This window comes from Gallinula chloropus (assembly GCF_964237585.1).
Source record: "Gallinula chloropus genome assembly, chromosome: 9".
Taxonomy (NCBI): domain Eukaryota; kingdom Metazoa; phylum Chordata; class Aves; order Gruiformes; family Rallidae; genus Gallinula; species Gallinula chloropus.
In genome coordinates this window covers 6,468,327-6,612,505 of record NC_140094.1, presented here as the reverse complement: position 1 = coordinate 6,612,505, position 144,179 = coordinate 6,468,327, and the positions used below count along the sequence as shown (strand labels likewise).

At 37.7% G+C, this 144,179-nt stretch overlaps 1 protein-coding gene across 1 annotated transcript; it reads right to left on the bottom strand.

The window, feature by feature from the left end:
• Window positions 1-30,715: 30,715 nt before the first annotated feature.
• On the bottom strand, window positions 30,716-125,124 carry WDR72 (WD repeat domain 72; the record flags this gene model as incomplete). Its single annotated transcript, XM_084267971.1, has 19 exons — window positions 30,716-30,771; window positions 35,598-35,702; window positions 68,281-68,389; window positions 72,980-73,059; window positions 74,178-74,269; window positions 76,261-77,081; window positions 94,014-94,219; window positions 108,188-108,383; window positions 109,595-109,815; window positions 110,335-110,580; window positions 111,050-111,191; window positions 113,265-113,361; window positions 113,709-113,854; window positions 115,745-115,864; window positions 117,633-117,709; window positions 118,214-118,388; window positions 121,000-121,078; window positions 123,979-124,085; window positions 124,969-125,124. 19 exons carry the CDS (start codon window positions 125,122-125,124, stop codon window positions 30,716-30,718), a joined length of 3,231 nt encoding a protein of 1,076 aa, XP_084124097.1.
• Window positions 125,125-144,179: the final 19,055 nt, after the last annotated feature.

Sequence of the window (144,179 nt, the reverse complement as noted above, 5' to 3'; positions counted from 1 at the left end):
AGTCTTTTGAGTATTTTCTGATGTTTTTTCTTGATTCTTACCTTGGCTGTACCAACCACTTCCTCACTGTTAAGGGCAGCTGTTGTGTTGCCACAAATCTTTCTCATTTGCCAATGTATTTTATTTCAGTGCTTTGTTTGGCTACTAAGAAAAATAATATTTTTGAGTAACATTATCCCATGCTGACAAACTGCCCAACAAAAAATATATCTGCAAGAACTGAGCATAAAACAGGGAACTGGGAAATTCAGTTCCTTGATTCTGGTTTACATGATCTGTGTTTTAGTTGGACACAAACTTTCAGAAGCAACCCTATTGGGTGGGGTTTATTTTTGTATATTCTGTGTTTGATTTTCAGGACTTAATTTCCAAAAGAAGAGTGTGCCTTGACAACAGCCACAGTTACATATCTGCAAATGATATACTACAATCTTCTTCTAAATATATTATTTTCTCACTAGGGAATTAAGCCTTGCAAATAAAAGGACTTTGGGAAAAAAAACCAAAACAAAACAACAATCTATCAAACCAGCTGAAATGTTATAAAATGTATATGATAAAAGGGTGTCTTTTACTCATATTTTTGTTTATGATTAACCCTCACTTATCATAACTTTCTGGGGAAAATCCACCTCTGTACAGAGAACTGCAAGGGCAGTTGCATCCCAAACAGAACTAGTGCAGGTTTCAGTGAGAAGCAGTTAAGAGCTGCCATTTTTTGCCATTTTTGAAAGCTTGAAAATCTCTGCAGATGTTAGTAAGGCAGTATCAGCTGTGTCTGTGCATGGGATTTTCAAACTATCACCACATAGATGTGGATTTGATACTTAATAAATAAAATTCTGATGATGGAAACATGTCTAAGGAGAAAGTAGAATATGCCAAAGTTTAAATCAGTAGAGATAGAGGTAGATACACAGGAAAGGAAAAGGAAAGGACAAATAACTTTAGTTTAGTGGAAATGATCCAGGATTTAAGAATGCAAATTCTCTAAGGAAGACAATGGTAAATATTTTTACTTTCCTTCATGGAGATAGAGTCATAGAATCATAGAATGCTCTGGGTTGAAGGGACTCCAAGGACCATAGACTTCCAACACTCCTGCCACAGGCAGGGCCACCAGCCTCCAGGCCTGGATCTAAACAAGGTTTCTCAGGGCCCCATAGCAGATAGCATAGGATGTGGAACAAAGCATTGCAAAGCAGCTTTTTCATGAATATTTTCTGTGTAACTATGTAGCAAAATGGTTTTTTACTTTTCCAGAACACCTATCATACCATACTGTTCTTTCAAATGCATTTGTCCTATTTTTCACTATGAAAACCAGCTATTTATATCCCAGTTGTATTCAAAGAAACAATGCCTTTTGTAAAACATTGGCTGGTTTAAATTTTGCTTTTGTACAGGCTGTTAGAATCTGGCCAGAAAAATTTGAGATCAAGGTGACTTAAGGTGACAAATTTGAGCTGAATTGGGAATAACCAATAATATTATTATTTAATAAGGTACATAGTGCCTGCTGGGTGAAACTGGGTAGTCTCCAGTCCCCCAAGTAACCCTGAAGAGCTGCACTTTGACAACTACATTCTCTGTCTTTTGGAAAAATCCCTAGGAAGTTGTGTCATGATCTGTTAAAGAGCCAGAGTCCAACTGGATCACAAACACGTTTATCGATTTCCATACACAAGATGGTCCAGGTTCCTTTCTCAGTCACATGTGTGTGAGCTCGCTGAAGTGAACAGAATTGCTCAGCTGCAACTGATAGTAGCACCTGGCCTACTCAGTACTACTGCACCCCTACTGCACACGATCCCAAAATGGTTTTGCCTGTACACAACAAAAAAAGATGCTGAAAGTTTCCTCTTTTTGAGGAATAGGATATGGAGGATAGGGACTGTGGGTGATGCATAACCATGTAACTCTAAGACTTCCAAGCATCCCTGGTTCCTGCATACTGCTTTTCTGGCTGATTTCAGTATCCCAGCAGACACTGCTCCCTTTTGCCCTCTCATTTCCCATCATCCATTTCTAGCTGTAATGGGTGAATGCTCCCGTAAACTCCAATTCACATTTCCAAACAGTTAACCGAGAGTGGTAAAACACAATCCACATAAAACATGTTTGTCAGTCTCCAAGATCAAATTAGGCTGGTATTGGCTATCCAGAAACATTTCAGTGTGTTTGAGTCCTTCCTTTCTCTGAGAGAGAACAGCAAAAGTCACCAATATTGTCACTGTTGTTATCAATGTCACCTCAGAGGCAAACTTTTTCTTTCTTGTACTATTTTCTGAAGTAAGAGTTAAGAGGAGAGCTTAAGAGTGTGTTTATTGTAGGAAGAAAAGGAAAAAGCTCATTCTAGCATCTGTTTCTGCCTCTCAATTCCTTCTTTTTATGCTACAGAGCTTGCTCGGTCTGATGAGACATAATGTCATATTAAACCTGTCTACCTCTCTCTCTTTTGCTCACTCCACCAGAAAGTGGTTCTTGCTTTTGAGTGCACATGCTCTTTCCATTTCTACTGGTGACTTTTTTCCAACACTTCTAAACACAGTGCAGAATTCCTTTGTCCTTAAGATGTATTTCCCTTGGCTCTGTATATTCTCCACTAGTTCAGCATGTGAAAATCATGCACAGGGGAACCCGTTTACTGTACCTCAATAAAAAGCAAAAATCAGCAGCACTTGGACAACTGGTGCCATTTATTCTCTCATATACCATGCAGAGAACACAAAATGCAAAAGTCCTCTTACCACTAAGGCTTACCAACACTTGCTATGTACAAGATACAGCCTTCTTCTACAGTGCAACCTAATCCACTGATGTTGAAGAAAATTACAAGAACTACGATTTTATTAATATGATATAAATCAAAAAGTACCTTTCAAGTGAAAAAGAAAGAAGAATTCATTTTCTTGGCTCTGTAAAAAATACTGTCTCAAAAAAGCTCTTGTGAATGTCTTTTTCAACCTTACCCTTGTTTCATGACTTACGGCCTCCAGTTTGTGTCCCTGGTGAAACGATCACAACCTGCCCATCTGAACCGACCTCCCTCTCTCTCCCTTCTGAGTCCAGATGAATAAGCAAAGAGATCACAAGATTAACTCTTCTGTACAACAGGCATCTCATGGATGTTGGGAACAATGCTTATATAACACGCAAGGACAGGCCAGACTTTCAACCCAGTATTCTCTTTAGATGCTAGCAGCACCCCAGCATCTTAATTAACTTTTGCCCTCCTTTCTCTTGATATGCTGGATTCTTGAATAAATTGTCCCTACTTACAAAGAGAGGAAACTCTGAAAAAAAATCTGATTTATAGCATACCAACCACTTCAGTTTCTACCAGCTTTGGAAAATGTGGAATAACATAAATACATGAAGAAAAGCAGCCAAGTAAAAATCATCAAGCCATCAAACTGAGTAAAATCTGTCACATTTATATGAAAACAAGAGAAAACTTCATATTTACCCAATACTGTGTTTCAGTCAAAATAATGGTTATTCTTTATATCTGGCTCTAGGTACTAGATTTAGACAAGACTCGTAGGGAAAGGATAGTTCACGCTTTGTCTCTTGTTCAAACACTCCTTCACTGCAAATTCTGGAAACACAACTTTGATTGGGCACAATTCCCCTGCCACTCCACAGACCAAACTGAGATGAGGCCAATTACGAGAATCTTTCATCTTGCAGAAGTAAGGTATCAAAGAGTGTAGTTTTATAGAGGGAAAAACTTCTAGTGAGACATTATCACATGCATTACACTCACACATGGGACTATGGACATAACAGATCAATGTAGTAGAGTACTAAAAGGTCAGTATTCAAGATTTCCTGAATATTCAAGGATTTAGCGTATATTTTGTTCAGACTGTGGAACAAATCCAATTTAAATGAAAAAGCCCTTGCTTGCAGAGTGCCTGGTCAACTTCCCAGATTTCTCTACTTGCTAGTGTAGAGAGTCAAAGAAGAAATAAACATTTTATTAAAGGGAAGCATCAGCCTTAAGTAGTTTCTATTCTCATCAGCTAATAGCTCCTGTATTTTCCCAGAAATGGTACTTTAACAAATATAGCTACAGGATTGTTTAAAGGTAGATGACCTCCTCTTTAGAAAACAAAAATAATTAATTTTGGTTTTTATTAGTGTACTATGATTATAGTCTCTTAAGAAATTACTTTTTTTACTGTTCTATTAATATTAAAAAATCTGAAACTATTTAAAATCATACCAGAAAGTAAGGCAATTATATCTAAACCCAGGTATTAGAAGTATAGCTTTAATTACAGTCATTTTGAAAAGGAGAAGCTTGACTGAAAGCTACCTAAACAACCCTAAATTTTCCCTGAGGAAAAAAAATATTGATATTCAGAAAGAATTTGTAGACTTGCAGAACTTCTTAAAAAAAAAAAAAGCTTTTTTGCCTCCCTTCTCTCTCCTTTTCTCACCCCCACAAACTCCTCAGAAACACACACAGGCACAAAACAGACAGGAGAGATGTTTGTGAAAACTGCAGTTTCCGCAATCAAAAGTACAACATTTACTATGGCTTTTATCAAAGATTTCAATTCCCTCATCTTAAGGAAAATGACCCTTTTATTTTGTTGTGGACATAAAATTATGGCCCAGGGAAAATTGGAAGCATTTCTGTTGAGGGAAATCAATTTTCTCACTGCCATATATGATCAACATGTCACAGCCATCACCTAGATAATAATAGTAAAGTACAAGTAAAATGGCTGGTAATACTGGCTTCAGGAAAAAAAAACCCAACAAGATAACACCTTTTTTTCCCAAACATGTTTGCAACAAAAAAAAAAGAAGAAAGAATGCAAAGGTTTCTCGTGTGATCATAGCCTTTCAGAACAGGAGTGGTTTATTTTGTATATTGATAGTCTGAAGTGTTGATGAAGCTGATGAGAAATTTGGTCTTCCTGGAAAATAGTCAGCGCTTTGTGTGAGCTGTGCTCGGTCCTTTTCAATCAGCTTGTTAATGGGTGGCTAATAGTAAGGAGATGTGACCAGCCTGAGATTACCCAGGAGTATGTTTATGTAGAGGCCAACAGTCAGAGCACAGAAGCATCTTCTTAATTTGGATACTACAGACAAAGGAAACATCAAATCTGACCTTGCTGGGGAAATGTTAATGGCTTCTACTCATCCTCCTTCTTCCACTTAGCATTTCTTGTGCCCCACCTTGGGAAGCTTCCCGGCAGAAGTGTGCATTAGCAGAACTCTACCCTTACAAAACCCTGGCCCAGACAAGGAGAAAACATTACAAGTAATTAAATGGTCTTTTGATGTTCACTTCAACAGATGTAATACGTCACCACAGTTAAGCACATCTCCAGTGATGCCATAGTAGTATATACCTGGTCATTCAGAACTCTGTTAAATGAAAGGAAACTGTTCAGTTTTTCAGGTTAAAAGTTGAATGGTGCCAAGTAAAAATGAAGAAACTACAGTTGAAAAGGCTAAAAACTATTTGGTGATAGGGTTGAGTGTTCATGGGTAAGAATCAGGGGGAAGGCTAACAAGGCAGATATCATGGTGGGAGTCTTTTTATAGACCACTCAACCAGGATGAAGAGGCAGATGCAATATTCTATTAGCAGCTGGGAGAAGACTCAATCGCTAGTCCTAGCAAGTCTCATGGAGGATTTCAGTTTACCAGATGTCTGCTGGAAATACAGTATGACAGAGAGGAAACAGGCTAGGAGGCTCCTGGAGCATATGGAAGATAACTTCCTGACACAGCTAGTGAGTGAACCAACCAGGGAAAGCGCCTAGGGGAGTTGGAAATCAAGTGCAGCCTCAGTAAGTCTGCAGATGACACCAAGTGGGCAGGAGTGTTGATCTGCTTGAGTGTAAGAAGGCTCTACAGAGGCATCTGGACAGGCTGAATCAATGGGCTGAGGTCAATTGTATGAGGTTCAACAAGGCAAGTGTCAGGTCCTGCACTTGCGTCACAACAACCCCATGCAATGCTACGGACTTGGGGAAGAGTGGCCAGAAATCTACATGGCGGAAAAGGACCTGGGGGTGCTGGTCAACAGCTGACTGAATATGAGCTGGCAGTGTGCACAGATAGCCAAGGTGGCCAACAGCATCCTGGCTTGTATCAGAAATAGTGTGGCCAGCAGGACAAGGGAAGTGATCGTACCCCTGTACTCAACACTGGTGAGTCTGCAGCTTGAGTACTGTGTTCAGTTTTGGGCCCCTCACTACAAGAAATTGAGGTGCTGGAGCATGTCCAGAGAAGGGCAATGAAGTGGTGAAGGGTCTAGAGCACAAGTCTTATGAGGAGTAGCTGAGGGAACTGGCGTTTGGCCTAAAAAGCTGAGGAGAGATCTTACTGCCCTCTACAATGACCTGAAAGGAGGTTGCAGTCAGGTGGGTGTCAGTGTCTTCTCCCAAGTAACAAGTGATAGGACAAGAAATGGCCTCAAGTTGTATCAGAGGAGGTTTAGATTGGATATTAGGAAAAATATCTTCACCAAAAGACGGACTACCCAGGGAAGTGGTTGAGTCACCATTCCTGGAGGTATTTAAAAGACATAAATGTGGTGCTCAGGGACATAGTTCAGTGGTGGACTTGGTAGGGTTAGGTTAATGGGTGGACTTGATGATCTTAAAGACCTTTTCTGATCCAAAGGATTCTATGATTCTATTCTATATTTCTCATCATACTTAATTGTGGAAATCAACTAATTATGCCTGGAAATAAAATGCTTCCTTGGTAAGTGAAGCCATTTTCACACAGTAGGATAAAATGGTAACAATTTGTTAGGACAATTAGCAGTCACTGATATTTTTAATCCTTGGTATTGCAGACTCTGAACAAGAAGTTAGTAGAGTGCTGATGAGGATGCCAGAAGACAGCTAGTGTTACAATTTCAATTAACAACAGAACTATCACTGTTGCCTTCTGTACTACCAAGCTTTCCCATAATACAAGAAGAAGCAGCAGATAAACACTGCAAAAACTCATTATTTTAATTTTTTTTTTTTTAGCTGAAGAGTGCTGATTGTTTTAAAGCCTCGAAACCAGCCTCCTCCAGTATAAAACAAGCCCAGGCTCCATGTACAGAGCACTTCATATTAACAAGGCCCCATTCACAAACAGTCAACACAAGTGAAACTTGTGCTTTGACTGTCAGATTCCCATGAGAATTCCTGTGAGAGGTAGTGAGAGAAAGGATCTGATAAGGTCCTCTCATTAACAACAAAAGTGAGGAAGAGACTTTCTATTTAGGTTGCCAAGCAGCAAAAGTGTCAAAACACTCCAGTAGTCAAATTCGTTACCGATCTGCATAAAACAAAGAATATGTGTGTATTTATTGTGGGAATTACTGTGAATTTCATGAAAGTCCACTGTCTCCTCAGCTTGCCAAAGTGCTTAAGAATAAAACTAGTGTGGCTACTAACAGGCTTAAAAGCAAGCATCTGCTTTATTAGATGAGGAGCTCTGTAATAATTGATGAAGGTTAAACATTAAATTCTCCAAGCCTATCCTATCATTCCAAGAATATGCAATGCCATGACATGATTCAAATTTAAATACAGTCTGGAAGCGTGCTTCTAAGGAGTAAAAAGTATAACTGAAATGTGCTAAAAATACAGTGAAGACCTTTCAAATCCTTTTTTAGCCTTTAATCCATTATTTAGCACTTCATTCTTTAAAAGAAACCTGCAGAGCTACATCCTCAGAAACGCAACCTTGAAACAAAGTGTTTTTAGACATGCACAGAAAGCATTAGCAGCTTTCATTGCCAAATGACACCTGTGCACCCATATGTCCTGATCCCTGAAGTCATACTTCAGAGCATAGACTTATTCATTTAAAAACACTTGATCTGATTTATATCAAAGTACCTGTTCCTGGCTACACAGACTAAGTAAATGTCCAGCTCAGACAGCAAACACTGTTGTCTTGAAATCTTTCGTTCTGTTATATTATCATACATTTATCATTATGGTGTTTCATACCCACATACACATAAATATTTGGTTTTGGTTGTAGGCAGACCTGAGTGTCATGGAAAGCTGACCTGCAAGTAAGTAAGAGGAAAATCTTATCTGTGGCCTTGGAGAAAAGGAGATAAAAATGAAGGGAAAGTTTGAGTAGTGTGAGCAAAATTTTTTTAAAGCTAAATTAAGTAAATGTCCTGTAGTCAGTTATTAACTTCACATGGTTAATGTGGCTGTTTGGTCTCGAAAGGTTATCTCCTGTAACATTTCTTAACATTTTCATAATGTTATCAAGAATTAAAAAGGTAACATTTATCAAACATTCACAGTGTCTGTGAGTCAGAACAAAGAGCAGCCACACAGTTGTGATAACGTCCAAGCTGTCAGTTAGAAGCAAGTCCAAATACCTTGGAGATATTTGCTTTTGGATGATGCATTCTTTGTCATGTAAAAATGTAACTTTTCAAAGTACATATGTTACTGATTAAGTTGAAGTCAGAAAATCTTATTTCCTTCTAATTATTCCTAAAGCCCTATGCAAAAGATGGAGAAGGATAATCAACAGGATGATCCAGATAAAAGCATGAAGAGAAATCAAAGGGCCCAATCCTCCAAATCCTTCGATGATTAGTCTTTAATCTGCAGTGAGATTGCTCATGTGAAACAGAATTTACAGGATCAGATCTTAAATCTCCCAACTGCATTTTTCCTAAGAAAAGAGGTGGATTAAAATCCAGACCTAATATCTCATTGTGTCTGGCAATGTCAGAGAAACAATGGCAGCAACCATCCAGTCTGAACGACTCATATCATTGCAGCAGGGTTCAATTTGGTCAGCTAGGAGTAATCCTCAATGCAATGAGTGGAACACTTTTGGTTATGGCACTTCATGCTAGAACCCTTGCCCATGAAGCTATTGAATCCATACAAGTGACCGTGCTAAAGGCAGCTAAGAAGTGAGGATGCCCAAACCTTTCCTCTACACCAAACAGCATAACCTCTGATTGAAAAGCTCCCTATCATTTCAAAACAAGAGCAAGGAGCTCTGCCTTCTCTTTCCAACAATTCCAGCAAGAGCTACCTATTGCCCAGATGTTCGAAGTGGCTTGGGGCTAAGGCACTGTGTTCTGATTTAGATTGGAAGTTACACTACGTGGAGACTACTCAGAGAAGCCACAGCGTGAAGTTAGAAAATCCAGAGGCTTGAAAAACAGGGAGAGCTAAACAGCTCCTGCTACAATCCAGATCTGTTTTAGGTTCACCATCAACCATTCATTTCCCAATCAAATCTAGGCAGTATCTGGCACTTCTGTATTAACAGCTCTCACCCAGGCGCATTACTGGTCAATAATAAATAACTTGGGAAGAGTAAATAGGTGAATAGAATTGCTAGTTACAATCTCTAACAAATTAAAAGGCATCAAATCAATATTATGTTTCAGTGGGACTCCGCACTTTCCAATTCACTCAATACTTCCTAAAATTATCATTTCACTAGTTAATCAGGGATTATTTAAATTATGTGTTAGCTATGGCTTTGCTGTCTGTGTGTCTTCCATTAAATCCAGTAAATCCTGCATCAGGAAGCAGGACTGGAAGGATGAGAGGCACCTGCTCACATTCCTGTGTTGTAGGTACATACAAAGGCCACAGACTGGATTCTGCCCCTCTGTCCTTGGCTTGCAGCCCCTCCTGTGGGAGGAGTGAGCAGATAGGCTGGCTTTGCTTCTGCGTCAGTGGGACAGGAGGTATGGAAAAGGGAGCAGCATAAGAGCTCCTGTAACTTCTAACTGTTGAGCTCCCCAGGACTCCCAAATGCCATCGTTTCTCAGAAAGGAGAACGTAATTCTGTTCTACTTTCTCCTTCTTTCCCAGACTTGCTAATCCCTTAACATAAAATAGATCAAAATGATAGTTGACTCCTTGCCTTCATTCTGTTTTGGAGAATATGTTACTTTGCTTTCTGCTGTCTTGAGTTCTCAGTATAATATCACAAGTCTTAGAATAAACCTACTAATCAGATCTGTGTACATTACTGATTCCACTTGCCTTCTTGATAAGCACTACGCAAATCCCTTCTCAAAACACATTGTGGGTTTTGTAGCAAAGTGCAGAAGCAAAATGCAAAAGTAGCAAAACAGCATTGTTAATTCATTGGGTTTTTTCAAAGTATGCACTTGAAAATATTTGCTATTTTGTGTAATATTTTATATTAATTACACCCTGTGATGTTCTCATCAGAGTGGTGATTAGAATTACCAAGGCTAGTCCAGGAGGTATAACCAATTCAAATTCTGATCAAGTTATAACCAACAAGTACAGGGTGATTCTTTGATTTCAGTGACATCCCTCTATATTTACTCTAGGCTAACCAAGATCAGAATCAGGCTTTCTTTAAAGACATTGTTCTCTCTGATGCCTTCTCAGATTAATTGGCACAATTACATCCTTCTTCCCCTCTTCCACCTCAGGTCGATCTTTATGTCAGAGACTTACAAGCTCTGTTGATTCAGAGCTGAATGAGTGCTGTAGGGAAACGAGTTACAATGGTCCCCCTCGTCTCTAAAGGTCCAAACTCTCTGGGTTTTGATGTAGAAGTCACAAAAATACAGTAACCTGTCATTCACTCAGACTTACTCTTCTTCATCTGAAGGGTAAGAGACACTTCCAGAATGCAATGGGCTTTCTCCTTTCACCTGTGAAGCACTTCATGAAACCCTTATATGCACTTATTACTTCTTCAGCTACCAGACTAAAAAGACTATTGGCATTCACAGTCAGAAAGTAATCTTTCAACTGGAGAATTGCTAAGCCAGGGGGGATAGTTTAGTGATCTAAACATCTAGGATCAAATTAAACTTTGGTGCAAGAGAAAGCAACTCAGCTGACTTCAATGGAACTGTGCTCATTTACATCAGAAGTAAATTTGTCCCACAGGACTGTGTGGAAACACAGATCCAAATCACAGCAGCCAGGGATGAATTAAGAGCAGTTTGTCAACTCAGCAATATGACAGAAGGTTTTGTATAGAATGCTAGGTTAGGAAGGGCTATTGTGAAATAAACTGGAATCCTTATTTTCCTGAAAGATACAGCACACCCAGAAATGAAGAAGGCTTGGCTTGGAAATGTGTTTGTAAATATATGGCATCTCATACAGAAAAAAATAATAACCCCTCCCCCTTTTGTTTCAGAAATTCTCATTTCCTTGCTTATTTCCTCCAAATATTATTTGGAGACATCATGGGTTTACAAAAATACTCATCAAGACATCGTATCAAAATATGCTCAAATAGTTACTTCTTTAAATAAAAAGTTGTTTCATGTAGTAAAAAAAAAATCCCCAACCAACAACTAAACAATATAAAATATAAAGAGGAGCTTAAGGTTTGTCATGTATTTACCTAAGCTCTAAATCGTAGCAGGCAGGAAGATGCTTATGCTAACTTTCTTCTAGAATCTGCTAGTAATGTACTAGTGATAACAGTGTTTTGTCCTGTTCAGTTTTATCTTTCAAAATCATTTGCTCAAGTAGCTGACAAATTTTCATCAGTACAGAAAATGTTGATAGACACATTTCAATTGACTATCCCATATACAGTATGCATAATGTCACTTAAAAATCAATTAAATAAGACTTTGCAAAATTTCCCCACTTTTCTACTCTATTTCTCTGTTCTTGTTTCCATTGTGTTAAAAAAACCCCCAACCTTCTTGTTTTAGCCCATGGGAAGCAATTAATACTGCGTTTTCTGTTTTCCACTGCACTTTGACTATATATTTTCCTTATTTCAACAAGGTTAAGTAATCAAAATTTTAATTTAAAAATAAAGATAAAAATATGATTATTAACATAAATGTCATTTTCAGACTTGCTGTATCAAACATTTACAGGGAAAGGGGAAATCAGGAGCAGCTCCTGCTCTCTCCTCTCCTGTTTAGATTTCCAGGGGAAAAGGCTGGGGGTTAGGAGCATGCAAAGACAATGTTCCAATACTAGAAATCTCCCAACCAGAAAGTTGTATTTTGGGCCTGTGTTTCCCAGACCTCGGCAACAGCAAAGTCCCTAAGTGCTGTTAGATGGCAATTACACCTTAAGCAAAAAGATATTGCAGATCATTGATTCCTGCAAATCTCCTCTCCTTTGAAGCAGCAGCACTTGCTTATGAATGAAGATACACACACTTTCACCTTGAAATCACACAAACCTATTTTCTCTATTTAGTCCTGGAAGGACATGAATTAGATGCTCCAAATTGGATACATCTCATCTTCAGAAAAGAGGTTTGATTCTGAGAGCCTCACTTCAAGCAGGCGAGATACTTCTGTGAGGAGTCTCAGCAATACTCCTGAGACTACTTAGGGGAGTGAGAATTAAGAATATGAAGTTTGCAGAATGCCATTCGTGTTCGTTTTGGACCTAAACACTCCTAGCTCCACTCAGGTGAGTAAGATCCAAGCCCTGCAGCTGCCTCCCACCTGAATACTCTGCAGGGTAGGATTCCTTCAGGGAGGAAGACTGCTCTGTGTGAAACTACATAGTTGATTGGCAGAGAAAAAAAATAGTAGAATTAAGCTCTTCTTTGATTTTACGGAACATTGACTTCTGCAAATGTGACCTTAAATTCAAATTGATTTGATCTTAAATGCAGGAGATTTCATCTACCTTCCAGGCAAATATGCTCCATATGTTAAATACCAGTAAATATAGTTAAGTTCTCCATTGTCTATGAATGGAATACAGAACAGCTTTTCTGTAAAGACCAGATTCTCCCTTAGCAGCAGAGGATTTAAAAGGTCAGAACTAGTAATGATCAGCTGAAAACAAGGGCTTGCCTGAAAGCTGTTAGAGGGTTTGCATTTCCAGTAGGTCCTAAAGCCCATTGCTTGACAGTCATTACAGAAAAATTCAGGTGAACAGAACCTGGTGCTTTTTTTGTCCTGGTGGTGCTGTTTTCTTCCTTTACTTTCTGATGACGAACAACAAAATTGCAATGTTATTTTTAGGAAATATAATCAATAGTCCCCCAAGTTCAGGATTTAAACTGACCACCACTCAGTGGGGTAAGAAAATAACTTTTTTATTTGTTATCTCATAATTACTCACTGTAAGGTTTTGCAATTTTTCTTAAGATTTCTTCAATATTTTTGGCTACTTACTTGTTATGCAGCCCTCTGATATTGTTCTGGATAGCCTCTATTTTTAGTTCTTGGATCATATATCCTGGGAAGAAGAGGGATGCTATTCTGTCTCCCAGAGACAGATTGCCCCTCAGTGCTAAAAGCTGGCAAAGGAAAAAAAAACAAAACCAAAAACAACAGCAAAGTGCTCCTGGCAGAAGGCTTGATGGAAGCTTTAGGGGACTAATTCTGATATGTTTATTTTCTTTTTAATGGGTTCTCAGCTGAGGAGAACAAATGTCTCTTCCTGCATCTAGAAGCATAAGCATTTATTGGTCCAGATAAGGCACAGAGAAGAAATATTATTCAGGGTGTACTATAAGTCATCACCATGTCTCTTCAGGTAAAATACCAAAGTATTTCTGTTGCACAGTTTTCATTGTGCTGCTCTGTGCAGCACATACTGAACATACCCTCTTAATCTTACCCTGTAATAGCCTCTTAGGTAAAAGTATTTCTGATATCATTAACAGAAAAAGCAGTTCCCTTTGCCATGGGAAGTATGTACTTTCAATAGAAGGGTACAGACTCATCTGCATATTCTGAACCCTCAAGAAGCTAGGAGAGGTTTGAAAAGCTTTGACAAGCCAAGGGTTACAGTGTAATTCTGATAAGTAAACACTGGGAATCCCTACTGCCTCTATGCTGCTTAACCAGTGCTCCATCGTCCCAGGCAAAAGGAGTTTGCTGTATTTTCCTCTTTTTAATCCATATCACAAGAAATGCCTTATTTTTTAACATTGGCATTGCATTAAGCCAACAGTACACAGGGAAATCCCTTTCCCAGCTTTTCAGGATGTGGACCTCACCACAAACATACGGGATTATTTTTCAAAGCATCTGGGAAAGGAAAACACGCTGATACTGTTTAGATATGTTTCAGAATGTTGTCAGCATAAAGTGCAAAAATCCATCTCCCTGTGCTCACACTGGGGTTGGCTGGTAAATGTACGACTGAGCTGACATTCAGTGTCCTTGTTATGAATCAAGTCTATGTCTATAGAGAAATTAGGGTTTACAGCGGTGTGCTCTGGGTTTATAGCAGGAGTAGGCTTACAGTATTTCAAATTGCTTTAAACAGTAAGCTTTTCTTTGCAAGGAATTCTTTAGGAAGTAAACCTCCTAATCACCTTGTGTGTTCTGGACCAGCTCAGCAGCTCTCACACTAGGTTTCATGATGACTGCATCTGTGTTGCCGTGTAAAACTGCTCAGAGGAAAACCAAAATGGCCAATAAATCTTCTTTCCCAAAATGAATATTCATCTGGGTGACTTTGGTGTGACTCAGTGGAATTGGCCAGGGAGAAAACTTGTAGGAACTAGTCCTTTTTATGGCTTCCAGTATCTATCTACTTGGGCTGTCATGCATCAAGCCCTCTAAGCAGCCTTTGGCTATCTGATGTGCCTTTGTGGTGACAATGACATTACTCTCAAAGGCAACCCAAGGACGTTTCTAGGTTGCCACTAGTTGAGCAAACAGGTTTTGATGGTAGTCTAAACACATGCTGGTGTCAGACTCTCAGAAGGAATGATAGAGATGCCAGGTGTCAGCTCTGGGAGGTGCTCTGGAATACAGGGAATTGCTGGAGCCACGTCAGACACAGTGGGAATAGTGACAACAGGGATCAGTGAAACCACAAGCCATCTGGGTAACTCCTGCATTCCACAGTTTATGGATGTGAGAAAGCTGAGGCTGCCATTTTATCAACAGCATCTCCTTTAGATACTGGCAACTTGCTCACTTTAAGCCAGTTATTAATGGCATTATTTGAAGAGTCTGTGCCATTACTGTGCAGACAATTCCAACCCCAGGCTCTGCTCTGGCAAAATCATTCATATATATCACTTAATGAGAATTTAATTGCATATCCTTATCATCATAAACACTGAGAAGTTTGTATATAATATGTGCTAAAGAACACATTGAATTTCAGTTTGCGATTAATTTCAGTTGGCTGTTTATGTACAGCATATGGATTTCAACTTTTCCCTTGACACTGGCATTGTTGAAACAACCACTTGATCTATTAAATTTTTTGAGTAGCTCTTTAAATTATAAATAGTGCCCAGTTGTTTATTTCAAGTGCTTTCAGTACTCCAAATGTGGTTTAATTGTATTTGAAAACTGCCAAATATCAATGGAGATCAATCCTGTTCCATTGATCTGTTTATGCAGTTAAACATGTAGAATATCAGATTCAGGCTCTAACATATTTAAATACTCCTCTATTGATCAGCTGCTGCCATGATCCAGCACAGATGATGGCATAGATGATTACAGGAAACTGCCTGCTCTGGTTTGTTCAACTGATACCTCCATCTTTCAAAAGGCATCATGGAAAAACTGATTCACAGCTCAAAACCAGAGGGTCAGTCAGATGGGTGCACATGCTTGCCATACAAAAATGCTCAATTCCTGGAAAGATTTCCCATCTGATGGGGGAGACTACAAAAACACACTGTGGGAAAGTACATTAAAATCCTGCACCTTACTGCCTGAATGTGACAAGAGGTGAGTTAGGGAGCTCAGACAAGCTTTGTTTCTTCATGCAAGCAACCAACTACTCCCCAAGGCTCTTTGTCCAGCTAAAGGATAAAGGTCTAAACTTTCAACACAGAACTGTCTTCTGTAGATTACAGGACAAATAGGCAGAAATGCCAGATCTTGCGATGATGTGTGGGATTAGTATGTGATCTCAGTTACAGAACTCCACAAGCAAGTAAAAAAATACTTTGCTTCAACCCAAAACACTTAGGACAGATTTTCTAGAGCTAAATAAATGTCCCTTTTATTTGTCAGCTGTTTTGAATATCCATGAAAAAGCTGAACAGGAAACATTGATCACTTGTTTGTAGTTCAGAACTAATTGGGCACAGAAAGAGCACGTTGGCAAGGATGAAGTGTTTGTTCCCAATACCATATACAAATCAGAGCCAGATATCTGAGGAAAATCACTCTCTTGCTAGTGATGAGGTTTCAAGGGAGCAGTTCTGTGATGGCATCTCCCACAGAGCAGAGAGGAAAGCTCCTCTCATGTCTCTCAGCCATCCACAGCTAAGGGAAAGCTGTGGACAGCAAAAGACAGAAGGAGGTGAGGGTTTAGGTCTTTGGAAAAGAGAAGCAGTGGGATGGATTAAAGAGTGAAACTACTCTAAAGGATTGGCTGAGCCTTTCTAGGTAAGGAGATAAAGGAAATCCACATATAGTTCCAGACAGTGCCAATGCACGTGACAATACTGCAGAGAGAAGAGTGGTCTTCCTAGGCAGAGGGTCTCAGAAAGACTCAGCATTGCTGTGGATGAGTAAGCAAAGCTTCACACAGTTCAGTACCTCTGAGACCTGAATGCTTTACTTCTTGTGCTTCTTTGGGAGTCCCAGCTACCTGTGTAACGCTGTGGGGAAAGCCAACAACAAATAACTACTACATAGAAATTGCTCTGCGGGATTTGGGGTGAGTGAAACCTCAGAATGCAACAACCCATCATTATTATTGTGCTTCACCAGCTAGTAAAGGTAAGTAAGAAATTGTCCTTGTGAAGTTTTCTTCAAAATTGAACCTTGCTTCAGGCCTTAAGTAAACAGCCTGTGGGAACAGGTGCACGTGGGACCGGCACTGTGTTATCAGCAAGGTACCTTTGCCTGGACTGTACACAAGACAGTGTTTGAACAAAGTCTAAATGGTTTTAAACTTTTCTTCTTATGCTAAAATAAAGCCAACTTTATAGTTTAAAATCACCTACATACATGTTATGAGGTTATATTGTTGCCTCTGCAATCAGTTCATACGGTACTAGATTAAAAGAAAAAGATTTTTTCAATAGAAGTGATAATTATTGTAACTTTTACTTACAGTGATTTTTGAGGAGAATATACTGCATCTGCTTTAGACTCAGGACTCACTTTATAGTTGATTACTGTCTTTGTCAGGACTTGAAGGTTTCAGCAGCTGCTGAAAACGAATTTTGACACAGATATAACAACCACAGTATTGTGCACATTAAGAAATGTGAAATAAGGAAAAGTAAGGTTGTGTTGAGTGTAGCAGACTTTCTTCTTAGCAGGAGTCAAGCACTGCAAGTAATCTTCTGCCTGTAATAGCAACTTGAACTAGCACTCATCAATATTTCTAAATTACTAAGAAGAATCTGGCTAATCATTAGTTTCTTTACACCTTCTGGCAACCTTGTAAAGATTGCTATGAGTTAATATAAATCCCATAAAGTTCACAAAATGTCCTATGACTACTGGAACTTTGTGGGAAACACGAATTTAATAACCAACCAAGAGTTTACGATACAAAACGTTTGTTGAAGCTACCTTGGTATCTGAGTGTGACTGACAGTGTGATGAATGATGATTGCTGGGCTAGCTTTGAACAAGTGTTCTTCCTCCAGCAAAGTCAAACAGACCTTGCAGAGGAAGTTACAGAATTTGCTTTTAGTTAAAGGAACTCAGAGATCAAAATCCATATGCCAAATCTTTAAAACTCTGAATCCAACCTCAGGAGTAGGTGATTCTTCTCAGAGGAATCTCTCTGGAGCTGTCATTGCTACATAGTGGTTAAAGGCTCTCATCAGATTCTTTGCAGAGTGCTTCAAAGCAGGCAGGGAGGGCAGTAAATGTTGTCTTTGTGTAAGTGAATTTGAAAGCTTCTGTTAAAACTTCACCATCTATGTTTAAAGGCTTAACATTCACAGATCCCTCTTCTTGTCACAGACAATACACCCCATAGCATTCATTCACAAATGCAAACCAGTGTCTCACATAAAGTGGAAAAAATAAGGATAGAGGAGGGTAAAATATGCAGGAAGCTATTCTATCCCCATATGGCCTGAAATTTGCTCAGGGTATTATACATGTGATTAGCAACTGTCTGTCAACTAAAGGAAAAAAACCAACTTGAAAAATTTAAGGAGGATATGGCTTTTACTGAAGATGAAGTGGTCAAATGATAAATATAGGAAGCAGAATCATAAATTTCTGCCTCAAAGACGAAGCCTTTGAAGACAAGGACAGCAAGTGTTACAATTTTCCTATTTGTCGTTTGTTGGGATGTTTGCTGAAACCTGCCTCCTCTGATCCAATTGTCAGAACCAAAATTAGACCTATTTATGTTTAAAATATCTTTAAGATCGATTCATCAATATATGTGTATATAAAAGTATAGAACAGTTTGATGTGGCAGTATTATTGACTACGAATAGACATGGGCTAATACACATGAAGATTGGTGTGTAATATATCTGTGCAGTGGGAGGAGCTAAGCATTGCCACATCTATTCTTCCTGCAGGCCAATAGCTGACAGTCCATAATGTAAATGCAATCTTCAGGCTCACTTTTAAAATAGGACTCAAGAAGGAATATACAATAGCAGATACAAATAAATACACCTACAGACAAGACTTGACTGAAAATACTTTAGAATCAGTGAGTCTGTTTCAGTGGGTGACAGCAAATGAATGTGATGTTTTAAATGCAGATTTACAACCTTAAATCTGAATGCATTTTAAACCCTATCAAACCATTTAATCTAGCATCTCTAATAGGAAATATTTTACATCCTAGCATACATGCTTCATTAGCAGTCATTATACACACATACAACTTTGTCTCTCTGGCAGTAGAATTTTTTGGATTTCTGGACAAGCTAAACTCTGATAGTGTATTCATGCCATGCTTTCTTAAAACACCACTCAGAATGTCTCATGGTGGATTCAGAGCAATTGCTGTTACTTTAGGATTACTCTACACTTATCTCTGTTTTGAAAGTACAATGAAGCTTCTTGAGAGAAGAAAAATTACATTTAAGCACTTAATATAATGTTTCTCTTACTTTTATAGTAATAAGTGGTTGATAGCATCTAACTGATATTTTATTTATCTACATACTTACCTAGCTCCCACCACTACAGTATCAAACTGATTCACAAACCCTAATGAACTTACACTCACAGAACTCCCATAAAGCTGGAAACTATTCCTCAATTTATGTGGAAGTAAAGACTTAAAGAGAATCACATGGCTTGCCCAAGAGCAGATGAGGAGCTGGAACTTTAATCACATGCAAGTCTTCTAAATTTCAGTTCAGAAGAACAGCATGTCTTTATAAAAGGTTCTGATGCTTCAGCTACACTTAAAGTGACTTGCTACATTGTTTTACATTGACTTCAGTTTTGGCCCTTTCATTAGTAGATATCTACCCAAGTACAAGCTGTAATGAAGCTGACATGACTTTCTCACCTGCTACTTACATAACAATATGAAGAAGAAAAGCTGCCTTTACCAAGTTATGCAGTATGTCCTATCAAATACAGTACTCAGCTTGTCTGCATTTATGTACAGAATGAGACCTTAAACGAGCTGGTTTTCCTGTATTTGTTCTATTAAAGAAACCTTACAGCTTGGTTTAGAAAGGTCAGTAACTTCTGAAACACCATTTTTGATTCTCTTCCTTGTCAGTAGCTGAGGAAGAGCAGAGCCCACCATATTCCCAGCAGTGAAATGGTTGTATCTACTTAGCTATCCCCACACCCTCCGTGGCTCAGTGGTGACATATGTCCAGTATCTCCCCAGGCCTGAAAGAAAAGGAACTCACACTCTGCCAAGTTCAGCCAAGAGCCTAGAAGAGATGAAATATAAGATAATGTAGCAATATTGCAGTGGAATAAACCCATGCAGGACCTTGATTTTTTAAAAGTGACACGTTACAGACATCAACCTGTATTGGAGGCATCAAATCTCTATCAGCAGCAAGAGCTGAGCTCTTCAAAATTCAGCAGGGTTCAGTTCTCCCTCCTGGGCTTGCTCCGATCCTTCTGAGAGATGAAAATGTAATAGGAGACTCTAGCAAGAACATGTATTTTCAGCTCCATGATTTGATTAATATTGGTAGAGCACTTTCAAGATGACTCATACTGCATGCCATGTGTTTCTCTTGGAGAGGATTCAACCCACTTTTGTACTAACTTTTATCACATCCAGGAATGCACAAACACTACACTTAACATACACTCTGTTACTCTGCATGTACCCCTTGTGTCTATATCTGTAAAGGCAAATCAAATGTGACTAGGACTGTTTCCTGGCAATAAAGCCAACTGCCAGAGGAAGATCTGAACGAATGGTTGAGATAAAACCTCTTCTACTCTCCAGATCATGGACATATTCCAACACTTCCTAGAAGGTATGGTCATTAGGAGTGTATTGGTTATTGTAGATCAAGAACATAGAGATTTTTCCATCATTTTATCAATATATATGGGTTCCCATACCTGAGAATGTTCCCTTACTCTGATTTACCAGTACAGATACAGCATCTGTTTCTACAGCCACCTCACAGTGAGGACCCACACATGGGTCCTGCTCATAGATACAGTCCTAAGACCATGAAAAAAGAACAGAAATACTTCATTAAAAAAAAACAGATTAGTACTTAATTTCATGGAGTTGGGCTCCACCAGACCAAGGTTGTCAGAGAAGCACAGTTGTAGATCAGTTATGCCCATTTGTTTCCTATAAACTTTTAGGCATTCTACTTTCACTGTTACTTTCTAAGGATAACTCCAGACACCCAGGCTTACTTGTGAGATTTCATTAGTACAAATTAATTCATTAGTAGTATTTGAACTACCTATCATTGCTGGTAAAAGGTAAGATGAGCAAAGCCAAATGTAGGTGCTGTCAGTATATTTGCAGTTGCTCTTCTCACCATGGGCACCGTGTTCTGAGGACAGAAAGAGAACAAGTGTGTCTGCTGGGAAGGAAGTGCATGAGGGCAGAGGAGGATGCAGTATACTGCTTTTTGCTCTAGATGCCAAAGCAAAGCTTTAACCACTGGCTGCTACTGAGGATCCTGCAGTACCTTTCACAAGAACAGCTCAATGCATTTCACTTAGTTGTCACATTTTAAAAAACCACTGTTGTTCACTGGCATTGGTGTGGAATTGAAGCTGAATTTCACCATAGAGATAGCTACACTTCAGTGGTGGGTGAAGTGATCCCAGCAGACTTTGTAAAGCACTTTGGGATTCTTACAGATGAAAGGTGCTATATAAATGTCAGGTATTGTTATACACCACTTAGGAGAAATGTTTCCATTTATTCCTCTGGATTTACTGTGGAACATTTAGAGATAATCATCATTGCTGATAATAACAGTGGGAATAGCATCTTGAATGCTGCAGACTGTGTAGATTGTTCTGTATTCTGCTGGTCTGTAACAGGAGGTCGCATACTGATGAGTAGGAGGATTTTTTTGACAATAACATTATGGAGAACTAGCTATTTTTCATATTATATGGTCAAAGTGCAACTGTCAGAGTTATTTACATGGCTGCATCATTTACAGCCCAGGATTACTGAAAAGATTCAGCAAAAAGGTAAGCTGCTTTCACGATGATATTCAAAACAGCCTAGTGCAACAGCTTCCTGTAGTAGGGTCATTTGTTTTACTGTATTACCTCTCTGTATTTGTCTAAGTTCTACTCATTCATTTTATTAATAGATTTTATTCAAATGCATGGTGGCTGTTTCTAACAATGCCTACCCAAGCACTAGTTAGAATTTGTTAGAGATGCCACTGTTATCCTAACATGAGTGCCTTTACATTTTGGTGTCTTGTCTGGGGGTGGCAGAGGGGGAGGGGGGGCACTTTTCTTTTTAGCATAACAGAGTTCCAAAGGTGGTCCAGTATTGATTTTAATAGGAGTGTTTTTCTGCCAGGTAGATGGATAATTTCAGCTATGCTTTAACAAAGCAAATGGTCTTTATAATACTGAAAACAATCCTGCCCCAGCAATTCTCTCAACTGAGTAACACCCGAATATAGAGACAACCCTCACATTCCCCCTTCCTCTGCTGCTTCCCAAGTCTCTCCTCTCAGACTTCTGCCTTCCAGTTGGGGTATCTCATTAACCTGCAGGCTCTATCCCTGCCTCATTATCTTCCCCTGAACATCTGAGAGAGGCAGAAGCCAAGCTGTATTAACCCACTGATTGCTGCTGACCAAGTGATGCCCCTGAGCCCTTTTGGAAGCAGCTCTGGCTGCTGGAGGCTGTGGTCCAGGACTGAATACTGGTTAGGAAATAAGGATTAATCTACTGTGGGGATTCATTTTGTCAAAACCTTGGCAAAACCTTTGTGTTCAAGGAAGCTGAATCTATCTCTAAGGAAGCCATGCAAGCTTCCCTTTTATTCCCACTGCCTTTTAGTACAGAAGCTGTAAAAGCAGTAAAACACGCAGAACTACCTCCTCCCCTCTCTGCTAGCCAGGAAGGGCACTTTCCTGGCCAATCCAGAGAGATTACCCCAGGAAAAAGGCCGAAATGTTTAAGAAAACTTAACATTGTTGAGATTAATTTTATAGTCCCACTCCACTTTCAAGAATGCCAAACGTGAGCTCAGTGCAGCAGGTACCGTACCAACACCTGCAGGGCTGTGGTTATGGATCCCATGCAAATTCCCAGTCTTCCAACGTTCTGACATTTACACCTACCTTCAGCTGCTCTGTTCAGAATTACCATAGAAGATCAGAGTGCAGCTTGGAGGTCAGTCTGATCATAATTTGGCCATGCTAGTATATTTACTCTTGCTAATAGAGTTTACTTTTCTTTCTTTTTCCTTATATCTGCTTTTCCCTTGGTCTCTCCCTGTGGAAGTTTAAGCACTGCCTGTCATGGGAGGAAGATAAACCTTAAAATTCTGGGAAGAATGTGATAAATTTGTCCCACATGAGAGTAAGAAAAGAAGCAGCTGAGTGGCAGAAACACAGATAAGCATCTCTAGATTCAGGCATTGTGAAACAGGGCGATACAGGTTTTGTGAGCTGAGCAAAAAGTTTATGCCAATAATATCTGCTTAAAGGGCTTACATAGCAGAGAACTAATAAACAAATCTAGAATGAAACCAGTAAAGTTCTAATGCAGTTAGAGATGTGACTTAAGGCATGAGGAAAGACATTTCCAAAATCTCCTATTAAAAAAAAAAAAAAATATTAAAGCAAAATGTTTATTCTAACAGTGTCATAAATTCTCCTCATGCATAGGGTTAGCATGGCAGAAATCAAGTCTTTCAAATATCATCTCAAGTGACACAATACTTTTAACTGTTTAGTTGAATAAACACACCCTTCTAAAAAGTCCCTCCACAGCTTTCCTGTAGCCCCTTCAGGTACTCTAAGGCTGTGTAAGACCTCTCTATAAGACCTCTCTGGAACCTTCTCTTCTCCAGGATGAACAACCCCAACTCTCTCAGCCTGTCTTCATAGGAGATCATGCTTGTGGACCTCCTCTGGACTCACTCCAGCAGGTCCATGTCTTTCTTCTACTGAGGACCCCAGAGCTGGATACAGTACTTTCATGGAAGCCACCAAAGAACCTCTGTAATTTAAACACCAACCACTGCAACTGGCTGACTGCCTGTTAATTGCTCAGACAACGCCCAAATTGTCAGACCAAGAGACCACCAGTGATTCATTGGGCTGTCACTCCATATAACTAAAGCAACAAATAAGAGACACAGTACCTGGAAGGAGTCTTCACTTGTGATGTCTTCTCTGATGTTTTTCTCAGTACCCAATCCATTAAAATAGTTCAACATTTTTGAAAGCTTGGAATCTTATTGCTGCAATCTCAAGTTCCTAAGGAACAGTTATACTGCAAAGTGATCTGCAAAGATATCTCTAAGGAAAGCAACACTTGGTAGTTCTGAGTCTCTATATCATAGTGCTCAGGTAGTTTTGTTGATTCAGCCTTACAGATTTGGGTAGGGATAACAAAAATCTATCAAGCTGCTTATTCTACATCCTTACAAAACGTCTCTAAGGCAGGGCCTTGCAAGTATTTCCATTCCACAGACACAAAGAAAGGTATTTTAAGTTTCCAAGAGCTTTTAAAATATGTATTCTTAATAGGCCATGAACAATCAGCACTAATATGAACTGTTTGAATTTAAATGTGCTTTTGGTTGCAAGGCACAGAACCCTCCCATAACTATACTGAGTGTGTGACAGAGGAAAGGTGAAAAGGTATTTTTATTATATAAGCAGTGGCAGCCTTTATAAAAAAACCCAACCAACAAACAAACAAACAAACAAAAGCCTATAAGCAGTTAAAATACATTTCCTCTAGGCATGTATTTATCTGTAAGAGAGTTAAGGGAAGTGCCTTTCCCATTAGCACTGTCTGATTTACCAGCTGTAGCATCATACCCAATGGTACGCAGGAGGCACAAAAGCTGCCCATCCCAGTGTTTCAGTGGGACATTTGTCCTGTTGCTGCTCCTTTCTTATCATCATTAATTTTACTTTACTGTTGTCACAGGTTTCATTGGCCAAAACTTCACGCTTTCCCTTTGCTGGTTCTTTACCTGAAAAACTAGCAGGAGGGATGCTACTGCTGCAGGACATGTATCGTGACATCTGCTTTTTGGTTATAGCCCCATCAGACATTAGAAGCCTGTTCGGTCACAGATCATCCACAGAATACAGCTGGAAGCTGTAATAGACCATGAATTCTGTCCTCTGATCAGCTGTGCAACTACAAATGGCTGGATGAGATACTGGGCCAAGGGCATCATACCTTGTCACACAGGCATCAGAGGGATGCTACTTCCTGTTTCTCTCTCAGCTCCTCCCCAGGACTAGAACAGACCTGTCCAAATCTGCAGCTGTGGAAACTGGATGAGGACGGTGAAGTGACAGTTTGCCTGCTTTCCCAGCTACCCTGGCTGATGGCATGCTCAGTGTGGATTAAACCTCCACCAAATGTGTCCCCAGACAGGGTCCTCTGGAGTGAGAAACGCTGTGCATTGGATATGTAACCTCCCTGTTACTTCAGCTGCCACTGGCTAAGAAGCATTGAGGGAGTCAGTGATCTACTCTGTTGTTTGCCTCCAGCATGTAAACAGTGTTTCCTAGTTCAAGGATCTACCCTCATTATGCCTTTTTGTGCTGGTCTTTCCCTCTGTGCATGGTTTCTGTGTAACACCTGCTTTTATCTCCCAGGGCCTGGAGATGATCCCACAAAGCCTCCCTGAGGTTTCAGCTGATGCTGCAGACAGAGGCTGCCAGACAGCTTCGATTCTGGGGCTCAGTTTTGCTGCTTCCCTTCAAAACCTCTCCCTACTTCCTCGCCAAAGTAAATGTCAGAGTGCAGACAATTCCATACTATGCCAAGCTAAAGATATCTGAACCTTCAAAATGTGTTTTCCAGGATAATTCATGATATTTTTTATAAAGCACTATGATTAGTGGAGCCCCACAGCACAAAATCCTACGCTGTGTACCCCACTGCCTTTCTCATTCCTTCCTCTTTGCATGGGTGACAAGGATGTCACAGTCAACAGCTTTCCTGCCTAAAGCACCTGCTAGCTGCTTCTCATTCTGCAAGGAAAGACCTGTGGGGACTATCCTAGTAAACCTTAACATTTGTGAACTTTCAGAAACATCCTGTGTCCCCTGCAACTCAGCACAGTAAAAAAAAATGCCAGCAAATTAATTTATAGAAAGAAAATACCTCATAATGTACAAACCCCACAAATAATGTCATCTAGATTCATAGGGACAGATGTGCCACGATGTGTTTCCAACAGTGATGTTAGGAAGATACAGCCTTCTTTAAAGGTGTGCATATGACTAAGCTGATACTCATTCTTAAAATAATCACTCTCTCTGTTCATTCTTGACAATGATATTCTTAAACACAGTGTTTTGGAATAAACTTCAGAACAAGCTGGAGTGAATTTCAAGGCTTGAGTGCTGCTGCCATCTACATGGCAGGCAGACTATAAACCAAAACAAACAACAAAAATACGTATGTTGCATTTCCTGGGCAGAGCTGTAAGTCTGTTTGCTGGTGTGGTTATGGAAAATTAAGTTCTGAAAGTGAACAGAATCTTCTATTACCCTGAGCTTTTGTGTGGAAAATTCATCATGATTTAAAGTTCAGTTTCCCCAGCCCTTGCTATCAAGATGTTTACACATTATTTAGGTAAAAATTGAGAATAAATAAGGAAAATACTGTTATTTTACTAGTGCTGGGTATTGTTAATATTTTTATGCTGAGTATTAATCTTTCAAATGCCCAAAAAACTTAAAAGTCTCACGGTTGCTGTAAAAATAGAGGGAATAATGTACTTAATGAAATGACATATTCTTCTTACTTCAATGATGCTGCTTTTCACAGCTGTCTTATTGAGAGTGTTGCCAGAGGAAGAGAAGCAGCTTTTATCCCTGTGTTTGCAAGGCACAGTGTAAATTCAGGTTGCACAACTCTGTTTTCCCAAGCTAAGGTTTCTAGGAATACAGGAAAGTAAAAGATAAGTGCAATTACATTTGTACTGTGTAAGAATTTCATCCAATGCAGTCTGCTCTAAAACCACCTCTGTGGATGTTTGTTAGGTTTCATAACATTTAACACTGTTTAGCAAGTTGCAGGGCTCTGCCTTGACAGCTGTATTTGTACTTACCCATCACACCGTATCCAGGATGCTCAGATTCATCAGAAGAAGGGGAAGTCCTTATGTGACATGCCTCTGCCCTGCAGCACAGCTCTCAGACACACTACACTTTCCAGCAGGTGTCATTCAAGAAACAAACTTCCCATGATCCCCAGGAAGGCCATCCTGGGGGTTACTGTGTGGACACTGTTCAGTGTTACCTCTTCAAAAATCAGACTGATGAATTTTCACTTTGGGATCTATGAATTCAAATTATAAACTAACTCAAACTCCAGTAAAATCTTTAAGAGCTTTGCCTAGCAGTTCAGACTTCATATGAGGAAGGAAAAAGGAGAAGACCAGCCCTTGAAATTCCTCTGCATCCTTTTCTCATCAAGAAGAATGGCCTGCAAAACTCAGCAGAAATATCCACTGTGAGAAGCAGGACTTTGTTTTCAGAGATCCCCCATCAGGAATGTGCATCAATGCTGGTCATCATTGGCACAATGACTTTGGGATGTGCTGTACCTCACTGCCTGTCCTGCCTTCAGAGAAGATGCTCTTTCAAAAGGAGCTAAAACCCTGGGAGTGGGAACGCTGCTTATTGCACCTGTCCCATTCTTTTCTCAATTTCAACACTCCAGATGACTCTAACTTGCAAAATCATTTTTGACTTGCTGGATTTCTGGTATGGTCTGGAGCTGGTAGCCTTGTTATATCGTGGGTTTGATAAAGTGTCCCTTTTTTTTAAAGACACACTGGATCTCATATATATTTCTAGTTCCATGCTAATTTGCTTTCAGAACTTCTTTCATTGGACTGGGGAAGAACGCTGCTCAACAAAATACAAACGAGAAATGGAAGCAATTTCAATGATCAAATTTAAAATGTGTAAATAGCACAAGAGATTTCAAAACATAATGCTTGGATTGAGACTCGTAAATGAACAGTTCAATGATGTTTCCAGGCAGAAACCTAGGTCAGCAACCAGTTAGCAAGTATGAATCGTTTAGAAAACTCAAAATCCCTCAAATCGGAGACGTCAGTGAGTGCTGGTTTGGGGTTACACTAAAGGACCAGTAGCTTCCTTTTAAAAAATGTATTAATGCTGTAAAGAATGATGCATGTACTATAAACAATGCCTATAGGATTTGAAAGCTGAAAATCTATATTCAAGAAAGACCCCTGCATATGGCACCCTAAACCTCCAATTTTGTCCCAAGATGCTGCTGATGTATGGGGGGGTTGTCCCACACTTCGATGGTATCTCCGACTTCTTCCTAGCTCAGCTTGTTCCTCCTCTGTTCTTTGCACTGAGGCCAATGCTTCTCTTCACATGGCCTGGTCCTATGGGTGCTAGTGCAAATACAAGTGGGGAGACATAGAAGCCCACAGCTGGAGTGGGAAGATATTGCCCTGACTAGAAACCACAACTGGAGCCACAGAATGTGTCGGACCCTGGGACTTCTGGAGGAAAACCAGAAAAGATGACCTCGCTCCTTAAACACTTTAGGTATTAATGATTTTTTTACCCCATATCTAAAATTTAGACAACCACTCTGAAATATTAGCACATTACTCTTGTTGGCAGGATTCCTTCAGTGTAACACAACAGAAAAATACATTCTTAATTACCTTGCAACTTCGTTGTAAAATCAATCTCCATAAGCATGAATAGGGCAGTACATCAAACTGCATTAGTACAGAAATGTTTCTTCAGTTATGGCTTACAAGAAACAATTGCAGGAGGTTAATATGTCTTTTTGTCTCTAGCTCTAAAGTTGTCACTCTGATCCAAGATGATTGTTCTAAGCAAGAGTTCAGCTTGAGCACATACTGGAAAGTTGGTTGGTTGAACGACATCCAAACCACGTAGGAAATATATTTGTTTTATTGGGAAATAGATGTACCTAATAAAAAAAGTTCCTGCCTTACCTTGCTGATACTGTAATTATAATTAGCACAAAGCAGGCATAAGCATGTGCCAAGCACCGATCATCACTGCACAAACCATTCCAAAGGGCTGTCTGTATTGGCAGGCTGCTGATGTGCACAGCTTTGCAGAATTAAAGACAAGCAATCAAATATTGTGTTGCACAAATGTAATTGCTCCTACAGCAGCACTGGGTGTTATGGACAATGCCAATTCCTTGAGCTACGAGCCCTCTTTGAACGTATCAATTTTTAACACATCTAGTAGAAATAGTTTTAAGGAGATTTGTTACCCTGGCACTGAGAACAGCTCTGGCCCAAGTGAGCAGATGTTGATGCAAAGCAGTAATGCTCGTTGTGAAGGGAAATAGACTTTTTGGTGCCAGTGGAGGACTAGTGCAACAAACCAGAGGTGACTGTTGATGAGGATGTGTGACAAAGGAGATAGCAAGGTCCATCCTTCATTTGCCATTTGTTTTACGGTCTGCAAGGTTCCTGTAGTGGTACTAAGGTCCTGTAGTTATATTCTCAATTTTATTTTCACCTTCTGGATGTTTGCAGCTCTGATTTAACCATAAAAGTTAAGAAGGGGACATATGTCACTTGAAGACATGTTCTGCTGTCAGTTGTGTTGTACAAATATAAGGAAGGCAATGAAATTACTCCAGACATCCAACACAGTAAGTGAAACAATGAAGCCACACAGCACACAAACAGATTGTTTAGTCACCATAATTCAAACACAAGCTTATATGAACAAGAGAGACGCTTTACTGGGAAAATGTCACCTTAGAATAAGGAAAAATACCAACTGGGTAAAAAGCAGTGACTTTCCAGTTAAAAGATGTCATTTTTCTGGGTGGTATTTACAATTACAGAAAAGTAACATTAGATATCTTTATCTTCTCTGGATTGCAACCTATTTTAATGACATATTCTTCAGCTGAATAAAAACCTAACTACTACTTCTCAGAAGGTCCTTCCACTCAGTGTTTCTGAAGACCCCTCTGCCATATGCTACACTTAGAGATATGGACTCATGGGATACAAAAAGCAGAAGAAAGAAGGCTTCATGTCTGTTTCATGTTTGACCAAATTCAAGCCAAAACATGGCAACACAAACCTGGTTTTCTCACTCCTGCAGCCATGATATTTCCTCCCAAGGAGGAAAGGTATTAAATGCCAGAGAATCGTTCCACACCAAAGAAATCTTCACTCTACTCATTAAGGTAGCGTATGGCTAATGGAACAATTAGGAAGGATAACATCAGACAACAATTTCCACCATAAGACACAGACCCAGAAAAGCACATCCTCAAGTCCCTTTGACTTCATTACACTACCGACTCCTGGCAATGCAGAAAGCGAGCTCACTGCTCGGTCAAACCAGCATCAAACCCCCAGAACTTTTGATGATAAATGAGTCTAATAAGCTGCAAATATTCTCCAAGCATAATGATTTTTTTTTAAAAGACAAAAATATATAGCTGCTTTTCCCAATGAGCATGAATAGAAATTCAGTGAAGTATATCAAAAGGACTCCGACGAGCTTCTCTAACTTCATATTGATACTACATTCCTCCAGATGATGATAATGGTGGTATTTATAGGAAAGGTAAATTTGCATCCTAGACAGGACCAGATTTATAATTGATTTCCCATGGTGTCCTGTGACCACAACATTCTTTACATTTACTTGCTCTGTGTTTAATTCAAAACGTATATTTTCTTTAAATGCAAACAAATTTTCTAATTATTTCAAATGCATTTAGTTTTGCTCAGTGTTAAAATGTTACTGGAAATAAAAGTCAGAAGGAAAGAGAGGAAAAAAATTTAAAATCAATGTATTAAAAAAAAAAACATTACAATTGATGCAAATGTTTGATGACCAATGTTGTAAGATCTGTGATCACTACATAAACTAGTGAAAGACATCTAAAAATAGTTGGTATTTTCTGTTAGAACTATCTAAACTTAATTGAATCAATGTAAATCTATTAGTGATGTAAGTGTGAATTGAAGTTGATAAATCAGCAAAAAGCAGCTGATCTTATGTATGAAAAGTATTTCATGTGACAATGAACTGTTAACGGTATGCAGTGATAAATGCAGCAAACCATTTCATGTCCACGCAACATCTGTCCTATTTCTTGGCTGTTCTTGTGCATCTTCTAATGCTTTCCTCTAAGCAGGGTTTTCTAACACACCTTACAGGAGCACACCTTAGATATCCAGGGATGTGGCTTCATGTCATCTGGAAAAGAAATATATTCATCCAGCTTAATGATTTTACAGTTTGAGGTAATAGGAAAGAATTTGTTTATAAAAAATTAAGTCATTTTACAACCTTTTAATAGAGCGAGAAACTCTCAATCATCAGGTTTTGGCTTCATAATTTCTTCTTATTTCATGCATGGTGATATTTACAACCTGAATGTTAAATGTTACTTGTAGTAGGAACACTGCTTGAATAGATACAACACCTTTCATGAGTAGATGAACATTGAGAAAGAAGTGCACACTATTCTTTCGCAGTTTAATGAATCTCTTGTAGATTTATCATATTATCTAATACCTTCTGGCCTATCTGCATGTCTATAGGGGCAGATGCACATTCTCTTGATGACCACTATGTGGTTTTCTCCAGTTTTACAGTTTGATTTACTGTTTTTTGAAAACCAAACCTAAGAGTCATTTCACTAGTAATTCGGAATGCTGATAGGACTTGACACTCCACTGGAAATCCCAGAAATTCCGTCCGGAACAATTCCTAGGCACTAACATTTTATACATGTTGAGCACCATGGGCCACCAGTGCCTGTGATCTGCAGGCTGCCCCTGCATAGCATCCTCTTCTTGCTTCATGCATCATCATCAACTCCGTTCCTGAATCAGTCCTTGTTTACTGCTGCCCACTGTTCATGATGATGTGAATTCAGAAAAAGAAAGCCATGCTTTTCTAGGGTGCTTCATACTTGGAAACTTAGAGAATATTTACTTTTACACTCTGCCTGTGTACAGATCAACAGCCATGAAGGTGAAACAGTGCTGATTTAAATAACTGACTCTCTAGTGAATGGAACTTGGAGTTGGTAAGTGAATATTCAGTAAAGGAATGATAACTTGCCCAATAACAAGATAGCCTAGGCTACAGCAATGGCTCTGTTTGGGCAAACAAGAGGCGAGTGGCATCTGTGCCCATGTGCATTGCTTCCTGTGACTTCAACCCAGCTCTATTCCTTCTTCTCGTAAGAGCTACACTTGCAGAACCCTCCTTAGTGGGACTGCACCATATACAAAAGCTAAGACACCTCAAGTTGTGTCAAGTCCTGCAACGTTCCTCTTAGATTTTGACTGGCAAAACTCAGAGCATTTCAATCCCCTTAAAACCCATCTCAAGCAGTTCCCCTTGGACAAGGTGATATGTCCTTGGGAAGCATGACTTTTCCACCAAGAGAACTTGGATGAGAAGCTCAGACCTAGAAGTTTAACTTACACATCCACGTTCAGGCAGCTTCAGCCTTTGTCTCGATTTCTCTAAATGTTGAAAAGTTGTCTGGTGAAATGGAAAACACTGCTGGGAATATTTGTTTCTATTAAAGAAGCACTCTAAGGGATAAGGAATTCTTTGTGGGGGGTTGATATGATTAAAAGTCAAGTTCTACAAAAATCTGTTGTAATTCTTATCTGATTATTATGTTCAAGGCCAGAGCAGAGACAAGTTTGAAAAGCCAAGGCTTTGCATGTCAAACAGAAGTAGCCCTCAGCATGTGGGGAAAATGGCAGTGATAAACCTACTATTAGGCATCTGGGAGAGAAGCCCAGCATCTCCTCTGTGTGTGGGCTAAAATAGACATGAGCCACTATCACAGATAATGGCAGCTTGTAGGCACATGAAGGGAGCAACTAAAATCCATTTCACTTAGACAAGAAACTGCAGTCCAATATTTACCTGTGTCCATCACATGCGAAAAGTGTTTGCTGTGAATTATCCAAGAGAAAAGTGTAGGTTAAGGGGTTTCATTACCTATCTGAGAGTAGTTCAGATCACACATTGAACACAAGAAATCACAGGTAAATCTCAGATTGGTGTCTTGGGTAGTCAAATGGATTCCTGCTATTCATCTGAGTATATGCCTTTTTCTGCAATTGCTGGAGGCCCACTTCCAGAGCAGTGAGAACATGTGGAAACACATAGAAAATGTGGAAGTAAAATAAGCAGAGCAAGCTTTACGTGATTTTAGAAAATTAAGATCACTTTGAAAATAACTCTCAGTCTAATGTCAAGGTTAGAGACTGCGGCTTTCACCAGCAGAAAACACAAAGCACAGACATGTCTGTTCACAGCTGCTCTACAGCCTTCCTGGTTCTGGCAGAAGCTGTCATAAAGAGCCCTTTCTAGGAATAGTTGGAATTACTTGCAGGTATGGTGTCACATTTTCCCCTTTTCCTCATCAGATGAGGTAATAAAATCAAGGTAGTGTTTAATATGTACGACAACATCGCCTAAGTGAAGCACAAGAGGCTCTGCAAAACACATACACAGGCGTTTTGATAAAAACTTATAACTGAAATTTGTAAGTTTGCACAGACTTTGAATATGTGTGAGAGAGAGTCTAAAGGCACAGGTTTCACCAAACCAAATGGTGACCTCCCAGACACTCAAATGCCAAGTTAAAGCACCCGAGAAATGCTAGAGAAAATCATAGCCAACCGAATGACATTATTGTTTCAATGTTTGCTGCTAAAAGTAAGTGGTAAGTTTTAAGTAAATGTGTTGTGTTACCAAATCTTTCCTTTCAAACAAGCACTTCTGTCAGAAGTGTCTTAATTTCTTATCACAGAATTTCATCCGCGCAAGGAGCAATAAATAATTCATGTTCCTAGCTCTTTGTTGTGTGTCCCTGAACTGCACAGAGCTGGAAGGCTGACAGCTGTGTCAGGACAAGCACCAAAGATCTGACATGACAAGTGACTAACAAGTTTCTTTCAGTCTATAGTGAAAGAAGACAATGGCATAAAGTGCAAAAACGAAATCCTGAAACAAAATGAAACTGTTCCTTTCTCTTTACCTAAGTGTTTGCTATGAGCTTATTTCCGACCCATAACCTCTGGTCATTTTATAGTACTGCCCAACCCCCTTTACTCCTCACATTCGCCTGGCCATTTACGCCTGTCCACGGATCAATATGAGCAATTCTTGGAGAAATACGATGTCTCCATGACAACCAAGCCACAAATTCTCAGTGGAAAGCAGTGAGACCAGTAGTGAAATCTCCTGAGGTTTTCAGCCCTATAAGACAAGATGTCTTAAAATGCAGGAATGGACAGAAACAAAAGCCAGAGTAATTCATTGTTTATTACTAGTTTAATGATGTCAGATGCACCGAATGGAACTCAGTTTTTAAGTTTAGATGCTTTATCAACATGTATTTTTGCCAGTCAATATTCACCTCCTGACAGGCTTTTATTCTTTCCCTTACTTCATATGGATATGCAGAACTGGATATTCAAGGTCCCGTCCAAACACGTACACTTCGCCACGCAGAACGAACCGAGGGTTAACGTGTAATGTTATCTTTAAGGTCTGTTAATTCTCACTTTGGTGAGACACTTCAGTGCCACCCTGGTTTAGTTCTTGCTCACTTTGGAATAGATCAGAATTTGGACAATCCACATTTTTGCCCATAATCACTGTGGAAGGAACTACAGCCAGCTTCTGAAGGAGATGTCATACACTGCATATTGTAGATGCAGTAAGGAACTAAACCTGGCTCCTTCCCGAGGAGAGCACCTTTTTCTCTCCAAATCTCACGCTGGTTTCTGCCATACAGCATTGAAGCCAAGCCTACGTGGCTTCCAAATGAGTACGGATTTACAATTCATTGGTTTCAATTATTCTAACATATACTTGGTGTTCATTTCTGTGGAAAAGATGGGGAGGGAATGTAGTTCACATCAGGTATATGACAGTGGCTGAACTCCCAAGGAATCTTGGAGGAGTGGAGCGTGCTGAAATATAATCCCCCAGACATGGGTCCTATCTGGGTTCTGAGATGACTTAGGGGACCTGACATGGATTTCAGACTGCACCCTTTGACTGAAAATTAAATCTCAGCAGTGTTCCTTGGGGAAGGATCAGGGGACTGTTGGCAGCTGCCCCCTGTCAGCACAGGCTGCAAGATTTGGAAATCTCTTAACTAAGCTGACAGGCCGCAGAGACAATGAATCAAAAATATGATACACGGATCAGCACACAAAGATGCAAGAGGGTACACAGACACCAGATAAAGCAGGGAAGGAAAATACCAAGTGAAGAAAGATGTTTAACTCTTTCTCTAATGAGGACTATGGGCAGGTTACCTATATGGTGTATGTGGGTCAAGCTTACGCTTTGCTTAAAAGATCTTAGTATTTAGTTGCGCAGAATGGTTTTAATCAGCTGTGACTCGGTGCACTTTATATTTAATTGTTTCCCTTTGGGATTCATTTAATAAATTTCGTAGATGTTCCATAACGAGAAAGATAATGAAACTACATGAAGATAAATCTTTTAGTCACCAAAAAGAATGCACTTTATGGATGTTCCTGTATTTAGCTGAATCAATGTTAAGAGCCATTAAAATGAAATAATGATTGTGAGCTGATTTAAAGAAAAAAATCAAGCCATTTAACGCTACCAATTTGCTTTCCTCCAGAGATACAGTGTTTGAACGTCCGCTGCTGCATTCATCTGCAGTATATACAGTCCTTCTAATTTTTCATAATCTCACGCTACCTTCAAAGGGTCAGACATTGTACATATATTAAGTAAGCAGTGTAGTCCAAAACTAATTATAATGAACTAGTAGTGTCAGCTTTCTTTTTGGCCATAAAGCCTTTATCCTTTCTAAGACCTGAATTCTTGATGAAAGAGGAAAGGATAACAGCTCCACACTGTGACCCCTGGAGGTGACCATTAATTTGACATTGCAGCTGCTAAAAAGGAAACAGCATTACAATGTGCTTTTTTTTACACACCCAAAAGCTGTGTCAGATTTATCACTTGATACTTGGTGACTGTCTTTAAATGTCTCTCACCTGGACTCTCAGACTCTTCCAAGACGCATCTGTCAGGCGTATCCTCCGCATCTTGGAAGTTTGCCGAGTCTGAGCCCTTGCCATGCTTCAGCGCACCGACTGGAGCTATAGAGAACACAAGCAGGGGGAGGGAGAAATGTAATGTATTCAGAAACAAACGCTTCCCGATTTGCTGCAGAGCTGAAGACATAATTTGTAAACACAAATAATAGGCTGAAGTAAAACAGGGACTCAAAGTGCTTATCTGTGACCGCAGCGCAGGAGAACAATCTACAGACAGGAATTTGTTCTGGGAGAAGTTTGAGGCATCAGCTTAAATGGGATCCCCCTGAAGCAGAGAAAACATTTTTTTCTTATAGAACCCTAAAATAATAAAATAATTTAGAATCCATAAAAGGTGCTTGTCTGTTTCACCAGCCCGTAAACAATATCAATTAGGTGGTTCGGTAATTACTGAAGTCATTCACCAGGCAGAGAAAAGGTGTCTGTTTTAAGATGAAAATATGTTGCACCTAACAAGCCAGAAATCAGTGTAATAAAGGTAGTGATAATTCCAAAGCGCAGTAAAAGCCACACTGAGTTGCAGTTTAGAGATTTGATTTCTAAAATCAAATTTGATTTCTTCTTTTACTTAATTACTAAAAACATTTTCACTTCAGAGAAGAGAAATATCTTTAGGGAAAAAAATATTTGGTGTATACAGCTTTTTAATTCAGGTGTTTTTTTAACAAATCCTATGTAAGATTTCCTGAAGAGGAGAGAGGTATTTCCCCTGCCAAAGACCACTGTCAATTGGAGCCACAAATGCAGCTTGAAGATAAAGTACAATTTTTAAACAATATATTCCAGAATAGCACAGTAAAGACAAGATCTCAGTTTTCTATTCCCATTAAACTCTTGGCCAATCCCATTTCTTAGCAAAAGAGTGGTGATGAGAAAAATACTTAAGTTTTCTAATGTCTAGAAAACTAAGCACGATTCCAAACTTCATGTGGATGGGGACACCAGTGGCTACACACAATCTCAGTGTAGTTTTGTCGTGTTTTCAAAACAAGAAATTTGTCCCCTTATAACTTTTCATGGATTTTTTTCTTTAACCAAACGAGTATCTGCTGAAGGATTCCTTAGTTGAAAAGCCCACTTAAATTTTCCAAAATTAAAAGTGAATCATAAGGCCTGAGGGCATTATTTGGACAGGAAGGGCTCAAAAGACACATATTCCACTTCAGTGCTCTGCTCTTTCCATCAGTTTGCAGCTATTGATCCCAGGTCGCCAAAAGGTCCCATCATTCTCGATTCCTGCATCTACACCGTGTCTGCTTGAAACAATCAGGGTTTCATCACAACTGTGGAAGCAGATCCTTGAAAATGCAGTATTACAATACAATAAGTAATAAAATCTATGATGGTACCATGCATTTCACCTGTAAACAAAAGCCAGGAAATTTTTCTTTAAAAACATCTGACTTGGGTGGCAACTGACCAGGACATAAAACCCTGCCCAGGCAGAGCAGGAGCACTGGTTAAATTTCTAAGCTTACAAAAAGCCAGCAGACCTGTATCAGCGGACAAGCTTTCCACACGAAGAGGAGTTTCAGTTCTTACCTCTGCCATAGAAGCATGGACATGACAATATGCATGAGGTGTATTGACGCTGAAGACCAGCTTAGAGTAAATAACAAATGTTCTTGTTCACATGTGAAAATGCTCTGATATGTGCAGGAAGAAATGCCTTCAAGATTATCTCTGCTTTTCTCTGATTCTTACAACATTTAAATAATTTTCAAATACACTCATTGAAGGCCAGGATCCCCACTTATAAAAAGAAAATTGTGCTGAATTTATTAGACCATTCGTTCTAAAAGAGTTCTTCCCATTAAGCAGTCAGGTCCACTGTGCTGAGTGATAGATTGAGTTATTACAGCTGCATCAATTTAAAAGTCAGAACTGCTCTGAAGTAGAGCAATAGGAAAATTTCCAGCAGAGTGTTCTGTGATAAAAGAGAGGAAACAGAAGGTACAACTATGCCTCTGCAGAGGAGGAGAAAAATCACCAGAGATGTCCTCCCTCAAACACATGGCCGTGGTCAAATATTTTCACCCAGTAAAAAGCTCCCACAGTGAACTGGATGCGTTTACACCACCAGGCGTCAGTCCCAGTTAGGAGATGGCAGGTTCTTCGCTTGCTGGAAGTCTGTGCTGGAACAGCTCCTGAATGGGACTAGGACAAACCTGTCCAAGTACTTTCCCTCTGTGCCAGACCACGTCAGTGTGATACAATTGAAAGTAACTGGCTTGACTTTACAACAAAGCAAATCTGAGCAGTGTGTCTTGGGAAGGTACCAGATTCAGCTGAGAAGTAACACAGAACATAATGAACAAAAGACAGCTAGAAGCAGGTCCATACAGGGATGACAGACATCAGAAGGAAGGTGTAAAGTGAACAAGAAAGAAACCAAGACAGGCTGGCAAATTCCTTGGACAAAGCAGGAGGATCTCCAGTTGATATGCTTGACTAGAGATTGCAGAGATTTGGGGATATCTGGAAGAGGATGGAGTCACTGAAAGCCAAGAAAGACAAAAATGAGGAAAAAAATGGATCACAGGGAGAGCTGATGCTCCTGACAGATTACAAAAAAAACCAATGATGAAACTCTCACACTAACAGTTGGTGGCAAGTAAATCTTCTTACTTGGAGAAGCAGGAGAAGGGACAGACCTGGATCGGATCACTGGTGGGAGTGAGGGACATGCATCTTAGCCTTGTCACTTACTCAGAAGTGCACACACCTCCCTAGACATTGCTCAGGCAAATAAACTTCACCATACCCTAGCTCATGAAGTTGCATAATCAGACCACGCAGTGAGCAAGAAGGGGACCTAGACAGAGACCTTCAGATCTTTCTGTTTTAAAGCATCACATGTTGTATACTCAGTTTGAAGACGAAGGTTCCTTAAAAATATCATAAAAGAGCAAAGGGAATTGAAAAGTTAAAAATAAGGAAAGAACAGTCTGGCCCAAATAACAAGTGAAAGTAAAAAATGGCATTATATAATCATGAAAAAAATATTAAAAAACTCTTAACACTGACACCTACTTTTTCCTTTGGGGAAACATTGTTCTGAACTGCTTATAGAATCCTAGAATCAGGATACTGATGGATTTTAAGTTATTTAAATATAAACAGTGTGATCTTTATTCATTCTGAGGATATTCTGTCCTACTTTGGGTGTAAATGGACCTTAAAATTACTTTTACTTCCATTTGAAACCTAATTTATGCAGCCAAAGTAATGTAAATGTCTGGAGGATAAGTAAGCCCCAAATCTACAAGTCAGAGAAAAAGGTAAGAAATGACAATTTCTGATATAACCACTCCAATTGATATTTTCTTTCTATCCAGTACAATGTAATTTCAATTATTGCATGGACAGTAGAAATTACCTTTGTCAGCATGAAAGTAAGGCAAAAGGACAGATTTCATTAAGGCAAATGACCTTGAACTTAGAATATAAAACCAACATAAATCTTCATTGTACAGGATCAATCTTGAGAATTGTGGTAATTTTTTCTGATACATCTTAATAAGCTCTTAAGAGTTGTTTACTGAACTTGATACCCACTCTCTTACATTACTGAAATGGAAAAAGACATTAAAAAAAGTTACGGCATTTAGAACAGCAGAAGAATATTGTAAGATCTTAGCAGCCAAGGAAATGTGTATGCAAATAGTTTAAAATATTTCAAATTCCAGAAATAAGTGTCAGAAGAGAGATCCCAGCCTGATCTGTGATCAATGAACAAACAGTCTTTGTGCGAATGAACCGTTAAATGATAAGCTGGACTTTGTGAACACACACTGCTCACTGATTACAGCAGCAACTCCTCACTAGCATTTATTTCTCTCTGTTCTGTTTAAACTCGGAAAAGCCTCATTCCACGCTGGAAATATCACAGGCTAAACTCTAAATACCCTGCTCTGCATAGCGATTCCCTGAGGGCAGACACCTTGGAGGAAGAAGTTTGCATAACACAGGTGGATAAATCAGTTCACATCTTCTGATAAGATGCCTTTGTCAGTGATAAAGTGGATTAGGAACTAAAGGCAGTCTCTGCAGAAACAAACAAGAACTTGTCATTCAGAAGAAGTGGACAAGGCCACAAAAATTGTTTTTCAATCAAAAGTAATAGGCAAGATAGGCTATAGGTGATAAATACATATAAGACCCAACACATAACTGAAAGCAACCTGAATCTAAATAAAACCACAGAAAGGAGGAAAAAAAAAAGCTGTAAAGAAAAATAAAATGCTGCTGGTTTTTTATTTTCATAAAGGGATAAAGCAATTGTGCTGCCATACAGCTTCTGGGGCGTATGGGATCTACAGGCACTTACTGTATTATACCTAAGAAGCTTGATGGAGAGCTGGGTAATAAAAGCTTTGAGTACTATTTTTAAAAGCACATTTCACAGATATCATAAAAGCATAAGAAGAGCTGAATTTGCTGAGACCAAGTATTGGCAGTGTAAGGTCTGATAACCATACAGTAACACTGCACCAGAAATTTTTCCTGAACTGAAATTTGAAACTTAGGTAATTTAAAAAAAAAAAATTATGAACTTATGGTAGATTTCTGTGCCCCCACCCTCTCCACTTTTCCCTGAAACACATAGAACTTTTACATCTTTAATTTCCTATGCCCAGCTTGACTTAACAGGGCAAGGTCCATTGTTTCACCACACAGAGTGAGCATCTCCTTTGGTTTGCACAGTTCCCTGTTAGCTCAACTTGAAACCTATGGTACAAGAAAAGGCACATATACAACCCTATACACTCTCTCGATGATGCTTGTGACCAAACAGTTCTTTGTTTTATCCTCTTTCAACTGTCTCTTTCCCAGGTTGAGGATTAGTTTCCTATTTAACTTTTTCCATGCATTTTTATACCAAGCGGGACGTGCGTATTTCTGCAACATTAGAAGAAATGAAGAAAACTCTCCTGAAATGGCAAGTGAAAGATTAGCAGCACTCACCACGATCATCTAGAAACAGGAAAAGCAGATAATGACATTACCCCACCAGGTTTGGAGCACCTATCCTGGGCTATGGTGAGAGAACAAGCACTGCCTGAGCAGCGTGCCGGGGAGGCAGGTCGGCTGGGGACATGCCCTTGATGGCACCAGCGCTGAGCTACACACAAGGATTACATCCCAGGTTTTATAGGTGCTACTCCTGTTTATGGAGCCTGGTACCGTGTTTGCCTTTGTTGGTACAGCATAAACGCTGTTGACTCGTGCTCAGCTTGTGATCCAGACTCTTTTCTGAAAAACTGTTACCTTGCTATTTCTTCTCCATCCTGTCTCTTTGCAGAAGATTAATCCTTCCTCACTCTAGATCCCTGCTCTTGTCCTTATTGAATTGAACCCTATTTTTTTTTTTCCAGACCATTTCTCAGGCCATATAAACCACTAATTCATCTCCCTGACAGAAGACATCAGTTGCTGGTCATTTCATAATTTTTAGTGTCATTTAAAAAAACCTGCACTGATGTATGTAGTTGTCATTTAATGGAGACTGGCTGGTTATTATCTTCTGATGATTAAATACCACACTGCCCCGGTTTTCATATACATTTTAATTTTAAAAAGAGAGATTAAGAAATTAACCTGGAGAAACACATGATTATTCTAAAGTGAACGCTGCAGCATATGTAAGTTGGAAATGTCCTTGAAATAAGCCAGTATGGAACAAGTCAAATGGGAAGCTGCAGTAATTTAAATTGTACATTGAATGCAGAAGTAGCACCTGATATTGCCCCACAGAGCTCAGTTTGCAGAAACACTAATCCTTGCACCTGGGGAAGCCGGGGCTTGCTCCTGCGCTCTGGAAGTTGCACCCCAACAAAGCTCGTTCTGCTCACTAAGTGAATTGTGACTAAAGAATATTTTTCCCTCTGTAAGTGTGAAATTCAAGTTTTTTACATATTTTAAATTAACTCCTGAAACTCCCTTCTCCTCCCACTCTGCACCTAAGAGCAGAGCATTACTCCAGACAGGAAAAACTGAAATTTTCAGTGATTCTTTTCTCGATATGTCTCGAAGTTTTATTCACCCAGAGGGACTTCCGTACTTCCCTCAACTAAAATATAATGGTGTGTAACAAATTCTGCTCTCAAAGGACATCCCATTTTTGTTTCATTAGTGCAATGAAACATTCACTCAATTTTAAAGCAGTTGTCTTGATCTTAGTTGTGATTTATACCAGAGCCTGTCCGTGTATTCTGTGTAGTATATATAATAAAACACCTAACTAGTTAAATTTGTCTCAGTGGGTTCTGCTGCGAGAAATAAAATACTTTCCCATAAAATCCCACACAATGTTTACTGCACAGGTCTGAAGCATATGCTTCTGCAAAACTTAGGAGGATTTAAAAAAGGAAAACATAATCCCAAACTGTCTTTAATTAATTCTTCCATCATTGCACACTGCTTTTTTGTCTCTGTGTCCTCTCTGCCTGGAAAGCCCCCATTTCTCTTCTACAATTTTCCCAGATGAACAGTAGTGCAGATTTTAACCAAACATGGTGCGAAGCTGAGTTACTTGATCACATCTGATCAACCTTATTTATTCCCCTCTCATCATTTCTTTCTTGACCAGTCACTGGGAGGCAATAGAAAAACAATATTTACAGGGATTAGTAAAGAAGGCCAAATTTAATTTCTAGCAGTTAATATGTAATTAGTTTCTTTTTAAAATTAAAGTATACAGCATCTCCTCACCAGTCCAATTTTCCAAAAACATATAGGCAAATTCCCCCTGGTTTCTGCACATTAGCTCGATAGCGTGGGAGCGCACACATTGCAGACACACTGCCTATCAGGCATCAGCAGCTCCCACAAAAGCAACAAAGAAATAAAGAAACAGCTCAGATTTTTAAAATTGTGCTATTGACAGTATTGACACTGTTCGTGTCATGATTTGATATTCAAGTCTAAAAGCATTAATCAGGAACTTTTCAGAGGGTTCTGGTTCAGTCCATTCCCACAGAGGAATTCAGGCCATAGATTGCCTCAATTTGCTTTTAAAACCAAAATGAAACAAAAGTGTGCAGCACAGTTATGACACTGACATATTGCTGTGCATAATGTGAATGTTATAGCTTGCATACCCTTCCCTTCTTGCGATCAAAGCCATCCAAATAGCTTAATCCATGGGAAAAAAATATACACAGAGTCTCTTTATTAACCTCTTCTGACCAGATTATTGTTATTATTTTGCATTATGGCCTTGAAGATGTATTACTGATAGGGAGGTAAAGCCAACTGCAGCACAGCATGACTCTGCTGAATGGCTGCTCTATGAAAGTGGAAGTACTTATTTCCAAGACATTTCTGGGATGCTCCCCACTGTTAAAATGTTATCTGACTTTAAAAGATTTTCAGTTCAATTGTAAGCAATAAGTAAACTCAGGCAGTACAGTACTGTATCCTGAAGAGTTTCGCTAGCTGGTCAAACAGGCATTATTCCAAGAAAGTAATGTTGTATAGGACTGCTTCCTGGTGGCTGAGACCTCTGATTGGCAAAAGACAGTGGACTTTTCAGTCAGCAAGCTAGTTACCCATGGATGTGGCTCAAGGCTGACACACAGATTGACTGGTTCACACTAATTTACTTCACACAGATTCCATTTATCTCCTAGAAGATCCCCTGGCAGCAGCTTATAATGGCATATCCTAGGATGCCTGCCTGCATGAGTTTTTAAAGCGGCAGAGCTTGATGAATCTAAGTCCAGAAAACAGTTCACAGATTGAGGACTAGGTGCAATCAAAAAACATCAAGTAGCACAGCTGGGACTTGCTAGCTTGCTTGACTGGTTTGAGCAGCTGAGCATTAACTACGCTTGCTTTCCTGCTGGCAGCCCTGTGTCACCAGGACAAATCGGAGCGCTCCCCGTCGAAAAGAAAAGAGAAAAGAAGAAAGGAAAAAAAAAAAAGGAAAAAATAAAAATAAAATAAAATAGAAAAAAAAAAAAGGAGGAAAGGAAAAAGAAAAAAAGGAAAAGAGAAAATGAGAAAAAGGGAAAAGAAAAAGGAAATGCTGAGGAGATTACTACATTGTAGGGATGCCTTTAAAATATACAGGAAAACTCATTAGAACGTTTAATCTTTATGCAACTCCACGATTATCAAACTAATGCTCTGCTTAGCAAGTTTTGAGGTTCAGAATCTGGAAAATTTCGTTTGGTCAAGCTAACAGCTCCTAGGAAGACGACTTGAACAAAACTAAAGCTGCTGCCGTTTCTTTCCTATTGAAAATAAAACTGTATTCAATCTAGTAATACACATACAATAAAAAATAGTTACCAATATACTGGGGTTTATGTTATAACAAGGTGAGGTACAGGTCAATGCAATTCCTTGCCTCCATAGACAACAACAGACTTCAATAGGTGCAAGCTTATAAATTGTATTTTTAAAAGGACTGAAAATACAGGCTTACACTATAGCTCTCCAAATTCAGAGAGACAGAGACTATTCTTTAAAGTCCTCCTCTCAGAAAGGAAGCAAAAATTAATATTATTAGACAGTAACATTTGACAGCAAATGTATTGTGAGAGATCCAAAGCACATTTAGTACTTAGGAGGTTAAAGACTCAGCTGTAGTGCTAGTTGATGAAAAAGTAGGATTAAGGCTTTAGTATGAGTCTTGACATGATCATGTTGTCTGCCTGCTGTCTTAAGCTTCGAAAAACAGCTGGGATCATCTTCTTATAAGCTCCAACTCAAAGATGTTTAAGCAGTTCCCAATCCAATTAAACAGAGGTAAATATAAGGAAGGGCCCTACTGAGCCCAATCATCTTATTTTTTTTTAATGAAAAACAGCATAATTGCAGGTTACACAACTCCTTAATCTCACTTTAAACCTAACAGACTGCTGCCTTACAGTGCACATGGCAGGCCCAGTTAACCCAAGCATTCTGTATTGGTGTGCTTAATTTTTGATCATTATCCTTTATTATGTTACTTGTAATCCTAAAAGCCCATGATTGTGTCCAGATATTTGGCAAGGATTGTACCTGGATATACAGGGATTCCTCTTCTAAGAGTAATGGATTAATTGGATAGCGCTGTACGAGTAGACGGTTTGCAGTGAAACTGCCGTGCAGTTTAACATTTGTGAAGTCCCTTTCCTCCTTCTGTCCCCATCCTTTAAGCAAACAGCCCCTCTGAGCTTTAGCAGTGCTGATGCAGTAACCTATCTGTTCTCACCACTAACGTGATGGCATTATAGACACAGCACTGCCCTACAGAGCGGGCTGCTCACTAAAATCCTCTGCATAAACCATAATAGAAGATATGGAAATTGGATTTGTCAGATGGAATCACAGGTTCAATTTAAAAGCAGCTCTCACATGCATCACCCAATGGCAGTGGTGTTGCTTACCTGGTTAGAGCATGAGAACACTTCTTTTTCATATGGTCAGAAGATTTAAGGGCGGAGGGTGTGCGTGATTATATCGTGCCAAGGTATGCATTTCTTAACTTATTACAGTTAATACTGTAAAAGCAAAAATCCACATACATAATCCTTCTATTTTGTCCTATAAATATGCACAAGGACATTCTCCAAGGATTTAAAAGAAAAATCTCATCAGGGACTACTTCAAATACAGGCTCCTCATGTCTGTACGAGCAAGAAGGAAATTTAAATGACCAGGAGTGAACTGTTTGCAGTAGCTCTGTTACATTATGCATGACTCTCATCTACACAGGATTTAAATTAATGATTTCCAGTTACATGGTTAAGATTTGTAGTGAACTGTTTTTTGGGGCAGCAAAACAGCACCTGACAAATTTATGTAATTTTGTGGTTGGGTTGTTTGTTTTTCTGAAACACCAGCTACTAGGTGCTGCTGTCCCTCATCTGTGCAGCTGGAAATGTATTTTGCATATAGGCAGAATGAGTCTGGGCTGTGAACAGAAGCACCAATCTAGACTAATTTTAAGGCAGCTACTTTCCTGACACAATGTAGAACAAAATCTGGACTTCGCTATTCAGTGAATTAATAAACAATATTTGTTAATATGTGTAAGTATCAAAATGATACCACTTCAGTGGTATGAGATTTTTTAAAAAGTTTTATCTAGGGTCTCCTTCACTTTTTTTTTTTTTAAGTGTTAGCCTTTTCAGGTGTCGAACCTTTATTCCTCAGGAAGAGGTCACTTTCTCTGGGTTTCTTTTGATTCCAGTAAAAGTTAGTATTTTCATATTCTCACTTTGCTGCAAGATCTGGGACTTTCATAGAAGAAACATAGAAGGTAGCATAAGATTGACCATAAAATTGTGAGGGTTGGTGAAACAACATTACATTCACTGGCTGTATTATCGTGGTAGCCAAGTCACTGGTTAGAATCTGAATTTTTGTTGATGCCTGATAATTCTGAAAGCAAAGATCGCTTTCTGCAATATATCTAGTCAACAGTACCTATAATACCTTTATTTAGGTATTCTGATATCTACCTGTTCCAGGGTGTTGTTTATTTGTTCACATTTACATTCCAATTCATGCCCAGAAAAGTTAGGCATTCACTGACTATTTGGAAACGATCCAGTCCTCAACAAAATATTCCTTACGGAGGCATCCAAGCTGTCTCCTGCTGGTACTTCAAATTGTATTGCTGGTATTCTTCTCTTTTAGTGGTTGATTTGTTTCTGTTCCTATATGCTTTCAACTACCAGCTTGTCTGCACAATCAGAGGTGAATCTAGGGACAGTCATATATATCCCTCTACATATGGAAGGATAAAAACAAATTCAGTGTTTCCAGAAACAAAACTGCCAGTTCAGGAGATCACTAAAAGTTGAACTCCAGCTTGTACGATGGGTGAAGTAGAAATGCCAAAAGGGCTCCTGCATGAAAAAGGTAAAAATGTGCAGCAAGACCTTGCAGCTTCACAAGCACACTGCCATGGCTGAAGCATAATTAACAGAGAACACAGTATTCTTGTAAAATAAATCACAGAATGCTTGCTCCCTGCTCCGGGCACCGAGTTCACCTCTGTGTTAACTAGGTGCCCTTTTATAATAAGCAATAGAACCACTCTTGATTTACCACAACCCGAGTTTGGTGAAGGTGGCTGAGGCGAAGCAAGCAGGGGAGAAATTCTAAGGGATGTGTAAAAAAGATTAGAACTGTAGTGGTAAGTGACTTTCCATAACTACCTTCAAAAGAGCAGAAAGCAAGTTCACTTTCACCAAAATATAACTGGTGGTCTGGAAGCTGCCTAACCTTTTCCAAAATAACCCAAATAACTCTCAACTCCAAAATAAAGGCTCAGCCTTCTTAGTCCAATGATTTGAGACTAGACAGTTGCAGCAGGGTAGCACATCTGATTTCAATGATTAATTAAATGCCCAAAGCCCATCGAAGCTCATGGGCACCCCAGTCTTTGCACATCCTTTATCACAGCCAAATGACAAACACAGGCAAGCTTCTAGCTATAAATGGAACTCAAAGCCTGATGCTTATTCACGGGGGGAACAGCCTCCCCCTGCCAAGAGAACTCCACTTTACTGTCTTATGCTGCTACAGAATTGCAAGAATTCTCAGGGCAGTATATGAAATAATGTCTACAGCCCATGCGGCCTGCTGGGCTTAGAGAACGGGCAAACAGAGCTGCTGGCTGGGCAAGATATTTCATACCTGGGTGCATCAACTTGCTCAGAGGCACTCCTTGTTCCTAGGAATAACTGAGAGGTTAAAGAGCAGACTAAAACAATTCTACCACTGTGAAGAGTTAAATTCAGATTTACAAAACTGGCATCCCAGCGGTGTTCCCATACTGGACCATTACAACACACCCTATCTGTAGCTGCCACTTCAGGCTCCATTCCAAGGGAACCACTCAGAGCCAAAGGAAAGTGAAACTGTGGTTTAGGAGAACCAACCACTTGGTTTTAGTTGATGAAAAAAAAGCTATCAAGTGCAATTGCTTTTCACTTCTTAAGAAATTCCAGTTAACACTGATATAAAAACAATAGAGGCATTGTCCTTTCTCCTTTAGTTCTGGCACTTAAACCTACCTAGCCATAGAAGCAACGACGGATACATGTAAAGACAAGTCAATCTCTGAGCACTTAGATATTTGTCAAAAGAGGAAGATAAAACTTTTTTCACTAATCTACTTGGCACTGCTTTCTATACATTTTTATCCTCATTTAGTCTCTGCAGTATTATTGTCCAACTGCTTCTGACACCTAACTAGCAGCCCTGGTTTCCTTCATCTACAGCAACAGAATGCCTTTCTCCACATTTCTCCAAACTAAATTTTAGAGCCTTTGAAACATTTTTTCATAATATAAAAACATATCCTTGATCTCTCCTGTACACACACCTCCTCCAAAGTATCTTTCATGAGCTTTAATGTTTATAATATGCAGAAAGAAAAACAACAAATGCCTTTTTTTGCTTCTTAAAGTACACCAGGATATGTGCTAGGGTGTTTTGCAAGTGTTCAGCTAGAAGGTATTTCTCAAGCTGTCACATACAGTGAATATTTATTGTACCATGATATTATAGAGTTTGTGTAGTAATAAAGGCTGGAGTAGGACCTGGGGTTAACTCACATGTATCAGTATGTGGAGATGTCTCTAAAGGATTCCAAAAGACTACAGAAAAATCTCAACACAGCACTTCTGTGCTAAAATTAGCTGACTCATTTGGGAGCATAATGTATAGTTAAACAAAAAAAATGTATAAAATTACAGGACACCTGCAAGATACAGATATTTTTTACAAACAAGAGAAACTCTGCACTTCAAACTCTGCAAAGGGCTAAGTACTACCCTGCAATGTTTTATTAATAGCCAACAACTTTGTTTAATTTTCAGTTAAAAAAAAGCAAACTACAAAATAGCTTAATATGGCCTTCAAAAAGCTCTAAAAATATATGAGACTGTAGTTAAAGCTAAGAAATTTATCAGAAGGATTACTATGCCACATTATAATCCTCCTCATGACAACTGGACTCCCAGCTTCCTAGGCTTAGAAGACAACATCTCATTCAACCCAAATGTTACATATGCTGTGACATCTTACCAGGACACAATTATTTCTCTCTGCTACTAGAAATACCAAAAATGAACAGCTGGTAACTTTACTGAATGCTGATTTATGACAGAGCTACACTTACAAAGACAATTGATTGTAGGCATTCAGAACAATTTGAATATCTATAAATAAAAAATTTTCAGTTTTTTTAATAATTTAATTCAGCACCTTCACATTTAAAGTACTTCTCAGTACTTTAACAGTACAGCCATACTTTAGATATGTACACATTTTGTTATTTAAAGAATATGTATTTTACAGCAATATTTAAAAACCCATAAATTTACTACAGTATTACTAGAGGAAATACATTTCTATGAGAGCTGTATATTCATGGTATATACTTGAAGTATATATTGCATTAATACTTCACCATGCTTATAAACGTTAATATAGGTTATTTGTTTATTACTATGTCAAGGTTATTCATCATATGCAGTGTCAGAAAGCACAAGCTGACATCTCATATTGTCTGCTTCAAGGGCAAGACCAATGTGACCTTTGGCTCCTTCTTTTAAAAAGGATGAAATCATTCCAGAGGAATAATGCTGAACTGCACAGCTCCCTTTAGGAATCAATCTGCCATTTATGGTTTCCAATTTTCCATACTGCAGTAAGACTTGTTAAGATCTGATGGCTAATTTTCTCTTCAAATTTTGGAGTTCTAAAGTTCCAGATTTTTTTTTTTAATTGTAACACCATTTACACTTCCTATTTATTCACCATGAAATGAAAATTTCAAGCTATCAGTTCTTCAGTTAATTTCGCCAGGGTACTTCTTGATTCAGTTAGGGTCTGAAATCATGCTGGACAGCAATTCCCTAGATCTAAGTCTCATCTGTAATCAGAAACTATTTTAAAAAAATGTTGGACTGTCAGTGTTTTTTCTTTCCAGAATCTGTTATAATCTCCAAGCAAACCACATCTTCCCATTTATTGACTTTTCTTGCTCTACAGTTCTAAATTCTTCTATATTCAACCGGTACACATGGGCAGCTGAAGAGGAAGAAGGTGTTACTACTGAAAGTGTATTGAATATGTATATTGAATATATAAATAGTGAAAAGGAACCTATTCAAAAGAATAGGAGTGGTAGAAATGAGAGGTCATCTGTTAATGATGGAGCTCTGCCTTTGGCTGTCTCAGTACCACAGCAGTGGAAAGTAGATGCACGATTCGGAGCATGAATTAGATGTGAAGCTACATGTGTTATTTCATAAGAAGGACAAGGTACACACATTGTCTTGAAACGTACTTACATTTGGACAGGCAAGTCCTCAAACTTCATGAACCCGAAAGACCATACAGTTTTGGAGAAAGGATAAGATTCACATGCATTGGTAATTACATTATCTGTGCATGATACTGATTTCACTATAAAATTTGACCAAGGAGAATGCAGCATTCTTTGACCTAGCTGATAAAAGGTCAGAAAGCAATTTTGAATAATAAATGAGACCTGCTGACCTCATGACCCAAGTCTGGCAGGGTCAGCAGCAGCCCTCTCACCAGATGCTGATGGCAGATATACAGACGCAGACAGCTCAACTAATGAGCTTCCTGGATAAGGGTTTTAGATCCAGTGACATTTAAGTGCTACGCAGTATATAAAATAAACTTACAAATAATCTGTGCCATAAAAAATTAAAGTGATATTTACAGTGAGGTGTAATATGACATACTTTGTAATCCTCACTGCAGCGATTATTTTACTGCTTCTCTTAGATGGCCTTTAACCACAAAATATACTACCTGACTAACACTTCCTTTAAGGTCTTTTCACATTTATGTGGCTCCCACTCAGTGGATGTACTAAGAGATATACTTTGATAGTGTATTTGTTTGGCACCTCACTTCATACAAGTCAACAAAAGTTACTTATAAGTTTTAAAGTATTTTATTTAAATTCAAGCTAACTCATTCCTTCCTTAGTGAGGAAAAGATAAGCCTAGAGCATGCAAGGCCAAGAAAGATTTTCTCCTGATCATCAACAGTTCCACTCAGAAAGAGATAAGTGGATAGTTCATAAAGAGAGGGCAGTATACTGGAATTCATTCTCTCACCCAACTTTAGACTTCACTGGGCACGTGGCCTAGGGTCACTTGTCCATTCCAGACCTTGGAAACCCTGAGTTTTGACTTGACCCTGGGTGCTGTGACTGCGCCCCACAAACTACCATCTCATTCCTCAGGTATGCTCCAGCTGCTTGTATGAATTTGCAGGAATAGACCTAAATGTTTATGTTCTGCATGAAGTAGCAATGTAAGGCCATATTTCCAGGAGATTCTTTGAGATCTGATTTGTAAGGAAAGACAACTACTTGGGTTCTCCTGATGTCTAAATACTTCAGTGAGAATACAATTAGCCACAGGAAGTAGAAAAAGCTATAGGAACTTTTCCATGTCTTTTTAAAGTCATCATACTTTATAGAGGATGTCCTTTAGACCCTGAAGTATTGAGGCTATGTTAAAACTCCACAGAAAAGTTACTGTGATTTGCTTTGCATAAGCCAATTTTAATTTAGCAACTGGTGTTTAATAAATTTGAAACTTTCAACGTTTGGTGAAGATAGTGGAAAAAACCACTGCCCCATTTCACTGAAGGGGAACCAGAAGCAATAGGGATCATAAATAAACATTTTCTTTTAAGCTTTTAAAAGCTCTGACCTGTCAGTTTAACTGCATAACTACGTGTTCTTGAATTATGAGAAAAGATACAGAACAGGTGATTTACTCTTGCCGAACAATTTATAATTCCGTATACTTTGACAACATTCCTATTTAACTCCTCTTTAAACTAACCAGCCTTTGAAACTATACTTATACAGAAGCATGTTCATTTTTCTTGCCTATCTTGAAGCACCCCTCCATTTATGCCCTATTTTTTGAGTGTCAGCAGGAAAGAACACGACCTTCACAAAAGGCTCCACAATCAATGTACCTAAGAAATTCGTATTATTTGCAGCATTATTTACATTCTTCTTATACATTCACAGTGTATCATAGCTCTTCTGAGTACCACTACACAACTTCTGACTGAAACGTTACCCCTGACATTTACAGATGGAATTTACCTCCACAGTGGTGACTGGCATACCACTAGGGAGAGAGCATCTGTATCCTTCTGATCCAGGGGATGCCAGGAGCCATTTAGGCCTTTTTAATCAGTGCTGATTAAGGCAAGTCAGATGACTACCCTCAAATTTATCACTGCCTCTAAAGACCTTGTAGCAGCCAACAGCTAGGGTAGCTAGAGCAAAGGATTGTCTTGACCACACGTCCTCCCTCTGCACTTGTGAGGACTTTGCAAGGGGAATTACATACTGTCTCTACATAATCTATCCCAATTTTTCACTGAGTCAAATGTGTGCCCAGAATACAATTTGGGGACTTCAGTACTGTGTGTAGATACCAATTAAACTCATTCTTAGTGAACCCAGCTTCTAAATCTTACTGCATTCATTTAGGGAACCAGTAACAGTAACCGGCTCCTGCGCTCCCAGCCTGCTCACAATTGAAATAAAATTTGATTATAAATAGATTAGATTATAAAAGTTGCTCAAAAATCTGTCTGTAGCTTTGCTTCTTCTATTTAAGACAGCAGTAGCTTCAATGAGGGAAAGAATTTCTTACTGCATCCAGTGCATCAGTAAAAAGCACTTAAGTACTTTGATTTCTTTCCTGCCACTAGATTATATGTGTATTTTTGCCAGTCTGCTAGATTTCCTTAAAAACATTATATTCACTCTGCTTTACAATCAACATAAGCTGTATAACCTGCAACCAGCATCTAACAGACTTGTATTCCTGATTTAACCCCTTCCCTGTTCCCCATCAGGTGCCTTTGTATTGCAAAGGTACATCTCTCTTCAAAAAGGGATACATCTGGGATCTTTGGAAAATTATAAAAAAACCCACCCAGCCCTATAACTTTATGGTAGCTCTATTTTATAGCCATAAGAGTACAAGTCATTTTGGAAGTCAACTAAGTTGTTCACAATAGCTTTACACCCCTTTTCCCCTGACAAGACCCAACAAGGCTGTTCACCAGCAGAAGCTTCTGCCTAGCAAGGTAAATCTTCCATGACATAAATCAGCAGTGTTTCTATTAATTGTTTACTGGGAAAATAGTGTCCAGCAGAACAGTGTGGTCTGGAATTAGATCCATGCTTCTAGGACACTTTTCTTCACCAACATCTGAAAATGCTTTAAGCAGCGAGAGGAAGAGCTCAAGAGAATGGTTTAGTAGGACCACCCATAAGCCAAAGTTATATTTGGCTTTACTCTGCAAGAATAAAAGAGTGTGGACCTCACTACAGGCTTGCAAATGTAGGGGAAGAAGTCAGAAAGGTTACTGTACCCAACCGAGACTGTAATAACAGGAAACAACTCTCTCCTAGAAAATCATCCCAGAGATGTTCCCCACACTAAATTTATCAAACAAATCTCCTAGCTGTGCTCTGAGGTACCCTCTGCTCCTGTGCTGCTGTAGCGACCGCTAATGCATGGTAGGCTGCTGCTTTCCACCACTTCCCCTGTTTTTCATGCAGAACAACAATGCCATTCCAATTTACTTTTTATTCTGCACATTTATGCAGTGACACGGACAACGAAAATTATCCCTATATATGTACTTTTTACTACACCCACCAAAGGATCCATTTTTAGTATTACCTCTGTGCTCTAAATGAGGAATGTGTAAATTAGTACTGTCCACTAAAAATCAACATGCTTGCCAGAGTGTACAATATTTATTCTTCTTAACCTGGAATAGCGTATTCCCAAAAGCAATTAACATGCCTTACGTCCTTTCTTCCTCTCCACTACAGAGAAAAGTAGAAAACTAGTTCTTCATTTTGGTAAGTTTTATGTAACTTTGAGACAAACTGAAAGTCCTAGTTGCCAGTTTTTAGCACAGTTATGCTTCACAGGAGCCACATTCATATATCCCAGAACAGATCCTGCCATCTGTGGCTTTTATTTACTATTAGGAACTCCTACTGCAATTATTTTAATTTTTATGTCAAAGGAACAGTTCCTCTACACATAAGCTGCTCCAGGATGTCTCTCAACCCAAAACATAAGCCTTTTACTTGCATTTCTTATCAGGACCTTAACTTACTACAAGACATTCTACACAGGTTTTTTTTTCCAAAAAATCATGATTCTTTCTCAACCATCACATTGCACTTACAATCTTACAAAACCTGAATGAGAAGACTGATGTTAAGTGTATGGTATGAGCTATGCAATTGTCTGCAAAACTGTTTCAACTATGAAAACTCTGTCTCCCCAGATTTTAAATATTTGCCCCCATATCCAATTTTTAACCTTTACCAACCTTGAAGTCCTTTTTGTATCGTATCAGGAGTGAAGCTGATCTGCGGACAGCTGCAATATTAGTTTCCTCACCCTGCCCTGCCATTGACCTACACCCTGATCTAAAAGAACCACCTTCTTTCAGAGTGAGAAGTTATTCATTTGCTGTAATAGCTCTATTTTAGGCCTCCTCAGCAAAAACAGACAATTGTGCCCAAATAGCACGAGGCTTTGTGATACTAGCCCTGGTTTATGTATACTGAAAAACCCCACAAGAACATTTCACTTAGGACTGACTCACAAATAAATGTCAAGGAAATTTATATTTAAAAATAGGCTTAAATATGCACTTTGCTAAGAAAGTATTAGAAAATTGTACTTGTTTATACAGGTTCTTTTTATTTTTGTACTATATAGTTTATTCACTGGGTAAAATTTAGTTTTCTTGCAGTCTGCTGTAGACAGAGCAGCCTTCAAACGTTACCAATGCCAGAGAATAAATGAAAGAGATAATCAGGGACTACGGAACAATAATTGGAAAGAAATAAAATGTTTCTGATGAAAACAATTAGTCACAAGCATTACAAGTTGAAATTCAGTTCAGTGTTAAAGAGACAGTTTAGAAGCACATGGTACATTTATCACAGCTCCACAGACAAGTTATTGAGCTGTCTGTGAAAAACAGAGCCAAACAGGAAAGCTTTCAGCAGAAAGCAGTGGTTGAGGTCCTTGATTGATAGAGTTAGATGATGCAAAGCTGTCTGATGGCCTTTCTGCAAAATAAAGTGAAGGAACTCAAGGTCTTTCATGACGATCTCTGACCACAGATGAACAGCTACTTTATTACAGCACAGATTGAGGTTGCACCTTAGTCCATATTCTGCCACTTTTGGATGCACACGGTTAGCTTTACCAACAATCCACTGTGTTTAACATAAGTGTCTGCCATCTTTACAGGATTTTAAAAGGGACAGCAGATTGAAGGAGTTAAAAGCTTCACCTCCTTTCTGTTAAACTCTGGTGACTGAAAAAAAATATAATCAGTTTTATCACAGGCTGCTTATTGCAACGATAGGGCTGTTTGTTCAGGGCAACGTGCCTCATTTAAAGGACAGAGAAAAAAAATCCATTTGGCACAACAACCAAAATCTACCTTCTGTGCTGCCTCCCTCTAGAAATGAAGTTATTTACTTTCCCCAAAACATAATCTCTATCTTCCTAATGACTTAGGTGTGGTTCTATTCTTCACTGACATGCTACTGATTTTGTAGACTACATTTGTAAAGTGTGAGGATTATTACAGAGTGTTTTCTTTTAGCAGAATTGACTTCCTATCTCTACACTTGTGATATCTAGGAAACATTCCTTTTAAGCAAAAGAGAAAACATTGACCAACATAAAGGACTTGCAGTCACCTAAGCAGTCCTGACTTGTCTGCCAGTTTTACAGGATTTTAAAATGGGATAGCAGATTGAAGGAGTGAAAAGCTTCACCACCTTTAAATTAACAGTAGGTGTTACTAAATTCAGGTAAGAGCAGTGACTTCTCTTTACATTAGGAACTGAAGATATTTTTTTCAGATTGCAAGCGGCATTTAGGTGCCTCTGATTCACATTAAAGGCACTGCAGCCTCAGACAGCTTGAAACTCTCGACTTGGAGGCAAATGCTACGACCCAGTTACTTCCAGACTTCTTACATGCAGAGCACAGGTTCTCACACTCCAGCCCATCCTTGTCACTATTCTCACATAATAGTCAACATGAAGCAAACCTAAGCCACAAGATTTACAGTCAATACATGGGCTTGAACCCTGTTATTCTCCACTACTAATGCAAGTATAGGAGAGCAATGAGATTCTTCACTGCTTAAATACCTAAACCCTGTTTTATAGAGATTTGGGCCCTTTCCAAAAAAATATTTAGTCTGGATACCTCAACACAGTTTTAGGTACTGGTTTTAGCTTCATAAGAGTATTTCCAAATGAAGATGACCAGTATGTTTCACTGTTATCCAAGTCAGAATAGTTGGCAAGAAAGATGTAAGGACTATGTTGGTTTATCCTAAAAACATTTTCATTGACTGAAACTTACTTTAGAAAAGCAAAAATCTCCACTAAGAGTATTTCAGAGTATGTGACTTTGTGCTGTATTTTAAAGTTCCTTTTGCATATCTGGCTCAGAGGATTGGCTATCCAGATGTGCTCTCATTTATTCTCATCAATTGTCCTTTGAAGAAAAAAATGTCTCAGACTTCTACATTTCTTTTTCCTTAATTCTAGCTGTATCTCTCACTGACAAGGCCTGCGCTACTGGCCTTGTAGTGTGGCCTGTGCTAGGTGATCACTGCAGGACCCTTCCAGCTGAGCTATTCTAGTCTAGTGCAGTTTATATTTGAAATGTTTTCACTCATTCTTGTGTTTATTTGTATGCTACTCTCTCAGTTGCAGTGCTCCAGTATGAGTGTCCTCATACCAGAATCAGTTACCGTAAAGCCAAGTAAGCTTATCCCTGCCCAGGAGGTGTCTCAGTAAGTTACCAAAATGTCAGCAATTGCAAAATGCTCAGTTCTAACATGGGCAGGTTCATGTATTCAGGTAGGGCCCGAAAGAACAATTCTTATTCACCTTCCTAATAATTTCTACTCTGTAGTTAAGTGATGAGCCTTACTGCTATCACCACATTTCCTCCCCGTCTCTTTGATAGCCTTGATTTTAAAGTCAGTGTTAATCACTTCTCCCCAAACTCTCTTCCTCAGAATAGCTTTTTCTTTCCATTACCTTAGTTTAATATTTACTTTAGAAGCTGCTGCCTAAATTGTCTCTGGTTATGGAATTCAGTGTCTCAGCTGTCAACAAGAGACAAGAGAGAGCCTGCCTTGAAATTCTGACTTTGGAGTAGCCAGTTTTCAAATGTTTTTTAAACTATTTTTATTAGCACTTCTCATTAATGGCACGCTTCAGATATGAAAAATGTATTTATTTTGGTGTTAGGCCACAGGCATCTAAGTAGGTCAATATAACAACTGTGAAACCAGTAACTGATCCAGGCAAAGAAATTGAGACAAAATTTAAAAAAAAAAAAACAACCCAGCAAAATAGCTGCCAGAATGTAGGGTTCAGAAACTGTTACTTCAGGAAGAAATTCTGCAACTTTGAGCTCTTTAATCAAAGTGCACACTGTAGCTGTGCTTTTTAATTAGAAAAATGTATGCAAAAAAAGTGTTCATTGATGACAGGCTGTATGAGAACTCTACAGGGTTCAAATTCACAGAACTGTCTAGATCTCCTTTCTCATGGCTGATCTGGTATATAGATATTTCAGTCTATTCAGGTTTCAATTCAGTTATTTTACAACAAAACCCAGACATTTATAGCAATCACTTACACTGCTAGCAGTTTCAAATTACAATATTTTAAACACCTTACTTATTACTTCCTCAGCTTTCTTCTGACTCATGGCAAGTCTTGCAGGGGTTTTATGCAAAAGGAGATTTAGAATCATCATCTAGGATTTTCCTCCTGTATCCTATAAAAGACTCTTAGCCACCTTGCAACCTGACAGAAAGGAAGATTGCCTCAGTTAAATATACAGATGCTCCAGTTTCCTGGCACAATGGAGTTAGGGAAAAGAAAGTAACACTGACTGCTACCAGTAGAGAAAGGCATTAGGAAATAAAAAATATTTCTGTCTTAGAAGTTTAAGACTTCGTGGTTAGAAGCATCAATTTAAAGTTTAAAACATTAAAATTATTTCCAAGTAGCACTTATCTCCGATTAATAGTGGGAACACTATGTTTTGACATCCTAAAGGCTAAACTATGAGAAGGATTGCATTATTCTATCTTTTTGTTGCACAAATTCAAACTTGGAATAAAACCCCTTTAAAACCAAAACACTATATAAATAAAATATAAATAAAGGTGTTTTAAAAACCTGTATTGACTTTTCCATATTATTAAGCTTTTTAGATGAATCCAGTTGTTAAATGGCTGTTCTAGTAACTGGCCTGTCATCTGGAAATGTTCTTAGATTGTTTTTTTGACACAATGTCCCTCCAGAAAGTTGGGCAGTGTGACATAAAGAGCACAGGTTTGCCTATCACGCTGATTACTTGATGTAATAGTAAGCAAGCTTAAGTGAACTGTGTGTCTTCAATCTTTCCAATCACTTAGGGATGGGCACCAGAGGATACCATCCATCATCCATGGCCTGAAACATATGGTGCATCAGCAATCTTAGGCTGACCTAAATGATAGTAAAAGCTGCTACACTGTTCACAATAAGAAATTGTTGTCCACTGAATTACAGGTTTGTGATTAGATTGCTAACATGGCCAACTTGATGTATAAGTGAAGTGTCCAGGAAAGATATTCCCTAGGATCCTTTGAAGATTAATTTATACCCTTGAAATGTGCACCAATCACAGAATGAAAAAATATGTCAAGATATTTTTCTTGTGAACAAAAAACCCACTGCAGTGGTAACAGCTATTAATTTATTTTTGGCAGTTTTAGCCACCAGAATTCAATAAACAAGGTTCTTAAAGGTTTTTGTTTTGTTGCAGGGCTTTTACTGCTTAACTCCTAAAAGCACTGCACAGTACAACAATATCTTTTATTAGAGGGACAGTTCCCCCTTACATACCCCTCTAAAATCTCCTACATAAATCTCCTAACTGTAAATAGCACACCAAAGCACCCAGAAAAATACTGAGAATTCTTCATTTTGTATTATATTTCAATTTAATGGATCTATGAATATAATACAACACTAAGTGTCTATTTTTAACTTAGAAAACATATCAGAACATATCTGACTACTGATCCTAACATTATCAGTTTTGCCTCTCCATGAAATACATTATACTCAACATGTTATTAATTCATCAATTTCTGAAAAAAAAAATGCATCCACATCACAGTTAGGTTTCAAACTGCAATATCAACTAAATAGAAACCCAGTTTACTCCAGGCTGCAGGAAATTACTCCCTTATAAGCCATAGACCATTAGAGAAACTGTTTTGCAAATATAGCTTCTACATACAATTATCACAAGAATATTGGAACAATGGTTCTCTCTGCCCTGTCCATCAGTCTACTCTGTGCTTTGTGACCTGCCTTGCAGTATGTAGGTAAGATGCAAGAGGTAGATCTGCTTCCTATGCCAGTCAGATTTGCTGTTCTAACTGAAGATTTATTTCTAGCATGTTTGTCACTGACATAATTCCATAGACACCTAAAAGTCCTATTTTAAAACATTCCTAACAATGCAACTAAACAGTTAAATAATTACAGAAAAGTACAGGTTAACACTCATGTTTGGATTTTTTTATTTTATTAGTCCTTAATATAAACTATTGCCAGCAGTGAAATTCATATACAACACGATATATCATACTTTGACATGGATAACAATAGTCACTAGTGAAAGGAGCTCCTTTTGTACCTTCCAAGAGGCACATACTAATTAAATAATTAATTCTTTCCCAGGGGTTGAGAATGGTCTTAATCTGCTGAAATTATCTGGGACACACCTATTTGAATGGTCTTCCTAACATTCATAAAAACGCTAGTCTTCCCTGAAAACACAAATTAAAAGCAGGTCCTGCTTAACATAACCATAAAAGAACTAGATTCTTTTCAGTCAATACAAAAATTTATGTCCATTGTCAAAAATCAAACTCACCACTCTCACAAAATGAAATGCAAAACCTTCACACTATTTCACTTCCAAATGAAACAGAGAATTCAGCCATAGAACATTATCAGTACATTAAACTGAGCTGGCATGCTTTAGTTACACCAGATGTATTTTGTTTCTTTTTAAACATACTTCTGGAGTTTAAGGGAAAAAAGGAAAGGAGAAAGAAATCCAAAGCCTATCCTGAAATTAACATGGTAGAGAGAAAAGAGTATACAGACCAGCTATTAATTATCCTACAAAAAATGCCTCCTGGTTTCAGGTTCCTAACTCACTAGGCTATCTGAGCATCTCCTAGTAGTGCAGCAGGTGATGTGACCAACATCCATCATATGAGAACAATACAGGCACCTGGTCTTTAGGGAATTAGTGATAGGTATCTTAAAAGTGATCCAAGTCAAATTTTTTTCTAAGAGTGTGTATGTGGAGGGAATCTTCTGCTGATATGCTTTGAATTTAAGAAAAAACTTTCCTCAGATGTTCTGAAAAGGTTTCTGCATTCATTAACATTTGAATTGCCATCTTTCTTAGTAAGTACTATTGAAAAACTAATATATAATGGTGAAGCAAGCTGGGATACTTGGTGGATCTAACTTCTTTGGGCCTTAAAATGAAGCATATGCTGAAACAATAAATATGAATGAGGCGTGAGGGGAGACAAACTAAATACACTTCAGTATTTGGAAGGGATCTTGGGCTTAGTTCTGTTTATCATCCAAATATTAAATAGTATTTATATTAATAATGTTTATCTGCTTTGAAACAGCGAGTTCATCTTTATTTAAAAAGCAAAATAGATTCTGAATTATGTTAAACACATAAAATACAAATGGATGTACTAAGACTTCTAAAACTGTGTGAAGCACACACGGAACGTTTTCCGTCCTGAAATTTAAGATTTTGGTTGATATGCATTTTACAGTGATGTATATGCATTTCCAATCAGTTCAATATTTTCTTGATAAGCTTAATAGTCAAGAAAAGCTTCTTTGGAGTGATTTCAAGGGTGTGTTTGCAGAGGCAGATGTCTTAGTATTAGAAACATGCACAGTTCGGTTGTGTTGCTCTTCTGGGTGTGCATTAGCTAGACTCAACTTCGATACTAATAATGAAGATTTGTATGAATGAATGTAGTTCGATGTAGTTTTCACTAAACACATAATGGAAAGTTTCCATCTTACTGAATACTATTAGCAGTAGTTAGAAGTAGTTTCTCCTTACTGTAAGGATTTTTTAAAAAAACAATATTATTAAAACATTTAACTTGTCATACTAAAAGATAATTATTGTACTACTGTTGAGTTCAGCATTTGACTTGATCTAATTATATAATGAACCAATGATCATTTTATGTCTGTTAACAATCCCCAAAAAGAGAGTGTTTGCTTTTAAAGATCTATACAGACGGAATATTAGAGATTCTTCTCATTCAGTATCCACAGAAAAAAAGCACAGAGAACAAAACTGTCCAAACTACATTGCATATTTGAATTTAGAATACATGTCATCCTTGCTGCCTCCTTGACCAGTGAATCCTATCCTTCCTAATGTTTTGGAGGAGTCTGAGATGGCGCCTGTACAATTTGATTTTGTGTAAAAATACACACCAAATCTGATTTCTGCTACATTAAGGAGTTCTCTGGTAAAATATATGACGCATGGAATGAAATAAGCTGTAGTTGTAGAACGAGTCTTTAAGCTTACTTCCTTTAGTACTTGACCACTAATATTAAAGACTACTGGATCAAAATACAGTTTTAATTGGATATCTAGGACATGATACAGTAGTATAGCTAAACCGCAGGTTAGATGCTAAAATATAACATTGATTTGTATTCTTTTACTGGAAATATTTGTAATATGAAACTAGAATATAATACACTCATTTTTAATGCATATTCAGTACAGAGGAAAGCTACTGCTGTCACCAGCTTATACTCAAAGTCCATTCATCAAACAAATACGAGATTAAGTGGTTTACTGTTTCACGGACTAAAATGAGATTACAGATGAATCTAATTCTCATTAATAGTTGATGATACAATACTTTCTTACACTGCTTACTGCTAATACATCCACACTCAAACTTGGCCCGCCAAAGAACTTTTAAAAACAGCCTGAAGTCAGTCTAATGGCTCAATGAATTGTTACACACACGAACTTGGCTGAAATGGTTGCACTAATAAGAAGAGTGGCCAGAGAAATGAAATTTCATTTTGCAGATAACTTTTAACATTCTTGTTTCTCAAGAAAAAGAGAAAGTGTAAGATGGGAACATAAAGGAACAGAACAGCTTGGAACATTTGAAGTGGAAGATGTAACGTGCAACAGAATAAAAGGGTTAAGCTGGAACAAAAAGTAAGAGATGCCAGCCAGGCAGATATCTGAAGCCACAAGTCAAAAAACAGTTTAAAAGTAACAACTGCAAGAAAGTATGATCACAGTGTTTAGTTCAGATGTTACTCAAACTGAAGTTTGCAAATACTTCAAAGACTTCAAATACAGACAGACTATATAGGAAGAGGAACAGTTTAGATCAATTTTATTTGAAATATTATGTGTTTTAATCACTAATGCTGTGAGGCAAGACACTCTAATTCATACATTTTAGAGAATCCATGTATGAAAAGAATTCCTGAAGTGTAAAGATTTCATGTCAACGTTTTCAGTAATTTTACCAAAAACCCAGACTTACCTCTTAACAACAGTGTCCTGATTCAGATTTCAGCTTCTATGAACAGGACTGTACTTTAACCCAACCAGATAAGCTCTCGCTATGTTTTTGTAAACACAGTTTTAGTATAACACAGAAATGGGTGGATCCATGCAAATGCAATCTCATCCCTATTAAATGCAATCTACTAGTCCTATTCCGGTTTTTTTTTTGGCCAGTGGAAGCATAAGTTCTAAAGGCACACTCCAGATCTTCATATGACAAACTGAAGATACGTGATCTCAATACCCTTGAAAAATTGAACTAGTTTGTACAGGCAGTAGGAAGTATTATTTGGTCCTCTAAGGCAATAAAAATCTTTGAAAAGCCTCAATAGGGTAAATCTCTTTAGGTTCTTTCAAATATCTGCATATAAAATAAAAATCACTAAAATTTGTGAGTTTAACAAATAGGTTATAAAAACTGACACAAACCCTTCACTTGCATTCCCTTAGCATATCAGTCATTATGAATTGATGCTTCTCATTGGCTGCTTTTCTTTCAAACTGAGGTTTTTTCTATCTTGTAATCTGTATGTACCAAGGAGGAGTTTTTTCTCTTAGGCTCTTCAAAACCCACATTGCTGGGATATGTGGGTTCCTAACTGCTTGTGCATTTAGTGATCTCTTAATTTCTTTTCATTCAAAATCATGAACATTGCTACAATCTCCTATTTTCCTAGTTCAAAGTAATCTAAATAACCTTTATCACACCAGAAATGGGATGAAACTCTACTCTTGAATTTTTAAATCAGCAAGAAGTTTCCTGATTGGAAAACTGATAACTTTTGGTAACATTGCCATTCTTTTTTTTTTTTTTTTCCCCCCATTTTCATAGACTTTTTTTTACCTTCAGTTCCTTTTCATCCTATACTCCTTATTTCTTTAGTTTCTTTTGTTTATCAGAAATCCTCCAATGAGGTCATCCTGTCACTGACTTAATCCCTGACTGTACAAGTAGTCAGCCCACAAGAGACGAGGTATTTCCCAAGAGCTGCACTGATAGCTTTCATTTTCTGGTGATGTGCACTCTCCAGCACATTTTGTCTGGACACCTTTTTCCAGATTTGCCTGCTTACTTGATTCATGTTAGAGATGGAACCCAGCCACAGCAAAGCAAGCCATTTCAAAGGCCAAATACATTTCATACATCATAAGCCAAACCCAAACTTGAAACTACCACAGTAGAGGAAAGTTAAGGATCTGAGGACAGAGAAAGTTTTCTCTGAATTTAAAAATTCGAGCCTGAAATCAATTCCTCAGATGTGGTTTCAGTCATGTATTTCACCAGAACACAAACAGTACGAATTACACAAACGTGGTTACAGTAAATAAGAGGATCAACGCATTTTACACCCCTAGAAATTATTTCCTCAGCAGTCATGAAAACAAGGACAAGTTTTCATTAAAACCCTGTGCAATGTTTGTGCTCCAAACAGACTAATGCTCAGAGACAGGGATTGTCATCCTTGTTTAAATACAAAGTGAGAACGTGCATTTGGACTAATATGAAAAGGCGATAGGTTGTAGCAAGATGACAACATAGAAAAATTCAGACACAGAACCACCCTTCTTATCTCCACTTCCTTGACAAATCTACAAGACTGCAGGCAGGCAAGAAGATTCATTTGGTATACAGAAAGACACTGTCACAGAATGACTTCCAAAGAGTTGACATTAAAAAGTTGTCTGCAACTGCACAGATTTGTGAAACCCAGACAATAGAAGTGTTTGAAACCCTCTGCTGCAGGTCACTACACTTCTCTACTGAAGAGAAGCTGTTGTATCCCGCCTTTCATTGATTTACCATTACTGAATGGATTCCTCATTTTAACAAAACATATTGTTATATTCTAGATAAGTCTTTGACAATTCTTTACACTAACCTATGGAATTCAATTGCCCCCATTAATTTCACTCTGGTATTTATCAACAGAAGCTTTTATTCCTGCAAGAACCTATATAATTGAATAGTTTAAAGAACTCCAAAACCACATACAAAAGGTGAGGTTATAGCTAATAGCTTTCAAATACACTTAAAAGCTTGAATCATTAGCAGTTTCTTAAACTAGAAATTTAAATGCAAACCAGAATTTATTGCAAGCTAGTCTTAGCAGTGTGATTTTTCACATTTAAAATTTTTCACAAATCTAAGAGGCAGTTAAAATAATATTCTGTACTTAGGAATAAAGCCCATTCTTTAACTTTCTTTTCACTTAGTCCAGTTTTTGGAACTCCTAGAATATCACATACATCAGTTCATCAATTAAATATCTGAGCATGAACATCTTAAAACACATTTATCCTCATGATTTTCTTAAGAGGTAAATACATCCAGTTCTTCACATTTTACAGAAGAAAAGGAAATAATCAAGGCCCACAATTCAAGAACTTGTATGCTCTAATGGTGTTCCAGATAAGATAGTTTGGGCTTCCTTTGCATTATGAGTATAGGCACGCAAAGATGGCACACCTAAAACTGCTTCAGTGCAGTAGCTAAAAGGAGATCAAAGTCCTACACACAACACACAGCCAGAGGTGAGGGAATCTCATTTTTAACTCTTACCCTTGCAAGTGTTTTGAGATTTCCATGAGAAGTGAAACAGTTTCTGTAGATGGCTCACTTCAGAATGCCTTGAGGGCAAGCAATAAATTACTGTTGAGGAAGATAATGGATTAAAATCCGCTGCAGTAGGTACTATCCAATTTCTTTATATCCAATCACTTTTATTGAATAAAAACAATGGCATTGCCACTATTTTCCCTCCAATCAAAGAAGTTCTACACATGGCTGGGTAAGGACTTGGTATGGATGTTAAGATCAAATACTACAAACAAAAAATAAATTAAGAATGCCAAACTTAGTTGTTCTTAGTTTATGCAAATAAAAGTGGATAAATATGTTGTTAAAATTTTAAAATCACTGTCTCTAATGCACATGGCAGTGGAAAACCATACTACACTAAAAACCTGTAAAATGGTACCATTAACCTCAGATTATCAGTGTTCAGGAAAAAGGCAAGAAGGTATCTACTTTTTCACAATTATAATCCATGTCAAAAACTAGGGAAAACCTTCGCTTCTTTGAGAAACTGAAGCAAAGCTTGCAGAAACTGATGGTAAGATTGCTATCAACATGCTGGGGAACAGGTCTCTGACACTAGCAATAAGAAATTGGAAACAGTTGTGTTTATATTTTGTTCTAGCAACAGTGAGAGAACATGATAGGACAGCTCACAGTTAACACTTTCACTGGCATGCTCTACGTGATTACCATTCCTTATGTTTGTTTCTGGCAAAATATGTTATGGGTTTGAGTGATTTGTTTAGTGGCTGCTTTATCTGGAGGGTGGGGGTGCTTTTGTGCGGTTTTTTTTGGTTTTTTTTTTAATTCAACTAACAAGCAATTCTGTCTGTATAGAACCACAGAGAAAAATATGGCATTTTAAATTACTCAAAGTAATTTGCTGTCTAAATGCTGTCACACTTTAACATGAAGTAAAAGATGCAGAAGCCTCCTAAAAAAACCCCCACCCAGCTATATAATATACTCTAAACTTTAAAGATAATAAAAACTGAAGGTCAAATCCTGAAAGTTCTGTTTGTCTTCTTAAAGAAAACTACTATTGACTCCAGTGGAAATTCGTTGAGTTAAACAAGGTTAAACATCTCCAGATCAAATCTATTAATTCCAATTAAACAAAAATGCAATACAATGATGATGGCAGCCAAGATTCAGATACTTTTACTTTGGGTCAGAGTGCATGATCCCAGTCTTGAATTATGACTTAAAAACCTGAAACAATATTTAACCTCTACCTTGATGTCACACAAGAGGACAGCTACTGTAGAACCCATAAATATAGAGTATTTAATAAGATGTAAGATGACATACCTATCAGGTGAATAACTAAAGCCAGACATAATTACTTGTCTTCGTAGTTACACAGGTTGTACACTTACTCCTGGATTGATTTTTTAATAATTTCTGCATATCATTACACACTGCAAAGTTTAACTTGTTAGAAATCATAGGGGTTTTTTTTTCCAATTCTGAATAAAGCCACCAAGTTTTGCAGTACTTTTTAGACAACCATGCAACCCCAAATGAGAATTTTTTTGCTATTTTCTTAGTGTGCTAAATGCCACAAGCTGGAGCATGAATGGAAATGAGGAAAAAAAGAAAACAAACACCATATTCAATAGTCCTAGTATTACACTTTTTTTCCCCAGTCTTCCTGTATTTTTTTCTGTCTATTCCAGAGAACATTAAATTGCTGGACAATGTGTCAAAAAATCCACTTCACTTTACAGGATGCATTCATGTAGTTCCAATCAAAATATGAAAAAGTCTTACCCAGTAAAAATGCATATGAATACTGTGTTCGTTCTAGCAAAGCAATTTTCTAGTTGTTTGTGGAATAACCTTCCAATAATAGGGTTAAGAACAAAATTACAGCAAAAAATCTTTTCCCAGACATACAACCAAATAGCCCTTTCGGAGAGTAGAAAGCTGGAGTAAATCACCTGAATTCATGACTTGTGCAATCCTTATTTTAATTTTAACATTGTTTAATTAGCATTAAACAACTGAGTACTGGACTCTTCTAATCATTACAGTTCTCTTTACCTAACAGAAATGTTTTTTTCATATAGCACAATAGGTTTTCAAACAAACCCAAAGACCTAAGCCTATTTGGAGCTGGCAGATATCTGCATTTACAACCTAGTCTCACTTTTGTTATAACCCACATCAAGATACCACACTGAAATGCATCCTGAAAATTCAGGGCATTTGAAATCAAATCCATACATGAACTTTATACAGATATATGGAGATGTTTTACTTACAATGCATCTTGTCATAAAGCACATAAAAAAGTGAAATTAATCAAATCAATCTTCAGTGTAACCAACGTATAAACTCATACATAACAATCAAAGTGTTTGAGTTTCATTATATTTCAACAGTCCAAATTAGAGACACCCTGTTTTGTTTCATGGCCTGAAGCTACAAAGTATCACTGATCATTTTTAGCACCATGGAACAAGAAGATTGGTAACAAATTTTCATGACAGACACACACACACTCAATGAGATTATAAATTAGTTTCCCAAGAGAAGGCTCACTAATAAGATTGGATCTAAAATTTAGGTCACTTAATTTTAAGATTCAGCTAATGGGCTAAAAAAAAAAAAAAAAAAAGAAGAGTATAACTTCATAACATAAATTCAGGTTCAATCTTTTTTTACCATAAACATTAGCACCATTGTAAAGTTGCAAAAAGTAAGCTTCTTGTAAAATGAAATGATCTAATTGTAAAATGCATTTGATCTCTCCTTGCAGGGAGATTATTTCCAAAAGAAAAATAATATATTCTGTACTACATTATGAAGTTATAAATTTAAGCAATTAATTTTTAGTGCTGTATATGTTCTGATGTCATTGAAAAGATAAATTTATTAAACTTCTTCTCCATATGATTTATTGATTGTATTTCAAAACACACTGTCTCCTTTGTTTGCAAATATTTAAAATACCAGAAGTATCCTACAGTCAGAGAAACTAACTTTTTGTTTTAATGTTCAGAGTGTGAAAGTCCTTTGACTCCTTGACAATCATACGAGAAAACTCATAGCATGCTAAGGTCAGAAATAGGCCACTTGGCTTGTCTTACACAGAAATAATGTATTATGAACCCATACCCCTAACTTGTTCTGAGTATTAGAGAAAGATTTTCTAAAAGAATAAACCAATAAATTTTGCACCTACACAGCAAAGCAACATTTTTAATGCATTGCAAGTCCTTCTCCTCAGTCTTTGGCAGTGTCTGCAACTTACCATTTCCATTCTCCACTACGGCCAATGGCTCTCTGCAGATCGTCGTCTTTAAGGGATTCATAGTCCTCTGAACTTCGGCCAGCAGCACTGCTTGCATTGCTTCAATAATCTATCAAATACAAATGATTACTGGATGATCAATTATTTACCTAAAGATTCGGCAATTTTAAATTACTACAAATTTTAAGGTTTTTTCACTGAATGTCATTACTTCTCAATATCTTTCACATCCCCATGTACATGTAAAGAAATAAATGTTAACTGAATAGCAATAAAACAGTGCAAGATGTGAATCATGACTGCTCCCCAGTAATTAAGCATTCATTTTCTTTATGTCCAAACTAGAATCAGTCATCTACTACCTTGTTTTCAAGGGGTCATGATAATGATGCTAGTAAAGCACATTGTGTTAACAGCTAATAAAGATCTTCATTTTTTCCTGTACATGCAAAAATGCTTCACAGACTAAGTACATTGTATTTTGACATTCTGTAGGGGTTTTATGGTGTCTAGTTTCTCGCTGAAAACCTTAAAGAATGTTTTGTTATTAGTGGTGATTCTCTATTTCTCTAACTCAGACATGATAATACTGTGTCTTTTATCTAAAACAAAGATAAATACATTCCTCATTTCTCTTATCCAAAGAAATGTCTGCTGGAATTATGAACAGCCTATAAACGGCACTTGCAGTAGCTGGTACAGTGCATATGGGTCTTAAGACAATGCAGTGTGGTGACTGTATGACAGAGTTATTACTTTCCTTCTCTTTACTTTAGCACAGAATCCCCAGGAGAAATGAGAAAGTTTAAAGACCTAAGGCATTTATAAAGCACGTGACCTTACACAATGGACCAAAACTTTTGCAATCCTTATTTAATCTTTTCCAACCTTAATGATTCTGTGATTCTTCATGTGGTATTTCCTTCACAAAGGAAATATAAAATACAATTCTACCCCCTTCCTAAAGCAATTAATTTTTAAGTACAAGAGATTTCCTGAAAGACAGAGAAAAATCTAGTTTCCAGCACAGCATTCTCCCCCTCCACTGAAGCATGAATTTAAATTGAATATATACATTTTAAGTTAAATACATTTACATTACAAACATTTTATGACTGTATTACATTTGTAAACAATGTATGAAAAATATTTAAGTTTGTATTAAACTGAAGTTGATGTGCAGGCTCCCTCAAACTGCCTTGGAGAGAGAGAATTCCATCTCACTAATCAAGTACAGTGAATTCGTGGGCTGTCCTCAATCACATTTCTGGCTGCCCTTGTAAATTCAAATCATTAAGCAGAACAAAGACTGTAGGTGTCCTTTGTGACAAAATCCTTTATTGTAGACAAGTATAACATAGTCAGGTCCAAGCATGAAAGTTCACAGCAAGTGAACCCCGGTCTACGTGTTTCACCATAGCACAAACCTTCATCTTGTTATAATAGCACTTCATTTTACCGGGGAAACCAAAGGCAGTTTCCAATTCCTCACACCCCTACAACCCTGAGCTTTGGGGATTACAGACCTGACTTTACAGCAGACTCTTACAATATATCGACAATAATTAAGAAAGAGAAGGAAACACAGACGTGTCACTGTCCTGGGAAAATTTGAAAAACAATTCCTGCAGATGTGCACAGAAGAATCACACACATTTTGTGTTACTCATGGCATTCCGATCTGCTAAGAACCTGTCACTAATCTGAATCAGATACTCATTATCTGTACCATTCAGTAATGCATATGCCAGCCAGGCAGCATTTGTAACATGTAATTTCCTCTAACATCTTACAATGAAATAAACTGTAGCAAATGGCACAACATGATATTGTAGATGCACCTGTATGTCCCATTGTGCTATTTGTCTATCATTTGGCTGAATCTGCATTTCCACATTTCTCAGTGTAGTTTCATATGTTTATTTTTCTCTCCTCCCTGCATCTTTCCCGAGAATTCATATTCCTCATCTATCATTATCGCAAAGTTTAAAAAAATTGCCGGAAGCCTTGCCTATTTCTAACACAAAACAAATTTATATGAGCACCTTCCACTTTCTGTGATAGTTTCCTCTTTAACACCCTTCTGTATTACATATACATTGGCTATCTTGTTGGCTACTAATGTGTGTGTTCATTTTTTTCCTCCATAATCGTAACCACAGTTGCAACTGGTAGCTGCTTCTCAGTTGGGATTGTGCAATGTGACAAAAATTCTGTGCTTCTCTGCCTAAGCAAGCAAAAACACCATATGTCCAAAAATAAATACCGATATTAAGTGAAATGTTATTGTTCCATTCTGCAGCAGCAACACCAGAAAACAACTCAAAAAGGCAACTGAAGAAAAATTGAGGTGAGTTGTACTGTTACAGCTACACTAAGCTATACCATCTTTCCTTCCTATACGTCACCAGTTACTTCTAGTGACTACTATTGACCAGTCTGGTAACTTTTGTTTCTAAGGTTTACTGTAGTGTCCACCCTTTCAGCCCAAAAAGGGTCCATAAAGCAGCAATAATACAGCAGCATCTACAAAAATAAATAAAAATATAACAAAATACTTTTCCCAGATATAACTGAGAAATAGGCTATTTAAAATATAAATTAAGGGCAGAAATGCAATCAACTTAAGTGTTCCAAGGAAAGCTTGGTGAGGGTGTGTTTATATCTATCTGAAAGAGCAGTGCACTTAAGTGATTTCTGGGAGAGATGTAAGTGTAGCAACGAGCTACATTGCATCTGAGAGAACAGCAGAAGGCATGAAGACAACCTTTCCTTTAAAATTATCTGGGGGAAAAAAAAGTCCTAGAAAATATTTACAAAACATGTGCATTTTAAGTTTAAGACAGTATAAGACCTCCCTCAACCTTTAAACGAATCAGTAGATTACTGATCAATCATTTGCAGCAGGTTTTTTCAGTTTCCTTGTTTACACAGAATCTGCTACAGTACTGTAAGGAGATGAGGAATCGATAAATGCAAAGTCCTTCGGGTCATGTCCAAGTCAGTATCCTCCAGCGAAGATAAAAAAACCTTTTAATACCAGGTAGCTAAAAATGTTTTGGGTAAATGTATATGCATGCTTAATCAGGCTGCTCAGGATTAATAAATTGGCCCTAAATCTGTTTGTAGAAAGTAAGTTTTAGCAAAGATATCCTTGCTATCCACAGAAATGATAATTTTGTATAAATCTTTGGTTGCTGAATACCCATGCTGATTGCCAACATCACAAATTTAAAACATCTAAGGCAGTTTGGTTGCAAGCAACCTGAAATCTGCACCACAAAACAGGTTAACAAAGCTTATTACAACCAAAAAGCTAAGTCTGAATAATGTTAAAATTTGAGAAGCACTGATAGCATGGTATTTGCAGTACCTGACAATTTCAGCATCCTAACATCTTAACATGAAAAAGGTGTGAGGCATCTTATTCCACAACTTATTTTCCTCCACCCTATACTAGATAAGAGTTATCATTGTATAAATTGATCAGTCATTAAATTAATTGGAAAACATAAATACCTAGATCTCACATAATCACCTACACTCCAAAAACAAATTTCATAGCTATAAGACTTGACTCTTGGTCAGCAAGAGTTTATATGGTTTTCACATGACAACTGCAGCTATTGAAACTGAGGTCCTGTATTTGGGGACAGGGGGGTGTGTGTCCTATTATTAATAGGATTTAAGAAAAAAATCATATTGAAAGAGGTACAGTTCATGAAGGAAGAAGAATTTGAAATCACACAGAAGATACCCAGACAGTGGAGATACGATAAACAGCCGATAAGCTCAAGATAAAATATTCACACTCAATTGAATTCAATATTTGCACACCATAACTGTGGGACTATCACTTCCGTCCCACAGCATCCCTCAGCTCTGGAAAATATTCTTAGCACTTGAAACGCAGCACAAAGGTGCATTCAACTTAAAAAGTGACATTATGAGATAAACTTGTAATACATATTTCCCTCTCCTGTAGTAAAATCCCTTGTGTTTACAGTATACTGTCTTGAGTTTTCTATTCCTGAACATTAACTCACTCAAGCAACAAACACATCTTTATTTAAATGCATATTTAAAAAAATGGTCTCAACATTTCACAGTTTGGACTATTTCAGAGTTACCTGTCAACTCTCAAGAAGCACTAATTTATCTTTTAAGACATCAGATTCTTCACTAACAGTAGGCATGATCCTCATCTGACCTAGAAACCAATAACTTTATTTTCTAAGTCATTCTTGCAGAGTGTTCTAATAACTAAGGACTTCAGAATATTTCTCCCTTTAAGAAGGTATTTTCTGTTTCTTCAATAATAATACATTTGTACACGACCACCCTTACTTTGGCCTCTCTTTTCCTGAAGCATAAAATGGCACTTGCCACGTGTGTTACATCTGTCTCATAGAGAACATGTAACTCAGTTTTAAAATACATGTTCTGAAGGTGATCACCTAGATTAAAGATTAGCAGGACAGTTTCTCTCCCACATCTAAACACATAAGGTAAAATAGTTTCATGAATAATATACTTCATACTGAAATATGCTTTGCTTTCCATGGATTTGAATGGCATTATTTATGCAATAATTTCACCACAAATCCATGACTTCTCACATTGCAGATTCCAAATACTAAGTCACAGCCAATGTTACTTTAGGATTACTTTGCAACAACCAACACAGGTTATTTTCTACCTTTACAGATCGGTCGCTCCAACAAGAAGTGAGTTTCAGTAGCGAAATACTCCCAGAGTCCAGGGGATATCTGCTTTGACCTGAAAAGCACATAATTTATCTAAGAATGGGGAACATACAAAGTACACAAGTAGATATTTAATGGTTTTAATTTTTCAACTTCAGCAACACACCTGAAAAGATCTGAAAGAGACTATGCTTTCATCTGACAAAAAGCACAAAGTATTCAGGAAATACATTGTTCAAATATTTATCTTAAATTGGATTAATTTTTTTTTTTATAAACAGAGGTCTGATATCCCTCCAAGTATGTTTTTATTATAATTTTCTAGAGATAAATACTTTCTAGTTCAAACTACTTAACTACAAATTTTACAATGTAAATCCTAAACCTACTACTTCACCTTTGAAACAGTAGCATAATCTATGCAAAATATTCAACAACATTTGGTATAGTTATAGTTGTGCTTGATTTACTGTTCTGCTACAGGGCAACAATTTTGGTGCGGGATCAAGATGTCACATAGCCAATGGTTCACCAGTGATGCTTGCAGAGTTATGGATTTGCACGTGAGTTTTATTAGCAGTCATCCTGATTTTTCAGATTTTCAATGCAAGGTGTAGTTCAAACTGGCAGCTGTGCCAGTTTATTCCACTTCTTTCTTCCTTGGACTTCAACAGACAAATGTGACATCTCAGTATTTTACTACAATGCTTGTTGTCAGACATATAAATTGGGTACATTGGTTGTATCATCCTTTCAATCCACACAAGAATCTTAGATACCCAGTACTATATAATGTTTTGAGAACAAGAAACTGAATTTTAAGTAGGAACTGTTGGTGTTTCAGTAACAGCAAAAATTCACAAGAATTCTGATCGCATAGTGCATAGTATTTTACTTAAACATTGGACTCCTGAAGCAAAGACTGAAATTTGAAAAAATAATGGCCATATATAAATGTAGCTTTCAATGTATAAGTGTATGTACAGTCATACAAGCAGGTACGATCAAAAAAAAGAAGCATGAAAAGGAAAGAAAACTATAGAACATTTAAAGACAGGGTAAGTGCAGATACTCTATCCTTTCTGATTGCTGATATGGCATGTACTGTAATAGAAAATTTGAAGGCTAATATGAAAACAAAGAGGGATGACAACATGAGAGACAGAACTGACCACTTCTCCATATACTTACTGCTTGATAACTCTCCATAAGAGCTGGGGAATGAAGGCGTTACTCCTTCTACATTTCGCCATTTGTTATGTACAGACTCTGATTTCTGGGGACTAAAAGAATATGAAACTTAAACCCTTAATGTACTTGCAAAAAAACTTATGTCTTAAGTTTTATGTCTTATGTCTTAAGAGTTTTTTTAAGGTGGGTACTCTACTATCAATTGCTATAAAACAGAATTTACTTTCTCCTGAAAGTCACTTACATTCTTTTGCCCACAACTTGGTATAGAAACATTCATATTTACACAAACACTAAAAAGTACCATCCATATACAGCAACTTTACATTTAGCTCAAAGCTTATTATACTTAATAGAGTGGTAGTTGTAACATTAGTCATACAAGAATATTATTTTCATGAAGGACTTTTTTTTTCCCCTATTACATAGAAAAAAGTTCAAGAGCAGCTAGCAGCTATATTTTACAGGTTTCCATTTTTTCAGTGTTAAATAATTTAGAATATTATTGCAATATTTGGGATTTCAGTAGATGGCTACAATTTAGGAGACTATTGTATGTATCTGCTGCTCCTCACTTTGTCACTAACTCAGCAACCTAACCCTTGAAGACAAGGGAGATGGATGGAAGAGAAAGGAATTGAAAAACCTCTCCTAACCCCTACTCTATTCTCAACTATTTCCTTTAAATGGATTTCCACAGTGGCCCTGCATAAACTGTACTTAGGTGTCCTTTGAAAATATTTCATCTTTTATATTCACTGCCATTATAAATCGTAATATTGTGAAAGCTTTTCAATACTAAGCAACTTTGAAAACTTTCAGCTTGAGAGTTTTAAGTTAGATACCTAGGAGACCAGGACCCTTAACTGGGAAAGCTGTCCTAACTCCTCCTGCAAATGCTGCGGCTAATTACAATTCAATATGCGTTTTTTAAACTTGAGCATGATGTAGCTTTAGCTAAACTGCTCAAATAGATGTTGCTACAGATTGCATTTTTAGAAGGCAAGCTGGACAAGCATTTGCTCTTTCAAATTTTTAATTAGGCAAAAGAACCTTAACAGCTCATTGTAACAAAGAAAACTCGTTCCAACTCTGAACATGAAGTAAATTAGGAGTGAGGATATATCACATAAAAAGACTCAATGAAGTCACAGATTCTAATAGTTCGTTCAGACCCCAAATATTTACAAGAGGAAGAGGTGATATAACAGGCAAATCCTAGGATTATGGCAAATAGGCCAATGCCTATTCACTCTATGCTTCTTACACACCAGGGCAGCACAACTTGACAGGAAAGGGGCATTTTCCCCAAGATGAAGAGAGCAAAATAACTTTGCAAACACATAACCGATTTTGAGGCAATAAGGAAAGCGTGGATTCAGATCGCAAAACTTAGTTAGCATTATCAGATAGCAAAACAAAGGTAGCATTATCACACTTGGAACTATTATGTTTTTCATTACAAAGCAGTGTCTGAAGCATGAATATCCATTCCCTGATTAGCATGCTCTATTTGGCTCATTCAAATAATCTGAGCATGCTATTTTTCATTTAATGCCGGAAACTTATTTAGCCAATAATTTTTTGAGTTACAAGTGTTATTTGGGATGGTTCTCACAACATATAGAATGATGTGGCATTTGTTCCCAGTAGCTGCCATTTTTACTTGGGGGTGTGGGGGTGGTGGTGTACTTTAGATGGCATAACTAGGACAGACTGTTGTGTCTCATGTTTTATTTATCAATGGGGTCAAGGGTTTCACAATAAAAAAAAGTATATTGCTTACAGGGAGCCAAAGCTAAAACAGCACAAATGTGCTAATGCACATCTCAAAACATGCCTGAAGAGAAGTCATTATTATACTTAGTTAATTTGTGAAGAAAAGTAGGATCTCTGGAAAAACAGGGTGTGAAGCCAGAAAACTCAAGTTCTTGTTCTGTTAAAAATAAATAAATTCCTGCATTGGTTTTCTCACCTGCTAAATAGAAAAATACAAATATACCTAACTTTATCCCAATATCTCTATCATATTTTCTTCTTAACCACTACAAAGGAAGAAAAAACTCAACGAAAAAGTTCTTACCTTTCAATTTCATCTCTAACTACTGAAGGTAGGTTAATTATCCTGTTGATTAGAGACATTTTGCTAAATAAGAAGAATATTGTCTCCAATCCCTTTGTTCCATAAATATTATTCTCAGGTCCTTTTTTCCTTCCAGTTTGTCCTTCAGTTGCAGCAAGGTACATGTTTGATAAATCAAGCACTTTCTTTGAAAACAAGTTGATTGCTGCATGCTCTTCTGGCATACCACAATCAGTGCACTTCCATCCGGGAAACATTAGTGATAGGTAGCTTTCATTTGACACAAGCCCAAGAGAAACAGGACAGTGAAGCCTCAAGATGTCTAAGTGTCTAACACAAAGACTGTCTATTTCTTTATCTACACCCCACGGAAAGAGACATGACAAAAGCAGTTTAGCCATATCAGTGGTGACGTTCACATCAATGGTTCCTGATGGCTGCATTCTAGTCTTTCTTGAACTCTTCATTTTTTTCTGTCTTTTCATGCCACCACTTCCTTCCACAGGCCTAGCTGTATTGTTATCCCTAGAGACCTGGTCTGCACAAGCAGTTTCTACTTGCCCATCCACTGGAGACGTGGAACCAGAAGTTTTCTTTCTTTTTAGTGTCACTGCCCTTTTCTCAGTAGTACTTTTGGATCTTTCTAGATTGTCACAGTTGTGGAATGAATTTGATGACTTTAATCCACTGAGTTGAGATGACAGCAGAAGTTCCTCCAGTTTTTCCAGATCAAATAAAACAATATGAAAGTTTGCACTGCTCCATCTTGTCTTAACTGGTAAAATAGTGAAGGGCTGTTGGATACAGCTGGTATCTGTTAACTGAAAGAAAAACATTAAGTGTCCAAACACAAATCCATGGTATTGTAGTTTTTAATATCAGCATAGAATTGCATATGGAACAGGCCAAATCTATCAAGTCCATGAAGTTCAACTTATTATATTTATTCACTACTTAAATTTAAAACATTTTCTTCTAAATAGCTTAAGATACACAGAGACATAATGTATGTAAATACTGTAATACAGGCTCCCTAGCATCTTCAATTATACAGCATTGCAGATTGCCTACATCTTTGCCAAAACTGTAGAACTCTAGGCTGCTATTTTTTCTGCTATGGTTTATTTCAAGAGGAAAAGATTTTAGGAAAGCTTTAAAGCAACTTTTTTTTTCTCTTTTTCTACCAAATATAAGGCTAGCAAAACACATATTCTATGATGTTGCAAAATTCTTGCAAACCTTGAGAACCTGTAACCTTGTCTTGTAGCAATTTGAAATGGTTGAGAAACACTAAGTTTTTTTCCATTTCAAAATACCAAAAACTACCTTAAGTTTCGTTACTTCTGAGTTGCAACACAAAACTAACTAGCTTTGATGAAAATAATTGAGAGAACAAAACTTCAGACCTACCACAATGTTTGTGAACATCTGAGTTCACCTTGTGCTATCCTATTTTCAACCCCCATACTTTCACCAACGTTAAAGGCCATTCATGGTAATGTATTTGCAGAGCATCATTTCATTTCCACATACCAACACGGTAATTGTGCTGGTATAAAATACACAACTCTGATTACCACTGTTAGCAAATACCCAGAGAAAATAGTTTATGAATCGTCCCAAAATCTGGCAGAAATAAAGATCTGAAAACAGCTACAGTTTCTCACAACTTTAGAATGACATATTAAACAGTGATCTAATGGTGAACTGTAATAAAACGCCAGCTGAACTACATGAGGAAATGTTCAAAGTCATCTTAAAAAAATTAACTCCATTTTATTCTTGCACTTTCATTATTTAAATAAGTCATCATCAAGAACAGAAGTTCACAACTTTCAGAATTATAGGTAATTTTTATTTTGTCAGTGTTCTGGGCATTGAGTATATATGGATGCTGTGACAAATAGCTGAAAGAGGGATGTCTTAGGAGACATCAAAAAATCAGCTCCTTACGCAGATATCGCAAAACTTACCCACACAAATTCCTGCAAAAAAGTAATGTCTTGGACATTAGAATCTTAGAATGCAGTCTTAAGTATACAGAAAGAATACAGTATCTAAGAAGATAAATTAAGATGAGAAAGTCTTCTCTATTAGGACAAACTCTATAGATCAGATACTTTAAGTAGAATCGGTGGAAAGAAGAGCAAGAATAAACACAAGAATGAAGAGAAGTATTCATATAAATGCATCTGAGTGGAGAATACTTGCAGGCAGGAATAAGATCTTAAGAATGAATAAGTTAAGAAAGAGAATTTCACAAAGCTGTTCTGTAGCCTTTGAGATATTTCTATATATGGAAAGCATCCCATATTTGGTTTTCTACTGCTGCCAGGATCCATAAATGCTTCATGAAAGATGTTCTATCTTGGCCTTTTGTGCCAGCTAATTTCTGAGAGTCTTTAAGAGGAGGAAACACAGCAAGTTACCCCGAATCCCGTATTTTAATCAAGATTCACTAACAAGAGTGGATTTCCTCCCTTACACACCTACAAAACCAAAAGAAAAAAAAACATTTCACATTGCTCCTGCCCTTCTCCCTGTACAATTTTCTGTGCCTGTGTATTCCCAACACAGCCCAACGTTTAGGAAACGGATTCTACAGGCTTCAAAAACAGAAAATAACTTATTAGTGGGGATACATGAGAGTGCCAACACCTTCCTTCTTCCTTAACTCCTCTTTTTTTAACTATAAAATGTCTGAACCTACTTACCAACCAATGAAGAAGATTCTCCAACAATAATAATGCTACCAGTGACAGTTAATGACAAATATTCAACTTTTTAAATTATGATCTTAATGTTTTATTGAAACATATTTTCCTCCCTCAATTTTAGTTTTTAGCTGCATTTTACAAGATAAAGTCTGAAACAATTCTTTTAAAGCAAAAAAATATTTGTAAATACTGACTGGGCATTATGAATGTTGTTTTTTCTATTGGAAATTATTACAGATAGTCACAGAAATGCTTGCCAGAAGGTGGTCCTTTCATCAAGCCTCCTGCAACAGACTTTCATAAACCTTATTTCTAGGAAACTGCTGGTATTTCAGGATTAATTCTCTGAGGAAAAAGCCCATAACAAATACCCAATTTTGATTTGGACCAAAAATCTTTTCACTTCTACATGCCACTAAAAAACTTATCAGAAACTCAACTAAATGACAGAGTTGAATCCTTAAGCATACTCCAACAAATTACAAAAAGAAAAACTTGAAATTTTTGTCTGACATCCCAGACGAGTTTGTAGCAGAGCAAGTACTTTCTTTCACAGGCATCATCATGCTGCACCACCAAGCAGCATTCCATGAAGGTACTGGGAGCATCATCAGAGGTAAAGTTAGGTTATGAGACTGTGACACAGCATCTTGTATCAGAATCCTGCTGTATCTATCAAAAAGGTATCTTTTACCTTCAGGGCAACAGCAGACTTGAGGGAGTATAAATTCCTCATTGATGCTTCGCCCTTTTTGTTAAGTGCTTATGACTTGTATGTATGTTTTTATTGTCCTGCACAAGCCTATACTCACAACACTGTGTTCAGTCTAGCTATTTCACCTTTACAAGCAAGCACATACAAGCAAAAAGATAGCAACAAGCAGCAACTTCTCAGTCCAGTGATGCCTCAGCAAACAATAATGCCTGTTTCTGTATTGCAAGTGGTACAGGCTTTTCTAGTTCACTATGTTAGTTTTAATTGTCATGATATTTAGAAACATTCCACTGAGAGAACTCTGTTGAAAAGAGCTGAATCTTAAAAGAAACTAGTAAGTATTAATAAACAGGCCAACAGCTGGCTTTAACTCATCTTTCTCAAGCCAACACTTCACTCAATTCCTTTTGCATTACAAACTGATTTTATAGGAACAGCTATATTTAAACCATTAAAGCCATAGTTACAAATGACACTCTAACCTATTGACTCTCTAACCTATGTTATATTGTTATCCAAAGCTAGCAAAGTAATTAGGCTTTATTATTTACAGAAAGATGCTCCCACCAGATGAAGATACACTCAGTACAGAATCTTACTTAAAAGAACTCCATAGGAGTCACAAGTGGGATACAATTGCTTGTTCAGGTTTTCCTTTTATCCCTTTTTTCCTTTCTAAAAAAATACATTGTATGTAAGCACTAGGATTATTTTAAACTTCAATTATGTTGTTTCCTAATACATATGCAAACACTGGAATTCACAAGTTAGCTTTGACATTAATAGGAACAATCATCATTTGGCCTCTCATTTTCTATACATTCCATGTTCCATGCATTTATAATTTGTTGATTAATGTTTAGAAAAATCTTTGTGAAAATCACCATCCAAAGGAAAATACTGTGAAAATATCAATCTGTTGAGGCATCTGGTGATGCTACTGTGTGTGAAGTCCCAATAAATGTTTATTGGCAATATGAAAGCCTATTGACATTGATCCTACCAAGTTATCTTCACACTCTGCATTTCATTCCAATGAAAAAAGGTGGACATCTAAAGCCACAGACATAAAACATCATTTAGGAAATATGGACCACCTCTTCACTGTAAGAGATGACAGAAAATGGAAGGAAACCCATAAAACTAACTACAAAATAGAGAGCTGGGAATAGAGTTTAATAATGGATATTGAAAAAAACAGATTAACAGATATTTACATTATGTACTGTATCTTTCTGAAGTTCCACAAGTATTTAACAAAATTAAATCCTACTATACTCAGATAAATATTGCCTTTATCTTTTTTCCTCAAATGTCCACATTAAGGGTTTAGAAACTCAGTGTCAAAAAAATACACTAGTTACAATAGCAATAATAAAGCATGACTCATATCTGAATCATGCATTAAGGCCACCCTACTGCCAACACAAGCTTCAGTAATAAAAAGATCCATTTTTCCTTCTTTTCTGACAGTTTTTGCTCAATTTCGACTCATTTATCATGGGACTTTCATTCAAAATCCTAATGGAATACTCCTGTGCATATCTAAATATCAGGCCATTCAAGCCTTACTATTCTCCCAGTTAATTTCAAATGTTCACTTCAGAAGAATTTAGTAATGCAGAGGCTTCCTCCAGTTCTGCAAATTAAAGGGTCACCATACTCAGGTGCTAAGCATAACCTATAAATTTTGATAATCATCATTTTGAAAGACAATACAGAGGCATCTTTTCTAGTTTACCGTTACTTCTTAAAATTTTAATTTTGACATGGCCAACTTTCCAATTCCCTTCCTACAGGTCTCCCCAACCATTAATGTTCCATCTACCTTTATTTTTTAAACGAAAAACTGGGAAGATTTCCTTAGTGTATTTTTTTAAAAGATATCTCCTGGAAGCCAGTGAAGAGAGGGCAAACCGTATGATTTCCATAGCTTCAGTAAATTTCAAAATTTGTGTAAAGCTGGTATTTGTCCTCGTTGTCATTGTTCAAGTGTAAGAATCTAAAATAGGTGTAAATTTTAAGATTCGCTGCTGTAGCTCAGTTGTGAAAATTAGCAGAATGTGCTACCATCACTAGCAGTAAGTCTAACAAGGAGTTTCTCTGAAGTAGGTGCATGTTAGTCAAGAACAAAAACTTCTGCTATAAGTTGTTTTCATGAAGTGTAAAAATTGTTATGCTCAGGGCTACAGCAAGGTTTTAACCGTTACAAGACAGCTTACCACTTATTTTTTTAGGAACAGAAGCAGGAAGTTTTTTCATGTTCCATATGCATACATTATCTCAAAATTAATCTAACAGTACCATCAGCCACTTCAGTCAAAACATTCACTGGTCCCTAACAAACCCCAAGGAAACTTCTATGTTTAACTATGAAATCTTAAACATTTCCAAATTCCAAAAATGACTACTACTTTTAATTTCCTTTGTTTAGAATTAAGAAATCAGTGTTCGAATCTGAATAGTTGAGTAATTTGTTCAAAGTAAAGCCATTTGTGTGCTGATAACACTCTTGCTTACCAACTGTTACTTGGAATTGTTTTACTGCTTTGAGACATCTGCATTGCTTGATAAGGGTCCTTATGATGGCTTCACTTGCAAGTTTTAAAGAATCAAGAAGTCTGGCTGCAGCCCAAAATTATATTCCATTATGTGAACTTCTTGTGCATCACTTCTGACTGACCTGCAACAGAACAAGCTTTCTACATCCAGGAAAGAGAAGGATGTAGGGAAGCTTTGAAATGTCATGTTACATTCCATGCATGGCAACTACCATCTCTGCAACAGCTCCTTAGTTTGCCATTGAAGAAGGCTGGGGCAACAAACTTTGCAGACTCACTTTGATTTCTTCTGGCATAAATCCCTTCCTGTTCCACAATTTACAAGCCTGTTCTTACCTTCTCCTTTATACAACTTTATCAAACCACACTAGCACCCAACAAAAAATTTGACCATGTCTATGGGAACAGGGAGACAGGGGGCAATCCCTGCTGTGGGAGACAAATACATAAACACACACCTTTATCTTGATTTGGTATAAGACAGACACACCATATAAAAGTTTCATGGGAAGTACAATTCAAGTGTTACCTAGGTGCATTCTTATCTCTAAAGGCCATTTTCCACTGGGATCCAACTTGTTCTAGAAATGTTTATTCCACTTAAAGTACACAATTCCATTAGCTGGTAGAGATTCCCACACTGTTTCAGCTCCATATATATATGTACTTTCTCCACACACTTCTTTTTTTACCAGATGCATTTCTTGTGGAGATTGTGCTAAAAACAGATTTGACAAGAATGGTCTTGACATTCATTTTACATAAAGGAAATAAAGTGGCAAAATCAAAAAGTACATTTTTAGATGACAAACCAGACTCAAAATATATTTAGACATTACTTTGATATCATTGAAAAGAAATTGCTCAGTTTTCACAGTGTGAGCAGTATCAATTTCTATGTAAAATTAATCCTGAAGTATTAAACATGACACTTTCCTACTGACTTTTGGCTTTCTTTATCCATTGTGCTCTCACTTTACCCCAAACCTAACAGGATAAAAGAAACACAAAACTGCCTCCAAGTTCCCAGTGTGGGCAGAATGAATCATGCTGTATTAAAGCATAAACGTGAAGTGTTCTGCTGATTCTAATCACTTTATAAAAATTATGTAACATTCAAGGGATTTGAGTTCCTTTGTGCTTTCTCTTTGAGAGAGTATATTTTGATCCATTAGCATTAAACAGGTCAGAAGAGAGATCAGTCCCCTCCTTTATCCACTACTTGTTGCCAGAAAGGCCCAAAAAAACCAGCAGAAATCAAACAATTTATTTTAGGTGAAATTTTAGGTAGATTTGGGCCAGTATGGGTGAGAATTATTGACAAAAGAAAATTCTTCTTCTACCAGAAGTTGTACAGCTTCTGATCTTTTTTGGGGAGGGGGATTTTCTTATGTGTCTGAGGGGTTTTGGCAGATTTGTACTCTTCTACTTTGACAGTCATTAGACCATAGGAAACTCTAAATGCAGGCCCAATACAACAACACACTTAAGTACATGTTAAAAGTAGTCCGTCAGATAAGCAAGACTTCCTCTTAAAAAAAAAAAAAAAGAGTATTTAGTTTTTATTAAATATGTTTACTCTAAAGAAATCTGCTAATTTAATCAGTAAAATACCACCATCCCACCTGCTCCTGTGCATTCCATGGAGGTATCTTGTGAACAAAGTACATGTGTACTTCACTCTTTGAAACAATTACTTTAAAGCAAAACCCAACATGGAATCATTAAATGCACTGCATCTTACAATCTAGGTGCCTGACATGATCATTTCTGAATTATCACAATGAATTTGAGGATATAATATCAATGAGTATTTCAATGAAATTTAACACTTGTTCATCATCTGGTTTTCTTGTAATCTGACCTTTCATTACACTACAAAGACAACAGAAACTTTAAAGAGCATTTACATGTTTGAATCACTGTTCATTACCTCTGTGGCAATCAATACTATTGACTATAAATAGGACTGTTTTTGAAAAAACTCAAACATGTAGAACCACAGAGAAATGAAAGAGGATGGGGATGCAGTAGAATTTGCCAACAAAAACATATTGAGGAAAAAGAATTTTCTGTGTCTTGACTGTGCCAGTCACTGGGATGGTCAACAGAAGTTCAGAGTTTCAAAAATTTCTTAGAATCACATCACATTATTAGTCTGAGACTAGGCTCACAAAAAATAAGCTTATGTAAGTTATTTGGCTACTACTACACTGTCTCTTTCTTACTTCAAGGAGCTAGAACCATTTTAAATGCAGCATGGCTACCACCACAGCTAGGGGTCTTAAACATCAGCTCATACTGTCAACGACCGCTCGGGTCGGCTCTCCATGATGCTTTGTCCTTGATGGTAGGAAGCACAAAGTGTACATGATTTTTTTTGTTTTGCTAATTTTTGTGTGGGGTTTTGTTGTGGGTTTGGTTTTTTTTTAAAACACAGAATAGCTTAGTAAATGTCTTTACATGCAGAGATTTTTTTCTTTAACCTTTTCAAGGAAAACAATACCATTCCATATAATACACACAAGAAAGCATTATGTTTTGGGGACATGTTTGCAGGTACTATCTATCTCAGACAGTTTTGCAAAATAGGAAACCTGTAATTGTCTTATGGAATTGCCTCAGAAAACAAATACATAAACAATGCACAAAATGGCTGGCACAGTGTAAATTAAAGCATTAAATTCATTTCTAAATCCTCTGAGCCTTCGGTTGCTAGAGATGGTAGTCGATAGTAGTAAAAAAAAAATTGCCTCCTTGAAATGTGCTTGGTGGACAGCAGCTTGATGATTGGCAGCACAAATAGAAGACAAACGAGAAAGCCTTCAATCTGCAGCTGATGCACAGGAAGAACATGGGGAGCTGAGTTTACAATAGAGAAAACATTACCAAGCTAATGGCACAGGCAATCATTTGACCACCATGCATCTCTGATAGCAGCAGGGCATCCATTTTCAGTTAAGTGTTAGAGTACCTTTTTGCTTTCTCTGACCACTGCAGGGGTAAAACAACCTAGTGCGTGAAACCCACTGACTGGTAATAAATTACTATATTGGATACTTTTTGTTTTCTTTCAGCAATGACTTTACTGTGTATTCCTGCTATCATTACCAATTAAAGTGGAGATTGCGTTAGCAAGCTATATCTAACTGTATATCAGTCCCTATGCTCCAATTGCTTTGGCAAGTATCACAGGGTCAAGAGGCTCCTTTGACCTTTATCAGCTAAGTCTCTCTGACCACTCACTATTTGAAGCAATCTCAGCTGAACAGATGGACACTTTTGCAGACTCTATAAAGCTTAGAATATAAAGATAAATGAAATTGTGTTTGGGGCTTCAAACTGGTTTATGAGCATAAAATATTGTTAGCAAGTTCCACAAAAATCTCAGATTTCAAATAGCACATCTTAAACCTATACCACAAACACGACACCTCTTTTTCTACTTGGAAATTATAGGGTTTTGTTGTAGGTTCTAGAGATAAAACTAAAAACTTGATCTAACTTACACGTCTGGTTCACACAGTCACTTCTGAATTTAGAAAGCCTAATTACTCAAATCATTAGAAGACAAGCACGAAGAAAATTTAATATAGCCTTTTACCATGACAGTCAGAGCAGCATACAGCACATGATCAAACAGATCATTCAGTGGAAGAATACTAAAGTAGTTGAGCAGTACAGTGCATTCAGAGAGGGCTCGGACGCTCATTTGAAATGTCACTATTCCAAGTTTAACATCCTTACTCTTTGAATTACTGCACCAAACTTAAGTCAGACAGCTCCTAAGAGAAAGCTTCACAGTGATGCTGAACTGGTAATAATTAGATACAAATGCAGTCCTGCAATCATATTTATGTATTTGTAACCAGAAAATAATGTATTGTTCAACAATAACGTTGAATGTTCTTTTTTCTAACTGAATCGTATCAGCAAGCCATCCTTGTTAAGTTCATAACCTTAAGTAACAAATTGTATACAGGCATAACTAGATTCAGTGTTGAAAATGTCTTAAATTGGATTAAACCATGTGATACCTTTTATCTATTTACCTTTTAAATCTACCTTGCTTTTCAGAATACATCTCCAAGAAGTAAAATTCTGATCTGCATCTTTCTGCAGGATGTCACAGGAATACCGCCCCAAAACATTTTAGTCCTTCCTCCTAAAAGTCCCAATTCAACCAACAATTCAACACACCTTATTAAAAACATACCTGATGTCATTTGCAAATAGACAGCTGTCTGTCCTGCTCAGCCGAAAGGATAAACAATCCAGGCTATGTGGAATGATACATTTAGTTACAAATAGCAGGTATATAATTGAAATAGAGAAAGGATGCAAATTATCACCTACACTTGAATCTGTATGTTAAAACCATATACATCTTCTAATCCAATATACCTCCTGTCAGCAATCCACATAGTCACACTCCCACATCTAACCCTGTTTCATGAAGACTGAAATCCTAAAGTGGGCAGACAGGTCTGGCCTCCTCTCTCCAAAGCAATGAGGTGAGTACAGAGTAAAGGTGCTAGTACATCAAGATCACTGATATTCCTTAAATTTGGACACTTATTCTTAGGACAGAGGATTCTCTTGATGGGGACATTCAGAACTTTTCTTATTCACTCACCCTTTCCAAATCAGTACTCATATATAAAGAACTAAGTATAAAAAGCCCAGAGTCAAGAGCAGCACCTCAGTTTGCTTTCATACACAGTGTATACTTGACCTGAGGCTTCATCATTTGGACAAGTCACTCCCCAAACAAAGGTCTCAATTTGTAATGACTTTTCCCACATGAACTAGTTTAAATAAACTGCTTTAAACTTGCCTGGTTTTAAATGAAGCCTTATTGGTTTAATATACCTTGTATTCAGATACTCTGCCTGTATCTTCATACATTAGCTTATCTCAAATGTAGAATTCAATTCCTGAACCATATATTTAGAAATATACGGGGCTCAGAAATGAGTGGTAGCCCAAACCTTTTCAGCCTTACTCAGCACTTGGGAAGAAAATCCATCAGATGGACCATCTCTCATGTTTACTAGATCATCAACTGGGGAAACAATACTACAGCAATCCACAAAACACAGACTGACTCATGGACCTCGGAATTATTGTACCAAACAATTTACTGGATGAACATCCAAATATCTGTGAGAATAATGCTGAACACAGGGATACTGACAACATGACCTTAGGCGGAATATAAAAGTATAAGACTATTGGTTTGACCTAGTGAGGACTGATGTATATGAAAATTAAGTTACCAACCCATGGCTGGCTGCTGACTCCAACTGAAATAGCACATTTGCCCATGGCTGCCCTGGTAGTGCATTTTCCATATTGGACTGTAAGAGCACAATCCATAAAAATTATGGATCAAATCTTAAACAAAGTACTTTCTACAAAAAAAAGAGAATAGCACAGGATTAACTTCTTGAATGTTAATAGTCTTCTCTATCCTAGGAAAATGTCACTCAAACTCAGGAATAGGCAAGCTGGACTTTCGTCACATCCTAAATCATTCTAGGATATATTGGAACAGCAGCTTGAAAGCTGTTTAGTCCTAATGAAGGCAGTATAACTGGTCAGGCTTCCAAGAGGACAAGACCAGGAACTTAACATTTAGTATAGAAAAGGTGATTACTTACAAGCATAAAGATTCCACCATCCTCTTATTATGAATGGTGAAGAATTGAACAACATCACTGGACAACATAAAAATATAAAGGCTATAAAAATATGATGTAATTTATTTTAGAATACTTACAATTAGGTAGAACACTTACAAGGAAAAATTAATTAGGCTGACCTAAAGGAGAAATTGCATTTTAGGGACTAGAAACTAATTAAACTAAAACCTAAGGTAGGAAAATTAAATCTGTCTCCACATGCAGAACCAAAAGAAACAGTGATAAATGGAAAGTAAGAGATCATAAACAGCACTTCAGTAGGATAGAAACCCTATACTTCTATCCATAAAACTATGCCCCCACACAGAAAATACAAATTTTGCTGCAGTTTCCGAGGGACAGCACAGGGAATTGCAGCATGACAGCTGAGGTATGGGAGAGGACAAAATGGAGGAAAACAGCAACAACTAGGTTAGCTTCAGTAACTGATCCTTCATTGTGCACAAGGACTACTGATAGTGACCACAGAGTTATTTCTCGTAGGACACTGTAGCACCTTCATTAGCTTTAACACAGGGTAAAGTTAGTTGTCTAGGCAGGGAAAACAAAAGTTAAGTCAAGTCAAATCACCTCCAGTAAAACATTAGAGAAAAAAGACTAGAAGAACATAGAAACAGTGTCTGAAGCATTGAAATAAATAGTTAGAGTTTATTCCCAGATTTCTGTCAGCCTCTGCTACTTACTATCCTCACCCTACAAGAGTAAATTGTGCTACAGTATCACTATGACAGCTTTTTGTTTTCTTTTTACTTTGGGATGGGCCACTGGAGAGAACACTGAAATCAGCAGTTTCTTTACTTGGTGGACCCATGCAGAAAGCCACATTAAATTTGAGAAAAGCTGGCATGTGGGCCAAGTTGTCAATAACTCTCAGGATTATTATGATGCCTTTTAACTAGTACCAAATTTATCTTACAGCTCTAAAGTTATTCCTTCAGTGTAGCTCTGTTGCTACCTCAGTCCCTTAACTGTGAAATTTGACAAGAAATGTAGTACTGAAGTGCTTTGCATCTGAGTTATGGAAGATGTATACACACACAAAGGTACCTTCTTTTGCTTAGTTCTTAATCTATTTCAAGATTTGCCGTTTCCCACAGTAACACCCTAAACATCACAAAAGGAATTTATGCCTAACACACAGTACAGTATCATTCCTGATTTTGTATTTAGTAAGTATTATTTAGTATTTATGCTTGTAACTTATTTCCATTTTTCTACCAATACTTCCATCAGTGAGATTTAACTAAAAGTTGAATTTCAGGCTTCAAATAATTTTATTTTAGAATTGCATCCTTTACTACACTAAAACAAGTAACTCCCACAGTCTCCATTTGACTTTTAGTTGCTCTGTGCAGCAACCTTAAGTAGGTCTCTTATTTATAGTTTCTGTGCCTTGTTTCAAGCAATGAAATACACCAAATAGTAAGTTCTTTAGACCAACTGTTACTAAGTGTGTAAAGTAAATGTTTAAAATGCATTTACAAGTACTAGCTACTGTAACCCTTAACTACTGTTCATAATTATTTCTAATAACTTTATAAATCAAAATAAATTTTTACCAACCTTGTATAAACCCTTGTTTAGATACTTTACTTCTTGCACTATGCATTAGTGCCTAAAGAACAGTATTTTAAGAAATTGAGTTAATATATCAAACTAATAAGTATACCTAGCATTCCTACAAAATTTCACTTGTAAACTCCCTACCCCTCATTTGTCTCATCCACACAGTAAAGTTTTCCCTTTTCTGATCCAGCTCCTTCAACAGTATAATTCAGCAGTCCGTGGTTTAGCAATTACACATATTTTAGAAGCTCTATTTCCTCCAACATTTTTAACCCAGAAATTCTAATTACACTATTAAAATCACTATAAATATCGGCACATCATAAACACATTTATATCCAAATTGAACTGAAAAGCTATGAAATTTTCTAACCTAAAAGGTTTCTGGAATATCAGGAAAACAATTCCTAGACATATCCAGCTTATGTGCATCAGCAAAATCTTCATAGGACGCAGGGAAGCATTATAATTTCTTTATTTTAAGCCAGCTTTTCACACTGCTTTCATTTTCAAAAATAACTGTAACTTAAAGGTATAATAAGAGCTAGTTCCATATAAACACCACGAGCACACAATCTAGTGTGTAGTCTATTGTAATTAAGACCAGTGATTCAATACCTATTGCTACTGGCCAGGTATCATAGCAACCTTGTGTCACTGAATACTGCTGAAAACTGTTCAGCACCAGCAAGACTATGCTTCAGGAAAATCTACAATGGCACTACAGATTGTCAACATCTGTGGAGGTTGTTACAGGGAACAACAAAGAAATCTGCTTTAAAAACCACTATGCTTAGAAAACTGACAGGGATACTACAGTAGCACTGTAAAAAGAAAAAATAGGGAGGAAGAAGAGACCTTTTTTGCCATCAGTTACATAACTTATGCACCAACATCCTAATATCTATCCATACAAGCTCGAGAGTTGAAATAATGCTGCATTACTGCATTGTTTGAACACGTATACAAAGTATGGTCTTTCTTTTTACTGATACACAAGCATTTATCACCAGCGTTAATCTGAAAATAAAAAAGACCCACTTTTGAAATAATATTTAAACTCCCATAAATGAACTCTAGATAATCTTGTGTAAATCTGCAAAAAAAAGAAAAAACAGGTTACTATGAACAAGAACCCACTATTGATTTTTCTGCGGTGCAGTAAAGCATCTCCATTCTATTTGGCTGCTGTCAAAGCCACTCTTTAACAGCTGGAGTCAAATTGCACTATTTACAGCAAGAGCCCTTGTCAAGTGGACCATAAGTATTCTAACAATACACTATTCAAATGGCACTTTGCCACACAAATTGCTGACTTGATGAATACCCTATGTCAATGACTAAGGCCAATATAAAAGTTTCATTTTTATGAGAGGTTTTACATTCACATATTAAGTAAAGCTTTCTTGAAGAACTATTAAGCTATATATTTTGGGTCTTTTGACATTGAAAATAATTAAAATCTGTTTAAATATATCAAGGGGATTTGACAACATTAATATGGATCTTGTGTTAACTGCATTTGTCACACTCATCTGTTATTGGTACTCCCACTGGCACGTGCAGCACAAAAAAAGAATTAAAATGGTCAAAACACCATGAAATCAAAGCATTCTGCTTTTGTATCTCAGATTTACATGACGACAAATGTTTGGAAAGAAAGCCTTTGAAGCTGGACTGCTGTGTGAGGATATTTTTCTTCTTAAGATAAAGCAGAGAGACGTAGTGCAAGAGCTATTTCATCTTAAATATACTATTAATACTAAACCAAATGTAACAATAAATATTAAGAAAAAGGTGGATCGTCTCACTGTACAAAATAAGGATCACTCAAGTGTAATGCCAACAGGATAGAATAGCAACTTTTTTTTTGTTACAGAAGTCTTTAAGAATTCCATTTCAGAAGAGGCTAAAATGACTGCCTTAAAAACGACAAAATAGAATTTAGTGTATCTTTAAAGTTTTGATTCACAATTTGCCAAAAGCAGCAAATCAATAATTAAATTCTCATTGTATACAGACATACTAAAACCTTTTGATAATCTGAAAATTTCAAAATAATTTCATCTACATGCCCATTATACACTTATTAATACGGTAAAGAATGGTGAACTTTCCAATATCCACAGAATTCTCACTTGTATCAGGGAATCTGGATTTCAGTAGACTATTTCTAGATAATAAAATAGGACCCAAAAGAGTCAATACAGCATTTTCTGGAAAAAACATAGAAAAGCTTCCTGTATAAAAGCTAAAAACAGAGGACTTGGAAACAGGCCTTAATTTCCACAAATGGTGTTAAGAAAAATGCTAGAGAGCTCCACACTACTTTTGTGTAGCCTGCATTGGGTTTCTGGAATAGCAGTAAGGGGACCTCCATTGTTATATTCTTCCCAGGTTCAGCTATTCATTTAGTCTCCAGCATCTCCAACATAAATCTACAGAACTTGCTCTATTGGGAAGGGAAGTACTGGATGTTATGGATAGCTGATTTTTGAGGAATGAAAAGTGTTTTCAAGTATAAAACTTCATTTGCTAGGAACTTAGACTAAAATAATAACTACAATGACAAAAAGAAAGTTAACTAAAAGAAAAAAGGTACCTTTACAGTCATAAGGAATTCGAGACATCAATAACATTCAATAAAAAGTTTTCCTTGGGAAAAGATAATTAATGAACAAAGTTTAAACAAGAAAAATGGAATATTTAATTAAGAAGTCAGAGCAGCCAGAGGCATGTCTTATCAAGAAAAGCACTATAATTGTTCCACTATTCCAAAGCTACTTCCAATTTAAGATCATGATAATTCCCAAAGCTTTAAAATTTACCAAAAACTTTATCCCCATATTCCATGAGGGGCATGCTGCCTTTCCAGCCACTTCAATAAATCCATGCAATTTGCAATTTAATGTCTATGGCTAAAACTACACTCCGACGACAACTACCGAAATTTTTTTTCTGCTGTTCCTCTTTAAAAAGGCAAGAAGAAACTATTCCTTTTAATATACTAACAGTGAGATCAGATTCTGTGTCAATGGCCAACTAGTGCACCATCTGCCTCACAACATGCTCAGCAGGATTATGCTCTAATAAGACTTTTCAGAAAATAGGATCGAAAAGAACTTTAGAAATCAGACTAAGGTTAGTAAAAGGACAAAGATAAACATAAATATAAATATAAAGAGTTAAGCAACAATTTCAAAGTTACGTGTAAATTTGTAGGTACAATAAAGACCAGAAAGTTCAAGAATGATGACTTGGATTAAGCTTTACTGAATCAGACAATTTTGCAATATCCAGTATACAATAAAGCCAGAAAAAGGCCAAAGACCATTCTGAAGTATTTTTCAACTTCCCATATTTGTGGGAAGGCATTTTTTAGCTACGTCCATGGTTGAGGAGCAGCAGACATGACTTCCTCTGCTTCTTACAGAGGATGGAATTCCCAGAAGCTATTAATTAAAAAGTGGCAAACATGTACAAACAACAGTGAAGCCCAATTCTTAAGATGTACTTGTGTGAAGAGCTACATTATATTTACTCCCAATGCACATTTCAGAAAAATGTACATATATTCCAAGCTGAATAAGGTAATACCTACTTCACTGATTTTGATTTTACATTTAAAAATAAGTATTGAAATGGTCTCATATTTCATGTAACAAATACACAAATTTACAAGCTCTTTAAAGATCTACAAGCAATAAAAATATAGATAGATCTCATCCAGAAGCAAACAGAACGACTTTTGCATTTTCTATGTTACTTCTCATTATATGGCCTCTCTACCCATTTTCTCAGCTTGAACAGAAAATTAACACTAGTTTCAGTATGGTATTTCCTTCTATTATTTTTTCAAAATAAGAAGAGCAAATATTTTCCATCAATGTCAAGTATTCAGTTTAACAAAATTGTGAGACAAAGCTAAGTACAGCATCTGGTCAAATCTCTCCCATCATATCTATTTGCAGCCTAGTATCTCATTAGGAATATTGCCATCCTCTTTTTAACCAATAAGGTGCCAAACTTCATTGCATTAATATAGGTGTAAGCACTTGCACTCTTTTCTGTGATGTTAAAACAACTGCCCATCAAAAACTAGCATTGAACAGCAATAGTAATCTGCAGTTTCACAGAAAAGGAATAATGGAAAGGCCCAATAGCACTTCACCAGAATATCATTTTCCTCCAGACATGTATGTCCCAGCCAGTTGGTTCACCTGGTCCAAGCATACTACTGATCTGTGGAGTCTTAAGCTAGAGGCATAAGGAAATAGGGTTGAACTATAGGTGCTATGTTTGATCTGTGATCCCCCCCTTTTGTTCCATGAAACAGTGGAGAAGGTGTGAGCCAGACAGAGCAAGGCTTTCTAACTTAAAACTAAGCCTCTACACCACGCACACAGGGCTGCATCAGTGAAGATAAAAGGGCAAAGAACTTGGATGACAAGTCATCACTCTTGAGAAATATGCTACTCTTCATTCTTACCTTATCTGAAGATTTGTCTGCATGAGTCAGATTGTAAGAGACCATGCCATGCTTGTAAGAGCTAAAGAGTTTGCATCCAGCATTTTTATTTCTTTTTGACTCTTGAGAGACAGGAAGCTGAGCATCTGCCAGTAAGTATTCTGAATCATCAATGGAAGTAAGAATTGCTTTTGCTGTTTCACCTGTTTCATGCCTTTCCAGTGTGCCTAGAGAAATACAACAGAAGCTGTAATTTTTTTCAAGTAACATTCCATATTCACTGTAAGCATCATAGTATTAACATAATACATTTCATGTGAGCAGAAAAATTATGATGCATTTATGGATGAGCCAATGAATTAATCATTTTCTGGACCTTAATCTATTTTTACACAAGGATCTATTCTACATCATTACTATATAAAAAAATAAAGTTTCATTTCTAAAGAAATCACAGCAGCAAGTACTTTAGATTCAGGTACTTGCAAGAAACTTCAGATATTTTGTAGAACACCAAGTCATATGCAGATTTCAAAAAGAGCAAAGAAATTCAGAATAACACTTGTCCTCTCCAAAAAGTATAATTTGTTTTCCTCTCACAAAGCCCTCACAGAGCATCTATATCATTAACAGTGTAAACAACACCTTTATGTAATATTTTAGTGCTGTCCTCTAGTGTTCTAGACTACAAATAGCAAGGAAGACCTCGAATTCTTCATTCCGTTCTTAAACATCTTTACCTCTGACACTTTTTAAAACACTTAAATATAAGTAGCTCAGTACTCAGGAAGATGAATACAATCTTGCAGAGACTGTTTCATCACTTGGGTGATTCTAGGCAATCTGTTCCCTTTAACTGATATACTATCCAGTTACTCTATTTCAATAATAATTTTATTTAACAATAGTACTTAATTTATAACTAATATTAAATATATAGAAACTGAACTTCAATGTACTTAAAATTGTCTATTATATACTACATAGTTCCTATAGGAATTAAACTCAGAAGGAATTGCTGAAATGCCATGTTTACTATCAGAGATAAGACATATGAAGGATTAAAAAAGTATTAAATATCTGTTATAATGTGAAATGTTTTCTTCCCCTTAAGTTTGAATTCTTTGTAGCCTCAAGTAATACAACAGGAATTTTCCCTTTCACTGCTATCAGAAAAAATGTGTAACATTGAAGTTCTATCAGTAACACCTGCTAAAAATATTGGACTGGGACTGAGGGATCTCATACGATAAGTGTTTGTATGTGTATAGAATCTCTTTATCTGAAATTATTTCTCTGAAAAACTCATCCATTTCTGTTCACTGTAGTATCACTTGTTACTCATATGGCACATGGCCAAGATCCTTTAAACTCAGAGCAAAAGAAAGTAATGCAACCGAATCTGTCAGCTACGAAATCAACTGAATATCAGAGAACAATATAATACAGCAATGAACAACATAAGGGCCAGCCCCAGTTTTTTTATATGTCCTTTTCTTCATCCCTCCCCAGGATTTCCAGCTGGTATCAACAATCATACAGAACTGAACATTTACTGGATGGAAAGCTAATTGCCCCAAGATCTTTACAATTAGACTACCCACAAACAAAATGCTACTAGCAACAAAGCTCCCAACATCACAACACTTAAATATTTCAGGTACACAAAAACTACATTAATAGAGGCATAAAAGGAGGGATTATACAATTCACACTAGATAAGTGAGCAACACAGTCTTAAAAATAGTGTTTGCATAGTTAAGAGGTTTGGAAATAATACAGTCAACTCTGCTAGTTAACATTTTAGCCTCTACTGATGCACAATCCAGTCTTTCAAACTACAAGCATGTCCTATTTCCTCATAACTCCCTGAATCATTTGAGAAAAAGATGAACAACAGAAAAGCAGTTATTTTCTTAAGTGTGAAGCTGTCTAAATACATTGTGAGACAAGCCCACTATGCAGGGACTGTTTAAATGTATACATGCATATATATTCAACTTTGCTTTCTGTATCACTTTTGCTTGTGCAATTCACTACTAGAATACTCAAGTGCTTCAGAGACTATCATAATATCCTGCAAAACTACTGGATATTTTTTATAGGAAGGCAATTAAGGCAAAGATTACAAGAATTTCAATTAAAGAATTTTTGGGGCATTGTTCAAAGATCTGATTGTACATAATCTTTAGCATCCAACATAACTTCAAAAAATCAAAAAAGGTTTTGTTAACTCCACAGACATCTATGAATGCCTCACCACCACTCAGACTATTCTGTGGAATAATCTTACCTTGCACATACAATTGAACACAGTAATTTAAGCTTATCACGCAATAGTGACAGAAGAGAAAAAAACCATGTTTCCAGCAAAAATAAAGATATGAGTCGCCTGACTTTTAATCCTCCTATAAATGCATACACATGCAGGAGTAAAACTGAACATATATTTAGGACTTGCATTATTTTCCACAGGGCATCTTCCCTGGTAACAGCTTCAGAGCCAAGTTTTCACTTCTGGCTGAAGGAAAAAAATTGTTGGAAAAGAAACAGACCAGAAGAAGTGGTAAAAGTTACAGAAGAAGGGGATGGTAGTATTTCAACTTTGAAGATCATGGCCTAAATACAATAAACAGCCAGTCTTGATGTATGTAAAAACAAAGTGTTATTTTATATATTTATACACACACACACCCTTATTTAACTGCTGACAGATGGGCTTCTATATATTACACACTTATGCATGGAAATTGAGAAGCAACTGAATAGGAAGTTATGTTTCTGAACACATCCACTACCCACCAAACACTTTTTGGGATCATCCAGTATACCATTTTGTGCATGTGGCCTGGAATACAGCAAATGAACTTCTTATCAACAAAAAAAACCCTACTTCTGGGTTTAAACTAGGCATGAAATAACACTCAGTCTCATCATAAAGAGCTTTTCTTTTTTTAAAAGCACATTTGTAAACAGGAACATTGAAAAGAAAACAACACCATGAACAACCAGCTAAGTTTAACCAACAGAAGGCTGTATCACAACCAACTTAAAAATCTTAAGAGCTACATCTTACATCTTTCCTCTATCATAACAGCTACCAAATCCTTTATAAGTTGCATCTTCTAGAAGATGGTTCCTTTCTTAAAAGCATGCTTGTTTACACATACTAAATCATGGATCTGTGTCCGTTTATGTACAGATTTGTGCATACATTTGAGCTTCAATAAAAAGGGCACACAATGAATAGGAAAATGAGTGTAAAGGGGTAAACAGAAAGCTATTAGAAATATTTATACTATCCAGCATACTTTATACTTCTGAAGAGCCCAAAATTCTCATTTGCAGAGGGAGCAGGTGGTAGAGACAAAATAAGAGATCTGTATTCTGTGATCCATGAATACATCTTTAAGAGAAACAAACGGGGGAGAAGGGGGGGGAGGGGGAAGGAGAGGAAGTCTCTATGTGAAAGACATCCTGACCACTGAGAATGGTCAGAAGAATACTGGGGCAAGGTGCCTATTGTTCTAGAAAGTGTTACTAGAAATGTTTTATCTGATTGTAAAAGATAACAAATACACTAAAGACACAGCCTTTATGTGGGAGTACAGAAAAGACAGACAACACTCAAGCCTGAAATATTTTAAGCACAAATGAGCCCAAAAGCTTTTGATTGGGGAGCATAAAGTAACAATGGATTAAAGGGAAAAGGATACAGTTTTCTAAGTAGCACCACTACTGCTATGACCCCCTACTATACATACAAAATACAGGGAAAGAAAGTCTTTATCTCTCTAAAGCTGTGACCATGGCAACCAAGTCTCAGGAGCAGATAAGAGTGGTGTATTTCACTCTACTGGGCAGCTTTGGACCACCAGATGTGACTGGCTAGAGACTGTTACAACATCTTATTCTTCTTCTGGACCAAGTACTACAAATTGTGTCTCTTGGTGTTAGTGCTGCCCACACAGTTCTCTGGGTTCTGCTCTTACTGAATGATGCATTTTTACTGGAGTGGTCACACATATCATGCTGCCTCAGGATGAGGTATTCACATCACATGACCTGCCATATCATCAGGCTCCAGTGCTTTTTTTTGCTGTCACAGCTAAAGTATTGAAAATCCTCAATATTGCAGTGCTGTGTGACCTAGTAACTCAGCTGAATCTTACAGCATAAGTGATCTGTGAATGAAAAATAGTTTCAGAATTGATTTAAAAAAAAAAAAACAGTCAGGAACAAAATCCTTTTCTTTACTAGCAGTCAAAACAAAAACATCACCATCCACAACAAGCATCATCTGTAACGTTAGTTCCTTTATTTTCTGTCAAAATCTTCCTTCATGTAAACACCCATTTCATCTGAAAAGGAGCTCCCACCCACTTTTTATGCTGGTAGTCAGGCAAATGGAAGTTTTATGTTCCTCTCTAGAAGATGCTTGAACTTTACAAGTCTATCATTCTGTTCCAAGACAGCAGCCAAGCACTTCACATGAGAGATTCCTCTAACTGCTACCACTACCACTAATACCAAAACAGATGGAAGAAACACTGCTTTAAGCAAGCAGATATACTTCCAACCAATAGCAAGACAAAAGTAAATGCAATGTAACAAATAGAAATAGGACAGATCAAACAGATCCCAGCCTATTAAATCTAATCACCTTTAAAAGGATATTTCACATGCAGGAACATATGAACAATGGAGATGCCCTGTAACAACAGAACTCTACATAGGAGCATGTGGACTGTCTTGGCAACCACTATGCCAGAGGCATGGATGCATGGATCTCACTCATCTCTGTGTCTGTTTCTCTCCATGGGCTGCCAGCACTGTCAGAGGCTTTGCTCCAACATGGGTCACAGGATCTCCTGTCTGTCTCTCCCTGCTCCAGCGTGGGGCCTCTCCACAGGCTGCAGGTGGGGTCTCATCCTTTTCCATGGGCTGCGAAGGGACAACCATTCCACCATGGGTTTCTCCACAGGTCTCGGGAATCTCTCTGACACCTGGGATGTCACCTTCCCCCACCTCTTCACTGACCTTGGGGCCTGCACAGTTTCTTACATCTTCTCACTCCCTTCTCCAGTAGCAAAAAGTGGCTAGTTTGTTTTTTTTTTTTCCCCTTAAATTCAATTCCCAGAAGTGCCATGACCATCACTGATGGGCTCAGCCTTGGTCAACAACGACTCTGGCCTTGAGTCAGCTGGTGTTTACTCTCTCAGGACTAGAGAAAGCTTCTAGCTGCTTCTTGCAGAAGTCACCCCTGCATGGCCCCCTTCTCCATCAGAATTCAGCCACACAAAACTACAACTCCATAATGATTTTCAGATTATGAAGATCTCTGTCATGTAGTCCAGCTGCTGTACATTACTGATCTTCTTGAGAAAATGCATTTTCAGACTATCATCAGTAAACTATTGTCAGAATATCCTTAGAATCATAGAATCATGGAATCACCTAGGTTGTAAGAGGCCCTTTAGATCATGGAGTCCAACCATAACCTAACCCTGACTAGTCCACCTCTAGATTACAGCTTTAATGACTTCACCTATACCTTTTAAATACCTCCAAATATGGTGACTCCACCACCTCCCTGGGCAGCCTATTCCAATGCTTGACAACCCTTTCAATATGGAAATTCTTCCTGGTACCTAACCTAAATCTCCCTCAGTGTATTTTCAAGCCATTCCCTCTTGTCCTATCCCTTGTCACTAAATAGAACCACCTCTACAGCTCTGCAACTGAAGGCAGTTGTAGAGAGCAATAAGGTCTCCCCTCAGCCTCCTTTTCTCAAGGCTAAAAGCCCTAGCTCCCTCAGTTGTTCCTCATAGGACTTGTGCTCAAGATCCTTCACCAGCTTCATCACCCTTCTCTGGACACACTCCAGCATCTCAACATCCTTCCTGTAGTGAGGGGTCCAAAACTGAACACAGATGTAGCCTCACCAGAGCTAAGTATAACAGAACTATCACTTCCCTACTCCTGCTAGTTACACTATTCCTGATACAAGTCAGGATGCCATTGGCCTTCTTGGCCACCTGGGCACATAGCTGGGTCATGTTCAGCCAGCTGTCAACTAGCACCCCCAGGTCCTTCTCCTCCAAGGAGATCTCCAGCCACTCTGCCCCAAGCCCATAACACTACCTGGGGTTATTGTGACCAAAGTGTTGGACCCAGCAATTGGCCTTGTTGAACCCCATAAAGCTGACCTCTACCCATTGCTTCAGCCTGTCCAGCTCCCTCTGCAGAGCAATTCTACCCTTCAGCAGATTGACACTCCCATGCGATTTGGTGTTGTCTACAAACTTCCTGAGGACGTACTCAATCCCCTCATCCAGGTCATTAATGAAGATGTTAAACAGGACCTTCAGGTAAAGAAAGCTATTAAAAACAATACAAAGTAAACTACTAGAATGATATATATAATGTTTACATATATAGGTAAATAGAACAGTTCTCCAATGCAGCCAGTCCACACTGCAGAATTTCTGCTGCAGACGCAACACTCAGGAGTAACACTCAGACTCAGTAACAGGAATTGTTGCAATACAGTAAATGTGCTGAACTGGGCTCACTGGAATTAGCCAGCCCTAAATTTGGCAGAAATGCAAGTAGTTTCTACCTATTTCTTTATTGCCATCTGAAGTGTGGAAGGGGATGAGAATACATCCCTAAACATCTGGAATGAAAACCCTGCCTGATATGAGCTCTTCAATTTGGCTGCACTGATGATATCAAATTCTCATTTCCATCATTGCTCATTTTTTAAATATATAGCATCTTATTTCATTGTCAATAATAAAATAGGAATGAAGATCAAATATCAGCTGTAAGAAATACCCTTTTAAACAGACACATACAGCTAGATTCCATACATGTTTCACTTACTATACTTACAGTAGATAGTAGTATGTTACATATGCATATGAACATAAAGATACCAGGCTACTGTCAGTATAAAAGAGCATGTCCTTCAGTACTACAGATTAGGCAAAACATGCCATTGCTTTCCCCCCACCCCAATACAGACTTTTCCAAGCTCTACTACTTGTTGTTCTACACTGTAAGTAGTTACTGAACAATGACTCAATTTTTTTTTATAGCTACAAAATATTCAAATACAAGCTACAAACACACATGAGGTTTACACGTATAAAATAAGATACCATTAAAAGTCAAAACATAGGTTAAAACTATCAAATTAAAACAAAATAAAACAACAACCTTAAACACTGAAGTTCCACAAAGCATATATACATTCATGCTTATGACTTAGTCATTCCCATTTTCCTAACAGGCTTATCGAGGTTTTATCATCCTTTTAGGTCTTTCAGAAAGGGATTTCTGTAGTTTGAGAAACTCCAGTAAAATGACAACCTTCTATCCTATTGCACGTTATTATTTGTATTGTATGTTACCTTTAACATAGCAGAGCTGCTTTCTTGAAGAAAGAACACTAAACCTGAAATTAAGTGTTGCATTAAGTGATTATTGTTTAATGTTACAGTACTCCTGGCCCAAGAAGTTATCCCCTCTCAGTTCAATAGCGCACAGCTGGGCTAACTCACTCCCCGCAGATTTTTCCCTTTCTCTAAGGATGCCTCTTAAGCATGAAGGCGGAGGGGGGAAGAGAAATCACGATCTCAACCCACGTGGTGTCTGCCCTGACTATTAATGTTGAAGGTCAGACCATGACCTAAGAACAGAAGAGCTAAATCACTAGAGCATTTTTCCAAATATGAAAAGCTCCCTTCAGGGGAGATACAAGCCTTTCAGAGTCTTCAATTAACTCCTCCTAGTAATGCAACAGGATACTTAATATTTGAGCCCGTTTTGTGAGAGTTATTCTTTACAGTTTCACAAGGGATAATGAAATTATGTACCATATAACTGTTTGAGAGATCACTATGATTAAGAATATCAAGTGAGATCTATTTGACAGAAAGATTATGCACAAAGTGTCTTTTGACTAACCAAGCAGACTTCAGGGCCCATATTTTGGGTGTATTCATAGAGGTACCTGATTTTAGATAACTCTGCCATTTAAACCAATTGCTTACCAATATTATATGGTTTAATCCTAAAATGAAAAGATCTCACGTGCGTGCAAACTGAGCGAGTTTGAGTGTGTGCAAGACAATCATAAGACTTAAAGCAGGGTTAGACTGACAAAAGGAAAATGTTTTAAGTTAAACTTCAGAATGCCTTGAAAAGTAACAGAAAAATTAAGCAGTTCATCATATACCATCTCTTCCTGAAAAACCACATCTCTCCAAAAGCCTTCTAATGCTTTCATTCACAGACACCATTTTATCAAAAGGTTAGTTTTGCTACCCACACAAGCGTTCACTGAAACAACTCTATAGGCAGACATTTCTATCAAGTAACACCACAACTCGACCATTAAGCACTTTTGAAGATCTCTGGTTTATCATCTGTTAAAGATCAAATTCCTTGCCCTATTTACATGAGCTACACAGACATGAACCTGGTGCCCCTTCCTAACAAAACCATTTCAGTTACTGTATGTCACTCCTGCAAATTCATAAGTTACTTTGATTTCTTACCAGGGGTATAAAACCCTACAGGCAAATTTTGTTAGCCAGGAGAAAGTGAACAAATAGACTTCACAGAAACTTAGTATCAAGAGACTTTTTTGCTCCCAAGCATGTAAAAAAGAATATGTATGCAGTGTGTTTCACAAGTAACTTACCAGATGTAGTTACTAAGGACTCTGAAGCTTGAGTTTAGCATCAGCCCAGATCTTTAGACTATGCAGAATTCATTCAGAAAAAAAAAAAAAGAGAGTATGACCACTATGACTTTGACCCTAGCTATGCCACAGCCTCCAGCACGTGAAATGCAACCACAGGATTTATCAGCTAGGCCACATTCACCCACTCAAATCTAATTCTGACCAGTGACCTGAAGAGAGGGGAGGGGGAAGAAAAAAAAAAAAAAAAAAAAAGAAGAGAAAGATGGAGAGAAAGAGTGAAAAGGAAAAAATGGAAAAAAATATCAAAACACTGAAAATCACTAAATTTTGCAAGGACAAAAGGGTCACAGGATTGTAATTGTTGTTACTTCTATAATGAACTAGGGATAAAAATATAGTAAATTAACAACCAAGTTCACTTCCATACATTTCAAAATTTCATTAAAACGGCACAATTTATCTCTTCCCAGACACTTGAAACCCAAACCTTATTTTTCTAAAAAAGTTAATCACTAATTTCTTTGAGATAAGCTGTCAGACATACAAAGTGATGATCCACTTAAAACCAAACTAAAACCCCACACATTCTGCAACTCATGATACCTGCACCATTTACCAGAGGTTTAGAAAACATTATAGTCAGTATCAATTATAGAAAATATATGAGCATACACAACTACATACAAATTATCTTTAAGAAGTGCTTGAAAATGTTCCAGCATGTTCAGCCATCAATATGATCAAAGGTTTGATCTATAACACCACTACATACAGAGTAATTTGATTTTCTCCACAGCTAGAATGCTTCTGAAACAGAAGACATTTCATGTAAGCTAAAATTATTCAATGTGGCATTAACATCACAAAAAAACATTTTCAGAGTATTTCTGAACTCTTGTACACTTCTTTATAAAGGGTTTGGTTTTTTGCAATTGAAGTTGTCATATAGATGGATTCAAATAATGTTAGACACTGCATATTTTATAGGGGCTGCCAATCTCACTAAAAGCCTGTTTTAATTTACTGATACCTGTGTATTTTTTAAATGCTTGAATTGAAGTTTTTTATGCTTGACAACTACCTTAAGGTGTTGGATTTTTTTTTTTTTTTTGCTTCTCAGAAGAAGTGTTTCAAACCATTTGTTATTCGTGTTAAAGTCATGAAACACACGAGTATTTCATAAAATCTTCATGCCTTAAAGTATGGACTCAAAGCTGACCATTACACTGTTGTGAGATATACTGTTAATGCTGTTCTCACCCCAAGGACACTTAATTGAAGTACTGTTACCTCTTCTGGCTTTTTGTGCCAGCAAGGTCTATGTAGAATCCATCTCACATGACAGAACCTTACTACTCTGAATACAAGTGATATTCTTCCACTTACCTCTATTAAAAGAACGCAAGATACACAGGCAGAAAGTTATGTGTAAGTATCAACATAATGCTGACCTTACAAAAACAGTTACTAAGAGCAAAGGAAATATCTGAATTGAAGTAGCAGGCACTTTTATGCAAGTCTCTTGTGCACACATTGAAATATGTTTTCCAAAGTTACAAACGCCTAGAGTGTTCTAAGAATAATTCTACAGAGAGGACTGTCAGGTTCAGGATTCCTGCTTTGCTCAGCTCTACAAGTTACAGGCTGAAATAATAGTAATGCACTGAGGGAAATGACTGAAAGATTGTTAATTAGCACTTCAAAGACTTCTTTTGTTTCAATCACATCTTTCCCCATGTAAAGTTATATAACCATACTTTAATAATATCTATATTTTTGTCTTAATTTTCTACGTAAAATTGAACTGCTATAGAAAAACTAATTTCCTTTATTTTTAATTTAATCATCTTGTAATTAAATGGTACAGAATATTAAGTAGTAAAAGGTAAGGATCTACAAACAATTCGGAGGTGTGGGTAGTGATAAAAAATGAAGCACGTACTTAATTTAATAAAAAGCTTATTATAACTTTTATAATCAAATATAATCTTATGAATCATACTTCCCAGCAGTGCACATTTCAATCATCACCACTGGCATTAACAGAAACACTGAGTACATACTAAAAATCACTATGATCACCATAGCTCCTGTACAAGCTCCTGATAGCAAGCACAATGTGGAAAAAAAGCAGTATTGAATTTGAAATTGATATATGAATAATTTATCTAAGAAGTTTTGTAAAAATGTGTTAGATATTTTCAATCAGAAAAATTAATGGAGTTTCTTATTCCTAAGGGACTGGATCACCCTTCAGACTACTCAGTGCTTTTGCAAAATTCAGAAATCAGGTTTTGTGTATAAAAATATCTTAAAGACTGCTCTTTAAAGTCTACCCACTCTGTCCACACTCTCAACACATATTAGCTAGAGATGTGGCTCTGTAGACATTCTACCATATGCTGTATACAGTAAGATAAAACCCACCGATCCTTTAATTGCTGCACCTTATCATACTGATATTTACCTTTTTGGAAAAGTGAAGGTATCAACTGCTTAAGAAAACGTAAAAGCAATATAGATAACAGCTAATTTCCTTATTAAAGTGAATTTCAAGGGGTGGCTATTGGAAAAATATTCTGCACTTTAATTAGAATAAAATTTGTTATTGATTTTCATGTTTGTCTTCTACCACACACAAGTTTGGAACATATCCTGTACACGTACTATATTAATATTACAACTGTAATATTAGGTCAATATTTATTGTCATGGAAAGATATTCCACTGTAAGGGAAAGTTGCCCTATCCATATATGAAAATTTAGACAAAATACATTAATGTACAGACATTAGTTTGTGGCTTCTGTATTGTTTTCTATATCACTACCCACACACATGCAATAACGTTTCAACTTCAAATGGAAAAAACTTATTTTGTTTCATAAGCCAGAGAACTAAAAGGACAGATTTCAATTTATCCCATTCTAAACTTGTAACAACAGCAGACAAGTATCTTTGCCTTTTTTCTTCCCTCTTCTTCAGACTGCCTTGTAGTCAACATGGAAAAGATGCAGACTTTTATTTATTCCTATTTCCTCCTGCTCATTAGAAAAACAACATGAACCAGTAACTTCTAAGTAGAGGTCTTAAGTATAGTTAGAAGTCTGAAGTTTGGTAAATTCCACTCAAAGTCAACTGTATGCTGGGTATTAATGCATTTCAGCATAAACTCTATTTGGAATACAGGCAGCCCATTGTGCCATGCCAGCTTCCCACTGACCACGTGGAAGTATCTAGTGCAGTGTCATCAAAAGAGGGTACAGGTTGTACATGAAATAGTACTGGCTTAGATTTTAATCTGTGTGACAAGGTTTCTCCCACACCATAAAATATTAAAAAGCCTATTACGAAAGTCTGCTAAAAGACTTTTTTTTTAACCTTCAAACTACTTTTTCAAATGTCCCAGCCTCTGCCATAGGAAATCAGACAATGAATTGTTATGCACAATAAAGTCTTTCACCTGTTTAAGGGGTCCTCCTCTTAATTACTTGAGGAAGGGCAATTTTGGAAGTAGACTGGTATAACAGAGACAGTTATAGGTAGTAGATGACCCTAAGTTTTTATGAAGTCATCCGTCAAGTTCAGCAGAATTATTGCTGACTCTACAACAGTGTAAATATTGAAATATTCATGGAAATTCCTTAATCCACAGCCTGAAATTATAAACAGACTGGCTGTTTTCCCAGTTATCCATTAACTCTGGTACACTGTTCAGATTTTGAGCTACAGTGATATATGAGCCTGACACAAAAATCAGGTTCTCCACTGATTCCCACTTAAAGGAGCAAAGCCTTAGTCATGAAGCTTAACTGCACAGCCAGAAGAAAAAAGAAAAACACTTTTGACTATAAAGAGCTTTATCCTACATCCATTTCTTCAATGGAACCCAAGCACAAAGCTGCCACGTAGACTTTATCTTATTTAACTAATTCAGGAACATGCTCACAGGTAACCATATAGGCAAGCAGTGCAATGCTTGACTCCTGTTCCTTCATCAACAGATGACAACCACAATGAAAGGTTGCTGTCTTTCTGCAGAGGTTTGTCTGTGACACTGAATACACGTTTCCCATACATCTGAACAAAGCTTTTGTCTGCCAGAGTGGCGCTGAAGTATCTACATAGCTCTTGATCTAGGTCAGGGCAATTTCAAGGATCAATGCCATGACCCCACATGGTCTCCTACAGTACAGATAACACACATTAAACCAGAAACAGTATATCCTAGTAGAGTTTCCAACATATTCACCCTATATGGCATCTTTCAGTTACCCATGCATAATTAGAATGAAATAAAATTTCGTTAATTGATAATGCAGCAAATAACTGCATCCCTTATGGTGTTCCAGCTATTCCTTAGAAGATGGTGATTATGTCAGTCATTTTTGTTTGATACTAGTAACAAAAGGTACACAAACAGCAATTAAAGACACACTTTTAACTATCTGCAGCCTTCCAGAACGTGTAATCTACATGAGCAGTGGCATCAGTTTTACTATTTTAATTGTGATAGAGGCAGAATTTTTCCAGCTAAAGGAGGGACAGTTAAAAGGATACTCCAATTTTTTTGTCTCTGTGGTACCACTACTGTTCTATGCTAATAAACCTCTGATTTACAAAGTATTCGCTTCACTTTAGGGTGAAGTTAAATTGTACTGAAGTTGCAACTAAGATGTAATTCCATCTTCAAACCCTTAACTTCTTTGGACAACACAACTCATACTATAAAAATATGCCTTGCTTTCTCATGACACCTTTTTTGTCCAAAGCAGACGGATTAGAGAGTGTGTTGTAGTAACTTGAAAATTGTTCTCTCAGTGTTACTTTAGTAAAACTACATTTTCAGTATTAATAGTGTTGTGTGTTTCAGTGGTTCTAGACTCACTATGCATTCCCCCCCGCCCAAACACACAGCTCTGCATCACATGGAAACACTCTTCACAATGGTTAATACCAATGTGGAGTCTCATAATCTGTTTGCCAGAGTTCAAATAACTACATTTATTACCCTTGCAAGTCGGTATTACACTCAAATCACATGGGAATCTACAGCTTAACCTGAAACATACCCTGAGCTTTAGCTTTTCTGACTGTATGTCATTGTGAACTTTGCAATTATCTTCCACTGTTAACTGATTATCAGCTCAAAAGGTTTTTCAGATGATGATTTTGCTGAACAAAGTAGAACTTTGTGGTCTACCTTGGTTATTTGTTTAGGACTGAAATTTCATTATTTTTAATGACTAAAGAGAGTAACTTTTTATGTATGGCTTCAGAAATATTTTACTCAATTAACTGCAATGTCAACTAATCACCTGATGGTCAGGATCTGACTCCACCTACTGTATTTTATTAGTGACATACCTTGAACGACACTAGAATTCTATTTCTTGCTTAAACTTTTTAATAGGTTTGTATATCACCACATCATAAAAAAACAAAACTGAGAGTGAACAAAAACCCCTCTGTGTTATTACCTGTCTCAATTTCCCAAATGTAAACCGAATCATCTTCACATCCAACAATTAGCAGATTTTCAACAGGGTCAAATCTTATCTTCTTTACAGGAAAGAGATGCTTTCTTGCATGTAAGAGACATGCTCTCTTCTGAAGGTGCAGAACTGCTACTGAATGATCACTGCACATACAGCACACTATGGTATGATCTTTTAACTGCAAAAACAGAAAGAAATTATGTTTCAACACTGTAACCAATCCTATCTACATCTTTTTAACAAATCTCAAAAAAATTGTCAGGTGATTCCTTCCCCAGAATACATGCATTTTAAGAAATGATGTCTTATTTCAGCCTATCTCCCCAACTTGGTTTTGCCAGGCTAGCTGTAAAACTGATCTCTTGACAGGAGAACCAATCTCCCCAGATTTTTCAACTACAAAGAAATTTAAATACCATTTATTCATAATGCTTAGCCTACCAAAGCAATGATTATAATCTAAATATATAACAGCAGTTATCCTAGAAAAGGAGTAAAAAAGTTACCTTAAACCAATCTGCTGTTTATGTATTTTAAAATTGTGTCAGATCTTATGACACAAAAGCCAAGGGCAGTGCATTTAACAAAAATATCAGGTATGTTGCAATTTCATTTCACACGATATGAATCTGATTCTGCAAAGCCTTCATTCCCACAAGTAATTTTTGGTGACATGTTAAGAAATTCACCCTATGGAAAAATTCAGCCTTGTGAAGAGAACTGAAACACCATCCAAGTGGACATTAAATCCCACTTTGTTACCAGAAAAATAGGGCTAAAGAATGCTTCACAAGCATTAAGAACTCATGCAATTGCAGAACATCTTTTGAACTGCTTCATGACAACATGTAAGTGAAATCTGAGTCAACCATAAGCAAATGTTTCTTGGCTAAAGAGGAAAAAGGTGAAATCCTAATCCCACAGAAGAGAATGGAGACAGAACTCATTCAACAAACTTTCACAGAGTATTCAGCAAAGTCTTCTACATTACTTAAAACTCGACTTAAAGTAAAAATCATTCTAAATCCCAGAAGACACAAAAGCATACATGCTGAGGGCAGCAATCACATGTCAGGAAGCACAACACACATTTAGATAAATCGCTATTGGTCTAAATGTCTTCTAAGTACATTCAAACCGTTAGCTTTACCAATTATACTTTTCAACTTCAGTTTAACATGTCACTGGTTTAGGATCATCTTCTGAAGTCACTAAAATTACGAACTAACAAGAAATCAAACACTGAAATGAAAAGCAACTTTCTGTAAGAACAATTAATGATGAAGTACTCCAGCATAAAACTACTGAAAGTTTGCATGCATATGCACATACACTCACACACGTATACAGATACCTTTGAGACTTCAGTTAATACATGCTTTTACTTACTCTGTAGTTTTCTGAATATCTCAAGAGCTCTGTCACTGGACCAGATTGCAGATTGAATTGGTGTAAAATGTCTCCAGTAAATATATCCCAGCAAATGACAATAGAATCTTGGCCTCCTGATAACAGCCAGCTTGCATCAAATCTTTCTGATTTATCATGTGGATAAAGTAAACAAGTGACTCTGCCACTATGACCATTCAGAACCTTATAAAGTAGATTATCTGAAACAACATGGTACACAAGTTATTTCTGTTTTCAGAACACGAGGTCCCCTATTTTATCTTACATTTGCTAAAAGTCTGGAAATTCAGAAGACTAAACACAACAATCCTTTACATGGAAACAAAGATTTTCAGACATCTCCCTAAAAGGGAGGACGAAGGTCCACACTCTTGAGCTTCATCTAACAAGATGTACCCTTCCTATTCTTTCAGAGGGGAAAGCGACAGACATTACTACTGCCATATGATGACAACCCAAACATCTCACTTCCAGGTAGCTCCAACTCCACAGCCATTCCTGAACTCTATAACAATACAAAGCACCTTGGTACTACCAAGATGCAATCTGGTGGATTGGCTGCAGAGAGACAAAGGTGATCATAATCCTGCATTTTCCTCATCCAATCCCTGGCCATCACCCCTATTTTTCAGAGAACTTTTATCACTGAAGGGGATTTTGGAAGCATACAGTCTTCTGTGCTTGGCCAAGATAATTTAGATAAAATTTTTAAAGCTTACCTTTCAGCAAAGATGTGTTTTCTAGAAGTCTTGCTCTTGCAGTTTTTAAACCTGAAGTTACAAAAATTTCCCCATTTTCACATCCACACACAAGTCTATCAAGACTGGGTATGTATATAGAGGAACTGACAACTGTCCTTTCAGCTCCATCTTTAGATGCACAGATATGATCAATAATGCCCTCCGATACTGAAGAATGTTTATCAAAATTTTCCTGAAGAGTCCATGTTGCTGTAATTGGAATCTCTAGAGGGTGGGGAAGAAAAAAGCATCAGGAATTTTAATGTTTGTCATTAAAAGTTCAAACCAAAGTTTTTTCATCTCTTCATCAATTCCCCTAACTAATCCTTCTGCAGCCTGGAGATGACAAGTTAACAGTTGTTATTGCAACACTAGATCTCATGTTCCAAAATCCTTTATTTTATGAACAACTATAAGTAGGACAACTAAATAAGTTTTCATGGTATTTGGTAGTGGATTTTTGGTCACATGGTAAGGAAACAGGAGCATCTAATTCTAATTTGTTCAGTTCCACAGAGAATTTCTAAACACTCATCTCCATTAGTAACTTGCTCCTTCTAACTACAGGCAATCATCACAATGATGAATGAGCACCACACTTTGTAGCATGAATATATACAAATTTAAATATTTGTGAAATGTGCCTATAAGGCATAATTAAAGAGACAGCATCAGGAACACAGAATTGCCAAACCTTTTGGAGAACCATCAAATGTTGACACAGGGACATCAGGAACATGCCACAAAGTAATTCTTCCTGAAACTTCACCAGAAAAAAGAACCTTATAGAAAGGCTCCTTTCTTTCATTCATAAAGCCCATGACAAAAGGAGATTGCTGCAAAAATAACAGTAAATCAGTATTGGGATACTACAGAACAAAAAATGTAATAAATAACTACAAATTCAAAGGACATAAGCTGTAGAAATACAAAACTAATGTTTGAACCTTCACTTGCCACTAAGTTCTGTTCAGACCAGGTCTACTCTGCTAGATGAAAGACCCTCAGAGGTCACCTCTGCTTTGGGAGCATTCTTAGCTAAGTCTATAGTCCAAAAAAACCCACACCATAAAACCCAAAAGCAAACCCTGTACTGTAGATAATGTGGATTAAAGGTCATCAGCAGAAACTGTTTTGCATCTCACGTTTACACACATACACCTTTACTTAATGTAGGCACAGCTTGACTCTGCTCCTTCAAGACATTTTAATAACATCTCCATATGTTGGATACATTTTATTTACAATATTGACATTTGGTAGTAAATTCCACAATAAGCAACTGTAATGGGGTTCAATTTGTAGTCCAAGAGCAAACATCAAAATGGATTATACAGGCATTTTTGTTTTCTCAGAAATTTGCTGTAAAAATTATTCAGGTAGTAAGGTTAATATTAAAGAGTATGAGAAAAGGGCAGGGGAGATTGTTTAGAAAAAAATGCATATTTGGGGGGAAGCATATGTGAATTTCCTACCACCACTGTAACCCTATTTGCTAAGACATGTGTTTTGGCTCTTTCTTTCCCTCACCATACCCGACCTTTTGGCATCCTTTAGCAGTTATCCTATCTGATTTTGTATCACAGCATTTGGGGAAAAAGCCGAATGGCTTGTGCTATTGCCCTTCAATTGAAAATTAAATCTGCCAGGCTTCACAGGAGTATGCAACAGAAATGTTTTCTGAGAGCCTATAGTTGTCAACAGAAAGAAAAAGAACACCAGAAAATCCTCATATTTGACAGTGTTTCCAGTCAGGTAGAAATAAAAATGTTTCCCTTGCATATCTTCAGAAACTGTTTAAAGACGTACTGGAGTTCACATGCAAATACACAAACTAGTACAACTGCATGCACAAATCAAATCCACAGCCAATAATTTCTATTTCATAAACAGTATCAGTAAAAAGACTCAGCAACAAAACCAGAACCGAAGCTACACAGCAAGATGTTGTATTAATTTGGTCCAATATTTGCCAAATAAGAGGCACTACCAAAGATTAGAAGGGGGGAAAGAGGGGAGGAGGGAATAGGTTTTCTACTTTTAAAATCAAGTGGCTTTCTTTCCCTATTTTTTGGGGGGGTCACACAAAGCACTACTCAAAAAAAACCCATTCAAGAGCACAGCTGAGTCCACTTGAGCTACTTTGCAATTATTTCAAAATTGAAATTGGTATAGCATGCTCTGCTAAACATGAATTCTCAATCAGAAGTATAAACTTCACCTTCCTTTTTCGCTTCTTTTCTTAACCACAGAGGCTTCTTCAAGCTGAGATGATAGTTATGAAGAGAAGCCTGTGTCTGTGGGTATTGTCAGTCTGCTTGCAGTGTAAGAAAGTTAGGCATGCAATTATGCCTCTGAAGGCTCAGCATAACAGTGTTCTGGATAAAATGTCACAGATTCAAAGTGCTTCACAACTCAGGATGGCTACACATGGGAAACAAACTATTTATGTAGTTACTCTGAAACACACATATATTTCTTAATAAAACAACTTGCTTACATTTTGCTTGTGACTGTGTTTTGCTTTTTTGGGGAATATTTTGGGTGTGTTACCAATTTGAAAATAAAAACTTCTGAAGCTACTATAGACCACCTTTAATTTAAAAAAGCTGTCCCTTTTTGCCAAAATTGGTTGGGGGAGGAAATCACTTCAACCTATCTCCAGCTGAAAATACAGGACTTTCCCCCTCCATGAAAAAAAAAAAAATTGCCTGAATTTAAGACAAAAATACACTAGGAGGATCTCAGTTTGCATGCAAAAGAATTTTAAATTAAGGAGTAAGTCTTACTAATTGTTTTCATCAAACAATTAAATCTGTTGATGAATTCTACAATTTTTAGGGCTCATTCAGGTAGCTGCAAACAAATAATGAACTTTTGAAGCTCACCATAAACCTTCATGAAATTACCTTATTTTCCTTCACACCCGTAAAGCTGAGTAAATGAGGATAAACAGTTTCTTTCAGCACCTTCCCATCAGCAGGATATGCACTTTTAGAAAGCCCACTGTACAATTAAAAATAAAGCTGTTAAAATTCATATTTTTATAAAGAAGACCACTAACATTCAAGATTCACAAGTTCAATTAAAAGTTACCGAATAAGTAATTACAAGAGACTTTTTGAAATCACAGCACCAGCTGCCCAAGTTCTACATGGCTAATCTTATTCCTGTGTCCCCTGCTGTGTCAAACAAAGACTGAGGGCTGTCAAACTCAGGGTAAGTCTTTGAGTGCCAAAGTGGTTTTGTTCTGGTTTTTGATCATTTGCAACATGCAGAGATTTTCCATAATAAACCTCCTAAAGTTCATCTTGTACCTGAACTTTTTGTGTGAATTTCCCATCTGAGCCCACCTGTTTAGCAGCTGGTAGATGTAACTGTGGCCATCTTCTGTCCAGATGATAAGCCTGTAAGCTGCTAGCACTTCTCCACCAGCAAAACACTGACCACTTTTACAGAACTCAGTACAAAGCAAGGAGAAATCACAATAATCATAGACCTAAGGTCAGAACCAAAACAATAAAATATAACAAACAGTATTGGCACATTCCTTTTAATTCAAGCTGGTTTTGGGCAATGGATCAATATATTGAACATTAGCCTGACTTTGTAGTTTGACTACCTCTTTCAAAGCCAAAGCATTTTTCATACTATTAAATTACTGCGAAGTCAGAATCAGCCATATATTTCAAAGCTCAAGCAACTGACAGTAAAGAAAAAGCACAGCATTAGAGCCTTCTGTTACATTAAGAGATTTTCAATGGGATTTACTTTGTTTTGCCTTGCATTCATTATTAATATTTACTGAACTATTAATTTCTTAGAGGTAGGTAATGAATTTAGCACATAAGTATGACATTTAAGACGGACAGAAGCTACAAATGCTTGTCTGCATTTGTTAAAAGATGAGCTGCTGGTATAATCACAGCATCTTAAAGCAGGGTTGTTTTTTTTTCCTTTGGGTAGCAATAGATTTTTTTTTTCACAATTTAAAAGTGAAGAACTCAATCCCCTTTGCTTGCAAGAATTTTTCCTCTTTCATTTCTAGAGCTGGCAAAGAAGTTATGATTTGTTTGCTTCCTCCAACCTTCCTACTTTCAGCTGAAACAGGATATGACTTGGACAACATAGGATATTGTCTGCTTGTTCACATTTCTAGTGGCCACATGGAAAGGCTATTCATAGCCACATTTTTATTATTTACTCAAGCAGAAAATATATTTCAGAATGAGAATTTATACAAATTCTGTAGCTCACTTCCATCCATTAGCTAATGTCTAGCTAATTTGCTCTGTGTTTTCATGACTACAGAAGTGGGGTTAAGGAGCCACTATATACACACATGTGTATCTCCCCTATGCTATCACATATCTTTCTAACAAAGCAGAGAGTTCATTTTTTATTTTAAAGCTTTATATTCATTGAAATATGAAAGTTGAACATCCAACATGAATTCTGCATTATATTTCTTTAAGCAATTAATATTTCTTTAAGCAATAAAACAAACATTAATTGCATAGTGGAGATATTAAAAGAAACATGCATCTAATAAAAAAACCTACAGAAATTGAGGAAAAAATGTCTGCAACTCAGATTTTTCCAGGAAAAGTGTAGCTATTCTGTAGATAAAATTTCTTTACAAGTGTTTCTGTACAAACATTTTAGGTTTTTTTTAAATAGCCTAAGAGAAATCTTAAGGATATCCTAAAAGCTCTATTATTCCAAGTTGACTTCTGTGTACGTGATATTTACACACCCCCAACAGCAGTGGTGTATGGAACAGGTACCTATGTTGCACTAAATTCAGGATTAAGAAGGATAGTATAAAGCTGGGAAAAAGGAATACACAATTTTTGTAATAAAGTTGAGTTTTTTAACTAAGATTTAAAATGAATGTTTCAGTAGCTACACAATGCATCTATTTTCTAACAGCTGCATAAAAAAGACCCTGTAGCCTAGGGTCTTCACTTTCGCTGGCTTCTATTAGTAGAACCCAGGCTATTGGTCCTTACAGAACAAAGGCCTCTGGTTACAGAGGACTTGCCAACTGTTATTACTTCTGTCATACTTAAACAGTTTTTGTGCATCTTTGTCTCCTTTTGAAACGCTTGACAGAAAAGACTATAATGCACCCAGTGCTCTAAGACTGACTAATGCTCCAAGTAATCCTCTCTCTACCCATCCAGTTTCATAGTAAACTTTTAAAGCAGACACACATTCATAAACACTCCATCCCAGTCAGGAAGTTAAGAAACAGATAAGGTACTATTATATCTGAAAAATCAGTGAATACTTTAATCTGAGGAATAAAACAGGCATCTGCACAAAAAAATCCAATTAGCTTTGTATTAACAGAATTAAAAAGAAAGTATAATGCTCAATAACATACCTGCCAGCATGCAGAGGACACAACTAGAAGCAGCCTTTCTGTGTAAGTACAAAACCGTACTGTGTGACAGTTTATGCAGTCCAGAGATTTCGATTCCGTCTCGCACACACTTTGTCTCTCCTTTACAGCACCAAGGAAAAAAGCTGTAAGATTTATCCTAGATATCTGAGCTTTTACTTTTAGGATAGAAAGAAATCGCCAGAAATAATTTCCTTCACATACACTGTCTAAATGCAAAGGAGCACATAATTCTTTTAATTAAAAGTGTGATAGAAAGACAGCAGGGTTCACAAGTACCATGTAAACAGAAGACATTCAGCATGGCTTGGAACTTGATCTCACTTAAAGGGATAATGAATATGGAGAAGGACTAAAAGCAACTCATAGATAGCATCTGCTATCTCTGCTATATCTGCAAAGTATTCTTCAGTAAAAAAAATACAAAATAGCTACAACCACCTACAAACTGACAGTATCAGATACTGAATAGGTAATGAATACTCAGCTTTCCCACTCCTTGCTGTGTCCAGGACAGTCTGAGATGTATGGTGTTGTCATGAGTCTAGTTTCACCTTAACACCTCTAAAAAAGTAGTGAAAAATTTATTTTTTTAGCTTTGTGTTGCTGAATGTACTGACTTTTTAAATAAAAATTTCACTTTTTTTGTGTGACTACCAGATTTATCAAGGCCACCATGCTCGAAACTTCAGTATAATAGTGTTATATTACCATGGATATTTTCTGTTTTGAAAGATACCACCAGTAGCAAAATGTCTCAAAGAATGGGTATCCTGTGTCATGGAACTGTGACTATAAAACTGCAAACCATTCCCTCATCTTGCAGTTCCCCTTAATTGTCATTAAATACCACAATGCTTATTCAAATATACTGTAGGCGGACTTCACAAGGGAGCCCCAGGTAGTAAAAGGATGGTACCACAGCATATGTTTCTCTGATGTCTGTCAGTTGTTACAGTGCCCAGAATTTCTACAGCATGACAGTATTTTTTGCTCCAGGAATGCTGAAAAGACACTCCACACAAAAAGCCCCAATACTTCATAGAAACACATCTCAAAAACAGCAGTATGGTACCAAACTTGACAGACTTTTTTAAAGGGGCTGATTCCACCTGTTAACAGTTAGCCTTGCATCATGCTCCACAACTTGCTGAGCAAGGCAGTAATGTAATTCTGGATGTTCAGGGAAGACTGTTGACACTCTGCCATTTCTGTTGATGATTCATAGCACTTAGCTGCAATGCTGAAGCCCCTTTGTGAATCTAGCTCTCCAAGTTTTATTCACACACTAAACATCGTACTCCAATTCTAACACTTGTGCATGTCAAGTGATAGCTGCTGAGTAAATCAGTTCAGAAGAGTTGCACAGAATAAGTCAGTCTAAAGATTTATAATTAGGGCACTTGACAGAGCAAGAGTCTTTTCCAAGTGAAGACAGCATTGTGGGGGGCAGCCAGAGGAAAACAAAGACCAAAGAAGCATTTCCAAGAAAGTAACAGGGGTGAAGAGGGAGTACGAAGGCTGATATGGAAAAGCTTTGAGTTTCAAGGAAGGAGTGAAGGGGTTGAGAGAATGGAGTGACATTATCAGAACAGAAAGCAAAATACAGCTTCAGTATCATGGAATATGGAAAGACATGAAGTCCAGGCAAAAGACATTACAGTTGTCAAGACAAGAGCTGTCCGATGGCACAACTAATTTTAAATAGTGATTTGAAGGTATGCTTTCACAATTTTGTGACAAAATCAATTGTTTAATAACTATCCAAAAGAGTCTAATTCAACATATTCTGCTTCAACATACTGTTTTCTTGAGAACATTACTATGTTCACATTACCATTCAAATCACTGTTTCACACCTCACACTGACCTGTATGCTATTCAAAGATGAAGACAGGTCCCACACTCTAAGAACTCCAGTTACAGACACTGCAACTAGTGAATCTTCTGTGGAAAGTGAATAGTGAGACAGTCAACTTGAAACCAAGATAAAACCTTGGCATAAACACCAGTGTTCTGTAAACAAAGGATTCTGCAGGACACTGTTCAGATGAAATATAATTTTACAGAAAACCACGTAATTGGTATACAGAAACACAAAACATGCATGCAAATAGTGAGTAATTATTTGGTCCAATCAGATATACTTGAATAGAAGGCATCAAATAGTAGGTTTGTGCCCTAATCTCCTTAGTATTACAGAATTTGTACTTGTATACAAGTGACCTCTGTACAATGAGCATATAGGTTCCTTGTTTTTCTTTAACATATTAAATGAAACACAGGGCGTATAACACCTTCTTAGGTGCTGTTTAATGAAGTTTTAGCATATTTTACGTAACAGCTCTGGAAAACATGATTAGGCATTAAACTTAGCAGGACTGTAGTATCTACATAGAAATGCTTCATCTCGATTTAATAGGACAACACAAAAACATCTACAATGTATACCTTGAATTCTTGCAGAATGTACAATACACATACAATTTATCCAATCAGAAGACTGAGAAGATGATAAAGTGTGAAGAACACCCAAAGTCTTAGCATCAATAATAAGAACATCTTGATATTCTCCACAACAAAGTAGCCAGCCTTCACCTGTCATTCGGAAGGAGCAATGGTAATACTGTACAAGTGGAAACAAGAGAGTGGGCATCAAGTTACATAAATGTGGAAGTGTATTTTTCACATTAAGCATGTCATACTTGGAACTGTAATCAACACTTGTAGCATCACTAAAAGTCTACTGCATCTATGAGACCATGTACAGTGTTGCTCATGAAAAGTATTTCACATACATTTGTAACAGTTCAACATAGGCATACAGCTTAGTAAGAACTGGGTCATACTGGAAGTGTCTGCCCTGCCTAAATATTAGGCTTTTTGGAGGCAATCAAGGTGTTTTAATTACAAATTGCTAAACAATCAGGGACTCGTTTCTCTTCAGGTCTTATCTCTCTCCCGTTATGAGCTACACAAAGATGAAAGAGACAAGAAAGCAAAATATTCATATTGCCTTTTCTATTATTTTCCAGGAATTTTTTTGCTAGGTGTTTTATATGTGCAAGGACATTTTTGCATTCTGTGTAATACCTATTCATAATTGTACACATAATTGTTACAAATGCTTAAGCAGCCACCTCAAAATTTACAAGTGAATAGTATCATTAAAGACAAAAATCATATACTCAGAAGAAAATATCAGACACCCACAAAATTGTGCCTCATTTATAAGTTCTCTGTGCATTCAGTTTTCCTTAGATAATTCTTGGTCTATTAGTTAACTAAGTCAAGCCTGAAAACAACAGAAGCATAAGTAAATGGACTAGGATAAGTATTACCACAGATATTATGATCAGAGGCAGAAATGCTTAGCAGTAAGAACCATTTGTTATCATTACTCTTAAATTAGGCTTGACCTGGAAGATTTGTGCAGTCAGTCAGTCCTCTGAGAAAATCCCACACTGCTTAAGATCTACAAATGGTTAAGAGTTGACCCTGGTGTTAAACTTCATTTCAAATGGCAAATATTCATTTTGCACTGCTTGACATCTGCCATTTATAGCAATCATCTACACTGACAAAAGGAACCCACTAGACAAATAGGTTAGTAGCTTAATTAAAAGCTACTAAAACATTAACTAAAAATAAACCAATAATAATAGTGATGCTATTAAAATTGGTGTGCACCAAGTCTCACAGATTTCTGTAGGAAATTGTGCTCACTCAGGTACTGTTATGTCACAAGGAATCATTCCCCATGAAAAAAAATAAAGCCTATAACAAAGCCACCACAACAGACAATTCAACCCCCAAGAAACCCTTAGAAAAAAAAATTAGTTATAAATATCTGATGCTTGCATTTAATGGTTTTTTTCCCTCCTGACATCATCTATTTTTTCATATTTCCAGCTACCATTCTTAGCGTATTGCCTTCTGCTACCTGAAGGATAAGAATGAAGACTCTGCCTGTGATCTTCACAAAAATCTCCATAATACCGACCTGTTTCTCCACAGAACTCCTCCACAGCTTTAAAATCTAATTAAGCAGCTCATATAATGTAGCAGAGGCATTGTAACTGAGGTATTGTATCATGCATGCGTACCTATGTAGATATATACGCTTGAAACATACAGACAGGTAAAAGCCACAGAAGAATAACTTAATCTATGCTTTTATGTTATACACACATATATGGACGAGCATATATGTGCATTTATATACATGAAGGCATAGCTTAAGAAGCTATTCTTCTATAGTTTTTATTTGGTAATCTACCCAAGCTTTTTCTCTTTATCATTGCCAACTGTGAATTCATCAAATCAACCAAGACAGCTTTAAAACATTTGGATTCTCAATTCGACCATAGTTTGAGTCACATGAGGTCTCATACTTCCACCATTTGGAAGGTTAGTTCCACCCTAGACTTCGTCACTGAAGACAAACAGCATTTTAATTAACCTAGGATCCCTGAGCTTCTCTTCTACTAATGTATCCAGAAATAAGTCATCTCCGAATCAAATCCATACATGGACTCCTCAGGCATATGTGCGCACACACCCACATATTTCAAATACATTCTCACACTCCAACTTCAGATAATTTTGGGTGCCTGTTTTGACCTCTATCCAGGTACACCGAGCTTCCTGAAGTAATATTTAAAGCAATTTGGCCTCTAAAAATAGGGGATCTGTCCCAAGTTCTAAGAATAATGATAACATACGTTTTGGAAGCAGGGCAGAGCAGTATTTTGAGGGTCAGCAGTTAAGCATCAAAACCTTTCAAACATCTGAAATAAGCTCTTTAGCAGACTATCTCACAATGTTTGACTAGATTGCTTGTACTTCTAAAACATGTCATCAAAAAAGCCAGCATTAAACTTGAAGTTTCCATGCAACTTTGTTACAGGACCGAAGTAAAGACAAAAACAGATTCACTTTGCTACCCAGTGCCGAACTTCACAGTAAGTTAATAATTAACAGCATTCCAGACATTTGCAGCTTAAAAAAAGTTACTTGGATTTGATTTGAGTTCAGAGGAACATAAGTCTCAGGCCTTAAAGGACATAAATAAGGAAAAATAACAGATATAAAACCACTTATATTGCAAGCATCTATTATTTCCTATTAAGTACAAGCCACAAATTTAGAATTGGATGTTTCTGAAAAATATGTTAATAAAGCAAAACTCCTCTTGCAGTGAGCAGAGATATTCCATGAAAAGTTGCTATACTTACATAGATTGCTGTATGCCTATAAGGAAGCTTTGCGTTCTCAATGCACTGTCCACTAGTGACATTCCAAACACACATCTCCCTGCCAAAGATAACTTTATATTATTCTCTGTCATTTCCACTCAATTGGCCGGAATAATTTTGTGCCACCAAGTTTTTCTTTAGCGCTGTACTTAAGTGCAGTCTGGTCGTTTATGTGGCTTTTTGTTACAGATTACTGGGTAAGAAAATGTTGTGGTCATTAGCAGGAATGACATACAGTATCTGTTTCTTTTTGTTTTGGTAATTACACCCTGCTGCCTTGCAGCAAACCTGACTTTAAGGCCAACACCAGCCTACAACAAATTGTAGGTATACTGCCATTACAGCTCGTCAACACGTCACTGTAACTATCTGTCATTGGAACTACATCCTCCTGAAAATGATTCATTTCAGTGAACTTAAACCACACGTTTTGAAAACCATAATGCATCTTCTGCAGCATCAGACTTCAGTTCTTGAGAGGCACGGCAACTTCTGTCGAGAAGAAACAGTGCCACCACGAGGCTATCCTTCAAACCCGCTACTGACGCGGCACCTGCCCCAAGATAACCTAAATGTCTGTGCAACTTACTAGCTACACTTAGTTACAACTACAGGTAATGTTTGAGGAAGATGCGTTAGCCAGTTTTCCTCACCTAGACATTATTCAACATACTTTGGGGCACAAGTACAAACGCAATCAAATTAAATGTCGTAAAGGAGGTGCTATGAGGTATGGGGTCTTAGCTCAGGAACTGAATGTTTAACTTTGATGCTTTTAGATTTTGAAGAGCAAGCAGCATTTCCACAGTTGAAAATCTTTTTATGATTTCTGAAATAACATTACAAGACATTTTCTGTATGAGGCCTTAAAGAACACACTGGAAAAAATGTCCTATCAGAAATGCTAACTGATTTACATTTTGGTCTACACACTGTCATATTTTATAACCTAAAATTTTTACTCAATTTATATTTTTCATCTAAGCAAGAGCAGTAAAAACCTATACGTCTGTAGAGCAGCATAAAGAGTTACTAGACCAAAAGTTGTAATTTAAACCAAATGCTTACACAGTCAAACATTTCAGGGCAGTGACTTTCCCCACATTTGTATCAGAACAATTACAGTAACATAAGGTGGAAAAGTTGATACATACAAATATGCACAAATGAGACCAGAATACAACTTCAGCTTCTACAGTTTGCACCTAATTTATGTTGTATACTAAGACAGAGTAAAGTGATACCACGTGCTGATAACCCTGTCCTACAGCACTTGTTGTATGCACGCGACATCAGTAAGACCTTCCAAGTTACAGATTCATATATACATATTAAAAAAATCTATCAAAAAATACAAAAATACTACTCAGTACTCATCCTTTTGGTATAAATCAGTTATACAAACACTTAAGAGATTCTGAAGTTGGATGAGGGGAGAGTGGCATCTTCCTTCACCCACAATACAAGGAGATAGAAGCTTGAAAATGGCAGAAGCAAGTGATTCACAAGCCAGAAAATGCAGTTCGACAAACAGTGCGTCTCCTGAAGATGAGGCTTCCTATTTGTAATTCTCTCTACTTCGTGCTGCAGCCTTCCAGAGATCAGTGATGGATGCTTTGCCCTTATGCAATACAGATGAGAAGTCAGCAGTTATTTGGTAAAAGTGAACATTGAAAGGGACCAGAAGACTATTCAGTCCTACCTATGCACATACCAAGCAAGTCTGATGATCCCTTCAGAAGCAGAACCATTAGGATGTGAACTTCTCACTGTATGGTTTATCTATAGCAAAAACCTCATTCGTTTCTTAATGCTTTTCACACCAGGCTTTTGGGAATACAGTATCTTTCCCCCCAGTACAGTCTGGAAACAATACTGCACTAACAGAATTCCAGAATTAAGTTAAAAAAATAGTTTTGCATTTCTACTCAAGGGTTCAGAGGTCAACACAATCAGCTCAGTAGACTTCTCATCCTCCTTTCTGTACACAACTGTTTACCACTACCTGTCCAGTCGGACAGTCTGAACATTGAAGAGTACGACACCTGATTGTTCAAGTAATCATTTCTGCTATAGACATGATTGAGTGTGTGAATCAAAGAGATCCTAGCACCTGGAAAGGATAAACAAGTTTCTTGGTGGGAAAGTAGTAGCCTTAAGGTGCTAGGTGGTGTCACTTCAATTGTCAGGAACTCTTCATGGGAAGAGGTTTTAACAGAGTTGTCCTGTTAATTTGAAGAGATGAACCCAAAGTGTGGGGAATATCAGGCAAGAAGAAAAATTATTTAAGGAAAGTCCTTAAGGAAAATGGTAACCCTAACTACTTTCAACAACTGAAATCTTGAACAGACAGGGTTCAGAGAGGAAAAAAATTGAATGCTAACCTATCAGAACTGCAGAAGTCAGACTAGAGTGATGGGCCAAGTCATAACAAATGCATCAGAGGAAAGCTTCAAGATCAGGAGCCTCTAAAAGGATATACTCAAAAATAGCAAATCAGATGTAAACAATGACAAGGAACACAGATGTGTTACTGAAGGACAGCCTTTTCTGTCCTTCCAAACATATTCACTGAGCAAGCGGAACTTGCACATTAGCCTCTTGGACTGATCCAATCAAAGACTGAGCTCAGGAAGGAACAGAAAAAATTACCATGATATTAAAATGCTTCTGAACCAGCTGATTCCCTCCAATAGGCAGCTATTCTCCCTTTGAATGGCGCTTATCTGACCCATCAAAAAACTCCTGACCACTAGTTATCTGAATTTGCCAAACCTTTTTGTTGTCCAAGATGAGGTCTTCCACTATTTTAAGATAAGCAATACAGTCATCATCCTAAGTAGCTGCTATCTTTCACAGAAGTGGATTAAAAGCTTTCTGCCAAATGCAGAATCTGACCTACACCTGCCATACATTCCATAGTTCACAAAATGAATAATTGAATATTTAGTTACCTACCCATTTTCAGTAGCACTTACTACATATGGCTGTTTCTCAAACTCTCTTGCTTTTGCCAAACAAGTTACAGAAGCAGTATGGCCAAAGAGAATTTCTTTAGATGAAATCTAGGAGAATAATACAATGGTTTAACTTAAACATAGTATTGTCTGTACAAACTAAGGAGATCTAAAAGCTAGAAAATACTACTTATAGACAATGAGTTAATTGTCCATCTGCTTTATATTCTTACATTCTTCAGTCACGTTTCTGGAATGCATAAAGGTGTAGATGGATTAGGCAGTCTGCATAAAGTGCAGTCTTTATATTCACTATAGTCTAAAAATTGCTCCTGAGGAATTTATGAAACGTCAAATATTTTAAAACAGGCAATGTGCAGAATACCCTTGGCCTACAGCATGCAGCAAAAGTGACAGGGTGAAGTAGGGAATTGATATAGCAAAGCTCTTAAGCACATGTTTCATACAATGTATTTAAGTAACCCCTTTGATTAACTTCACTGCACACGAAGATCTTAATAGAAAAAGGTAGCTCCATAAAAGCACAAACTAGAGATTCAAACTATATTTGAGCAATAATATGCCAGAAGCTTTGCATTTAATTGTAGATAAAAATATATATTTCACCTTACTGAAAGATTGTTTATGGTTAACCTGGTAGAGCAGTCTGGTTTTATAAATACATTTTTTCTTCCTTAAATGACAGGCCATGTTCAGCAATTGGTTTAAAAAGAAACTAGATTTTACAAGATAGGAATTGTTATCATTGTGTTTGTTTACTTGCTGTCATTACTCACAGCACACAATCTCAAATTATAATCCACCGGTCATGATAATCTATGAAAACCTTTCCAAAATCTGCAAATAGTTGGTTGCTACAATGTTTTTTGCCTCATGAGTTTCCTATAATAAATTTCACATTATCTTTAAAAACCTAATAATAAAAAATAAAATCCCATTTATTCAGAAGACTGTGGTACAGCAGACAAACCTTTAATTCTGATGAAAGATCCCAGAGACATATTTGTCCTTCTTGACTTCCTGTAACTATAGTCTGCTGGTCATCTGTAATCATAATAGCAGTGATGCTGTGAGGGGGAGCTATTTTTCCCCACACTGCCACGGCCTGTACCGACGATGCCTTCATAGTCAGCACCTAAAACCAGACACAAGTCACTATGATTAAAGTAAGGTAAAGAGCAAGAGAAAGCAACTAGAAGAAAAAAAAAGCAATTTAATCAACATCTGAAAAGGGGAACTACAAAAAGCTGCTCAGAAGTTTATAAAGCAAACATCACACTAACTCCTTCATTAACATAACTATGCACAGCAGGACATTGATGTGCCACTATTCTAAATCTAGGTGGTATCAAACAGGACCAGAGTTACCAGGGACCATTACTATCACAATACTGAAGTACCAGTAACAAGAGCCATGTGCTGCTCCACACAACCTGGCTTAGCTCTGATGGGCACATGTCACGCTAAGTACGGTTGGTGGAGTATACCACGCTCCTCCCAGTCCCTCCAACTGCTTGCTCTCAGCACCTAACCGCAGGAGCATGGAGATGGCACAGGAACAGGGTGTCAAGAGTCTGTGGTTCCCAGGAGCATAAGGTAAGAGAAAGAGGTAATAGGGCTGGAAGGAGAGAACAGGTGGGTCAGGGATGGAGAGAGAAGTGAAGCCCAGGTCAGCAAAGCACTATATCCTCAAGCAGTCAGTGGCACCTCCTAGCGATAAGATGCAAAAAAAGATAAAGGCAGAGTTGCAAGCTTAGAAACTGGAAGAACAGACAGACTTTCTGCTATAAAACGAGTCCCCTGTCCAAAACCTTTATCATAAATAGATTTTAATCATTACAGTGAAAAATTGATTTAATGCAATTGTCTAAAATTACTATTGGTAATTACTTAATTCAATACAGATTCTTATGAACTTCATTTGTAGGAAACCATTTCAGTGCCTGTTCAAACACCAATACTTAATAAAAATATCTTCAAGTGATCCTTACTAAAAAAGTTCTGCTTCATTTTTTTGTAAACTTGATGCCTGCTCCTTTTAAAGCCACCTCTGCTTGCTAGCTGCATCCTGTACTTGCTTTCCTTCAAACAAAAGCTTTGACAAAACTCTTAGTCACCTCACAAGCCTGTCACATCCAATATTCCAAGTCCCACATTCACAGGTGTCTAACATTTCTTGAGTATTCCAAACCACACCTTCAAATTTAGAACTACTAAATATCTGACTATAAATAATTTGGCACTTAAATTGTCAACTGACTGAAAAAATCATGTGTGTCCCGTTAAGACTTTTCAGAGGATCTAGAAAGTTTGTCTCTTTTGGGTAAACTTACATGAAGCATCTGAGTGGTATAAACAAGCACAGATGATTAACATCTTTAGCATCAGTGCCTTTACATGAAAGAGCCCTACATTAAGCTGTCAGTATTTACCTTAGCTCAAATGGAAACAATTCATATACAAGTCAGCTTGTATCAAAACCCTCCATTTACTAACTTGGGTATACAACAGCTTCCAGCACTCCTTTTCAACACATTCTATGTCACCAACGTTTTACGCAAACAGCAATAATACCATTGAAGAGATACTTCACAGCAGCTGTTTGCAGCCACTAAGCAAAATTCACCTTTTGGAAGAAGGGGTGCTCTTATTTGTCCTGGAAAAGGAGTAGACAGAGCCCTTCACCAGTCCTTTGCAATCATGTTAGAAATTAAACATGTGTCAGTAACAAGGTGCCAGAACAGTGCAGCTGGGAGAGCACACAGTGAAGTTGTGATCCAGAAGACATGAGAGTAGAGATGAATTCTCGTGACAAGAAACAAACTGGGTAAACAAAACACATGGTAGTGCATAACAGACAAAGAAAGTAATACAGGAATGATGCCAAGTGACATGAAGAGCAGTTCCTGTGATGATTCTAAAAAATACTACAGGACAGAAACAGAGCACAGCAGCAGCCTTGCAAGCTACGTTTGATAAAGCAGTAATGCACAGCAGCAGCTGAAAGCAGGGACACAGAGAAGGGGGTATCTTCATTACTATTAATAAAAGCCTCAAGTAACACAGAAGTGAGGAATGGTCTTGCTTCCTAACAAGAGCACGAGACATAGGGCTCACCTACTAAGGAGAAGGCTGAAAAGACTGGTATGACAGATTATCAAGGTCCTGCCATATAACCTCAACCATAACAAAGTGTCATGGTTGTACCCCAGCTGAGAGCTGAGATCCATGCAGAGGAAGGGGAATCTAAGACAAAATTAATTTAGGTCAAAAGTCTTATGCAAAATTGCATTAAGTTTAATTTTAAAGCTATTTGTGGGCATATCACAAAATACTGAGAGATGTTATTGATCCCAGCTTTAGAATTTGACTTATCTAAAACTTTTTTAAAATCTCTTATCATATGAAGTATTATGCTTACTGGTGAACACTGAAGTCCTTTTCCAGTTTATACCCTGAAACAAAAGTTGTTCTAGGCAAATTCTCATGATATGGTTTTAACTACCAGCTAAAACCTCATTTCATAGGACTTGAAAAACATTGGCTGCCAAGTTAACAGCTTGATAAGCCAAATCCCAAGTCTTTAAAATGCCTTTTCTGGCATTTCATGTAGTCATTTATACTTGTGCCATGGGAGTGTTCAATTAGTGTAAAACACCATAAGGCAGCAGAATTCAGTTTTGTACTGCATTGAATATGAAGTCATAAATTACATTTTCTAGTAGAAGGAGGAAAGAATCAAGATCAATATCCTTAGCAGAAGACCTACTGCTGAGCAAATGATGAGCAACAGAATTCAGACTATCAGCAGAAGTTAAAAACTAAATAAATTGACATAATTTGTTAATGGTGGTCTATTCGCATACATTTGTTTTAGATCTCCATGAGCATCGTGAATTAAAACCAGCTACGGTTGTCAAAACTTTGGTTATGCAAAAGAATTAGACCAAAATGTTACAAGAACATTTTGTAATTTTTCCTTTATATTATTACTAAAGCATAAAAGAAATGAAAGTCAGAAACTACATAAGCTTTGGTGCTAATACAACAGTCCTTAACTCTTTTCTCTTACTTATTGCTTAGCTTTTCTTCTGGACTAAGATATTTAAATGCACACAAGTATTTTGCATGAGAACTTTGCCACGACTTCCTTAGAAACACTGCACTCACATGTGCATATCCACAGTTTGTCTGACAATACTCAGCTTTATCAAAGCTATTTAGTGTTGCTGATGGCACCTAGAGCAAACTTTTAAAAAATAAAAATAGATATTTATCAGACTTGTTCCTTTAAAAAAAAAAAAGGTAAAAACTGTTTCCACAAAGTCAAATATTGCCCAAGGCATATCTGAGCTGCATGTAGCTTATCAGCACATGTCAAATTCCTCCAGCTCTGCCCACTCAACCATGTCTGATTTGCAGTATTAACCCGTAATTCAACTTCAAATAAAGTTCCTCTGTTCTACTCCCTATTTCTCCCTGCTTGCAACCCAATGAACTTTTCTCCTGCCCTTAAAAAAAATCACACTGCCAAAAAGAACTCACTCATGACTTAAAAATTTTCCCTGTTCTTCATTAAAACCATACCAGTTCATCCCACCACTTGTATCACTACCATCCTGTCTAGTGCCATGAGTACTTTTTACACTGAAACTACTAATCCTGTTAGTTTGACAAGTTTTTCCAGTCTGCCCAGTTTCAAGGGCTTTGGTTGTGCTACTTCAGATCATTTGTACAGTATTGAAGCTGAGTACACCACCATTTATTCTACAGATGCCCTGAGGTATTTAAAAGTCTAGTCAAAAGCTTTAAAGGAACCAGAGAGCAGGAGGTCTGACCTTGAATGCCTTTCTAAGCAGATATTAATGCAAGGGCTTTTCCTCATCAGTTGCCTTTTTGGACTGGGTCTGCTCATGAACTGAGTAGAATAAAAAAGGTCAGATTATACTATAAAGAAACAGTGCTGTCATAACTCAACAATGCTTTCCCATAGAGCCCTTACACCAACCTACTAAGTATATCTTGGCCCTGCATCCTCTACTGACTTTAAATTTTATTTTTTCTTATTAGGCTGATCTCAGACCTTGCAATCACTGCCATGTAATTACTGCTTAACCTCAGGCACACATCCCTGTTGAATATTTTTTTTCAAGATAAAAATTTTAAACCTAAAGCAGGAGGTTTGGGAACATGCAGGTTAAAATGGAAGAGCTGCTTAGGTCTTAGAAGCATTCACAAACACGTGCTCACAGTGACTTGAAGTGAAAAAACTGGGGTCCAGTTTGCCCCACTAAGGTCTGCAGCCCACATTCCCTACTGGTCCTTGCATTTACAGTCAGAGTTTGCTCAAAAGCATAAAGGAAGCCTTCCAGTATGAAGCACCCATCCTGAACAATACGTAAATATTCATGACAATTATAAGAATCCTGCTTATTGACAAATACAGATTTGTCAAGTAATGTGATTTTTAAATGAATTCAGAATTCACCATTTCTCACGTACATCAAGGATCTTAAAACTAGGAAATTGGCTGTGGCACTTACTGTCCATATAAGAAAGGTTCTATCAATATTTTTTTGTTCTGTTAGTAAAAAGCTGATTGTTTTCCTCAAAAATACCTTTGACTTGTGGTCAACTGATCCATTTCATATTGCTTTTCCAACTTACTTGATTTACTTGATAATGTAAATGTTACACTCTCCTTAAGGATGCCACATGTTATCTCTGGTAATCAGTAAAAATAACCTCTCTCAAACTTAAAAAAAATATATTAAAATAATATTATATTAAAATAGCTTACGCTGCACCTAAGCTGGAAAATGAGGCACTGTAAACATCAGAAACTTGGAACACTTGTTCTTTACACACTGTGATAAGGTACAGTAGAATAACTTTCATCTCCCTCAAGTGATTGTTTTACTCTACACTATTGTTTTACTGTTACACTATTTTAAGCTTGATAGAAAAGCTTCATGAGATGCTCTTTGCTAAATAGAAAAATGAAAAATGTGTCTAAGAGGAATAAATCATATTACATTTACAAAATAAAAGTAGCTAAAGTACAAAATCCAAACCTACAGAAATGACAGTGCTGTATTTTTAAGCCTGCAGATGTACCACAAGTGATGCTCATGGTGCTGCTCACCATGCTATTTAAACAAGTTGCTATTCAAAAGTCTCTTCTGTTCATGAATCTGAATAAGGTCAACAATACTTTGCCATTTATAAAGCAGCAGGGTGCACACATATTTGTATAGGTGTGAGCAATTGCATGAGTTCGAAAAAGCAAACAATGCTGAGAAAAATGCTTAGCAAAGAAATGTAAATAGAATGGAGATAGGCTACAGGAGGGAAGGCAGCTTATATAATGTAGAAAAAAAAAAGAGATAGTAGGCTAGGTAAGCAAAAAGGCAATGACAACCAAAGAATCAGAGTTGTAGGGGTTTGAAGGGACCATGAAAGATGGAGTCCAACCCCCAAGAAGTGACTAAATACAGCAAGGCAAGCCAAAAGTCACAAAAAGCCATTTAAAGTACTTAACAAAAAGTGAAACAAATATTTAAAGATTTTTTTAAGATACAATTAAAAACTAGTCTGTGTTTAGCACATTGTACAAAAACCCTAACAACTGGCTCCTTTAAGATACAGAGTTTCCTCTCTCTAGCTACAACAGCACAAATATTTCTCTCCAATACTTTGGTACATACACCATCAGATAGCAAGCAACAAGTAAAATCCTACAGTCAACACCTCCATTGTATGTCCCACTTCCTTGTGTTTTAATACATTCTGCCAGAACCTTCAGTATTCCACACCTTTTCCTCTACTTTGCTTTTTGCAGCTCCATCCTGGAGACCCTGCATGCCTGCCACAGCACTTCCAATTTAAGACTTAATGGGACTTCCCTCGAGACCTGTCAGGCCTACACCCTAATCCGCCCAAGGAGTCACTGTTGAGTGACACCCACATCTCCCCCGGGGTGTGAACGTCCTGCTTTTGCAGTCCAAGGGAGCAAGAGACTGGGACCAGGAATCAATACAACCCATTTTAACTAGCAAGAACCACCTAGTAATACCTTGTTTGTATTTCTTGAACGAGTGACACAAGAAACACTTATTTCATTCCACACAATAATTCACCACAATCAGAAGGAGCACAGTAAGGGCAACACCATCTCCCAGCTGCTGATTACATCAAAGGTTTGCAGCACAAATTCAATTTTATGATGTTAATCTCAGCCTGCCACTCAGAAATTTTCTCTGAGGGATATGATTTTTCTGTGGATTTCATTTTAAGAATGATTTTCTTCTTCTACAATCAATAAAGATATGTTTTCATCAAAAGACTCTATCTTGGCAGAATTCAATTGGCCATCTCAAAACCTTTTGGTGACACAATATTAATTAAAATAGTTTATGTTGCACCTAAGCTGGAAAATGGGGCAGTGGAAACATCAGCAACCCAGAACACTTGTGCTTTACACACTGTGATAAGGTACAGTAGAATAATCTTCATCTCCTTCAAGTGACTGTTTTAGCCCATAAACTATTACACTACTTTAAGGTTGCTAGCAAAACATCAAGAGATGCTCTTTTGTTAAGTTGAAAAATCAAAAGTGTATGTAAAAATATAAATTCCCACTTTGTTTCACTGTCATTAAAGTCTTCAACACCACCATCAATGATATAATAGCTGTTTAAATATGTTAGACAGCAATTAATACACGAGCTATCCAACTTGGTGTTAATTCGCGTATGTCAAGTATCCTCTATATATAAATGCAAACTTGGGGGTTTTTTTAAAGAAAAAAAACGTTATACCAGTGTGTCTGTAGCCATAAGAGAATGCCTTTAAAGAAAAACATCCCTTCCCATGACAGAGGGGTTGGAACTTGATCTTTAAGGTCCCTTCCAACCCTAAACATTCTATGATTCTATAGAAAAACACCACATTTTTTTTACTGTCTCAAATCCAGTGACTAAATGTCCCACCAGCTACAAGAAAGGTTATTCACAGGAAAAGAAATGTTGCTTAAGCACTACATAGTACTACATACACATGAATTACCTGCCATTTCCAAAGCCTTAGGCAGAAAAAATTTATCACTTAAGTAATTTTCAGTGGAGTTACTCGTATTCAAATGGTGAAATGCTTTGCTGAAACACAACATTAATCAGATCTTCACTCATTAAGTCTCACAGCAAAGGGCCATTGGTTTCTGTAGAAGTAAGCTTTGAATTCTACAAAATCATATCATACTTCTGCATACTATATTGAAAGCAACAGTTTTCCTAAGAGAAAACACTGCCTCTTTATGGTAGTAAGGAGACAGCTCCTTACATTTTCTCAATTATAAATTGTCTTTTGAGCAGAGACACATTTATGTCCTTTAAAGAGTCAATGATCCCAACATAATCCCACATGAATCAAAGGGTCTAGTAAGGTGGTGTCAACTACAAGTTTATGGCCTACATAACTTGGAAAGCATAGAAAGTAATAAACTTTAAGTCTGTGTCAAGACTTCTCATAGATGCAAGCAAGAGTTACATGTAATCTACAAGTTCTTTGATCGACTTCCATTTTTATATTACAGATTCTGTAATTAACTAGCCATCATTAAGTGTACAGAATTAATTCTTACTTACACTTAACACAAAAGATACAAAATTCGGTAAAGTCAAGACACACAAAACCTAAAACAACCCACCTTATAATCTCCAAACAAGAAGCAATGAATATGCATCAAAGCTTTAAGTCATTCATTTTGTCTTCCTTAAGTGACCTTGAACTTGTCTAAGATTTAAAAAACCACGCTGCTTATCAGAGAGGTGATGTTGTTGGTTCAGCTACAACGTACTCTGGAATGTTGAAATAACAAACAACATTGGAATCAGATGCTGGAAATAAAACAACTAAAACATTTCATTGGCCTTTGGGTTTTTTTGGAGAGTGATGTAACAATCATTAATCAGTGGCATAATCAATTGTATCATAATGAATGATTTCTAAAGTTTAACAACAACAACTGGTTTTTCCACTTCACTCTTCAAATACCCTTAATTACCAAACAGGCCTCAATGCAGCATTCCTTGCTATAGGACATGCAGCTGTTTACTGTAAACCACTCAGGATGATTTATTATACACACACAGTCAAATCTGCTTAAGTAAAAAACACTGTTTATTATGAAGCAGAATCAAAGTCCAAAACTGATTCAATACCTTGCAATGCATGGATTGCAGTTTGTTACAGTAAACAGGTAGTTTTAACAATGAAAAGACTTCAATGATAAAAAACCCTGCTCCCACCATGTAATCAGTCCTATCAGCCAACAAACCTTTCACACAGAACTAGCTCAAAACAGCCATTTTTGCAGTGAGTATTCCCCAAAGATTGTAGCTCAGTACCAGTGGCATTACTGATACACTTAAGATTCCTAATATATTAAGACATGACTACCATTCCTATTAGCAACTAGAGAAGTAATAACAGAAACACCACAAGGCTGTACATGAGCCATCCTGATTAATCTCATAATTGAGTGTATATAAAAAAATCTCTGGTCAGAGCTATTTTCAAGAGAAAACAGAAGTGCTGTAAAACAAATAGAAATTTACATAGATTTATTTCTACTCTAAGGTTCTGCATCTACTCAATCAGGCATCACTAACACAAATAATGCATTTTCTCATTTCAGTAAGACAATATTTTGAATTCTGTGGTGAAGTCACATTACTGCTTTCTCCAAGAAGCCCAGAGAATAGGTATGCTTTGGCACAATTTGTAGAATATATGCACATATCTAGATTCTCTGGTGTGGAACCAGAAGCCTCAGACATCTAACACCAGATACAGGCATTGAAACATAACAACCTTACACAGTTGGTGAGAAACATACAAGGGAACAAAGCGAGACTCACAGAAACCTGGACAAGGTAAGAAACAAACTGCACACCACTCAATAGGGCTCAGCACCCATCGGAAGAGCTCTGGGGTACCCAGTGTTACTCCTCTTGGCCACGACAAAGCCCACCCCCTCAGTCGCTCTCCAGAGGCACCCGAGGAAGCAGTGCCCTGTGCCCGCACACCCACTGACCAGGCGCAGCGGGAAGCCCCAACCAAGGGCCGGGCTGGCCCGTAGCGGCGGCTCAGCACCCACCTCCCGGCAGCAGGGGCCACCGCCACCCCCAGCCCGGAGGCGCTGGCAGGACAGAGAGGCCGACACCGGGCTGAAAGGCCGTAAGGAGAAGGAATGTGGCCGAAGGGACCCGTGCCCAGTGCCGAGCAGAGCAAGCGAGCCCCTTACCTCCAGCAGCTCCCAGGCACTGCGAGCGGGGCAGGACCAGCAGGCGGCAGCGAGGGGAAAAGGAGGAAGGTGAGACGGGTTTTATCCCACCCGAAAATGGCAACTCCCAGCTCTGCGCCCGCCCCGGCCGCGGGCCGGCGACAGCTCCTTCCCCTCTCTCAGGCAGCGCGCGCCGCCCGCGCAGTCCTGTCAGCGCCCGGCAGTGCCCACCGAGGGCGATGGCGTCCGCCCTAGCGCTGTGTCCCCGCGGCTCCAGGAAGGACGCTGAGGGGAAAGAGAGGTCAGAGGCAGAGTGCGCGGGACTAAACCCGGACTGAAGCCACCCACCTCACCCACCTGCGCGCTACACTCCCCCTCGCAGCTCTCCGGAGCTGGGCGGGGCCACACTCTACCTGAGGTGGGGCCGGCAAACACGGGTTCAAACCCTCAGAAATTATCCCTCCATTTCACACAGAAAGTTTTTTAAGGGTCCACCCCACTTAAAGTAGGGTGAGAGGAGCGTTTCGTGGAAGCGCAGGTGGTGTCGGCTCTCCCGATGAGAGGCGAGGCAGGTGAGGGCCGGTGTCTACAAGGTGCCAGCCAGGTGCTCTGAGGGGAACCTTGATTCCCCTCAGGTGTGGGAAGCAGGAGCAGCTGTGGTGTCCGCCTTTGAGGGCGCTAAACTGTGAAACCGGGCCCTTCGTGGTGTGGGGAGGATGTGGTTCTCTGCTTCAGGTGTTCCTGTTCTGAAAAAATAAATAAGCTGCAGTGAGTTAATGAGGTAAAAGTAATAAAGGGTGCATGTAGTTGTTCAGCAGTCGGTGCTTTCTTTGTTTTGAAGGTCAGTTGTAGAGAAGCTGTGGTACAGAGAAGATTTCTTGTGAGGAGCTGTACCGAAGTGGCTGTGCTGGGTATGTGTAAATTTCCCTCAGCTATTCAAGTATTGTAGTGCCACGCATAGAGCTGCAAACAAAATTATGAGGTTCATCGTGATAAAAAAAAAAAAAGTTCTCTCAAAAGTTATGGCTTTCTAAATTTATTTACCTGACTCTTAATTTTTTTTTTAAATGGAGTTGGGAAGACATTTAGAAATTTAAGTGTACCTTTATTGCTATGGTTCTATTCTAATATTTTATGTGTGATAGTGAGTGTGTGTGGTGCTTTAGCTCACACCTACGCTGTTTCCATAAGGCATCTACCCTAGGAGAGATTATAATATATTACATGTGTTAATGAAACTAGTCTACATTAACGGGTTATGCTTTAGAGGTAAGTGAATGCAATGTGGGAAAAGAAAGTTTCTAGAAGTTTTTAATGCTTTGGCATATATTTCTTCTAAACTTCGAGGCTTGTTTTGTAGTTCTGTAGTAGTTCAGAAGACTTTTAATGCTTTAAAATAAAATCCCTTGAAGATGAGCTTTTTTGAAGAATTTCATTTTATGAATATTTTTGTGTATGCAAGTTATAAACCCTGAAAATGAGTTTTAATAGAAAGGGTGGTAGTTGGTTAGATTCTATCAGGTGAATTAAAGAACACTAAAGTAAGGATATTTTAAATGAAAATTTAAAGATACCTCTGGGTTTGGTTCTACTAGGAACCGTATTGAAAGCAAAATGAGATGATACAAGATAATTCAATTTAGAAAACATTAATTTTCTCAGAAAGTTGTGGCCCTTTGAGGTCAATAGTAACAACTAAAACTTTGGCTAGAGTTCTTCTAGTCAGAAGATGCTTATCAAGAAAGCTGAATAATCACATTAGACTATGTAACCTAATGGATAAAGTCAGTATTGCTTGTGCTTTTTTGGGAAACTTTGGGAAGTCTTTGTTCTAACTTCTTAATGAAATTAGTATATTTTAATACATATTTTAAGAGAAGACTAGGATTTTAAGGATAGTGACAAATCAACTTGCCTTAAATGTGGGAGTGAACCAATTACTGGAATTTATGTATATACATGCTATATATAAAGTGTGTATATATATTTACCTTTGCATGTTATTTCTGCAGGTGTGACATGATTATTGGGTTCACTGAACTATGGTTTATCTCTCTTCCTGTGAAATGCTCCCTCCCTGTGTTCCTTTGTGCTTGGTCTACTTAAAGACATTGTGTAGCTAACTTCCCCTGTTTCACCGTTTTATTTTTCATCTTGTAATTTAATAAAGATGTGATTTATTTCCATTGTGAAAAGCCTGGAAGTCTATTAATGAAAATCACTTCTGGAAAACTTTGAAAAAAACCTTTTGCAAGTGTAAAAAGTTGTTCCTTTTTTTTTTTTTATCATCTGGGGTGGTGTAGGTACCTGGATGTTCTTATTTCTTATTAAAATAAAGTTGGCTCACTAATTTATTAACCACTGAAATTATATAACAATTTCAGTCTCTGTTGGGATTATTGTAATCCAAAAATTTATTCCTCCAGCTTTCTTTTCAGGTCCTTTTAAGGGTTTTCTTCTTTATCTGAATGGGCAGCCAAGTAACTTCAATAAACTTACATAGTTATGTGGTCTCAATTAGCAATCAAGGCATGTTTTTGAGATGAGTAAGAGCAATTAGTTGTTAACAATATTGTTGACAGATGTCACATACTGAAGTATGAAACAGCATTAGCTTAGATTACATTAGGGGATAGTTGTCAAGTACTGAGAATTTATTGTATTATCTTATGTGTAATGTGATGAAATATTGATGAAAAGATGTCACATTTCATGTCAATGGAGCTATTGTTTTGCAAAGATAAGCTATGTGTGTGTTCACCATTGGATATACTTTTGGAGACTTAAGTATGCTGCTGATTGAATCAGTGCTTTTATGAGAATAAATGCAATTTCACAAATTGCTATCAGATAAAAAGGTGAGAAATCTATTTGTTACATCCTGGAACTAAAGCAGAACAGTGTTTGTTAGTACAGGATCTAATCTCTTAGTGTCTGTTTAATTGGATTTTCAAGATGTACTATATTTCTTTTCCCCAGAAGATAGTAATGCTGTAGTGGTTAGGTCCAACAATGGGAACAGCATGATTAATTTTAATATATAATAGGTACGTATTTGCTTGTTTATTGTAATGCCAGAAGAGTGTAGTATATCCTTTGAGACGCTAGAGGGAGCAAAGTGACAACAAAGAGGAAAGTTCAATCCTATTAAATGCTTAATTTTGCTCAGAATGTGAACACCTGATTTTTTTGTTGTTGTTGCCCTTCAGCTTAACTATGCTTTAAGCTTGTAGAAGTAACCTCCTTGTTTATACTTCGTGTAAGTATTTTTAAAGACTTCCTCCTTGTGTAATTTACTCACATGACACATTTGCTTTGCAAGATTATCTGTATACACTGGTTGTAGTTTTTGTTCTGTGGGGGGTTTTTTGAGGGAAAAGGGTGGAATACCAGACTATATTTTTAAGGTGAAAAGGTAATTTTTGTTACGATTTGCTCAATTTTAAATTTCCTCATAATAAGTATTATCACCACCATTTTTCATGTGTTCTTGCTCCAGTATGATGTATGATATAACGTAGACAGTTGTGGCACCCAGATTTGTTTCTAGTAGTTCCATCTTTTTTACTTTTGTGGGACATGAGAATCCAAGAGAAAGAAATTACCTAACCTGTCTTTCTATAGAAGCAGGATAGGAAATATTTGTGTTTCTGGTAGATATGCATTTAATGTGGCTTTAGGGTATAAAGTGATATTTTAAAAGAAAATTTTGGAAGTGCTGAGCTTAAAAGTGCAGATAGCTTAAAAATATTTCTTTAAGCACTCCTATAGTTTCATAAAATGGGTGCAGGAAATAGACATCTCTTTATTTCTGCTATGGTTTCATGTCTTTTCTAGAATACAGGCACTTGTTGAAGAGAGGATTAAAGTTTCCAAAATATGGGTGCAGAGCTGATTGTAGAGTTGGGAGATTACCATGACTGACTGTGTTAGAAAACATTCTTCTAAATTGGAGTAGTCAAGATATTAGTCTGTTTGCTTAGAAAAAAAATTGGTGGTGGGAGTTTTTTTATGTTTAGGAGTGGAGATGAAAGTATCACTGAGTCTTACCTAATTTCTTGGTAGCAGCTTTATTCTGACATGTCTTTATGTATGTAAAATAATTCCACTGGCACCAAGGAAGCCAGCTAGGTCCAAGCCCTCCACCAAATCACAGATTCAGAAGGATAATCTTATGTGTACAAACATACATGAAATGGTGAAAAATGGCGTCTCTTTGATATTTATGTTTAGGAAGTGATACAGAGGCCAAAATAACAAATCTGGTGCACAAGATGAATAAAATTCATTGTTACGAAGAAAAAAAATAGCAAGGAACACTTTCTGTGGTAATCTAAAAAAACCTACTAGATATATTTACTCTTTAGATGTGTATTTAAATCAAAGGAAAAAAGGCTATATAGTTTTTGTCATCTCAAACTTGTTATGTGTACTATGAAATACAATTATGTATTTTAGTCCTTTTGTAAAGTCAAAGGTTTATTGTGCATTATTTAAAGAGATCAATGAAATCTGAAAACAGCTTAAGTTCTTTTGGAAATAAGATGTCATTGCTGTTTTCTGGAGAAAAACCAGACACCACTAGGTGTCTCTAAATGTAAATTAAAAGTGATCAAGAAGGCAGCTTAGAGTGAATAAGAACATATGATACAGATGCCAGAGACTGGCAAGACATTCCCTTTTATAGGGAACAAACTTGTGCTTTTAACAAGCAGTTACTGAGTAGAATCATTCGCTGGACCAAGTTGCTTTTGAAACTTAATTACATTGAGTAGTTTCATTTTTGTGTGGCAACAAGCAATTTAAAGGCATTGTGCCAATAAGCATGGCTAGTAGCAATGAAGTAAAAAGTAGAAAATCTTGGCTAACTTGAAATAGATTCTTAAAAGAAAAGACTTTTTTCTTTGCTAATATTTCTTTGCATTAAGGTGCTTTCTCTGGTCTGCCTTGCTATACAAAGGGGGCATTGTTCCTATGTCTTCAGTGGTCCAAATGACTCCGTCATCCGACAGGTTATAGAATGGCAGACGATAATTAGGAGTATGTGGTTCTCTTCCCAGTTAGTGTGGTGGTATAATGTGTAGTGTAGTGGTACAGTAACTTTGCACATATTCAGTTTCTGTTTATGTAATATAGTAAAAATATTTCTCTTTCTTTTCGAAGCACTCCTAATGAGAAGATCCCAAAGCACTGCACAGATGTTAATTTCAACACTGGTTTCAATAGTCAGGTAAATGATAGGGTTTTTTTATGAAATTGGAATCAAGAAAGGACATGAAGTGACATGCAAAAATTTGTACATAAAAGCCTTAAAGCTAATCTGGACTGAATAAGCTGTGTTTTCTAAGGCTTAGGACCAAATAAAAAAATTATACAGTTTTCTCACTAACTTAATGTATTCAGTTATTTTCAGCTTTGAATTTTGTGGCACTTATAGTTGAAATGCCACTCTTGTGTAATAGAAGAAAGGAAAAAAAACCTCCACCTATGAGGAGCTATTTTTAGTCTAATAACCTACTAGTTCCTGTGACTGTCACAAATATGATAGGTGGAATATAAATCTATGGCAACTTATTGCATTTTTCTTCATACTTAAAACTTCATCATTCCTTTTATTGCTGTGGCTTGACCTTTTGTGGTTAATCTCCAAAGCTGTAGTGAATTGGTATTTCAATAAAAGTTGTGTCTATGTACTTGGTTGTTAATAACACATAACATTTTGAAGCAGGGCCCTTCCTTTCTTCCCTGTTGGAAAAGGGAAAATGTAGGTTATTCTTGTGAAGCCCAGAACGTGTCACCTATTGTCCCTGGCCATAGCTGTGCCTAGCTCTCAGAGGCAAGGGCCAAACTGATGTAATTTGTAGTTCCTATGTTCCGTACTGCTGGTAGTTTCTCAAGCTCAGAAATCAACGGATTGATTTTCTGTTTGTTCTGTTGCTTTGATGATGTATATCTTGATAGTGTATTTTGTTATGGAGTTCATTATTTCTATCTTTTATTACTTATGGAGTAATCTGAAAATTACAATATACACCTGGGGATGCTGAATTCGTAATTGTGAAAGGTAGGAAAAAACTGGCTGGAAAACAGATTTTTTTTTAAATTTTTTTTTTTCCTTGCTTTCCTGGTAGGGTTCTTTCTCACTGGCTTCATCTTTGTGTGGTGATGATGATGGTAATATAGCTGTTTATCTTGGAATGTAATCTGAAGGGTGTGTAATTTTTTTTCTATAATGCACACCAAAATCTTGTTTTCCACTAGCTCTCATTTTAAGCGAATGGTTGATGTCAAAGGGAAGGCAAATAAAACCCCAAAACCAAACACACTTTTTCCTAGTCTTCTGAGATGACTGGTGTATTTCTTCATGTGCTAGTGTAAGGAGATACTGGTGAATGTTGATCAGCTGAAAATTTCACTCATTAATTTGCAAGGAAGCAAATTCCCTTTCTTAAGGGGAGAATTTGAGAAGAAAGATAGTAAAAATGCTGGTGGTCCAAGGTCAAAAGTTCTTTAAAAATACACGTGGGTCATCAAGATGGCTTCATAATGTTCACAGATAAAAACATAGGGCATGTAAGAACACTGCTCCTACACTCTATATTTGTACTATCAATTGAAGTTTGGCTTTTTGCCATCAATATTCTATAATGAAGATATCTTAAAACAGTAATAGGCTGTGATTTAATTTTCATACAGGAGTTGAGATGTTATCTTCCACGTGGTTTAGTAATCAGTATTCAAATGCACTTGTTTTCCTCATGCAACATATTATATTAGCATCTATGTGTTTGTGACCATAGTTGTTGCATGACAAGTGTCCTGTTGTGGGCTATTCCAAAATCACAAGGAAGGAACCTCTTGATCATCTAGTCTAACATCCCCGCCTGAAAAAAACAGGGTCAGCAAGATCAGGCTGCCTAGGATTGTGTCCAGTCAGGAAAAAGTCAGTCTTGTTTATACCCTCCCATCAGCTATTTATAACTATTGATAGATGCACACACCCCCGAACATCCAAAAGTCCTCTTACCCAAGCTAAAGAATCTCATCTCATCTCTGAAATGTAACCACCATCCAGACCCAGTTTCTTGGAAGTGCAGATAGCCACTACTGAACTCAGACCTATATACATCCCTCTGCTCCCTGTTTGAATTTAGGACCTCAGAACAAAGGCTACAATTACAATATACTGGAGACTGAAAAATTTATAAAGTAAAATATTACATGTCTGTGGGGAAAAAACCAACCAAAACCCTATCTGAATCTCAATCCTATTAGCTTCAGGGCGTTTTTCATTATGGAAATGATAACACAGTGTGGAACTTAAGGCTGTTGAATGAAGTCAGGATTTTAAATGTTCCCTTTTTAATTGGTGATTATTGCAGCATGTCTTTTCTAATAGGCAGAGTAAAAACAGTATAGTAAAGGATTCTTTGTAAGATGATACAAGCTACTTTAGATTATATGAAGTCTGTGACCCTCTGTGGCTGTTATTAAGAAAAAATTGGAAGGAGCTTTATGAGATGCTACTGTCTGCCTGGTGACCCAGTCTCCATTTTAGCCTTTGTGTTATAACCACGTGTTTAGTAGTTTTTGTTAGCTGCAAGGACATTCTATGTTTTCTTTCCCAAAGAATTCAGTGTAATCACATTACCTTATCACAGTGGTGCTTTATTTAATAACGCTTGTTTTCATTTTTGAATTGAGGTGTTTTTGTACCACAGAAATCACATAGATTTGTGTGTAAAACTTATTGGCAAGCATTATTAAGATGATATTTTAATACAATTTCTTTTTTTACATAGTGAAAAAAGGAAGATTGGATAAAGCAGATGGTAAGTCTGATTTCCCTTTAACTTGTTTTATTTTTATTTCTTGGGCATCCATATGAATATCACAGAAACACAGAATGGTAGGAGTTGGAAGGTTCTGTGGAATCCTGCAGTCATGTGTCCATCTGCACCATATTATTTAAAACTATGGTCGCTTAGTTGTAAGCAGTGAGGTCATTGGTCAGACTCATCTTCTCTAAGCTGAGCAAACCCAGGATCCCCAGCAACTCCCTGGAAGTCGTGCCCTCTAGTCTTTTCACCATCTTTTTTGCTCTCCTTTGGACACATTCTAGCATTTTTTTATATCATTCATAGATTGTGGAGACCAAACCCACACACAGTCAGGCGGCATCAGTGCTGAGCACAGTGGGACAACGGCTGCTTTTGACTGGTTGGCAATGCTGTGCCTAGGGATGCGGTTGCCAGGGCACATTGTTGACTCACGTTGAACTTACCATCAACCAAAATCACCAGCTCCCTTTGCCCAGGGCCAAATTCAATTACCCTAAGGAAAGCAGACTTCTGAAGGCACACACGAATCAGCCAAGTAAAGCAGGACTGAAATGTTTTAATGTGTTTTGGTTTACATTAGCCATCTCTGTTTCTGGAGCTGCAGACTAGAACAAGAGCTCCCGATCTCCTCACAGCCAAACCTGACCCAGGTACCCCGTGTTTATGTAAGAACCGGAAGCTGCAAAGGAACGTGGACCCGTTATGTCTCTGCGAGCCCTCAGTTGGTGAGAGGACAGTGCTTGAAACAAAACCAACCCACCACTCTGCGTTAACACCTTCGTACCGGCTCTGTGGCAGGGTCCTGGCGGGAAGTGAGGCCCGTGCAGCGTGCCGGAACGCCACTGCAACGCACTGTGGAGACGGAGCCACGGCCCGGGCCACGCACCCGGCAGCGAGCGGGACGCGGCGGTGCCCGGGTGCCCTCGGCGGCAGCGCGGGCAGTACGGGAGCGCACGTGGGCCAAGGCTGTGAGCGCCTCCGGGCCGCGGGGCCCCGCACGGCCCCTCACGCCTCGGGAAGACTCAGGAGAAACCCAGAGCTCGGCCTTCGCTGCGGCAGCAGCAGCGCTGTGTCAGGGCGGCACGGCTGCGGGATGCTGCCTCTGTTGCCATGATGCCGCGCCCGCGGTGCCAGCCCCCGCCGCTCGCCCGCCCCGCGCATTCGGCTACAGCCTGCCCCGCCTCGGGGTGGGCCGCGCTCTCTGGGGGACCCGGAGCCGGCCGGGCCCCCGCCCGTCCCCGCGCTGCGGCCTGCGCAGATGTGCCAGACTTCCTCTCCACAGCGGACCGCCACTGAGGCGCGGCAGCGGTGGGGATCCCGGCGCGGCACGGACGGCGGGTGCGGTTCGGCCAGTTGCCGCCCGCCTGGTGTCAGCGGGGCGGGACGAGGGGGGCCGGCCGGAGGCAGCGTTGTGGCGGGCGAGCCTCTGCCTCCGCCCGGAGCGGCGGTACCGGCTCTACTCGCCGGCTCAGAACAGGTAAAGCGGGCCGGGACGGCGCGGCGCCGCGGCCTCCTCCAGCCCGCTGCCGCTTCGTCCGTTGTGCTCCGCCAGGCGGAGACCGACCCGGGAAGCGGCCGGGGCAGCTCCCTCTGGACATACTCGCGGCAGGGCCTTGGGGACGCAGGGGCGCCGCGGGGCCCGGCCGGGGGAGCTCTGGCGGCGGCGGCTCGGCGCGGGCCTGCGGCCGCACAGCGCGGGGCAGGAACACGGCCGGTCACAGCGCGGCAGGGCCGCAGGCCAGGCTGCCGTGGGTGGCTGAGGTGCGGGGACGCGTCTCCTCGCCGCGAGCATGAGGGCCTGCCGGCTCGCTGGGGGCTGCGAGGTTTGGGAGGCGCAGGAGCTGCCGCTGCCCCGGCCGGCTGAGCACAGGCAAGGCCAGCCACTTCCAGGCCACTCCAGGCCTGTCGGCTGCGGGCGGCCCGCAGTCGGTGGCGTGCCCGGCATTCTTGTGTGCCGCTGGGCTCGGGGACGCGAGGCAACTGTGCGGGTTTATCCCCGAGTCAGCAGAGCAGAGGAGCATGCGTGTGGAAAGTGACCCGGTAGTTTTCTGATGT